We start from the raw sequence: 142,953 nt of genomic DNA, 5'->3' as shown, positions 1-142,953 counted from the left end.
TTGTGCCCCGCTGGCGAGGTCAGCCCCTCGTCCCCACGCGGGTACCGGCCACCGCCCCTCCGGCCCCGCACGTCCCAAAGCCGCCACGTTGCTGCGGTCGGCAGCGCACGTATGCAGTGGGGCTGACGCGCACAGTGGCTGTGTCCGCACTTGTGCGCCATTAGAAACCCTGGATAAACCTCCCCCGGAAAAGGAGAACGTGTCCGAGAAACCGAGACCTGTGATGGCCTTACATAGATCTGTAGAGGCAGATGCAGGAAATTTTGTTCTGACAATGTTTTTTTCTAAAGGCAGATTGCCCCAATGCCCGGTTTCCTCCTTGTTATAAACAAGAACTCACCCTGGGGATACAACAACTTGATGAAATGAGTGTCAGAACGGCTGTCAGGGAGATACCAGCACGCATTAGCAATGCTGTGATGGTTGTGGGGTTAAGAGGACTGTAAAATATTCACACATCATCAAATCAAAGCAACCTTTTCACCCTACGCTAATTGTACCAAGAGAAGGACTGTAGTATCCTAAAGGCTGTAAATTTATAATTTAACAGATTTATAAGAGTGTTAATTGTAGCTATGTTTCCTAAAAACTGCCGAGAAAAGGTCATCTAGGAAAGAGCGCCACATTTCAATAGATTAAGCAGCTGCCTTCAACCCAGAGGACCCAGAGATCCCTCGTCAGGCTGAGATCCGGGCTGACGTCTCGCCCTGAGTTCCTGCCCTTGGGCCGCCTTTCCCCCGGGAGCAGCCTGCGTTTCGGCCGGGGTGTCAGCCCGCATCTTCTCCAGTAACTCCGCGTTTGCAGCTTGACTAGGTTCCCCGCTGCTCCCAAACCCTGCCTTTCCAAATGCCATCTATTCATGCCACAGCTGATCTCGCATCTCTGACCTGGTGATCTAGAATAAGAAATAATGGTTGTGAGCAAGCAGGTTCTTGGCAGATTGTCATGTTTTTAGTATTTTGGTCTTTCAGAGCTGTTTCAATGATTTGTGTCCGTTGCCCTCCAGAGCCCACGTAGTACACAACAGGTGAACCAGGTGGATCTTTTTATTCCCTGCTGTTTGCAATATATAAGCAGTAAGTTTGTGGCTGCGATCCCCTGTGCAGCACACGCACCCATGCGCTGCCGCGGCTGGAAGGGCTGGAGACGCCCGTGAAGAAATAAAGCCCCTGGCCGGGGGCGACCCCGTGGGCAGGTGGAGATCGGGAATTTCAGATTTGGGAACTCCTGGGAAAAACTGCAGACAAAGAGTCCATTCAGCTCCACTCAGACGAGTCCAATAGTTAGTAATGGGGTTTTTGTACTTTCAGAATTAATCTGTGGAAAATGGAGGGGTTTGATGGCAGCAGTAGGCGATGCCGGGGCTGAGGGCGCCCGCCGGGGCAGGTTGGTGCTGCCGCTGCCGGGGCCTGGGGCTGAGCTCCAGCGGCCTCCCCAGAGCGGAGCCCTTCACAGGCATAATGCTACGAAATTAAAAAAAAAAAAAAAAAAAAGAATTTTGCTGTTAACGTCAGCTGTGTAGTCTCAAAGAAGTTTATTTCAGTCTGACCTGGAATTTTTGAGTAACTAATCCGTGTAACTGCCTAATATACCCCCGACCCCACCATTTCCGTAACCTCAGGTGTGTGCCCCTACATGCTGCGTAGATAACCCGCGCTTGCCGCTAGATTTACCTGTGCATTGAGGGTCCGTATGTGCATTGAGCGTTTATGTGTGCGTAGAGCCCGGCGGGACGGCAGGTTTCTCCCGAGCCGGAGCCTCGGTGCGACGCAGCCGGCTGGCCACAGGCAGTCCACGCACCCGGAGAGGGAAGGACAGTGCGGCAGCTTCCAAACATCGGGAGTTAATTTTATGGCGATACGGGTTTTGTGGTGCCTTCAATGCCTAAACTATGAATTAAGTGAAAGCCCTCAGCCGGTGTTCTGGAGAAGCGAGGACTGAAGAGCTGTGGCCATCGGCCATGGGTGGGGGGTGAGGGGACAGTACCCGGGGGAGGATCTGGCGGCGCTCGGGCATCTTGGTGCCCCAAGGACCATCGCTGGCCCGAGGGGTCAGGCTGGACGCCAGCCTGTGTTCCCCAGGGACGGGGCGCGGAGGGGACCCTGGTGGGCAGCACGGCGGCTGGCGGTGCGGGTCCACGCCGGGCGGGCTCCCCCTCACCTCCGCCCCCTTCCACCATCGCTGCGCAGGGCTGGCGCCAGCCCCCGCACCAGCGTCGCTCGGGAAGGGGCGAAGTCTACATTCACCCCGATGAAATATCCCCCATAACTAGGGGATGAGACCAGCAGCTAATGTAAACCAGGCTTCTGAAGGGCAAAACGCATCGTTTTCAGTGCAGAACCAGCCATTATTCTAAAAATGACACGTAGTTACTATAGGTAAATTTAACCTGTTCTGGTGCGAGCAGGAGAACCAAAGCCAGGCTGTCACGTGCTGCTTTTTGGATGGTGTAGGAGTCATCAAACAGTTTTAATTATAAATCTTCTTCTCATTCTCTGTTACACACTGCTTCAAAATCCAACATGAAGAGAAAATGCTATAGGCTTCTATGCACTTACATGTGTGTGTGTGTGTGTGTGTGTGTGTAAAATGAATAGTATCCGGTTTGTTTCCAAAAGATTTTATCACTTAAATGTAACAAATAAATCAGTTGTAATGGAAGGAAACAGCTTTTAGAAACCCGGCTATTGAGCACCAAAGGATCAACAAAGCAGAAGTAGCTCGTGGGGTATCTGTGGGGGATTTGCATTAAAGAAGGATGGGTGAGCCTAATGGTGCTGCAGCAGCCCCCGGCGTTCTGCTCCTACACCGCGCGAGTGTGATGCTGGCGCCAGAAACCCAGCTTTGCCCGACGTGTGGGTCTGCCTATGCCATGGAATTGTGAAGAGAAGCGAACTGAAATGGTTAAAAATGAGCCGTACGGGCTGTTAGCCTCGTTAGCCGCAATCTCGGCAGAGCTGCAGTGATGGGAGGCGAAGGGCGAGGGCTCCGCGCTCCCATGTAGGTCAGGGCTCGGCGCAGGCAGCGCCGGCGATGTCCGCCATCCCCAGCGCGCCCCGACGCGGCACCGCCTCCGGGGCTCGCCCCAGTCCCGCCAAGACGCCGAAAAGCTTCGGGGGGGCCCAGGGCCCCAGGAGCAGTGTTTCAGATTCCTGTGCTATAAATATTTATGAAGTGAAATGCTTTTACGCTCATGAATAGTTCTTTGGCGTAGCATATGCTCACAAGGTCTATCAACATAAATGGATACTGTCGGGTCATTTTGGTGTATTCAGTTGGTGTATTTGACTATTTTAAGGGGGAAAAAAACCCCAGAATTTTCCAAATCAGTACAGTCAGGAACAAAATACACCAGAGAGATATTCCCTGGGATGTCTCGCAAAACAGTGCTCTTAATTCTGAAATGCTGAAATCAAAGTAAAAATTAAGAATTAAGTAACAAATGAAGCCGACAGTAAAAGACTGTTAATTGCTGAGATTCTTGGAGCTGGGAGCTGCTGCTCGTGCCACAGAAACCATTTGAACATGGCTTCGAGTGCAGCCGGTGCTGCCGGCGGTGGCCGCTGCTGGGCCGGGGCAGGCGCGGGGGCAAGCGTGGGGCTGAGCGTGGGGCAGAGTGTGGGGCAGAGCGTGGGGCTCGCTCCTGCACCGCAGCAATGGGGCAGCACCAGATGGAGCTTCCACCTAAAGGGAGAACGTGGAAGGTGCCTGCGAGCGCTGGGCACGCATGGGAGCTGCTGCGCTCGCGGCTGAGCACTGTGGGCAAAAGGTACCATGAAGTTTTTATAGTCAAATTAGCTTTTCCCACAGCACTTTTTTTTTTTTTTTTTTCAGCTTTAGGCAGGATGATGCTCCCGTAGAAGCCTCTGAATTTTTGCAGAGACTTATTTTCTCTCAGTAGAGAATTAAACTAGGGAAATCACATGAGTTGTCTTCAACCAGTCATCTGGCTCACACAGGCAGGTATTAGCAAAAAAAGCCCTAAAAAATAAGGTGCGCTTTTTGCACTTTTTTCCAAGCTCTGGTTGCAGCTGTAATTTGTGTAAGTATTGAAAGATCTGTAACTATTATTAGACTGATTTTTATCTACTGTAAATCACTGTAACTCCATTGTGACTAGCAGAGAGTTTCCTTTTTCTCACCAGAGAAAAAAAAAAAAGAAAAAAACAAAAGGAAAAAAAAAAAAGGAAAATAAAGAAGAGAGGTTGTCCCCTCTTCCTCCTCAGGGACCTGCCCCAACATCTCCCCTGACACAAAACATTCACCATTCTGTGCCACTTATTGAACTAAATGGCCGCTTTTTTTTTCCCTCTTTGAAATGGTTGAATAACCCCCTCAATATTTCATTCTGCTCATGATTTCTTATTTTCCTGTTCTCTATGACCTCCTCCCTCCCATGCAGCAGTCACCAATGGGTTATCTGCATTTATCAGAACAGGGATTGAATATGCCATAAATTTCCTCACATTACTTTGTTCGTAGCGACACCGCATGTGGATCTGGTGGGAGAGGGAGGGGGGATAAAGAGGGAGCCCAGCCTAACCCGTTTGTTCTTAACATGAAAATGAAATCCCACCTTTTTATTCTCAGCATGGATGGGAAGCGGGAAGACAGGAGAGAATTTGCACTCACTCGTAGGAGTGACAAAGCCCGTGGTTTCCCAGGCGCGGGAGGGATCCAGCCCCGGCGCCGGCAGTGGCTATGCGGGAGGGGCTCTGTGGAGCTGTGGGTTCCCGTAGCGTGTGAGAGGGGTCCCAGCACCGGGGTTTATCCGCCCACCTCCATCTCGCAGAGGGCACCGGCGTTCCAGGTGTGTTAAAACTCCACAGATGAAAAAGAGCTTCAGGCTCATACCCACGGGCTCTCCGCGGGGAGAGAGAAGTGATGTGCTCGGGAAACACCTCCAGCACCTCTCGCCCTCCCTGCAGCGCCCAGCGTGCCCGAAGGACGGCCGGCAGTGCCGCTGCACGGCACCGGGCTGGGGCGAGCACCGCTGCGAGCCCGGGCTCGCCAAAGGCGCTCAGCTGGTGGGTGCTGGGGAGAGAAGCCACCCACTCAGGTTCATTCCTCTAATTCCTGGCAATTCGGCCCTATGCGGAGTGCCTCCAGGCTAAAAAGGACTATTTTACTCCCCAAATTTGCTGTGCCTTTGGCCTTTTCAGCGAGGCAGGCACCGAGGTTACTGGCTGTGACAGCGGGCACACTGCGAAGCACAGCGCCCGGTGACATTCACTGCACATCTTCACGGTGCTCAAGCAAATACTGTTTCACATTTTCAGCCAAACCTGTGCCCGTGTTGCAACTGGTTATTAACTCTGCTTAACGTAAGCAGCGTGAGGCATTGCAAAGGATTAACCTAGCCAGCTGAGTTACTGCCTACGGGGGGCTGTTGCCTTTTTGTCATTCCCTGAACATCTCTCCCATTTTCCCAGCAGTTGTAAGAGACACGCGTCCAACGCTGACGCTGTCTGCTGCGCTGGGCCATATGGCGGCTCGTGGTGCTGACGCGGGGCCGGCGCTGGCTGCCAGGGCAGACGGCCCATCTGCTGAGCGGCGCTGGGGCGGCCTCGGCCACCGCCGCCGGCCCCCGCTCCCCACCGGGGCGTGCGGCAGGCAAGGGCCTGCGAAATGGGATTTACAGCTCGGCGTGCTGTGTTTAAACAAACTCCCAGCAAATCCCTTCAGTACTGTTTAAAAATAGAGAGACATACGTGCGCATCTCCTTCCGTCGGAGTCTGGGTAAGAGGCTGTGCGCAGTAATACCGCCAGGCTAACGAAGGCAATCATTCCTCTCCATCTGAATTTTTATCCATATTCTTTGATGAACTGCATTTTGGGATTGCTCTATTGCAGTGAAGCTGCAGTTTTTCATGAGCAGTGAACGCTCAGGTGCACAATTATCAGAGCTTCAGCCATTACCGTTTCTGAAATGCTTCTCCCGTCCCATTTTTACAGCTTTCTAAAAAAAAAAATAATCTCTCTGGTGGAAGACTGCGTGGTGAGAGAATGATAACCGTGTTCCTTTTAAAACGAGCGAACATCAGCCCTGCAGCCAGTGCCCCAGCCAGCCTTTTGGTGACATTTGAGGTGGCAGCGCCGTGATCCCCGTGGGCGCCCGGCACCCCCTTTGCCTTCACGTATGCTCCTGGTGGCACCTCAGCCTGCGCCCCGCTGCCCCCGGCTGCTCTCTGCAGCCACCGACTCGGGCATAAAGCAAAGGGGCATCTCTCAAATTCAGTGTTAATTGCTTATGATTTCTCTAAGTTCCGTCTCTTTTTTGGAATTGCTTATTAAATTTCTCGAGGTTTAACTCGCCACGCGTGAGCGGCGGCGCCCCTGTGTCGAGGCCGCCGGGGAAGGGCTCTGTCAGTGCGGAGGGGGGCAGAGCCCCCAGCCTGTGGGGCGGCAGGGGTTAGACCACCCCCGCACCGGGCAAGAGAGGGGAGAGGGATGCAGTGTCAGGTGAGGTCTGGGGGAGGCGGGATGGGCAATGGGGGTTCCTCTTCCTTTCCAGCCCTCAGCCGAACTGTTCTGGTCTCCGTCTGTTTGCCCTAGAAACTCCCCGTCTCTCTGACGTTGCTCTCGTAGCCACGAGTGAAACAGAAAACGGAGAACAGTCCAAGAATGGAGCAGAGGAAGGGATGGACCAGCTCGAAGGCAGCCGCCCTTTCCCCAAGGGGTGTCATGTCCTTTTGTGCCATCTCTTCTCACTTGAGGAGGTCAAATTTGGCTCCGTGGGTTATAAACTTGTCCTCTCCATGACACAGCTCCCTTCTCTGCCCGTTATACTGATGTAAAACTATCGGTAGGGATCAGCTTAGCTCCCACTGCTGCGCTGTCTCCCGGAGGTGCCCGGTGCGCTGCAGTGGAATTCGGCATCGCTGCCCCGGCAACACGCAGGGATGTGCAACCTCATCTAGGTGTTCCTGTTCCGACAGGGGGATTGGACTAGATGATCTTTGGAGGTCCCTTCCAATCCCTAGCATACTGTGATACTGTGATACTGTGATGTGTGTCTGCAGAGGACGGCCACGGCGTGCCGGGTTGGGAAGTGGAGGGGGGAATGGTTCCTGCTTGGAGGGCACGTTCTGCCACAGATTAGGCAGCTCTTACCAGCTCTCGGTCAGCTCAGGAATGTAGCTAGGTTTGTCTTAGCCTTTTTTTCCTTTAATTCCCGATAGGAGGATAATCTCTACCCCTCCTTGTTAATAACAATTATCAAACAAATCATCTGGTCGCTGTTGACTGGCTGCAAGGCAGAGGTGGCGGTGGCTCAGCCTGTTGCAGGTCGCTGCTCGTGCACTCCCTCTCTTTCAGGGTCCCGCAGCACTGCCATCTCCTGGGAATCCACCGGCACCCGTGGGACGCTCCGAAGGGGAGGCGTGTGGGCACTGGGGGAGGGCGCCCTCAGGAAAGGCGCCCTCAGAAGCTGTGTGAAGCCACACAGGGCAAATTTTAAACTCATCGTTCATCATTACCATCATTATGTTCTGTTACGCATTACCTGAGAACTATTAGGGGAGTATTACTTACGAAAAGTGAATCATATAATGTATGGTACAGCATATAGAAAATAGTACATTTAACACTTAATAAGTTATCTTTTTTTTCTTCAGAGAAAAAACAACAATTGGATAAGTCTCCTCCAACTGTAGACTTCATTGAGAGCTACTTAACACAACCGAGCAAAGCCCACGAAATGGGAATGTCGTAGTGCTCGGGACTAAAGTCGCGTGTTGGGGAGAGAATCCCAGTTGTAGTTAATCCTTCTATTTATTTTGCTCTGTAGGTGCCTGCACCGCTTCCAAAACTTGCGTGGAGTTTATAACACTACGAGAAAATCCCTTGATACTGAAATTCTAAAAACTCTCCGATACTTGGAGATCAATCGCCTGTTTTAAACCGGACGGTGTAAACAGTGAAGGGAGCTAAACTACAAAAATGTAAGAAAATTAATTGTTAAGAAAAGTGTTATATTTGTATTGAAGTAATGTGATGTTTTAAGTCAAAGGTTATGGATTTTGCTATCAGCATATGATTATATTATAAAAGTAATTGAACAAATTCCAATTCTACCAGATCCAAATACCAATATCGGGATTACACTGATGAGCTACATTTTTACTTCTGCATTTCATGCGTAAAATGTTGTTAAATCCCAAGTGTCCATTTTGAGTTTTACTTAAATACTTAAATGTCTTAAAATACTTTGTGTACCTGGAGAACTGCAAGCAATGGGTGAGGGACTGCCTGCAGCCCAAGGCGATGCTGAACTCGCGCTGGAGCGGGCTTTGGCGGCGTCTCCCCGACCACATTGCCCCAAAGGCCACAGCAGCAGCCGCGCCGCCGCCGGAGCTGCCGGGGCTGAGCGTGCCGTACCCGCTGCGCACCGAGTGGCGACGGTGGTGACGAGCGTGTTTGGAAGTGGCTCGGAGCTTTTTCACTACTGTTCACTCAGGCCACGCTTTTGCACGTTGGGTGGATGTCTCTGCAATTTCAGTTCCATTTTCCCATTAATTAGACTTTCTTAGTTATGTTTTTTTAATTCAAAAGCTAACTGTACAGGACAGGTACACATGTAAATAAGGGATTATGCATATGTATATGTTAATATTTATATGTAAAAAGATATGTACATAGGAAAGAAAAAAATGGCTCAAAGAATGTTTTCAAAACTGTTTCTTTCTTACAAATGCACAGACAGGAAATTTGCATAAATGTGCTCCTTAATTTCAACATAAGGGTTTTTGCTCAGTTTTCAGTCACTTTGCGTTTGATGCCGCTGGGGTTTTGTAGGAAGAGTTCGTGTGGCAGGAGCCGTTCCGGAGGCGCTGCCACCCTTCATCCCTGGGATGAGCTGGGTCAGATCTTGTTTGCCGTCTTCTCCCCTCTGGGTCCTGCGCATCTTTTAAAAACACCGTCTCAAAGCCACGGGACTGCGGGGGGAGCATTACCCTCATCTGGGTCTCTGTCATAAGGCTTTTTCCTGCAGCCCCTCTGTCCCTCCGTCCCTCGGCGCAGGGGTACATCAGCAGAGGGGGGGCTTGCTGCCCGGCAGGGACCCCCAGCCATCCTCGGGCTGGCGAGCGCCCGCTCCTCAGGCGATAGCCCCATGGCACTCCCGCGCTCACCTGTGAGCATCTTTTACAAATTCCTCAGCTGTCCTTCAATTAACGGCGTCAGGGGCCCAGATAAACCAAGTGTCTCACTACTGCGTTACTGACACACGACGAGCGCTGCGTTTTGCCGACAAGAATTTGAGCAGCGTGTGCAGCTGCGTTGGCTCACACACACAGTCTCCGAAGGAGCACCGACGTGGCCGGGACGCTCCCTGCCCGGGTGCCGCCGCGGTGCCGGCCGGCTGCCCCAGAGCAACACGTCTAAACTGAAATGCGTTGGAATTGCAGCTCGCTTTGTCAACAACCGTGCGTTGTATACTTCAGGCCTGTACTTGTTCAAGCTGTTGGAGGACCGTGGCTATTATTTACAGTATTTCTGCTCCAGTAATACCGGCAGCCTTCAGCGTATCCTTGAGTGCCTTACACAGCTTGTGAACAACGCTCCTGACCGACCGCGAAGAGAAAATGCGCCCGGGAGTCCCTCGGGGGGACCGACACCAACTCCCTTTGCATCCCGATGGGCAGCGTGCGTTAGCACAGAAAGGGATTTAGTTTAGACTCAGGAAATTGTATTGTGAATATGTGTATTAAACCCTGTATTTATGTAAGGTACATTTTATAAAAAGGAACTATTGTAAAGTTATGCAAAACGTAAACCAGAGAAAACGTTGGGCTTTTTTTCCAACGGCCAGAGCGCCGTGACTTGTGTTCTCTAATATAATCCTAACCACCATATCCTAAATACGTAATGTTTGGTTCTGTGCTGAAACAGTAATTGACAGGCCTGAAACGGGGCTGCATTGATCAATTACAGAATTTTACACATATTTTTGTATCGTGATTCATATGATATATATCAAGAGACTTTCTATTCATTTGTAAAATACATAAATTATCGTAAACTTTTAATAAAAAGATCTGTTTTAAACCTTCAAATTAGATAAATTGTTTTGGTTCTTTTCCCGGGTTGCAAAGGAAGCCTTCGATTAGCCGCAGGAACTTTGCCGATTCTTTTTTCATTTCAGTAATTTTAAAACCGCTTTTAATTCCTACCTGAAAATTTGACCAAATCGTGACCAAAAAGCATTCCCGCGAAGCCCCAGCACTGCGCCTCACCTCCCGCCGAGCTCAGTAGTAACTTTTCCCATTTCCTCATCGCTTAATCGCCGGTGGGACGGAGCCCGTCGGGGCCCCGCGGAGGTGCGCGGGAGCCGCTGCGGGAAGGCAGCGCCGGGCGGGGGGTGACTGCGCCGCGGGAGGGACCACCGCCCCCCGCCGGCCCCGGCCCGGCCCCGCCGCCCCCCCGGGGCTGAGCCACGGCCCCCGCACGGCTGCGGAGCGCTCTCCCGCCCGGGCGGCGCCTCCGCCACCCGCGGGGCCGCGCACGGGTGGATGCTCACGGCCGCGGGAGGGGCGGGCGGGGGGGGGGGGGGGGCGGTTGGTCCCCGCGCTGCTCTTAACGCGCTCTGCGGCGCTCGGCGGGACGGAGCGGCGGCGGGGCCATGGCGGGGCGGCGGGAGGCGGCGGCGCTGCCCGCCTGTTTCGCGGGGCTGGGGGCGGGCAGCCCGCGGCCGCGGCAGAAGCGCGGCGGGATGTTCTGCAGCGTGGAGGACGCCTTCGACAACAAGACGCTGGACTTCGCCTCGCTGGGCGGCCCCGGCCCCGGCCGCGGCACCCCCGCCCCCGCCGGGCCCCGCCGTCAGCCCGGGCCCGGCCCCGGCCCCGGCCCCGGCGCCCCGGGAGAGCCGCCCGACGGCTGCCCGCAGGTAAGGGGCGGCTGCGCCGGGGTCCGCCTCGACCCCCGCCCGGCCCGGGGGCAGCCACGGGGAGGGGACCGCCGGCCCGGCGCCCTCCGCCCCCCCGGGAGTGGCAGCGTCCCGAGGCCGCCCCGGCCGAGACCCCGCCGGGAGGGGGTCCCGTCCCGTCCCAGCCCCGCCGGGAAGGGGGCGGGGGCCGGGAGGAGACCGGCGGAGCGGCTGCCGGCAGGGGACGGTCGGAGGGGCGGCGAGCGGCCGCTTCGCCTTCGGGGAACACAACTTTCCCCGGGCCGCGTCCGCGGCGGGACCGGGCGGGGGCTGCGCGCCCCGTCCCCCCCACCGGGGCTGCGGGACCGGCCCGAGCGGCTCCGCTCCGCTCCGCCGCGCTGCGCCGCTGTCCCCGCCGGGGCGGCTTTGTCCGCGGCGACGGGAGCGCGGCCCCGGGCGGGCGGGGGGCGCGCGCGCAGGCGGGGCCGCGCACGGACGGGCAGAGACACACGGAGCGCGGCGCGGGCGGAGCGCGGCGGGAAGATGTCGCAGCAGGGCAAGAAGAGCATCCCCCGCGGCACGGTGAGGGGCTCCGCGGCGCGGGCGGGGGTGGGCCCGGGGACTGCGGGCGCGGTGCCGGCGCCGGTGCCGGCGGGGCGGTGATGGAGCGCGGCGGTCCGCGGGGCCGCAGAGCCGGGCAGCGGTGCCGGGGCTTTGTCCGCTGGCGGGGGCCGGGAGCCCGGCGGTCCCTCCCGGGCGGTGGGGACGGGGGGGCAGCCCCCCGCCCCGCCGCTGCCTTTGTCGGCCGCGGCGCGGTCTGAGCTCGTGGCTCCGGCGCTTTGTGCGCGCGGGCGGCGGCGCGGGCGGGGTCCCGCCGACAGAGCCCCTCCGCCGCCGGGGGACAAAGGCCGGCGCGACCCCCTGCGCGGCTGCCCCGCCGCCTCCCCAACTTTCCGTTGGGCGCCGGGGCGGAAACCGTGTTTTGGAACCGCTTTTTTTCGCGGAATGGGCCGGGGGTGGGGGGGGAGGGAGAGCATCCGCCTGCCGCGTTCCCGGCCCCCGCCCGGCAGCGGCCGCCCCCCCGGGGCTCCGAGCGGCCCTCTCCCCCCGCCGGGCGCGCGTGGGGGGGGGAGTCCCTCCTGGGGCCGCCGCTCCTCGGCGGGAGTCGGGAAGAAGCCGGAGGCAGCGATGCTTTTGTGTTCTTTGCCCCTCGTTTTGCTGGCTCACGGCTGAGGTTCCGTGGAAACATCCCGGGCGCGGCGGGAGCCGGCGGCGAGCGGCGGTCTCTGCCGCGGGAGCGGGGCTGGAGCCGGCGGGACGGCGGGAGCGGGACGGGCGGGATGGCGCGGGGGTGGGGGCGAGGATGGGGTGAGGACAAGGACTGGGATGGGGTGGGGGTGAGGACGGGGATGGGGTGAGGATGGGCCCCACAAGGGGAGGGCCGTCGGGCTCTCCCATGGGGCAGCCGACACAGGAGCTTCTTTGATTGATTTTATGGGACAAGGGAGAACAATAAAGATGCGTTAACCCTCTCGATACTTTCAAAAAAACAATGCAATTCTTTAATAGTTGTCTTTTATATGCCAGTGTTGGTCTCTAAAGCAAGACCCCCAAATGCTTGCCGGGCTGTTGGGCATCGGCACCGGGAGCTGTGCTGGCGGTCGTCCCCCGGGCGGGTGCCCACGTGCTCTTCCGTCCCTCGGTTGGTTTTGTGCTCAGGCCGCGCTCTTTGTGCTCCCCACTTTAGCCTCGGTAATAATTTTTCTAGCAACACCAGAGAGCGGGAAAGGAATCCTCTTAAATTAGGCTGCAGTTCCACATTTACATAAATGCCAATGCCTTCTCATTTGTCTGGTTAAAGATTCTGCAAATCTGACAACTGTGCCAGTCTCTTGCTTTGAAGTGAGGAAAGTTCTTGAGGCATTATCTGCCTCCGAGGAGACTGTGAAAACTAACGAATGTCAATAAATTACTAGGTTAATAAGATGCACTTCAGAGTCTCGGTAACCAGAGCCGATGGAGGAAGGCGGTCCATGGCCGAGCTGCAGGATGTCATCCTGCAAACCTTTTAAAACTGCCGAGATGGTCGGTCAGTCCCTGAACCTGCTCTGGGGGAGCCCTCGGTGGGCTGTCGGGGTGGTGCTGTGCCCCCGCACGGCAGGTGGGGAGCAGCGGGGGCTGAGCGCGCTCCCGTCGGCCGGCCCCGCCGGAGCTCTGCAATGGGGCACTGTGGTACCCGGAGCGCGGCGGCGCTGCGCGGGTGCCCCTGGCTTGTGCTGCGCTTCGCGGGAGAGCTGCCTTCCTCCCAAGGACGATTTTATGCGGTTTCCTTCGCAACATACAGCTAGGCTTTGGTGTTGAGTAGTTTGGGTGTTCAGCTAAACCTGTATGATTGAAGGGCAAAATATTAACTCCTAGACTTAATGGAAGTGCATAACAAGTGAAGTAGCATCTGAATAAAGTAGCGTTTAAAAAACATTACATTTTTTTTTCCCGTTAGAGTGACCAGCTTCTAATCAAAGGAGGAAAAATTGTCAACGATGATCAGTCATTTTATGCAGACGTTTATGTGGAAGACGGTTTAATAAAGTAAGTTAAAAATTTATATTTGGTAATGTAATTTCCCAGCACGATGCAGTGCTGTGGAATTTGAACCAGTTTCCTTTCTGTCATTTTCCTCTTGGAAATATGTTTCATTTTTGAAAAACAAGGACAGGTTTTTAGAATAGTGTCTGGAAGGAGCAACATTAGTGTGCTTCTGCGGCTGGAGGGCCGTACAAAGAGCGGACGGCGCGCGCTGTGTTGTACGTGGTGCGGGAGGCGAGTGAGGAGCCGCGTCAAGCGCTGCAAAGGCTCACGAGTGGCGTACGGAGCCCGGCACTGAGACCGCAGCAGCTCCTCTCTTCTGCGTGGGGTCCCTCAGGTGACGGCCTGAAGTGTCCCGACGCCGCGAACCAGTGCCGGACCGGGAGGGCTGCGCTGGGCACTGCTGGGCCGCCGTGGTGTGAGGGCGCCGGGGCAGCAGCCGGGGGGCTGAGCGGTGCTTAGAAGTTGTTTTTGCATCTTCATTTAAAAGTCATTGCCAATTAACAGGCAATCTTAATACTGTTTTCAGACAAATTGGAGAAAACCTGATTGTTCCTGGTGGTGTAAAGACAATTGATGCCTACGGCCAGATCGTGATGCCGGGGGGGATAGACGTCCACACCAGGCTGCAGATGCCCGTCATGGGCATGACCTCTGCCGACGGCTTCTACCAAGGCACGAAGGCAGCCCTGGCAGGAGGAACCACGATGATCAGTAAGACGGAGCAGCATTCGGTCGGATTTCTAATGTAGAACATTGTTTAGTGAAATACTTTGGGCCTTTTAACATTGCAGAGATTATTTACCCTCACAGCAAAGAAACGTTAATTTTTGCTGCAGAAATCAAAGCATTACAAAGCTAATTAAAATGCGTTACGTGCCTTTCAGAACCTCCTTCCGTCAATACACACATATATTAAGAATATATAGCTGCTCTGCTTCACCTTGTAAGAGAACAAAATAGAAGAAAACTTTAAACACCTTTTAATATGCTTTTAACAGCTCTGCAACTACGTTTTTATAAGAATTTTTCAGCTCTCGGTGAGCCTGGGTTCGGTTGTTGTGTTGACGTGAAAGGGTGTTGATTTCTGTTTTGCTCTGGTTGCGGTCCCCAGGACAGCACGCGGCCGAAGGCGCAGCCCCAGCGCCTCCCGGCACAGCCCCCTCCGGGCGCCGCCGACGCTGTGGGCAGCGGGAGCGCGGGAAGGGGAGGTGCGGCGGCCGGTGGGCGCTGGGTGGCCGGTGGGCGCTGGGTGGCCGTGTGCCCCCGGGGAATGCCCGGGGGAGCTGCGCGGCGGCGGGAAGGGTGAAGGCGCGTTGGTCAGTGGCCTCTCGCGGGTGCTGTGCTGGGTGGGCAGTGTGAAAAAAAGGAAAAGGCACAATAACAGCCGTAACTTCCAGTTTGTGCCATTTGTGCCACTTTATCTGGGAAACGTATTATCCTTCATCTTTAATCAATGCTATAAAAATGAATCGGTATTAAAAGGTCCCCTCTGCACAGCACTAAAGTCTTGCACCAGAACATGGGTGGCCGCTGCACCCCCCAGGTATTTCTTGCGCCCGCTCCCCGGCGTACCGGCTAACGCTGGGCAGTGTTTCCCCAGTTGACCACGTCTGCCCGGACGCGGGGACCGGCCTCCTGGCGGCCTACGAGCAGTGGCGCGGGAGCGCTGACAGCCAGGCATGCTGCGACTACTCGCTGCACGTCGACGTCCCTCGCTGGCACGAGAGCCTGAAGGAGGAGCTGGAAGCCCTGGTGAAGGACAAGGGTAAGCACAGGGAGAGCCGTGTTCTGGCAGTGACCCCACAAAACCCACCCACACCACAATCACTGCAGCACGGGCACATACGCCAGTGGCCATAGGGTAAGTTGTGGCAGTTATTGAGGCTCTGCCGTACTCCTCTTACCCAGTGATGAAGAACAGCGTGGCCAGTGGGGCGAGGGGGGGTTGTGCCCCTCTGCTGTGCTCTGCTCTGCTCTGGGGAGACCCCCCGCAGTGCTGCCTCCAGCTCGGGGGTCCCCACAGCAGAAGGACACGGAGCTGTTGGAGCGGGGCCAGAGGAGGCCCCGGAGCTGCTGGGAGGGCTGGAGCCCCTCTGCTGGGAGGACAGGCTGGGAGAGGTGGGGGGGTCAGCCTGGAGAAGAGAAGGCTCCGGGGAGACCTCTGAGCCCCTTCCAGTGCCTAAAGGGGCTCCAGGAGAGCTGGGGGGGGACTGTTTACAAGGGCACAGAGTGATGGGACGAGGGGGAATGACTTCACACTGGAAGAGGGGAGATTGAGATGAGATATTAGGAGGAAATGTTTCCCTGTGGGGGCGGTGAGCCCCTGGCGCAGGGTGCCCCGAGGAGCTGTGGCTGCCCCATCCCTGGAGGGGTTCAAGGCCGGGTTGGACGGGGCTGGGAGCACCCTGGGCTGGGGGGGGTGGCCCTGCCCCGGGCAGGGGGTGGCCTTTGAGGTCCCTTCCAACCCAACCCGTCTGTCATTCTATGGGCTGTGTGCAGGGGACCATGTTCATTCGCTGTCGAGTCGTGAACTACCCGTCCTTTGACGGGAGGATGCTGTGGAGAGGGGCGCTGACACCGGATTCATACCATAACATCCCATTCATGTGCTGTCGCCTTTGGGCAATGTACAGCCCAGTCATAACAATCAATTTTGGAAACTAAAGGAATGGTACCGGGCACCCTGGGTCGGGCTGCCTGATGTACGGAAAAGCGTTTAAACAAAGATGTCCAAGACCGGGCTTATAGAATGAAAGCAAGCTGTGGGCTGTCCGTAGAGGTTCCATTGGTGCCTGCAATTCCTGCACACCCCGAAGCATCCGCTGGATGCGGCTTACTGGAATCCAGGCCACGCGGCAGGAATTCATGCGTTTCATTAGTTCTTATTTCCATCTTTGGAACTACATTTTGCTTTCAGATATGCTAATGTTGAGCTAAATGACTTCAATGTAATTTGCAGTCTTGCAAGCAAGGGCTTAATTGGTCAATTAACATAGAAATTTGAAGTGAATTTCCTATTAAAATGCAGAATGGCTGAAGTAATGTAGCTATTCCAGGCTTATACTGCGTATTTTTCATATGCACGTTCCCGTGAAATACAGTTTGTTTGTAATTTGATCGTAGTTTGGGATTAGTTGTTGCCTCTATCCATGTAAAATACAGTAGCAGTTCTCGGGCTTTGGCTCGATGCTTCTTGAATTGTGTTTTATCTTAGAAATGAATGAGGACTGTGCCATGCTGGATGCAAAGCACTGCCCGTCTATTGCTCTGGGTTAATAACAGCGCACTAAATAACACTGCTCTAATATTAAAGAATCTCGTCTTTTGCTGTAAGTTGTAGTCGTGGCAGTAATGCATTAATTCAAACGCAGTTCTCAGAAAGAAGTTGGGGATAAACCATAAATTGAAACCACCTCTGGGGGGAGAGCTCAGCCTGGAGCGATGCATTTGATTCTGTGAATTCGGAGCACGTTACGGAGAGTACCTAAATGGGTACTAAAATGGGTTGTGGGGACAGTCCCCGTTTCAGCCCTTAGACTCGTTGCTTTCCGTCTAACTCTGGTCTGCGCCCCCTCCGGTTTGGACACCCCCAGCTCAGCCCGTACCGGGTCGCTGAGTTCTCACTGGGGACAATAAACGCACCTTTCATTTTCTTTTCTCAAGGCGTCAACTCCTTCCTGGTGTTTATGGCTTACAAGGACAAGCTCCAGTGCAGCGACGCCCAGGTAACACCGCCAGCGCCCGGCGAGCGGCGCGGCCCCCGCTCTGCGCGCTGCTGCGGTGTGGCTGATGCCGGGCCACCCTCTGTCTCTTGGCAGATGTATGAAATATTCTGCATTATCCGAGACCTGGGGGCCGTTGCCCAAGTGCACGCAGAAAACGGAGACATCATCGATGAGGTACAGTATTTGTACTCATTTAAACTAAAGGCTGGCCAGAGTGTTGTGACCTAAGGCGAAGTGCTGCCGTTGGCAGCTGGGCTGTTGTCTCTCGCGGACGGAGGAGCAGTGCCAGCGCGCGTACGGCCTTCAGTTGGTGCTGCCAATTCCCTAAAGTCTCCAAATTCCCTCGGAGTTCTCCAGCTGCGAGCAGGGGGAGCGGGCTGCGGGGCCGCTGGGGGAGGGCAGCGCGGCGCCCGCGGGGCACCACCGCGCTCGCTCGCGCTTCTGCGGCGAAAGCCGAGCCTCGCCGGCGGCCCTGCCGCAGAGCAGCCGCGGTGCCGCAGAGCGCCCGCGTGGGCACCGAGCCGCGCGGCGTCAGCCGGTGGCCCCCGTGCCCTGCCCCCGCGCCGGGGGCACCCGCTCCCCGGGGTAAGCGCATTTCCCCGGCCTTGGGGGGCGAGGGCTGAGAGGAGCCCCCGGGGCGGCAGCGACTGCGGGCAGGGGAACGTGCGGGAGGATGGGGGGCTCCTGCCGAAACGGGCAGCGTCCTCCCAGTTCCTCACACGCTCCCGGGTTCCCTCACAGAAATCTGTGCAGGCTCCGTCCAGTGGTTCCAACAAGCGCATTTTAGGGCTTCTTAAAAGGTGACTGCCTTAAGTGATCCTTTATTACTGTCTGTCTTGTTTAGGAATCTCGAGTACTTGGGAAAATAAAGAGGTTTGTGTCTTTTGGAATAACTTACATTACATTTGGCAATATTTCTTTCCCAAAGGACGCTCGGGAGCTTCCTTGGTGGTGCAGACTTTGCTCGTGGTCATTATTTTTTACTTTTAGAAAAGAAAATCTGAGATACATACTGCAATCGGCCGACACAAGGTAGAATTAGACTTGCCGTTCCTTTTAGTCTATGGTCACACGAGTGTGCGGTCTGGTGTGGGAGGAGAGCTTAAAATGAAAGCAGGTTCCCAATCCTTCAAATGGGCTTACTGGGACAAACAGGATAAAAGCTAATTCCCACCTCCCCGGGACTTTATCTGAGAAACCTTTCCTGCAGCTGGCTGTGGAGCCCAGCGTGGTCCCAAGCGGCTCAATAGCTTCAGAAGTATTTCTTGAAGCTGCCAGCGGGGTGGCACTGCAGCCCTGGGGACGAACTCGGAGGAGATCTGCAGCGGGAATACGGGGCATGGAGAAATGCCCCTCCTCTAGGAGCGGGATCCTTTAAAGCCTGTGAGATCTGGTCCGTAGTGTTGATGAATGTCCGTGTCCCCAGTGCCGGCCGAGTGGGAGCGTGACACGAGACAAAACGTGACAGAAGGGAAACTGGATGAGGTGTGTGCCGGACGTCTGCTTTCGCAGACACCGCGGGCAGCTCGGGGGCCAGAGTCCATCCCAGCGGCCATCTCCCGCTGCTGCGCGGCGCGGCGGGACGGGACGGGCAGTGTGCCTGGCCGCGGCTGCGGCACTCGCCGGGTGGCACTCTGGAGAGCTGCGCGTGCTGTGCCCGCTGCCGGGCTCCCCTGCCTTGCGCCCGTCTCTGCGTCCTCCGGGGGCTTCGGGGGAGTCCCCTCCGCCCTCCGGTGGCCATGGCCAGGCGTGGTGTCCAGCTCAGCGCGAGAGCGAGCGGTGACGGGTTTAGAATCCCATGACCTGCAGAAGCCTGGCGGGGTCTGAAGGGCGCGGAAGGTCCGCGGGTCCTGCTGGGACACAGCAGTGCCCGGTCCAGGAGTGCTTCCTCGGCACGAGATGGGTCTGCTGGGAAGTGGCCGCAGCGGCGTGTGGAGTGTCACAAGTACTAATGGTATCGCCCGCTCGCATTCGTGCATTTCCATCGTCCTTCAGGTCCTTCTGAGAAGGTGTTTTGCCCCCCGCATGGCCGCGGGCAGGCTGTTCCTATCACTGACTGCTCTTTCCTTCATCTTCGTCCACCTAGGAGCAAAAGAGGCTGCTGGAACTCGGGATTACCGGGCCAGAAGGGCACGTCCTCAGCCGCCCCGAGGAGGTAACGTCTCCAGCCCTTGGGCAGAGCTGCGCGGGCTTCGGCACCGCGGCTGTGGCAGAGGCGCCCTGAGACCTTTCCTGCTGTGTTCTGGCGTCCGCAGGTGGAAGCGGAGGCGGTGTACCGTGCGATTACCATCGCGAAACAAGCCAACTGCCCCCTCTACGTCACCAAAATAATGAGCAGAGGGGCAGCAGACGTGTTAGCTCAAGCAAAGAGGAGAGGTAAAGCGCTGGGCTGTGTTTGCACACCAACTGGGTGTGTTTAAACATGTCCAAGAATATCATGCGAGCTGCAAAGTCAGTGAACTCGTTAGCACCCGAGTTCTCTCACACTTTAAGGGTGCTAAAACTCGGTGTTGGCTTTTCTTCGCAGCGTGTGCCAGAGCTAATTGCTCTGAGCTGGGAAGATTTGAGGAGATGTGCTTGAAACTTTGACACCTGAGTCTCGGTAGATGCAGCTGAAAAAAAGGAAATAATTTGCTTGCTATCGTTTGTCGTGAACCAAATGAAAAATGGATCTGGAGCAAAATGCGGTTGCACACTGGGGTAGAGTGGGAAGAGCTGGAAGCAATCCTGCAGGGAGCGGGGCGGAAGGCCGTGCCCGGGGACGGGGGGCCCACAGCCGCCTCTGCCCCCACCGGGGTGGCTCTGCCAGAGACGCTGGTTTGGGTCAGAGGGAGGCGGGACAGTTTGGAGATACAGATGTATGTTTGGTCTAAGGAGAAAACAGAGGGATTCAAAACTTGTTTTGACAGCATTTCTCAGTTGTAGGAGATAATCTGAGGGATTAACGTGAATTTAAAATGCTGAAAGAGTGAGAGCACTGAAGATAAGTGAAAGCCTCCCCTATGGCTGTCTGCAGTACGTGTCCGCGCTGTGTGGCGGGGCCGCAGGACACGCGGCGCGTTTGCCCTCAGTCATTCATTGCTCCGCAGGTACGGTCGTGTATGGCGAGCCCATCACCGCCAGCCTGGGCGCCGACGGCTCGCACTACTGGAGTAAAAACTGGGCCAAAGCTGCCGCCTTCGTCACCTCCCCCCCCATCAGCCCGGACCCCACCACGCCGGATCATCTCACCTCCCTCTTGTCCTGGTGAGTTCCGCGGCGCTGCGGATGCCTGAGCGCATCTCTTGTGTTTGCCTCCCACCTGCATTCGTCCGAGCGCCATTTCCAGTATGGGCATCGCCTGCAGAGTGGGGCTGGCGGGGGGGTCGCGGCCCCCCCCCCAGCTTTCGCCAGTGGGTGACAGCCGCCGCCTTCCCGGGGGCACCCCCAGCCTCCCCCCATCCCCGGGCGCTGCGGGGTGCAGCAGCACGGCAGAGGCTTGCGCACAGTCCCCCTTTCCCCTGGATATTATGATCAGGGTGGGAAGCGTAGTCTTACCAATTGGCGCACTTTTCCATACCAAAAGAATAAATCGTTGGGTTTTTGAGCAAGGAGCCAGGTGACTTTCGAAAGGGGTCTAAATTGTGCCTTGATGTAGCCAGGTAATAGGTACCAGATTTTGCCTGTAAAAACCAGGCTCGCGCTGCCCGGTTCCTCCTTCAGAGCCAGAGGGGGGAAGGCGCAGCGTCCCGCGGGACGGCCGGGACACCCCGGCGCCGGAGGGACAGTGACCGCCGCCGCTTCCCCTCGCTGCGTCCTGGGGAGAGCCCCCGGCCCTGCTCCAGCACCACGGCAGAAAGGAGGGCTTTATCAGAAGCAACGTTGGGCGTTTGCAAAATTTTAAAATGTGTGAAACATAAGCTTGTAGGGCACGTCACGGGGCGCGGGTGTTTCGGTGTCCTGAGGTACACAGCAAAGCCCCGGGGACCGGCGGGAGCATCCCTGGAGCCGTGCAGGGACCAGGCGGGCGCTGGCAGCCCAGCAGGCAAACGGGCAGGAAATAATAAACAAACACAAACGGGCAGGAAATAATAAACACAAACGGGCAGGGAAGTACAAGCACCCGCCTGCCGGGGCTGTACCAGGGACGCAGCCTCCAAGCTGTTAATCAGGGCTGGAGCTTTGCCACCGCTCAGGATTTCATACTTCACAGCAAATGCGGCACCAAATTCGCCACCGCCGCCTTGCCGAAAGCAATCCGTAGAGGTGGGGGTTGCTCCCGGCGGAGGGTTGTCGCTCGGGTCCTGCGGCGCGGCCCTCGCACCTCCTCCGCTCGCAGCCCACCAGCCCGCGCGGCGCGGCACAGCGCGCAGTACAGCTCTCCGCATTAAACACAGCCTGCGGGGGGTGGGGTTAGAAAAGTCAGGTCCAGAAGTAATGGCTGAAGAATGTTTGAAAGGGGATGAAGAGATGTTTGTGCATCCAGGTGATTGTAAAAAAATCGCATTCGATATAAATTTTAAAGAAGAAATAAACATTTCTTCGAATTCCCTGAAATGGGATTTTTTTTCCTAGAAGGATAAGCAGTTGTTAAGAAGAGCGTTTCGTGTTAGTATGTCTTACATACTATGTACAGATATCTGAATGCATTTGATATTTTCTTCAAAGAGGCAATAAAATGCAAGCAATAGTTCAATCTAGCACAGTTTTGACTTAAATCTGGAGGGACGCCCCCCGGCCCCTCAGCTGCCCTTGCTCAGGTCTCTGCCGGCGCTGCCTGCCAGCGTGGACCCAGTGCCTCCCGCGGTGATGCGGTAGTACGTAACGTCGGGGTTTAGCCGGGGTCTTGCTTTAGTTAGCCATACCCTCGCTTTAAAAGAACCTTGCTTGGAGAATCACTTCCTAAAATAACCTGAGATTCAAAGGGAAGGTACAAAGATTAGAATGTTGGTTTAAATAGTAAAAGTAATGGCCAAATTCAGGGGAGAATATAAATAGTGCTTATGAGGCTGCTGTTTACATCTCTTAGATGATTCCAGTGCCTAATTCCTGTATAAGTTAATAGAGTGAGATGTCTCTGTGTTCCTGTAAAAAATTGACTTTCCCTGTGACTTCCCTTGGCATTCACGGAGCGTAGGTCGTCTGCCTGTACAGTCTTTGTTGGTGAAACCGGTCTGTGCCGAACAGACGGGGACGAAGCCCCCAAGCCGTCGGTGTCCCGGGCAGTCTTCTGGGCGCGGGTGGCTTTTGCCCGCCGCGAGGGGCGGCGTCGCGGGGCAGGGGGTGGTGGTAGCGCCGGGAAGGCGGTTTGCGCCGTCGGGCGCCTCCTCTGACCGCCTCTGCTGTGCTTTGCCTAGCGGGGACCTGCAGGTCACGGGCAGTGCTCACTGCACCTTCACCACCGCGCAGAAGGCAGTGGGGAAGGACAACTTCACCCTCATCCCCGAGGGGACCAACGGCATCGAAGAGCGCATGTCGATAATTTGGGAGAAGTGCGTGGTAGGTACTGAGGGAACGCTGGTTCCTGGCGAGGCCGGGGGCGCGGGGGCGCGGGGGCGCGGGGGCGAGAGCGGTGCCGGTGCCAGGTGGTGTCAGCGTCCTCGTTAGTTCAGCCGAGCCCGGAGGTGTGACGGTGCCTAGAGTGCACCCTCGGAGGGGCGCGCTAGTGAGGCAAAACGTGACACTCGAATGCCTTCAGAGTGTCTTCAAAGGCTTCGGTACGGGGATCGCCCACCCCACTCTCACTCGCAGTCACAAGAGAAAGTCTCTCCGACACGTTTTCTTGAGGGTAAGACGCGATGTTCGGCTTCCCCGGTGCTTCCGGGGGGCCTGGGGAGGCGGATGGGGGCAGGACGTCTCTCCCTTGATGGCCGTGGCCGTGGCCGTGCCTGCCTGGTCGCCCCAGGCCCCGCCGCTGGGGATGGGTTCCACTGCACCTCGGTGTCTGCGGGGCAGCGGAGCTCTGCCGCCGAGGGAGAGCCGCGCGCGGCACACGGGCGTCTGGCTGGTGGGACCGCGTCCCGTGTCCCCGCGTCCCGCGTCCCCGCGCACCGGAGCGCCCTGCCCGCCCAGGAGCGTCCCCGGGAGGCTCTAGCCTGCGTCCCACGGAGCAGACACCTCTGTGCGGGCTTCCAGGAGCTTGGGGACCAAGCCACCCTGCCTTAGGCAGGCTTTGTTCAAACGTAAATGGAATTTATCTTAAGATAATAAGTAAAGATGATAAATAGCCCTGTTTAGGTTCACTTCCAGTCTTTCTTCATTGAAATATCCTTAACCACCTTCAGTGAAGGTGAGACCCCTGTACAGGCGGTTGGAGCCTGCCAGTGAAGGTCTTGCTTTCCAGAGACCTTGAATTTCGCGGAGTCCAGGGAAAGGAAAAACCTCTCTTGCATTATTTAGCGCACAGGGACGAGGCACAGCCCCCACATCTCCCTCTTCCCCGTAACTGCAGCCCTGTCGCAGAGTGGATCCTCATGTGGAGTCCGGCCATGGGGACGGGGCTGCTGCCCGCTGCCGGGAGCAGGATGCATCTCCGGTGATGGTCCCTCTGCCCTTCTCTTTCCCAGGTCTCCGGGAAGATGGACGAGAACGATTTTGTAGCGGTGACCAGTACCAACGCTGCCAAGATCTTCAACTGCTACCCCAGGAAGGGGCGCGTCGCCGTGGGCGCTGACGCAGACTTGGTTTTGTGGAACCCCAAGGCTACGAAAATTATCTCGGCAAAAACCCACCATCTGGTAAAATACTTCTTAATTATTTCCGTGAGGTGGTTTTGGAGTCAGAAGAGAGCAGTAAAGCAATAGATTTCTTCAGATCAGAAAGGTCAGATCAAGCGAGGGAGGAGCTGTTGATGTGGATAAAGTGATGAAGGACCTTGCTTTTTCCTCTGTAAAATCCAAGCACATGGAAATACCCGTCGGCTACTGTAAAGCTGGAGAATGGGGAAGGGGTGGGATTGTCGCTGAGTCGCAGGGCGACTGCTCTGGGACAGTCTGCCTCCGGTACACTGATCTTACCATCGATGTACTGGCGGTGGGCTAGAGAAATGTAAGGCTGAACTTGGTTTAAGTATTAAACTATAGTTTCAGTATTTAAGTATTAAGTTTAAGTATTAAACTATAGTTTAAACTGTAGTATTAAACTATAGTTTAAGATATCAGCATCCCTCCCTTAGAGCCAGACCCGTTCCTGCTTGCACTCCCGTCCTCCGCGGGCGCTGCCTGTCCGTAGGGGAGACTCGTTCCGGGGAGATTCGGGCGCACCGTAGTGGCAGTTTAGCCGTGGCTTCCCAGGCCACGGACGTCCCCAAACTAATTTCCGACAGGAGCCTCAGACAGAAAGCTGCAGTTGAGAGAGAGGAGGGGGTGAGGCGGTGTGAGGAACGTTGGCGACAGAGCTGGTTGAAGTTAGTGTAGAAACATTTTGACCCATGTGGGGTCTTCTTTCACCAAAATATGTTTTTATTGAAAAAAATTATCATTATGGTTGAAATATTCAGGTCTTTTCTTTAAAAAAGAGGAACAGGTTATTTTTGGTCCAGAAAATTCACTTTCGCTTCTTTATAGTGCTGCATTTTTTCACAGTAAAGTTTATTTTTTGGATAGTTCGTTAGTGATACCAATGGGAGGATTTGAAGAAAGTGGCACAATTTTGCATTTCCCACGAAACAGACCTGACTTCCCACGCCTGTTCCGGTAGAAGACTTGCAGTGACTTGGAAGAAATGAGAAGAACTTCTCTCCCCAAATAGAGGACTTAAGCAGAGCTCTTCTGGGGCTGAGAGGGAAAGAGTTGTTCGCGTACAGTACAAGTCTAGTTTGCTCCAGGAGCGCTGCGTGTCTTCTGGGCAAGTACCGAGCCTTTGGGGGATTTAGTTTCTCCGTACCGGTGTGCTTTAGTTCATGCAATTAGGAGAACCTTCTTGCTTGCAGTGTGACGGGTGAGTTAAGCACAGCGGCTGGTGCGCGAGGAGTGGCGTACGCAGATGGGGTTGTGTGTGCGGTTGGCTTTGCCGTCGCCCGCTCCTCTCCAGCCGTAGCCATACTGACTGCCTTGGGTTGTTCTTTCCAGAACGTGGAGTACAACATATTTGAAGGCACCGAGTGCCACGGGGTTCCTACCGTGGTCATAAGTCAAGGAAGAGTTGTCCTTGAAGATGGAAACCTGCTTGTCACCCAGGGGTCGGGGCGCTTCATTCCTAGAAAGACGTTCCCCGATTTTGTTTATAAAAGGATAAAGGCAAGAAACAGGGTAAGGAAAATTTTATTTGCAGTAATCCCAGATTTTCGTTGCAATTTCTCTGCGTCATTGTATTGCAGTCGCTGTTACAGTAATCTTCCTGATGGAATAGGCAACGGAAACAAGAATATTGTTATTATTTCTTCTTAGGACTTGGAAATTTGTAACGTTGTCATGTAACTGCTTTGGTGTGTGGTTTGGCACATTAATCAATAACTAATAATACTAATACTATTAGTATTATTTGCTTATTATAAAGTTATAAAGGAAACACATGACTTCTAGCAAATCTGGTTTTGCTTGTTTCGCATTGAGGTAGAAGGGAGGAATTCTTCTCCTGCCTATATTAGAAAAGTTTATGTTATTGTATTCCCGGTGTCTGCTCTGCATCTCTCAAAGCCGAATGGATGTGGTGTTTGGGGTTACTGGAAATACAATAAGATAAATCCCTCAGTGTGCTAGCGCAGCTTTTTAAGGAGATATGAAGATGTGCAAATATATAAAAAGCTTCTTAACAGCTGTGGCCTCCCCTTTGCCACGTGTTATTGTGGACATTTTCATTATGCATTGTAGATGAAGGCAGAGTGGATATCGTTAACCCCAAATTACCCGCAGAGGCACCAGCGGCGCTGGCAGCTGCGGCAGGAACCCCCTGCTCCCAGAGGTCTCCTGGGGGTGTCTCTGGAGTCCGGAGGGATGGGGATGGGGCCCTGCCAGGTCCCCATGGGATGGGGATGGGACCCGCCAGGTCCCTGCGGGATGGGGATGGGGATGGATGGGACCCGCCAGGTCCCTGCAGGATGGGGATGGGGATGGGGATGGGGATGGGGATGGGGATGGGGATGGGGATGGGGATGGGGATGGGACCCACCAGGTCCCTGCGGGATGGGGATGGGGATGGGGATGGGGCCCTGCCAGGTCCCCGTGGGATGGGGATGGACAGGCGCCTGCCAGGTCCCTGCGGGAGGCCGGGCCTCCCCTGCGGTGCTGCCTGGTGGTGGGCAGCCATGTCCACTCCATCTGGCGGTGCCAGCGGTGGCCTCCTCCATTTCCCTGGCCCGTCCCGCATCCCTCTTCACGCCCAGACAAGCGGTGGGCGGGCTGGGTGGGCGGGCTGGCGGGTCCCACCGGCTGGGGCAGAGGGTCCCCGGGCTCCTCGTGCGCAGTCAGGCTGCTCCTCTGCCCTGCGGAAGCAGCCGCCGCATGCCGTAGCTGTTCTCGTAAGGGCTGGGGTTTGCGAACCAGGAACCGTGGCGCAGGGCGGGCTGACGTCCCTGCCCTGGCGGGATGCTCCGCGGGTGTCCGCCCCGGCGGTGCGGGGGGGTTTGTTGGGTTAACGCGTTCAGGCAGGCGCGCTCGGTGCTGTGCAAAGCGCCCGGGGGCTGCCGGTGCCAGCTCGCCAGCCGGGATTTAGCCAGCGCTTCTGACAAAAGCTGCAGCCAAAAAGAGCGCTGGAAACCACTGAGCAGCGTATTTTCTTTACAAGGTAATTCAGCATGATGCAGACAGAGGTCACGTAAGAGAAGCGTTTCTACAGAAAATGCTATATGCGTCTTGATAACCTATCAGTCCGTGCCTTTTTAATTTGAAACCCATCACTTTTCATCTTCGAAACAAGTCCCTTCTGACCCTGTGGTTGTCAAAGGGCTGTCACTGCTCCGCCTGGGAGGAGAAACAGCCTTAAGTGAATCCGTGATGGAACAGCGGTAATGAAGTCAGTAGGGCTTCAGCTGCCCGGGCAGCCCTGAGCGCCCAGGGCTGAGCTCATCCTCCCTGCGGGAGGACGTGACGGTCACACCGGGTGACACCAGATGGGGCACGCGTCCCTGGGATGGTGCCCTCCAGGGAGCGCGGACCCTCGCACGGCGGGGACACCCTGGCTGCCTCTCAGAGCCCCTTTTCCCGGGGAACAGCACCTCCGCCCGTGGGGTCCGGGCAGCATCGTCTGCCTGGCGTTGAGCGTGGGAGGAGCTGCCGGCTGCCCCGTCCTGCCGGGGGCGTCTGGGCTGGTCTCTCAGGGGTGCAGCCACCCCAGAACCCCTCGGTAAGGGGCTGGGCACAGGCAGAAGGACAAGTCGTTACCCGTAGGTTGGGTCTGGTTCTTGTTCGCATTAGATTAAATACGTGCCTTACACCTCTGCTTACTCCCCGCCTCGTAGCTGGCCGAAGTCCATGGCGTCCCCAGAGGGCTGTACGACGGACCGGTCCACGATGTCCTGGCGAACGCCAAAGCCGTGGCACCCACCGCCGCGTCCAGGATCGCACCCTGTGCCGGCAAAGCCCAGGCTCCCCCCGTGCGCAACCTCCATCAGTCAGGGTTCAGCTTGTCTGGTAGGACTGGGGGGCCCTGACGGTCGGGGGGCTGCCGGGGGTGGGGGGCTGGCTCGCGGGGGGATCACAAGTCCGGGGCTAGCATGAGCGGCAGCGCCAAGCTGAGGAATAGAAACTTAATTTTTGCTGTTGCGACAGGACAAGGGGTGATGGCTTTAAACCAAAAGAGGGGAGATTTAGACTAGATCTAAGGAAGAAATGTTTTATGCCGAGGGCGGTGAGCCCCTGGCGCAGGGTGCCCCGAGGAGCTGTGGCTGCCCCATCCCCGGAGGTGTTCAAGGCCGGGTTGGACGGGGCTGGGAGCGACCTGGGCTGGGGGGGTGTCCCTGCCCGGGGCAGGGGGTGGCACTGGGTGAGCTTTAAGGTCCCTTCCAACCCAAAGCATTCTATGGTAGTTTATTAATCAATATATCGCAGAATCATAGAACCTCCCCCAGCCCAGGGTGCTCCCAGCCCCGTCCAACCTGGCCTTAAGGGTCCCACTTTTTATTATGTAGAAACTCTTTATTTACAGAAAAGACATCTATGTTTTCCAGAAAGAAGCAATAAAAAGTAAAGTCATTCAGGCCAATAAAGGCATTCCAAATTGTACTATGATAATTTAGTGTCCAAAGTCAGAGATAATTAAAGCAAAGGGAACATTTGATGATTTGTGCGTTGTTCCACAAAGGGATCATTTGATGATTTGTGCGTTGAAAGCAGCGGGGCTCCCACCCCGCACGGACGGCGCACCCCATGCCGTTCCCCTCCCCCAGGGTCACAGGCAGACGACCACATTGCCAGACGCACGGCTCAGAAGATCATCGCCCCGCCGGGTGGCCGGTCCAACATCACCTCGCTGTCCTGACGGGGCTGCGCTCTCCCCCCGCGCCACCGGCAGGGCTGACCTCACCGCCCCCACTGCCGCCGGGGCACGCTCGGGTCCTGCCGGCGCCGGGCTCAGCCGGGAGGGGGACGGTGGGTCACCCTCCGGCTCAGGATGAACACCGAGCGTCCGTCAGCTGCCCCAGCCCCTTCTTGTAGGTAGAAAATAGAGTAACCCCCCGAGAGGTAGCGCTCCCATCTCGATTTCTCCCAGTCTGTGTTTCCTCGCCGGCTCCTCGGGACGCCCATACCTTGTGCATGCGGGCGCCTGGAGCTGCCCTCGGCGGCGTGCGCGGCGTGCTGCCGGCCGCTGGCCACGGCGAGAGCGAAGGTGCGTTGGGGCTGGAATACGCTCCTTTCCAGTAGCATCCACTGCCCTTTCCAGTCAGAGGACTTTTAACCCTTAAGCACTTCCGACTCTGTTTTTAACCCGGTGAGTTCCGCCCCGTGTTTGCAGCGGCCCCCGGCACATACGTCTCTGCGCCCTCCGCGGCGCCGGCCGGGCCGTGCTGCCGAGGCGCCGTCGCTGCGGCTGTGCGGGATGGCGGGGCGGCCCTCGGTGCCTGCGGAGGTCACGGCAGCCGGGGGCGGGACGGGTGCTGGAGCCGCGGCAGACACGCCGGTGGGCTGCAGTCTTTCTGTTAGCCTTGTTTTTTAAAGATTATTTATACAGTTTTTCAAGAACCGAGTGTAAGTAGGTCTTATAACCGATAACAAGGCTCATTTCAAGGCCGGTTGCATATGACAAACTCTTTTATAAAGGATATTAGAGCCCGGTTATTATATTTAAAGGTATGTACAGTAAAGGTGAACCTCTATGCCACAAAACTATGCATGTACCTCTAAGAGAATGGCTCGCCGTTCGTTCTCTGTTCCTTGCTTTGAATAAACTTTGTTGGAAATCATAAAATGGTAAAGTGGTTGATCCATCCCAGTCGATTTTTGTGTTTTCCTCCTTGGGGTTTTTATGCATGAAGGTTTGCCACATCCAGTCGCGATGTGCAGGTCACTGTACTCCCCTGTGACAATGGAAAGAGGCTCATTGTTAGCTGTGAAGGAACAACGGGGGATCCCACCCTTCTGCTTAGACCCCCACGCGTGCCAAGAGCTGCTGGATCGGGTTGGGTGCCGCAGCCGCCCTGCCCCCCAGAAGCCCTCGGTTTGCAAATAAAGCTGAAATAGCAGGAGCGCGTCTGGTTTTTCCCACTGGGCCAGCAATGCTTCCGACGCCCGTGAGAGGCAGAGGCAGCACGAGATGCTGTAACGTGTCTGTGAGCGGCAGAGTCTCCCCGGGCAATGTCATGCCGTGATTTCCAGCTCTCTCTGAGCGCAGGGAGCAAGAAAGGGAACAAAAGAGGTGTGGGAACAGGAGCGAGCATCTGCTCCAGAGGCTACAGTCGTACTGTTCGGCAGCTCTGGGGACACTAACCCACGAGTTAAATATGAATGAATGTATCAGTACCTGAATTCACAAATTTAAACCAGGAAGGGATGGCGCTTTTTTGGTGGGTCTTTTTGGATGATCTGATCTGACCTACATCTCACAGCTTAATGCAATGACCTGCACTATTTTCTGCATCAATCAGGCATGGAAATGTATTTGTTCATATATTTTATATTTAATTTTAAACAAATTATTTCATTTCATTTGTTGGTTTTCTGGTTTTTTTTCCATGCAATTGCACCGAGGCATCTATTTATTTTCTTTCTAAGTAGCATTTTAAAGTAATGGCAGTGGGAACTGCGTAAGGAATGGGAAAGATAAAAGTTAGTGACCTGTCCCAGCTGCCCAGACACCTATGGAGTGACAGGGGTACCCCCAGCACCCCCAGCTCTCTGCCCTGGGAATACCCCTTTCTCCCAACAGCCAGGCTCGTTAGTGGAAGGTACCTCGGGACAGTGGGGACCACGGCAGGAGCTGGAGACACCATCCCCTGTCCCAGCATCGCCCTGCAGAGGCGGTTGTGGTCCCTCCATCCACCTCGCTGGCGGAGGGCTGGAGTCCTGCTCCGCTTGAAGGGAGGCTTTGCATTTATTTCCTCCGCCAGGCAGCCATTCCCTGCGGGGGGGCCCCGGGAGGTGCGGAGCCGGCACTGCTGCGCGGCCGCCCCGGCGTCGGAACGCCCGGCACGGGGCTGAGCGCATCTCTGCAGCTCTGCCGGCGCCCGGAGGCGCTGAGCACAGCCCTGGCAGGGGCCAACGCAGCCGGAGCGCCGGGAAACAGAACCACCGCGGCACAAACACGCTCTCTCTTTGGCCTTAATTTCTTGGGACAGCTTTCCCGCAGGCTGTGGGTCAGGCGCACACGGGCGACGGCAGCGGGAGAGGCTCCGTGCCCTTGACTGAGGGCCGGTGCTGGGCTCGGCAGCAGCGGCAGTGGGGACCTGCCTTTGGGGGGGGCTGAACCTCTCCGTTCCCAGCAGAAGGGCGGTACTGTATAAAAAACAGTAAAATTCAAAGATGATGATTGCCCGGTCCGAACCGAAACAGAATATGTGATGCAGCACATTGGTCTTAAATGCAAGCACATTTACAGGCAGCAGAAAATCACACGGAGTTATAATTGAGCGTGAGGACAGCCCGCGGCCAAGCAGCCCCGCCGGGGGCTGCCGGGAGGTGCCCGGCCGGGGAAGCCCGAGGGCTGCAGGGACACGGCGTCACTGCATTTCCATGCTCTTTGCCGCTGTTTTCCCAGCTTGTGGCAACCCTCGCCTTGACCGTCTCTGCTGGGGAACGCGGCTCCCCCGGCCCCCTGCGCCGGCAGCAGCGCTGGCACCCGCCCTGCCTTGGGTCGGCCACCCGAAACGGCGGCACCACACATCTCGGCAGGTCAGAAAGGCAGCACTGGGCAACAAACATGGGGAGGGCCGTCCCCTGCTCGTCCCAGCCCAGGGTGAGCCCGGGCAAACGCTGTTTGCGGTGGTTTAGGCACAGCGATGACAGGCACCGGGCAGGCAGCCGGCGACAGTGTTGCTCCAGTGGTTCGTCTCTCAGCTTTTACACCCCCTGTAATTTAAGGACTGTGTGTGGAGAAGGACCTGGGGGCCAACAGGATGCCCATGAGGCAGCAATGTGCCCTGGTGGCCAAGAAGGCCAATGGCATCCTGGGGGGCATCAAGAAGAGAGTGGCCAGCAGGTGGAGGGAGGTCATCCTCCCCCTCTGCTCTGCCCTGGGGAGGCCACATCTGGAGCACTGTGTCCAGTTCTGGGCTCCCCGGGTCAAGAAGGACAGGGAACTGCTGGAGAGGGTCCAGCAAAGGGCTACAAAGATGCTCAGGGCACTGGAGCACCTCTTGTGAGGAGAGGCTGAGAGCCCCGGGGCTGTTCAGCCTGGAGAAGAGAAGGCTGAGAGGGGATCTCACCAATGCTGATCAATATCTGAAGGGCGGGTGGCAGGAGGATGGGGCCAGGCTCTGTTCAGCGGTGCCCAGTGACAGCACAAGGGGCAACGGGCACAAACTGGAACACGGGAAATTCCATCTCAACCTGAGGAGGACCTTCTTTGCTGAGAGGGCGGCAGAGCACTGGCACAGCTGCCCACAGAGGGGGGAGTCTCCCACTGTGGAGCCATTCCAGACCCGCCTGGAGGTGTCCTGTGCCACTGCTGGAGGTGCCCCTGCTCTGGCGGGGGGTGGCACTGGGGGGGCTCCAGAGGGCCCTTCCAACCCCCACCAGTCTGGGGTTCTGGGATTCAGTAACTGTCCTCACCCCGCTACCTTTGCCTTCTCCCCCTGTACAAGGGGTGGGTGACCGGGCTCGTTGGGTGCCCCGCGTGCCCTTGACCCTTTGGGGACATCCAGGGACACCCACAGGGGGTCACGCCAGGCACAGCCCTGTCGAGGCCGGGGCACGGGGCTGCCAACCGCCGGCGAAGGGATCTGCAGGGAGAGCCAAGTTAAGGCTCATCTATTGATTTGTCTCGTTCCTTTTGAAGTCAGGAAAAGCCTTTGTAGATGCTTTCTACACGGAGCTACAGCACGCCAGCCCACTGCGCCAACAACCCTCATAAATAATTCCAAGTACTGATGAGACATGAAAGCCAAAAAGCAGAGACCTGCTGACGTCCCCCAGGGCCGTTTTTATTGAGTTTAAGACACAAAATGCAGGGTTGCGCAGTGAAATACCAAAAACGCAGCTTAGTTGTTGGTGCCTCGATGGCGGGTGCTGGGCACGGGGACCGTGCCGTGTCCCCTGCCTGGGTTCACACACCGCCCCGCTCCCCGCTCCCATCCCAGGCTCCAGCCCGGCACAAGCCCGACAGGGACCGAGTGAGTCGGAGCTGTGCGACGCGGGTCCCTGGGGCAGGGACCACTGCGGGCAGGGGCGACCCAGGCTGGTGGCCATGGGGTGCTCCTCTTCCTCGCCGAGACCCCAAAGCCACCACCGAAAGGGCCCTCAGCCCCACCGCTGTAAAGATAAACTCTCCCTAGGGAATTACACATACCCGCTCACTGACACTGCAAAGTGGGACGCTGTAAAATCTCTGCATTCAGCTGTTCCCCGTTTAACGCCTGTTTTGCAGTTCTTAAGGAGTCTCACGGCCGCGTTCCTGCAGCTCTCGGCCCATCCCCGGCTCTGCGCTAGCCGGGAGCAGCCCACCGCCTCCGCGGGTCCGGCTGGGCTACAAAAACCTTTCAGCATTTTGATGCTTTTGCGGTTCGTGCCTTCACGCAGCCACACAGCCCCGCTCTGCCCGGCACCACGCCACACCACACCGTTTGCGGCAAATTAAAAACATCCTTGGCATACCGACCCGCTGGCTCCGCGGCCGTGAAGCCCCGCGGCTGATGGCCAGGGCGCTGCCGGCAGTAGCCAGCAGTGCCCACAGCGGTGTCTTCTGGCTGGGCCACCCACCGCTGTAATTCGGATGCTAAACAGCTCCAGTCTGTCATGTGCAAACAAGAAATGTAATTATAACACCCATTTTTTGCAAGATTCAGTGGTTTTTTTTCTACAGATCGATAGCCTAGAAATGACAACAAATACTTTTGGCAATGTTAAAAATACACATTTATTACTCCACATATGCAATGGCTTCTCGCAGTTTCTGCAAAAACACAAACTTGTCATAACTTAAATATTCTGTGACATGGTAGAATTTTCATGCAATAAAATTACAGAAATGTATTAACATAAAATACAAAGATATACTTTACATATATTTCCACTGAAATCATTTTTAAAAATACCCTACCAAGGCATCAGGATTTCAGCACTGTCCAGTGTCGATGTTCATATTATTGGCCTTTTTGCTATTATTTTATTACTCCCATTCTCTTTTTGGCAAGGTGTAGAGTAACAAAGAATTGGCAAGAGAAGAAACATCAGGACCTGATCTGGCATTTGTTTGCTACGCAAAATTCCCAGTGAAGTCTGTGGAATTCAATGGAAACACTTAAAAATATGCGACTTTGCAAAACTTCATAATACAACAGAGATAAGAAAACAATCTTATGGCAAGGAATTTAAGGAGAATAATTTATAGGCGATGTAGACTTTTCACAGCTAATAATGACACACACCCTGTATAAATCTGTCATACAAAAAATACATGTATTTAAATATTTATCTACAGAAAATTATTGTATTCTGGTTGGAGTGGAGATGTAAACGAGAGCTGCTATGGGCTCTGCGCGACGGGGTTTGGTACCAGGAGTATTTCACGACTTCCCTGCGAGGTTCGCTCACGCCTGGAGCTGCCTCAGGCTCTAACGCAACAGAGAGAGCAACAGGAGAGGAGCGGTTCAGAGAATTTCGGCGCCACATGTTTCTCACAGGAACCAGCCCTCCCGCAGAGAATAACCCTTCGCCCCGGAGGTGGGGCCAGGCCGCAAAGGGGCCCGGCGAGCAGCGGCACAGCGGGGACGGACGGGTCCGCTCTGTGGAAACCCATCGTGGGGACTTGGACAGCGAAGCAAACGCTGATCTGTTTCTTACCGGTTTTCCGTTTTCCAGTTACTCTTTTTTGGCAATTTCTTCCCCGGGGACCAGGCACAAACAGGCGCCCAAAGAACCTGGTCCCCAGTGGGCACCAGTGAAGTTACGCCCGTGCGTTAGGACGGATAATGGGTACTTCAGCTGCCCGGCACTCACGGTGCCTCTGCTACGCAGCGCAACGGTCCCACAGGTCTGTGCCCTGTCACTTCTCTCAGGGACTGAGGCTCAGAAACAGACTGCGGCAGAAAGCAGAGCTCCCCCGGCACATCCCCGGGAAGGCGCCGCTGGACTGCGGTGGTGTGTCCTGGGCAGCCACAATCTGCGCCACACCATTTCCCCTGGGAAGGAGCAATCACCCGCTGCCTCCCCACAGCCTCTCCCGGTCTCTGCCGAGCGCCGCTGAGGGCATTTCGTACCGCTTAGCCAGGAAGAGCAGTGCTGAAAAGGGGACAGAAACGACCGACCCGGAGAGGGTCTGGGGCGAGAACCATCCGTTCCAGAAGTGAGCCAGCTCCTCCCTACACACGCCAACCTCGACCTCAGGGGCCGTTTGTCACTTGTCCTAAGGAAAGCGATGAAAACGTCTGATGAGACACGTCCTGCCAAACTGCCAACATCTCTCCTGGCCCCAGAGCTTTTGGTTGAATAGGATCTCTCTGCATCCCATATACGGGACGCTTTGGTCCAAAGACGTTATGCTCCTTGTCCTTCTCACAGTCTGAACTTTTGCCATTATTTACAGAAAGATGATCAACAGTGAGATGGAGTTTACTGAAAAAACCCTATCCATACCAGTGGAGTAAATCATCCCTAATTTTTAATTCCTGAATAAATACATGCTTTTGACCCTCCTTCTGCTTCTCCTGCCCCGCCTGAGTCCTGGCAGGCCAAGAGGTGGGTTTCTCACCCCCGGTGGCAGCGGGGCTATCAGAGTGCTCTGATCAGAAGCAAATTAGCTGATCAGGGTAATGAGGTTACCCCGGTACCCAGTACTGAGACTGGAAGCGTGGCGGGGCGGAGGGCAGGTTCCCCCGGCGCAGCCCGGGGCCGGGGCCGGCTGTAGGTGCCCCTGCAGCGGGGAGCAGGCGCAGGGGAAAGCACCTATCTCAGACCTCGCTCCCCTTCAGCCCGTCATTAACGCAGCCCCTAACGAGGCGCGGGCCGTGCCTGTGCCCGGCCAGCGTCCGTCATCTCAAGGACCCCCGGCTGACGGCGGGTCCCGCGGCGCTGCCCTGGTTCCCCCCGGGCACGGCCGAGGGCTGGATGCTCCCCAGCGCGGCGAGAGCTGCCCCGGCAGACAGCAGCTACCCGGCTCTGTCCCGAAAATAACCGTCCAACTGGTACCGGAGCCCCGGCTGCCCTCCCCGGCCCCGTGCAGGTTGTGCCTGCACACCTGAACACTTCTTTTGAAGACTTCTATGGAAATTTGGTTCTGCACATTTTTAGCCAGGTACTAATTTCCACATAAAACTGTGGAAAATAAATGTGCCGTGTCATTTTTCATATAAAATTGTTTTGTACCAGTTACGCCTTTCTATTTTATTCACCAAAACCAAAAACACAGCAAAAACTTGTCCCGAAAGAGTCTGCATCTGTTAAAATCATCTTCTATCCATTTTTTCGTTACGAATATACAGTAAGGATGCAAACCCCGCACTGTCCTAACGTCTGGCAGCAAACAGATGTTGACAGTTTGAAAGCGAACGCGGTTCTGACGGAACCTCTGTGTACCACAATAGCCGTACGCTGCAGCAGAACCCACCGCTCATTTTTAGCGATAGTAACCAAAAGCCACTCTACAGCAGATTAAGCAACTAATATAGTGAAGGCTTCTGAAACAAGAAGAAAGGCAATATCCACAGCTGGGAACAGTTAAAGAGATCTCCCGTCTTATTAAGAAGTTAAAACAGGTATTGGTAAATTATATACAGTACTTGTACTTTACACTGAAAATAAAGTAAATCGAAGGGTGAAATGAGATATTCCCCTTTCACAACCGAGCAGCACTGCAAGGCCACCCACTTGGCCTCCCATAAAATGTGAACCTGTGACAAATCGCGTCCCGCGAACCCCGGACAAAGAGAACCAAACCCTCCGGTCCGCTCGCGCAGCTCCTCGCCGCTCGCAGCAGCTATGTGAAGAAAGCAAATATTTTAAATACATTCTGCATTTCCACGATGTGTTTAATCAGTACCCAGCCCCAGAAGAATCCATGGAGTGCACAAAAGACATTTATTTGCCCCGAGCTGGGAAAGAAATTGTGACAGGTGACGAGAGGACGAGGACGCGCCCGGGATGTCCTCACGCTGCAGCAACGAACCAGCTCGAGGGTCCCAGGAGGCCGCTGCCGCCCGCCACAGCCCGGAGGGGCGCGGGGCTGCTCCCACTCACGCGAGGATCGCTTGTCCCTACGGCAGCCTTCACCATCAGGGAACGCCAAAGCAAAATTCAAACCACCTATTTATTCAGCCTTCCTCCCTCGCCACACCTGCGCGGTGGCTTCCCCCGTACCCAAGGACGTAACTTCTTTTCTTGTCATCTTACGGTATTAAAAAGATGTGCAGGTCAGCAATCTGACATTGAAAAAGAACAAGTAAAGAAGTTGATCTACCTCCTCTGACAAGTTGCATAGCAAGTACCTTTACCCACGACAGGCAACCAGTGTGCCGAACTGGCGATCCGCTAAATCCGGGAATGCAGTTCTGTAAGAACTATGTTTTGCTACAGCTTGGCAAGACTAGTTGTCGGTGCGCTCCGCTGGGATCGGAGGACAGCCTGCGGTGCTCAGCGCAACCTGAGAACGGGTTATCGGCGCGGCGCGGGCCAGCGACCCTCGCCCAGTGGCCGCAGCCTAGCTGCTGCCCGCGGAGGAGCAGACGGAGCTGCACATGTTCAAGTTGGAGGTCTCAGACTCGGCCTCTGTCTCGGCTTCGTCGGTGGTCTCGGGGGGGGACACGGACTCGCTCGTCTGCTCTTGGCTCTTCTTTAGCCTGTGGGGAGCAGAGGAACCAGGCGTCACAGTCAGCCCCAGCTCAAACGCCCCGCGGGAGCGGTGCGAAGGTGGGCTGCAGCCGCCAGCGTGCCCCGGGCTGCCCACGCACCGCTCCTCCCGAGCTGCCTGTAGCAGACCCACGGTAAACGAGAGCAGTCTTTCCAGAGCACACACAGAGCGCATAAAAGGCCACGACAGGGACCGACGTATCAGCAAATACACCAAAACGCTCTGAAATACTCCGCAACGACCTGCACGGCTTCAGCTTTCAGCAGCGCTGCCCGCGCAGACCTCGGCCAGACGCGCCCTGAGCAGCGCCCGGGGCAGCAGGCTCCCCGCCGCCCACCTCCTCCTCCACGGGGCCATCTCCTGTTTCACTTACGAACCAAACATTACCAACTCAGCGTGCCCAAACACGGGGGGAAGCGGCTGCTTTAACCCCAGCGCTTTCACTGCCCGCCCATGACCTGCAGAGATTTTAGCGGGTTCCTTGCCTTCGCTTTCCAAACCACCATCCTCTAAAAGCAGGACGGACAGAAGATGCAATGGGGGAACCGAAGCAGTGTGACATACATATGTTAAATCCCAGAAGTGTCTCTGCAGCGTATGTTATTTGATGGCAGTGATTAATAATCCCCGATCTTGTCTCCCTTTCTGGTGAGAACTGCTTGTCATACAGAGGCAGCACCTGAGCTCCTCGGCTGCCGGCAGTCACCCAGGGCTGAGCCGGCAGCGAGATGCTCCCGGCGTCAGGCACCCGCACTCTGACTCCTGAGGGAAGTCAGGAAGAAGAGTACTTTTTCCTTGAAAAAAAAAGTACCCCGCACACTCACTTCTCTCTGTTAAAGATGACAAAGTCTTGCTGGATAGCTTCAAGACATTCTTGGAGATAGTCATTTTCCTGTTGAAGAAAAACAGTACATGCATAAGCAGTCCCCTTTGCACGGCATCGCTGCCTGCAGCACCGCAGCGCTCCCAGCTGCCCCCCGCCACCGGAAACTTTAGCCAAAAGAGATGATGGAAATAGCACCGCTGATTGCCTTCATGGCCTTCGCCAGTAGCTTCTTTCATCTGCGGTGAGCGGAGTTTTCCAGAAAACACAGATAGCACGCAGTTTTCCAGATGCTTACAACATGTTTAAGTGTGTATTCTGGTTTGGGAGTGGCACCTGCCCACAGGAGGGAAAGCCAGCGCGGGGCAGAGACCAGCCCAAAGCCTGCGCCTGTGCGTCCCTGCAAGAACAAGGCGCAAAGCTGCCGCCGCGTCGCACAGATGGCCGCGCAGGGGCCCGGGGGCCGGCAGGTACGCTGCCTGCACGCGCCCCGGGGAGGGAGGGAAACGCAGGCGTGGGGACAGCCCACCCTTCCCCATTTCTGCCTTCATTTTACCTCCCGCCTCACCTCTGTCTGGGTGCAGAGACCTCCTCTGAAGCCAGACGCTGCTGCCCCACCGCACCTCCAACCGCAGCAGGGACACCCGTCTCCTGCCCAGGCAGCGTCTCGCCCACCGCAGCACCCCCGCCACAGGCCACGGCCGCGGGAGCGCCGGGCGGCTGCCGATGGGCCGCGGGTGCGGGCAGGCACAGTGCCCTTCACTCTCCCGGCAGCAAAACCTCTGGCAGGTATTTGCAAAGTTGCTTATTCTGGTTGTTTCCTCCCTTGCTTCCTGATTTATTCTGCAGCATTTACAGTAAGTCTCATTGATCGCAGCATTAGCTCCCGCTGAAGAGGGAAGGGATCCATTGCAGTTAATTGGCGAGACAACGAGACAGGCAAAACCCTGCCCGGCGCTGCCCGCTGCCCTCGGACAGCGGATGCTCCTGACCTCGCTGGGGGGAGCAACGTGTGCTCCCTCAGTCTGGGATCTGCGCAGCACAGAGGCACCGCGCTGGGGAAGCAGGGACAGTGGTGACACGTCTTTGCTCTTGCTGGGCTCCCGGCACACCGCCGTACCCACAAACACCCCTCGCGAACCCCCGGGCTCTGCAGGACCGAGTGCCCGCTCTGCTGCGTACGGAGCTGCTTTTACTCCTGGGACGTGTCTGCTCTGTAAAAACTGAGATTCTTATATTTCTCTCCCCAGTGATATAAAAGCACTGTGACTCCCACGGTGAAAAGAAGAAACAAACGCATCACATCTCTAGTTTAATTTCCTGGCTAATGATCCCTCTCTGCAGGAAGCACTCGCAGCCATGCTTCTCCCAGGCTCCCGCGCCGGCGTCCCCAGGCAGTGCAGCCGGAGCTCGCCCCGGGGCAGGAGGCGGCAGAGCCGCAGGGTGAGCCCAGCCGCACCGCTCGCGCGGCCGGAGAAAACGTGGGACCGTCACCCAAACCCGGGACTGACTGGCTGGCTGTTTCTGCGCGGCCATCACCAGCGCTCGGACACGCTGCTCCCGGGGAACCCACCGGCAGCTGGTGCAGCACAGGGCAGCGCCCCTCGCAAAGGGGAAGGTCGTATGGACACGTATTTTCTCTTTTAGTTTTTCTCTTGACCGGTGTGCCCGGACCTCTGTCTTTCATTTCATTTTCCACAGTACGGATTACTGTGAAAGAGTTTTATTAAACTTACATAAGAGGAACATTTGGTTGTAGGGAAGATTCCCTTGGGCAAATGTTTTTATCAAAACAAATCTGCATTGTCACAGTACCTACCGCTATACACCCCCAAATTCAGCAGCTCAGCCTTTTTCCTGGCTGGTTGTTACCCCAGAAACCACTTACAGACTGTGAGCTGTCTTTGCTGTTATCCCTCGACTTGTTCTTGGCAAGCCTCTTCTTCTTCTTGTGCAAGGGCCTCGACTCCAGAATCATCTCCTCCAGCTCGAAGGTGGGGTCGCAGTGCAGGCGGCCCTTCTGCCGGGAGACAGGAGCGACACCGCGCGCGTTAGGCACAGCAGAGACTCTCTTGCAGCAAATACACTCAGAAACTACTTCTCCATCAGAAACTCTCTGCTCAACGCAGCGGTTCCTCTAACGAAGGGAAGCGGCCCCTGCTCGGGGCCGGGACACGCGTCGCTCCTACTCACGTTGGGGACGAAGCCCGGTGCCACCTGCTTCTCGCTGATGTCGCTCCAGACCACACCGGACAGGTAGGCCGAGGCCTGAACGTCGGCCAGGCAGGAAAAGCGATGCTCGGGGTTCACCGTCAGCAGCTGGGGGGACAAAAGCATTCCGTCAGAGGAGAAAGAAAAGGAGCGCAGGAGCATCCCGCCTCTAGGCCGGCTCAGATGGTTCGGCCACGCAGCGACCCTTCTGCCGTGGGAAATACGTAACAGACTACAGAAAAAAACCACATTGGAAAAACGTTCTGGAGGTTGTGAAACCGGATGGCCAAAACTCCAGTACCGTGAGCTCTTGGACCCGCCAGAGTGTGCTCCTCCCGTGCCCACCTGCGAAGCAGCACCGTTCACCACAGCAGCCGGGCGCCGCCGCCCCGGCGCGCTCCTCCCGTGGCAGGGACAGACCTCGCTCCCCTGTAAAGACGTTGACTCCCCCAGAGGCTCATCGTTTCGGTTCCAACCTCCACATGTCCTATTTTCACACCACTTCTGTGACACCAGGGAACACTACTCCGTATGTCACACACACGGACTACTAAGCACAGAAAAAAACATTCAAAACGATCGCTTGATCCGCTGAGACATCGGGCTGAGGACAGACCCGATTTTCACAGAATTCAGCACCGCGTGCCACACTGTACGCTTAGCTGCCTGGAGTTATGCTGCCGGGACTGCTGGAGGTATGCCTGAGGTGGAGGTGTGTCTAACGTGGAGGTACGTCTAACACAGAGTCTGGGTAGGGCTTCCCGAAAATTCTCTGCATAGTCTCCCCGTGACCATCCTCACCGAAGCTCAGCTGACGCCCCCTTTGCAGTGCAACCTCAGAGCCCCATGTGTGTCCTCCCTCTCCCAAGCGCGGGATGCTCACGGTGGCCGAGTTGCGCCCACCCTCGTCCCTCTCCAGCAGCCGACCCCCCGCTTGCCTGTGCCGCTGCCACCGGCACCGGTGCTGCACCCCACCTCTGGACCAGTTCTTGCCATTTTTCCAGAGCACCTAGAATTTGAGTCCCCCAGCTTGGTTTTGGGCATTGACAAACTAAGTGCATACAGTGTCCTAACTGATGGACACCTACAGCAGGACATCTACAAAATGCCCATCTAGGGCTGTTTCCTTTAAAGAACTGTGGCATAATTCTAGGCGTGTTAATTATAGGTGGTTACAACCATTTTGCAGAAAATAAAGCAGCCCTGAGTGTTTTTGCAGTGCCAAAGGTAGCTAGGCAAGAAGCAGGCGATGCCACTGTACTGACAGCCCACCGGGCGCCCAAGCGCAGGGATGCTTGTGCAGGGAGGGGGGGAGGGGGGGGGCAAAGCCCGCCTCGACCAGCAGCTGCCGCCTGGGGAACATTTCAGGCACCTTCTCACGACATAAAATTATCTTCATCTTAAAATGAAAAGGGGGGAATTCCCAATTCCCAAGTAAAGCCTCTGCGATGGCACCAGCCCAGCGGGAAGGGGAGCCGGGGCACCGATGCCAGCACAGCCGCAGTGCCGGAGCGGGGAGCGGGAGCTGCCCCTGGCTGGTGGAGACCCTCTGAAGGGGTGGGCAGTGCGGCGCCCGACATCGCCCTGGGCACCCGCGGAGCCCCCCGGGCTGCCCCCGTGGGCAGAGCGCAGGGCTGGGGCGCCCCGAGCACGGAACCCTCAGCGCTTTTGGGGGGCGCGGGGGTCCCTGCCAGGCTGAGGGGGCTGCTGGCTTGCTCCTGGTGAGATGTTTAATTCCCGCCGGGTCTCTAGAAGCCCGACCGCAGCCCAGCAGATGGCAATGTGAACCCACTGAATGCTCCGCTGCAGTTACAACTAACAACGCTGCATCTCCGTACAACAAAATCTCATCACGCACATTGTCCACCCAGCATTAACTTACACCGGAGTCACTTACTTGCTGGCAGACCGCGTACAATCTCTTCTATAGCACACCCATCAGCTACTTTCCAGAGTTCTCAAGCAAGCAGAAGCTAAAACTACAGCCTCCGCAGCAAATCAACAGCTGTCTCCTGTGCGGTACAAGGGAAGCAGCAGATGATCCCATAGGTATCGAACCCCCCCAGACAGTTCTCACAACCGAACACACCCAATTAGACCCTTCGGCCCAGCAGAACTGGCGAGAGGGAGCAGCTAATGCAGCAGAGACTCACAGAATCACAGAATGGTTTGGGTTGGAAGGGACCTTGAAGCCCCCCCAATGCCACCCCCCACCCCGGGCAGGGCCACCCCCCCCAGCCCAGGTCGCTCCCAGCCCCGTCCAACCCGGCCTTGAACACCCCCAGGGATGGGGCAGCCACAGCTCCTCGGGGCACCCTGCGCCAGGGGCTCACCGCCCCCACAGGCAACAATTTCTTTCTCAGATCTCATCTAAATCTCCCCTCTTTCAGCACACGTTCCTCCAGCCCACGTGGCCATCTCAGCCATGACTGCCGCGTTTTTAGGTTACGCCGATCAGAGAGGGGGTGCTGGAGGGGCACAGTTCCAGCCCAGGCAGGAATTTGACTGTCACACCACAACCAGCCTTTTTCCTTCCCTTGCTATCAAACATAACGCATCTCATCACAGAGATAATAAACAAACAAAACACAAGATTAATCTGTGTTTAAGCCTGAACAAAGCAATAAAAATTACCTCTATTTCAATTTTACATTATTTTCTAATACGCTGAAAATTCTCCAGCTAGTCTCACACACGCTGCGGCTAATGTACAATGCAAACCACACCAGCAGGACCACTTACCTTTCTTAACAGAGCAACCATCTCTTTTGACCACGCAGATGAGTACTGAACGCTGACAGTACTGAAGAGCTGAACTAAAGACTCCACGGGGTTGTTGGAGTGGATGTCATATGGTCTCTGGGGAAAAAAAACGGAAAAAAAATGAGAAGAAATTCCCTTTCCTCCCTGCAGCCATTCAGAAAGCATGTTCTTAGACCTGGGAGCGGCCGGGCGCCCTACCCAGCCCCGCAGCAGCTCGTAAGCCATGATTCCCAGCGACCACCAATCCACCTCGAAGGAGTAGCCCGTCCCGCCGTTCAGGAAGGAGTGGAAAATCTCCGGGGCTGAAGAGAAAGGGCGAAACGCAACAGGTTATTCGCTGACTCCAGTTTGGTTCTATTTCAGTATTTCATGTAAGTCGGCGTGTAAACCTTATGGTTATTTTTCTGCCCTGATGCCCGCGGGGAGCAGCTGGGCAGCGGGGCTGTGGGCGCCCTCGGGGAGAGCCCTCCCAAGCGAGCGAGGCACGGCAGGCACCCGGTGCCCGCCGGGACCCACCACCTCCCAGCCCGGGGCCAGCGGGGAGGGCAGGGGGGATGGGGAGGGTGCGCTGGCAGCGACTCGTGCACTTTTTGAATGATTAGGCTCCGCTGAACGACTCGGGCGCATGCAGTAATGTGCTAAATTAATTCCGTGCCTTTGTCACAGACAGGGACTGTCAGGCAGCATGCGGTGAGCGCTCTTGAAATGTAAAATACAGACGTAAGGAACAGCTATTATTTCTTACCCATGTATGGCTTTGTTCCAGCTAATGCAGTTGCTCTTTCACCGTCCCTAATTATTGTTGCGATATTAAAATCTGTTAAATGTGCATGACCTTAAATAAAGACACATTTTAAGAAGGAATTAATGGCAGTGCAGAACATTGACAATGCAGAGTCAGAACAAGTTCCTTTTCATAAGCTTCTGCCCTCGGACAGTGCAGCACGGGTGCGGGCAGGTCCGGGTCAGACCCCACCAAACAGCCACGACAGACCCTGAAGCTTCCCCAGCCCCTCAGGCTGGCCTGGGATTGAACGGTGGCTGCCTTTGGGTCTGGATTTTAAATCCCGCTTGGAGCCATCTAGTAACCTCCACCAGCTCCAGCCCTCGGTCCAATTCCCCCAGCCAGAAACCACAGCCAGTGAAGAAGACAATAGGGAAACACTATACTACGATGTTGCCTTGGTCGCGTTGATCAAACCATTGTTGATGAAAGACGTTGAAGCATGACTCCCCCAAAGCCCCAGAGCTAAAACACTCCACTGCCACTCTGTACAGACCACCGCAAATCCGGACACGCCAGCTGAATGAAATCGTAACAGTACTTCCCAAACCCTAAACCTCTACTAAAAATCATTAAGATGTTTCGAACTGTGCTGGAACACCTTCTCTGTTTCTACTTTCTCTGTCATCAGGTCTGAACGTTAAAATTCAGAAAAGGTCATTATTTTCAAGGCAGCCTGGTACACAGAACCCCCGCATGCCCTTCTGGACGCTACTTTCTGCTCTCTGTCTACAAGGCAGCTACGAAGGTGGTGTGTAAACCACGGCCTGCCTCGTCCGGCGAAGCTTCCCTTACATCTCCGCCTTCCCATTTGCGTTTGGGCTTTACACCCTGTCCTATTTTCTAATGAACTTCCATGCAAGTGCAAGCTTTGGGGTTTATGAGGCTTTATGATAAAACTCAGATGGTTTGGACCCTGAGAGACTGTGTCCTCGTTTTCTAAGATCTACTGCTGGAACAGGGGTCATTATAGGATCTCCTACAGTATTTCTCCTATGCAGGCCACTGAGAGAGTATTACCAGCAGATGCTCTCGTAGACGCTCTCAGCCAGTTCCTGAACTCCCCCCCACCCCCACCTCAGCCCAGATCCACCCCCCAGGAAGACATAAAAACTATCCTAAAAGTATATGTGCAGATCACTCGCTCTAAAACTCAACAAAATCAGTTCTTGTGCTTCGTGCCCTCCACGGTGCCGGGTACCGCATCTCCAGCACGGGCGACCTGTGCACTGGGGCACCAGCGAGGGGGGCGGCAGAGCGAGGGTGGCGAGGGAGCAGCTGCCCTTGGTGGGTCTTCCCCGGCATCACACTGCATGGGTACCTCCAACCAAACACTGCCCAGTTGGGAGCAGTGCCTTTTCCACACTTTTTCCAGATAAAAAGACACTCGGTAAAGAATCTGTCCCTCAGATGAAGGAGGTAGACAAAGTACGGCAGGGAGGTCCTACCTTGCTCATCGAGGAGGATGTTGTCTGGTTTCACATCTCTGGAAAAGAAGCGAGGTTACGGCAGATGGAATCTCCGTCAGATCAAGGATGCAACTCAACAACAACAACCTGCAACTTTCTTATCTATCAAAAACTAGAAAGGTATAAAACAAAAATACCCCAACATGAGACGAGTCCCTTTATGATGCACTGGAAATACGCTTTTCCTGGGCAAAACAGTGGGAGCATCAGACTTGTTCGGGCATCATTTCCAAGTAAAATGAACAAGGCAAGACCGGGCTATTTCTGTAAAGCCCTCCATCGTTTGGAAATCCGTCCTGGAGGGCGCCTTCAGCCCCCGGCGAAGCGTGAGCTCCCTCCGAGTGACGGGGAGCCACAGCAGCAGCCGGCGGGTGCCCCGGCCCAGCGGTGCCGCTGCGGTTTAACAGCAGCAGGTCCCCAGCGCAGGGGCACCCATGGCGTTAGGGGCACCCATGGCGTTAGGGGCTCCCTGCAGCAGAGACAGCGTCGCCCACCCCACCCCAGCCACGGGCAGCTCCCGCCGGCTAACGGCTGCGAGGAAGAGACTGGGTGGTTACCTGTGGATAATATGCTGACTTCGTAGGTAGTCGAGAGCCAGCGCCATCTCACAGATGTAGAGTTTCACCGTTTCTTCGGTAAACTGAACGTTTTGCTGCAGATGGTAGCGCAGGTCACCACCCAGAAGCAAGTCTACCACCATGAACATGTCCTCCTCGTCCTGGAAGGAGTACCTGCGGGACCGGCACTGCGTGAGCGAGCTGAGTCGCACAGCTGTCAGAAAGCCAAGTCAGGCTTTCCCCCGCTCCTAATTACACAGCTCCTGTGAAAACTGCACCCCCCCCACTACGAGCATATGCCCGCTTCACCGCTTGCACCTTTCTAATTAAGCAAGCACAACTGGCGATGCTGTCCCGCTTTTTAACCTATTGCTACCCTCAGCGACACATCCCCCAAAGGGGTAAGCATCCTCATCAACCCGCTCTCGCCCTGCCGCTGTCACCCCGAGCGCTGCCGTGTACCCCCAGCAGCGGGCAGAGCTCGGGGCTGTGACAGCCAGACACTTCTGAGAAACTTCACGTTTTCGGCTGTGAACAATCCAATAATCCTATACTTGAAATATCTCTGCCGATCCTGAAAAAGAATTGGAAAACACAAGTGCTAATTTAACCATAAAAACCAGAAAAAGAGATTTATATTTACTGTAGAGTAAAACGCCTCTCTAAATCTACAGTGGATCCCGCAGGAGACTGATAGCAGTGAGGATACACTACAAAACAACGTTCAATTGTTATATTTGGCAACAGTATTTCTGAGGAAAGAGTATGTGGGATTGTATAATACTTATGAATCACACACTTCTGCTCACATCTTAAATGTAGGCTTATCCTAAAAGTATGAGCTGAAAGGGAAAAAATTGCTAAGAGAGCAAGTTGTCTTAAGAATTTCATTACTCGTTGGAAAAAAATATTCATAGAATCATACAATCATTTGGGCTGGAAAAAGACCCTTAAGATCATCGAGTCCCACTGTTAACCCGGCGCTGCCAAGTCCACCGCCAAACCCTGTGCCTCAGCACCACGTCTGCCCGTCTTCTAAACACCTCCAGGGGTGGCGACTCCACCACTTCACTGGCTAAGCCCCGGCTGCAGCAGCCCGCCTGTACCAAAAGCCATGCCATCTTTCGAAAGAACGCATTTCAAACCACACCGAGGGAGTGCAGGACACTCGGGGAATAAATCCCAGGCAAAATTTTGAGCAACCCAAGTCACATACACAGTAAGAGAAGGGACCAGTCATCTTTCCCCTCCTCAGTCTGTCATCCTGCACCCAATGGGATATCAAAGGTTTTCCATCACCTCTCATAAATGTCACTGTTTGTGCAGTCTGGAAATATAAGCCATGAACTCCTTATTTCTATCACCCTGTAACGGGTCCTGTGTTGGCTCTTGCCCCAGCTCCCCCCAGCAGGGCGCAGAGATGTTCGCCAGCACAGGGTCACTCCGTGGTGTGCTGGTCGACCGTGGGCGAAGGTGATGGATTTCCCGGTCCCTGCCCCGTGTCGGGCGCTCCTTCGCAGGGGGGTGAAGGCAGAGAGAGGACAGACCACCCGGCAGATGACCCCAGAGAGAGTCCCAACATACCGTGGGACAAACATATTTTACAGTTAAATTGTCGGGGGGCCCCTCAGGAGGGACCCGATAGTGGCATTTGCAAGGAGGCTGTGAAAAACACCCAACAAACACACAGGGGGGTTTGATGGAAAAAGAGAAGCTGAGCTGGTTTAAAATGTTGGATGCCATAACATTCGGATATCTTCTGTGCTATATCTCCTGAACACATTTCCCATTATCACGGACTTCCATCGTAGCTGCTCGCTGGGTTTCTCCCCAGAGGACGGGGAGGACGGGGAGGACGGGGCTCTGTGAGGACCCAGAAGGCAGAGGAGAGGAGACACTCACCAGAGATTCACCAGGAACACGTGCTCGATCTCCTGCAGGATTTCCAGCTCTCTGAACACATTGCGAACCTCGTCTCTTTCGATGCACTGCTGTTTGTTCATGTACTTCATGGCATACATCTTCTCGGTGTCCCTCTTCTGCACAATACACACCTAAAGTACCGCAGAAGGGCAAGGAAAAAAAGATTTAGTGAAATGTTCCATATCCTCATGTGCTGCTTTACCGGGCTGAGACCCACACCGCTCAGCACTTCCACCCCGCTACCAAACCTTCCTGAGCCCTGGGCTGCGGCTCGGGACGGCCGACACCAGCAGCCCCGCTGCGGGCGCAGTGTCCCCGGGTGCTGCACCATCCCACCCGCTTGCCTTTCACCGTGCAGCCACAAGAGAGCTTCCCCCGGGACGGGACATGGCGCCCAGCTCCGGGAGGCAGGGAATGGTGCCGGGGGGGCTGTGGGGGAGAGCTCCGTGCCCGCTGCCCCCGCGCGGAGACGGGCCGCGGGCCACCGCGGGGCTGCTCCCCCAGCCTCGACTCCCTTCCGCTCACAGCGGCTGGCTGCCAGCCTCCAGCAGATTGGTTTTAATCTATTGCGTACATAGCTGAGCTCTGAAAGGTCAAAATAATCCAATTTGTTTTAGCAGAAAGCGATTAAAAGGTACATTTGTTAAAAACAACCACAAACACCGTGCCCCCAGGAACACAGCAACACTCCGTCCTTGCGAGACCCCGACCCTCTCTGCTCGGGGCCGTGTGACCCCGCTGCCCCTCCGCGCTCCCAGCCTGCAGGGTACCGCGCCACCGCCAACGGGGACGCCTCCTTCCCCGGGCGCTGCCCGGTCCCTCCCGCCTGCCCCTGCCCGCTCTGCTCCCCCCGCACCGGCCCCGGCAGCCTCTTCTGGTGGCCGGGCAGGCAGGAGGCCACAGCGGGCGCCCACGCAAGACGTCAGCTTCCCACGGGGGCTCGCAGCCATCGCCCCGCCGGCACGCGGAGCCCGGCCGCCCGGCAGCCCCTGGCACCGGCGGGAGACACCGGCCGGCCCCCAGCCCTGGCGCCCGCTCGGCCGACAGGCACGAAGCCCGTGGGGCCGGCATGGCTTTCCCAGCCAGCCTGGCCATGGCTGTGCCTCTTCCCAGCCTGGCGACACCTCAATTACCAGGGTAACGATATTTAAAAGAGCTAATTAGTTATCCAGGTAACTATTTCTAAATGAACTAATGAAATTTCTACATCTGGTATAATTATGTCTGTCCTCCTTTAATTATCAGACATACCCACGATTACAATGCGCTGGGTATATTTTCTTTGAAAAATAAGTAATTTGGCATTTTGGTGATGCAGCCTTCATGCGGCGCAGCGCGGGGAGGCTGACCCGGGGGTGGCTTCCCGCAGCTCGTTAGAGAGCGGGTCACGCTTACGCACCCCGGGAGCAAGCACAGGCAGCTTCTGCCCACGGCAGAGGAGGATGCCCGCAGACAGGAGCCGCCGCACTCTTCCGCACATCTAAAATACTGCCATTAAATAACCATTTGCAAGTGCTAATGGCGCACAATATAGTACCATCAAGGACACATTACAGCAAGAAGGTGACAAAATAATAGGTGGTTATCGTTAGCCTGATAAAAACATCCCAATTAGCGATGCGCACTGAAATTACGGGATTATTTTGCCGTCGTCATTGCAATTATGGTAAGAATGGAAAATTATGTATTGAAATAACTCCCGGCACACCTCAGACCCCACGTTAAAGGCTCACCACTCGGGCAGCCTGACCTGAGCAACCTTTCCTGGGGCGCACTCACGCCGTGCCCAGAGGCCGGCACTGCTGGCAGAGCCCCACGGGGCGGCCGCGGGAGTGGGTCGGCCACGGCAGAGCGCAGCTCGGGATGTGGGTCACCGGACCCCGGCTCAGCCCCCGACCGACCCCCAGCTGCCGGCTGCCCGTCGCTTGCCGGCGGTGGCACCGCCAAGCCCGATGCCCACCAACGGTGCGCGCTCCAAGAGCCGTGCCCTGCGCTGAGCGCCGCCGCGGCAGCCCGTGCCCCGCACACCTCTGAGCTATCGGGAGACAACGGGTCCGCAGCCCCGTCCCATCCCGGCTGGCACCGTTTCCCCCAGCGCCTGTGGCCGTGCAAAGCTCATCGGCTACAGCTGCCAGGGACTGTTCGCGACACAAAAATGTAAGGTAAAACCCGCTTCGTCCAAACTTAATAATAATAATAACGAACTATCTACCACAATGCAAAGCACCAGCAGGATCCAACCCCTGCCTAAAGCGGGCTAAACTGGTCGTGAATTTAATAAACCTGGGAAAAATAACTTCAAATTTTATAAATTCTTTCAGCAGAAAAGACCTAAGAATACCCCTTTAAAACATGGTCATATAACTTTTCTAAAAACAAACCTCTGAATATGAGCCATGCAGGCACTGAACAACACTCCTGATGTCCGTTTATTTCACATTATGGTTAGAAGCTCATTAATGTCTAAATCTTTTTTTTTTTTTTTAGGTTGTGACTTGCAAAATCTTAACAGGCACTGCATTTTATATTTATGTCATTTGCTTCTTGTTTCTCTGCAGGGAAAATGAAAACTCAGTATAATAAATGAGGAAATGATGAAAACGTCTTGTACTCTGTAATCATAAGAAATGGTTTTCTGAAATGGAACAGCATCACCTACATACAAAGCAACGCCAGTTTTGGGCGCTCTGGAAATTTTTGTTCTCTGTTTTCTGCCAAAGAACACCAATGTGGGCGTGATGGAAATGCCCCTCTCGCAGCGCAGCCCCCCCGCGCGCAGGGCGGCCCCGTGGGACGCGCTGTGGGGGCTGACCTGCGCGGGGTGGCCGGGGGCGCGTGCCCACCGGAGGCGCGAGGCTCCTGCGGTTCCCGCTGCGGTGCTGCCCGACGGCACAGCTCCCGGGGCGGCACAGCCAGCAACCGGGGGACGGCTGGGGCCAGAGGGCACTTCTCCGTGCCCCAGGTACGCTCTGTCTGTACCGCTACGGTTACCACAGCCATTAATGGTTAATGATCCCGTTAACACAGCTCCTGCAGGGACCTAACCTGACCCAAACCCCAGGACCGGTGTCGGTGCCGCCCCGGCCGGGCTCAGTGCTTGGCTCCTCCGCCACAGGCAGGAATCCTTCGTAAAATGCCCCTGGTTTCAGAAACCCTCTCTCCCCCCCCTAAACATCAGTGCCCCGATCTTTTCTTTTTTGTGCTTCTCCATTCGTGCATCTGTTCCTGGGGAAGGAATGAACATCCACTTGGTAACAAGTCAGAGCGGTTTTTAAATTAATCTCAATCCATTTTCAAGCAGATCTACAATGCGAAGCAACGCAAGAAAGCAGAAAGAAGAGACTACTTTGTCCTCATTCTGCATAATGCGGTCCCTCGCCGCACAAAGGAAATTTTCAGTGGTTAAATACAGCCATTAGAAAAAATTGCGTGTAATGCTGCCAGATTTGCGAAGCAGAAGGCAGGCATCAGCTGGTAGTATATTGCTCAAGACATGGCACATAAAAGATTTAATAGAGTCCCAGATACCCTGAACATTCAGCTGCTGCCAAATGGTTTGTATACAGCTGCCTTTGCTTTTATTGCATTAAAGGCATAAAGGGTTTGGAGCTTGCATTTGCGATTCAGGACATGAGATGTGCATTTAACATCTCCCAGTTCGATCTCACTTTATGGGGCCCCAGACAATGACAACGCCGGTATTGTCACCATCGCTGGCAGCTTCTTCTCATCTGAATCTGGGACAATCTCGGTCCTCACTCGACAGCCCCAGCTATCTCATTAATTTACAGGGGACTAACGAGGACCATTGACCTAGGTGGTATTCAAAAAGTAACGTGCGGGAAAAACTGACTCTTGGCTTTGAAACGCCTTTCTTTAAGATAAGAGCTGTCATGAAAAAACGCAGTGCGTGAACAGAAGTGTTCAGAGCTGCTTCTCTGCTTTGTGCACAAAGTTTGTTGTTATCAGCAAAAGCAGCCAAGGAGTTAGCCTGACTTCGTCTGACTTCCGTGCAGCACCCAGGAGACTCCCGTCACTGCCTCTGCCGAGGGCAGACGCGCGGTGCTGCTCCCTGCCGCCCCTGCCGCCACGCAGCACCGCCCCGAGAACGTCCCCAGCCCCGTTTGCTGCCCAGCCGTCCCTGTGCCTTCCCATTGCCAGAGCACCGCACCCTCTGTTGAGCTGACAGTAAATCTGTCTGTTTGAACTGCCCCAATAATTGACGGGAGAGAGGGAGGGGTGAGAAGAGCCGACGAGCCAAGAGGCGGGAGGCCAGGAGGAAGCCCCGCGGCAGGAGCCGGGCATCCCGCGGGGTGTTGGGCACGGGGCGGCAGAGCTGCATCCTTCCACCACGGCAGCGCCGGGCGCCTGGAGCACTCCTCCGTGCCGTGCCGTGCCATGCCAAGCTCCGGCAATGCTCCCACGAGGCAAACAGACACGGCATGGAAACACGGCATAGCACCCAAAGCTCACCTGGTCTTCCCATAGCACCTGAAAATCAAAGCAGGGGGACAAAGGGACCAGCTTTAATTTGAGACGAACGAATGACCAGCGGGCTCTGGAGCGGGAAGAGCACTCAGGGCTCTGAACCGCTGTCCTGGAGTCAGCTTCGTGGTCAGCTTCCAACTGATCCAGGGAAAACATTAAGAATTTCAAATTTCAGACCACAATTTGACGTTTAGAAAACAAAACAAACAAACAAAATTAACACTGGGACTAAATAAGTGGAACATAACCGAGGGACGTACACTTTTGATCGCTTCGCCTTCTACTCCCACCCACACCGTGACTGTAATTTGCAGGGGTGAACCTTGCTTTTATGTAGGAAGCATCCGCACCACTTACACTCTCACACAAACCTGACCTTAGGATAAAGCCTGAGGATAAACCTTATTCTGTAGGATCAAAGCACTCCCCATCACACCATGGATTAAACACCAAAAGCAGAAACAAAGTCCACAACCTGCCCGGGATTATTTGGCTTCTTATTCCCCTGCATCACTCATGCAGCTGTTGCTTGCAAGAGTTATTTCTATTTTCCACCCAACCGTGGCGTAGGTTGGCATGGAAATAGCGCGCTGGGATTTGGGTGTTTTCTGGAGTCCAGGGGACTCAGACATCACGTCCTTTTTGGAAGTTTTTTTTGTTCTTGTTAATTCAGGGTACTTTCCCCAATCATCTAAATTGTTGTTGCTCTGTACATTTTTCAGTCCAACTTGCCCTCTCTCAGGCAGGCTTTGCCTCTTCTCCCTTAGAAAGCCAATAACTTTTTTCCTGCTGATTCTGAAGGAATCAAATGGGCTGAAATCCCTGCTCAGATGAAAGGTCATCTAATCATTTAATAGCATGTCCTGATCTATCTCAAACTAATTATGAAGGGGCAGCACAATTTGTCTGGGCTCAAACAAAAGCAAGTAGTTTGCATTCCGGGCAGGATCTGCGGAGCTGATAACTACTTGCAATTGCTTGCTCTTGGCTGCACAGAGATTAATTTTTCCTTCTGCAAATGCAGACGTCATCTTAAATCAAGGCACCCGCGATCCTGTCCTCTGCAGGACATTACCGACACATGGGACGCAAACACCCACAGCTTGGTTCACGAGATCTTCCTTTTGCTTCCGAGCTGTGAGCAGGAGTTTTTCTTCTTGAACCTCTTAGTGGCTTCTGCCTTTGAAAGATGAGACAAACGCGCTGTGATCCTCACGTCCACAGACGTTTTATTGACTCGGGCTGGGAGCCAGCAGGAAGTTGCAGCGTCCAAAGCTGGATCTCGCGTGTTTGGTTTGCAGAGTCAAGGCTTAGCATTAGCAAGCACCACACACCAATATCGAACACCTTAATCCTACACAGTAGTGAACCACAGCTGAACACTGCTCTGGCTTATAAAAATGCTTATTTGGAGTGGTCGCACCTTGCCTACATATATTGACTTCTCCTCCAGCTTCTGCTGACTTCCCTTGGCTATTTCTGTCTGGGCTCCCCATGTGGAAAACCTACAAAACTCCAGTCAGATATTTAAATGGTTAAAAAAGTCTCCATATTTCCTCTTCTCCGGAGAAGAAAAGCACTGCAGTTTTAAGTGGTCATTCTGGAAACGGCTGTGACTCCGGGATGATGCATCGATTCCTCTGGCACAGCTTATTTGATCCCAGCAGCGCTCTCCAACCATTAATCACCCGGAGCAGCAGTTTTCAGCTCACAAGAATAAGCCAACCTCGATGAAGTCATGAGGGATTATCATGAGCAAAAGCACAACCCGAATCTGCCCCTAAGCTTTTACGCAGCAAAGGAAATATCAGTCCACTCCGACGCCGCCCACCTCCCGCACTGGTGGTGCGGGACCTGGCACTGCCTCCCTCTGAGAAGGGCAGTGCAGAAGACATGAAGCATTGGGCGAAACCGGCTCCAGCTCTGCAAGCTCAGCGAGACCCAGCAGCCTCCACGCCTGCCGGGGCCACCAGCACCATGTCCCAGCGCCGGGTCCCACCGAGACGCAGGCTGGAGCGGGGGAGGACCCTGGACGGACCACAGCCGGGGCTCATCCTCCCCTTAGGGCTGCCGGGGCCAAATCCCTCCCTGTTTTGCCCAATATCTATAGACCTGCCATTTTACTTGCAAGGTTGAAACTTGAAATGTGAAGCATCAACGTAAAATTGCCTGTGGCACCCAAAAGCATCAGTAGGCTTTGGGACCGCCTGGGGAAAAGAGTCTCTGCTACAGCACGGCAGCAGCCTCGGGAAGGATGGGAAGGCAATGGGAGGTTCGCAGCCTCTGCAGCATTAAGAGCCGAATGCTTTGTTCTGAAGGACCAGAAGCAGTAAGAAAGCACTTACCGTGAGGTATAAATAGCCCGAGCTTTTTTGGAGAACTGAGTGCAGTTTTGATCACCAAATGTTGCGGTAGAAATGGGGAGAAAATAGAACTGGTCATTTGTGACAGAGCCACGTAAGCACGTGCTTACTACACCCCTGCTATGACCACCCCGACCACTGGACTCGCAGGGAACATCATCTGGGTTAAATACCAGTCACTCCAGTATGGCTGGAAACCGCCCACAGGCACTCAGCGAGGGTCTGAGACTCCAACGACAGACTGCAAAACCAGCGACGGTCAGTTCTTGCAGAGAAGAATGAGAAGATTGTGATTATCGGTTTCTTGCAAACTAGAGAGAGTTTGTTGAACAAACAGACAGCAAAGCAGCGTTTACTGTCAATTATGCATTGCTGTTCTGTTGCTGAAAGAATAATCTCCAATACTGATTTTTAAGAAGTCCATCTCCTCCAGACAGGCTCTCCTCTAACAGCTCACCTGCCAAACCAAGACAAGTTCGCTTCTCTGAGCGCTTTCACGCCTTAGAAAGCGGCTACGTCTGATCAGCCGGAGGGCAATTACTGCCACACCAGAGGAGCCGGAGAGGACTTCATTGGGCAATTAACGCCGCGGTGGGCAGAGCCATGCCTGCGCGGGAGGAGAGCGGGCAGAGTGGCGGTGCCGGCGGTGGGCAGGATGGGGCTGCGGGCGCTGCAGGCTGTGCCCCCCCGGCCCCGTGCTGCTCTGCGCCTGCCGGGACCAGCGCCTGCCGGGGCCCCTCTGCTTCCCTGTGTGAGAGCATTCTGCACCGAGAGCTGCAGACAGAACCTGGCCGATTATACAAAATTTAGAATCAATTCTCAGGTGCTATCTGGACAATAACAACCAGGGATTGTGCCATTCTGAAGAGAAACCGAAGGCGTTTGACACGGCCACGGTGCGGCGGTTGCGCAGGAGGCAGTACGGGTTACCCCGCCATCGACAGCAACCTGCGCATCCACTTTGTATTATGATGGCACTGATGGTAACTGAAATACAATCTTCGCCTGGTAATTAACATCTGTGTAAAACTTGTAATTAAAAAGATAATATTAACTTGTTCTACAGTTGTCATAAACTTCAATGATAAAACCAGCTAATCAATTTAATTATTTTTTTTAGGCATAGCCAAGAGGGCAAAGCTCAAAGCTGCCTCCTAGGCGTATTTGCAGCGATGTAACTAAAATACCAGGGATTGATTCCCTAAGCCCGTGAGCCACTGGTGAGCAGCTGGATGACGCTCTGCTGGAAGCATCTACCTCCTTTCCACGGGCCTGTCCATGGCTTTTGTGTCCGACCGGGACGGAGCCCAGGACCGAGGTCATCCCCCGCGGCACTCCACGCAAGCCCAGCCGTGGGTGGACACGAAGGGGATGGCGACTCAGCCGAGGCCATGGCCCTGAGCCACCAGCACGGCCCGGCGCTCCCTGGCCGGGGCTGCCCCGGCTGCTCGGCCCTCGCTGCCGCGCTGCGGCTGCCAGCCACCGGCGTGGCGGAGGGGCCTCGGCTCCGGCTGCCAACGATGGGCTCCACCTGGAACCAGGAAGGGCCCACTTCCAAGTCCTCCCTGTCTGTCCGGCCAAGGGCACGGTCCCCCGAGGGCCACCAGCAACTGGAAGTGGCCTGTGCCGAACGTGTCTTCTGCCTTCCCTTGGGTCAGAAACTCCTTAATCTCCATAATTACCGTGCTGGCTCCCAGCTACTACCTTGCGACACCCCCAGAAAACAGCACCTCCTACAAAGCCACAAAAGCACATGAGTTATGGGTAGTATCAGGTGCGAACCGCTGGCAACCTCCCCTGAAATTCATCTCAAATTTATCAAATCAGATTTATCTACTCAAAAGCGTTCTCAAAAAAGCAACAGTCATGTTGACTCTGACAAAAGCAGTGACCCTGCAGCTGGGTCCCGGCACCTCACAACACTGCCTGGCTCTGCAGACGCTCTCCTCTCCCAATACCCAGAAATGAGCAAACGAGGAAGGACAGACAGACAGATGTGCTCTCGAGAAGCACGGCTGGACGTGCAGCTGTGGGCAGAACAAAGCTGTTGTGCCTCGGGCAGGATGAATCACGACCAAAACATAAATTGGTAATTACCTGATAGACAGGACAGTAAAATCTGACCTCAGGGGAAAGGGCTGGGACTGAAGACCACAGGTACCCTCACCCAGCAGCAGTTCCCCTACGAGAAGAGGCCCAGGAGAGGCACCCAGCATCTCACGGATGCTGGTCACTCAAAGGTGTTCCTCCTCCGTGGCTGCTGACCCGGAGCTCAATGAGCGCAGGAGGCTGGAAACGCTCGAGGCAGCCGGCACCGCAGGAGCCCGTGCAGCCCCTCACCGTCCCTTCAGGGCTGGTCCTGTCGGAGGGTGTGCTGGGCAAGATGGAAAATTTCAGTCCCTAGAAGAGCTCCTCTGATGGTGCTGGTGGCCCAGAGGGTAAGGACCTTGCAGCAACCTGCTGCGAACCTGCGGCTGCAGTTGGAGCCCCACAGCCCCGGCAGCCGAGATGCGCTGGGGAGGCTGTACCCCCACAGGCAGAGGCAAAGTCTGGGGAGCAGCACTGCAGTCACAGAATCCCAGACTGGTCAGGGTTGGAAGGGACATATGGAGATCATCTCGTCCAACCCCCCCACCAGAGCAGGGGCACCCAGAGCAGGGTGCACAGGACACCTCCAGGTGGGTTTGGAATGGCTCCAGAGTGGGAGACTCCCCCCCTCTCTGGGCAGCTGTGCCAGTGCTCTGCTGCCCGCACAGCAAAGAAGTCCCTCCTCAGGCTGAGATGGAACTGCCCATGGTCACGTTTGTGCCCATTACCTCTTGTCCTATCACTGGGCACCACTGAAAAAAAGACTGTTGTCATTTACCTGGCACTTTCCCTTTAAGTATTGATCAGCATTGATAAGATCCCCTCTCAGCCTTCTCTTCTCCAGGCTGAACGGCCCCGGGACTCTCAGACTTTCTTCACAAGAGAGATGCTCCAGATCATCTTTGTAGCCCATCGCTGGACTCTTTCCAGCAGTTCCCTGTCCCTCTTGACCCGGGGAGCCCAGAACTGGACACACTGCTCCAGGTGTGGCCTCAGCAGGACAGAGCAGAGGGGGAGGATGACCTCCCTCCACCTGATGGCCACACTCTGCTTGATGCCCCCCAGGATGCCATTGGCCTTCTTGGCCACCAGGGCACATTGCTGCCTCATGGGCATCCTGTTGTCCACCAGCACTCCCAGGTCCCTTTCTACAGAGCTGCTCTCCAGCAGGTCAGCCCCAGACCTTACTGGTGCATGGGGTTATTCCTCCCCAGGTGCAGGACCCCACACTTGCCATTGTTGAACTTCATAAGGTTTCTCTCCACCCAACTCTCCAGCCTGTCCAGGTCATGCTGTATGGTGGTACAGCCTTCCGGCGTGTCAGCCGCCCCTCCCAGTTCTGTGTCATCACCTTGCTGACGGTACACGCTGTCCCTTCATCCAGGTCATTGATGAATATATTGAACAGGACTGGGCCCAGTACTGACCCCTGGGGAACACCACTTGTCACAGACCTCCAACTAGACTCTGCGCCACTAACCACAACCCTCTGAGCTCTATCTGCCAGCCAGTTTTCAAAACACCGCACTGTCCATTCAGCTAGCCCACACTTCCTAAGCTTGCCTGTGAGGATGGTGTGGGAGATGGTGTCTAAAGCCTTGCCGAAGTCAAGGTAGACAACATCCACTGCCCTCCCCTCATCCACCCATCCAGTCACACCATCATAGAAGGCTACCAGATTAGTCAGACATGACCTCCCCTTGGTGAATCCATGTTGACTACTTCTGATAACCTTCTTTTCCTCCAGGTGCTTTGAGATAATGCCCAGAACAAGCTGTTCCATCATCTTTCCAGGGATGGAGGTGAGGCTGACCTGCCTGTAGCTTCCCGGGTCATCCTTCTTGCCCTTTTTGAAGACTGGAGGGACACTGGGTCTCCTCCAGTCCTCAGGCACCTCACCTGTTCTCCAGGACCTATCAAAGATGACAGAGAGTGGCTCAGCAATGACTTCCCCCAGCTCCCTCAGCACTCGCAGGTGCATCCCATCAGGCCCCATGGACTTGTGGGTATCCAGTTTAGTTAATTGATCTCTAACGATCCTCTTCAACCAAGGGAAAGCCTTCCTCCAGACTTTCTCTGTTACCCACAAACTCTGGGACTCCCGAGGACTGGCCCAAGCAGTAAAGACTGAAGCAAAGAGGCATTCAGCAACTCCGCCTTCTCTGCATCATCTGTCACCACGGCACCTGTCTCGTTCAACAGCAGGCCCACATTCTCCCTAGTTTTCTTTTTGCCTCCGATGTACTTGAAGAAACCCTTCCTGTTGACCTTGACATCCCTCACCAGATTTAATTCCAAGGCTGCCTTGGCTTTCCTAGTTTCATCCCTGCATACTTTGACAGCATTTTTGTACTCTTCCCAAGTGGTCAGCCCCTTCTTCCACAGACTGTAAACTTCCTTCTTCCACTTGAGCTTTTTCAGAAGCTCCCTGCTCAGCCATGCAGGTCTCCCGATTTCTTGCTGCCTGATTTCTTGCTCTTAGGGATGTACCGATCCTGAGCTTGGAGGAAGTGATGCTTAAATATCAGCCAGCTCCCTTGAGCCCCCTTACCCTCTAGAGCCCTCTCCCATGGGATTTCTCCAAGCAGTTTCTTGAAAAGATCAAAGTTGGCCCTCCTGAAGTCCAAGGTTGCAATCCCACTTGTCATTTTGTGCATACTGCACTTAATCCTGAACTCTATCTCCTCATGACCACTGCAGCCAAGGCTGCCCCCAACCTTCATGTCCTCCACCAGCCCCTCTTTGTCAGTACTAGGTCCAGTGGTACACCCCTCCTTGTTGGCTCCTCCACCACCCGAGTCAAATAGTTATCATCACTGCACTGGAGTGGTACTCCTGGACGGTACCTGCCCAGCTGTGTGGCTTCCCAGCAGACACCAGGGTGCACAGTTGCACACAACTTGCCCATGACGCTTACCCCACGCTCAGCAGGGACACGTTACTATAATACTGTCTGATCCTGAATAAAAACATACTTTGAAACAATCAAAAACCTTCATTGCTTGATTATGCAGCTTATTTAACAGAACTTTGTTCTGGGAACAGTTTTGACAGCAGCGTCTCTGGCAGTGTTTTTCCCCACTATTATCTCCAGCACACAAAGACCCATTTAAAAGAATGGGACATCTGCAGCTCTGGTCCCAGCGTCAATCTGCACCGCAATCTTCTGTATTATGCCATGTTGACGAACCAGGCTCGGTGACACAAACAGGCGGGCAGCTGCTGGCCGTGACAGCAGCGCTCCTCCACCCTTCCACGTCTCCTCCAGCTTTTGGCCATGCCTCTGGACTGGGCCGGGCCAAGGACACTGCTCGGGGCCAGGCCTGCACGGCAGAGCCTCCCTGTGTTTGGGTGCTCACCTGTGCGGCTGTGCTCCTCAGAACACTTCCCAGTGTGACGCTCACATCGCTGCTCCTTCCTGCTTCCACAACCAGTCCAGCTGAGACACCAATGCTCACCCGCAGACTGGGGGCACATGGCGCAAACAGGTATGCAGAACCCCAGACGGGCAGGGGGTCGGAAGGGCCCTCTGGAGCTCCCCCAGTGCCCCCCCCCGCCAGAGCAGGGGCACCTCCAGCAGTGGCACAGGACACCTCCAGGCGGGTTTGGAATGGCTCCAGAGGGGGAGACTCCCCCCTCTCTGGGCAGCTGTGCCAGTGCTCTGCCGCCCTCTCAGCAAAGAAGGTCCTCCTCAGGTTGAGATGGAATTTCCCGTGTTCCAGTTTGTGCCCGTTGCCCCTTGTGCTGTCACTGGGCACCGCTGAACAGAGCCTGGCCCCATCCTCCTGCCACCCGCCCTTTCGGTTATTGATAAGCACCGATGTGATCACCTCTTAATTTTCTCCTCTCCAGGCCCTCTTCTCCAGGTACGTACGGCTGCTCCTCTGCTGCTCTCTGCAAACGCCCCCACATCTCCGGGCTCCTGACGGGCACAGCAGCGCACACCAACACCGCACGGCCCATCTCCAGCCTTCACGCACATCTGCTGGGCTGCGCACATCTGCTGGGCTGCACCCAGGCACGGGCACCCGGCCTCCGCGGACACCTCGTACTGCAGCAGCTTTTCTGCAATGAACGGTGTCAGCCAGTTGGGACCACTTTATAGCTACATCTCTAAGAATAACAGCAAGTATTTTCATAACACAGTCTCCCCTTCAGCCGCAAAGGTCAAAATCAGAACCTCTCTACCCAGGAATAAAGCAAATTAAAAGGTGTAAAGTTGCAGTGAATGGAAAATGACTGTAATCCTCAGGAGCCATGGTGAGGATACCAGCCCAACAAATCTGCCTTCGTGTCTTCAAGAGCTGATTTTGTTTTCTGTTCCAAACACCTCACCACCAGGAATGAAACCTTAAGATATTTTTCATGGAGTCTTACAACTTTTACTTTTTCCCTGCTGAAAAGTTATGCTTTATCACAAGATTGATGAAGGACTGGTTTGTCAGAACACCATAAATCATTGAAACCTCTTTAATTCAGTACTGCTGTTTGCTACAGCCAAGTTGTAACAGCAGCTGATAAAACTTGTATTCACAGCAAGCCTGTTGGTGTTTTCAGGTCGTGTCAACACTTCCATTAAACTCCCTTTCTCGGTTTCCTATGCTAGAGACGAAAACCTCTTCTGACCTAAAATAAAACCTGCCGTTTGAGATTGCACCTCAGCATACCATCCATCAGTAACTTCCACTTTGTAGTCTTAAGAATGTGGTCATGTCCTCATCTCCTGCAAATCTGCCGAGCTCCTTGAAGCTCAACAGACCCGCGCGGCTCCACGGACACAGCCAGCCCTCTGTGTACCGGGGAAGTCAAACACCCCAGAGAGGGACAGCTGGGAGCGCGCTCAAAACACATCCAAAACTAAGCTTGCACATCTCTTTTTTTTTTTTTTTTTTAAGAAGGAACCTTACTTCTGTCTTGCTGTTGACATAAATAGCGCAGGACCAGCACACTGAAACCATGTCAGGAACAGCTCTCCTTACTGGTGCCTGCACACAGCAAGTGAGGAGCCGAGTTCTTCTGGTTGGTGTCTATCATGGAATATTTTCCAATTTTCCTGCAGGAATTCATGAGAGGGGGATGCAGAATGTTATCCGCATGCTCTGAATCCTATGATTTAAAGCAATTTTAGGTGGTTTAGATTAAGCACTTCTTTTTAATGTCATGCTGAGAAAATAACGTCTCGTCAGACATTAAGCAGATGTTTCTATAATCGAGTTTGGGATATGGGTGATTATTTGACACGCAGCTCCAAAAAACATGTAGACTTCTTCACCTCATGAGAGACATTAATCCAAACAAACAAGGAAAAACTAAAGAAGTGACAGCATATAAACCTCAGAAACAATAAACAAAAAGGAGAATTTTTCTTTACTTTTGTTTGTCCTTGTTCTCCACCCTCTCCCCTCTTGCACACCAGCTACATCGTTTCATCGTTTGATGGAAATTAGAGACAGTCAGATATCTCAAAATCTGATGCCTTTACTGATTTTTAAACCAAAAATGCAGGACTTTTGGAGCATCCTTTGGTCACAGTCTTGAGCACGTGTCTTTGATGTGGCAGAGCCCAGATTTGCCGACCTTTGGGACACAGAGTAGCAGACCCCCACTCGGGAGGTTTCAAAGTGGACGGGAACTGTGTTCCCACCGCACAGACGGCTCTGCCGAGAGCGGGGGGGGACAAACAGGGAGATGTGTTCTGGATCTGTCACGCTTCCTACGGAAAGGCTGTTAGGCATCTAGATTTTTGTGTAGCTTTAATCACATGCTCGTATCTCTGCTGGGCTTCTCTGGCTTTAATATTATTTAAAGAAGAATGATGAAAAATCAGACCAACCTGCAGAAATCCCTGAAGACACCACGACCCATCTCCTTCCTGCCTTTTGGATGGATCCAAACCTGGATCCACCATTTACTCCAGCTCAGCAGCGCTCCACGGATTTACACAAAGATCTGGACCTCTGTACACAACTACAGGTAAGAAGTCTTCAGAACAGAGGGTGGAAAGTACATCTTCCTATGGCTGACATACATTTTGAGTTAAGTCTTGTATTTGGAGTCATCTTTCATTACAGCCACGATTACGTTCTGTGACGTTGTATACGCTGTCAAAGAGGCAGATGAAACGATTTTTTTAGTTACGTATTTGATAAAACTTGGGAACGGAGAGAAATCTAATTATTTCCAATGAAGAATGGAGGGCTTTATTTAATCTCTGAATGTAAATGAATGTTGAAGCTTTTCCTGATCCCAAGGCAAGAACACTCGCTGTGCTATTTCGAAAAACCTCATCACTCATCTTTAGTCGGCGCTGCTGGGCGATGGCACTGAGAGCAATGGGGCCTAACGTCTCCGTTTCTGTGCTGCTGCCTCAGTGGGCCTCCCAGGCAGCAAAGTTTCCATTCCACACTGAAGTAAATAAATATAGGTATAACTTTTCACCCAGGAAAGAAGGGGATACTCATGTTTCACAGTGCAAAACCTTCAGGAGGAATTAATGCCACTTGCAGCCAAATGCTTAATTTTTCATTGGCAGAAGCTTGCTCCGTTGGGCTGATGTGTTCAGCACCAAATGCTACAAAGGGATCTGCTCTGGTAGACATCTCCTCTGGTGAAGGTCCTCTGTACTGAAAGACCTTGTTTTGCAGCACCAGGGCCAAGGTATTCCAAAGTAACCGTATGAGCTACCACACCTCAGACGCTCGTACCTAAGGCACCGGCAAACTGTGAAGTGACTCCCAGCACAAAGGGGAGCAAAGCTCACTCCAGTTCATTGAAAAGAGCTAACGTGCCAGAGCTGTGAAAACCTCCCAAACTTCACCATCAGCTGTTGGGTCTGCCAACGGGCAGTCAGAAATCAGAGTATCTGTAAACAATTGCTACTTGACAGCGAATACCTCTGCGCGCATACTGTGCTCTGCTCCATCGACCGCAGCTCCCCTCTCCAGGTTTAAAAGCAGTAACTCGGCTCAATGGAAGTTTGGCCACATTCAAGTCCCATCTGTTCAGATTTGCTTTTCAATATTGCATAAAATTCCCTAGTATCTTTCCCTGGGCAAAAAGGACAGTTCCAACCTAGACCTTGTAGGGTTTGACCAAACATAACTTTATTTTCTTTGTCCCACATGCCCAACTCTCAACACAAAGCATTTGGAGGGCCACCAACAGGGACCATATTAAGGAACTACCACAGTATACAAACAGCAAAAGTATCAATGAGAAAACATCATCTTGGAAGTGAGAGGATTAATGATAATTTGTGGTTAAGACCAACTCGGCATGCCTAGCACAACTCTATTAACTACTGATGAATTTCATTGTGACCATTGTTGACTCTTCCTTTAGAAAAAGCAAAAAAGTTATGGCAGCTCCAGCATCTACCTCTGCATATGTAGTAATTCGATATACAAAATATGCCGAGTCCCTTCTCCACGAGGAATCTCTTGCAATTCTTCTGATGACTGACTTCTGTCACAGCGGGCTGGAGAGAGCCGTGTCTCCTGGAAGAGACAGCTGTAGGGGCCGGGGAGATGGAGGTCCCTTCCCCATGGGGGGCACAGGGCTGTGCGCAGGCACATGAACATGGACATGGACAAACCTCCTGCTCTTCCTGGCTGGTCTCCTTCCTCCGTCCCTGCAGCCACCCCACTGGCTGAGCCAAGCAGATGGGTCATCAGTCATCAGCAGACAAGGGGTTGCCTCCAGCCTGTTCCCAAGTAGCCACAGCACTACTTCACAAGCCTTTCTATCAAACCTACCAAACAGTACTGAAGTATATCATATCACCAAAATGAAGAAATTCTCCAGGCATTCAAGAGCAGAGAAGAGGATCTTCCTACTGCGGCTCACCCATCAGGCATCTACGGAGCTTTTATGCTTCCGCTCATTAATGCTGCCGAGTTACTCACCGTCCCTCCAGCGGCCCATCATCACACATGTCTCCATGAGCATCAGACAGCACTTACCGAGCTGAGTCACAGCTATGACTTCAGTCCGGCCGCCCAGAGGAGCCAGCAGCTACCCAACCCAGCCCTGCGCGCCCAGTGGCAGATCGATTGCGTGGCAAACTGCGCTCGCTGGATTAATGGCACAGGGCACCGGGAAGGGGCAGATCAATACCTGAGCTCATCGCTGCCACCGAGCAGCACTGCTTGACCACGGCTTAAATTCTGCCTCAATCCTGGAGGCATCGCCCAGAGGAGGAGCTGCTGCTGAGAAAGGTCTCATTGGAGTACTCTGCCCAGGAACAACCCTGCGTATCTATTCTCTCTGATAAGCCAAAAGATAACAGCGGGGGGCTAAAATCTAGTTTTCTCATCTTATGCAAGTGTTCTCCTTTAAGTTTGCATTTGAATGTATTTCCCTGCTGCGGAAATAGGGAAGAGCAGAGCAGAGCGGAGAGCCTGGGGATGCAGCGCGAGGCAGGGACCTCTGCAACGAGCACACGCAGGGCACCGTTTCATAACGAGATGAGTGTCGGCCAAACAAAGCTCCTCCATCCTTGCTAAATGGCACTTGTCAAAACGGCAGCTGGGAAGAATGGGTTGGTTGTTATTTAATCTTCAGTAGGGTTTGGTTTAACGGCACCATTTGCTGAGTATGAATAGATATATATTTTATACTGCATTGCCCTTTATTTAGAGGCTTTTTCAGTACTTACTCTTAAAAAGAATTTTTAGGTCAAAAGTAATAATATAGCACAACAATCTTACTGCAACTCTGAGTGAACAACATTAACAGAAGGATTCTTGACGGATTTTTTTACATAAATAGTAACTAAACAGGAGGTGAGAGTGAAAAGCAGAGACACAAAAGACTTCTCTTTAATAAATACTGTTCCTTTCCTTTGTTTTCTTTCTTTAAAAAAATCCCATGTGTTTACAGTCCAAAGCGTTTTCCTGGAGGAGGCAGAATTCCTGATCATACAGAAAAAATATAGTTTATTGCAACTGTGACGTGTCAATAAGAATAAAAAAATGTATAAAACATTAGAAAAGCATATTTGCACTTGTCAAAGCGATACTGCAGTTAAGGTTGTATTTCAGAGAACAAAATCTCTCATTTGTGTGAAAATGGAAAGCACTAAATTTAGAACTCATCAGTGTTTTCATTCCTAATCTTTTAATTTTATAAGACTATTGAAGCAGCTAGCATTTTTCCTACCCACATTATATAAATAAACGTGCCTAGAGCTCTTCAGCAGGTGACCCTTGTCAGGTTGAATCTGACGGCCCCTCACTGCCCCGACAGCACCGGCACCGCCGCAGCGTGCCCCCCTCGCAGCCTGGGGTTGGCCGACAGTGTGATAAACGGGCAGTCAGATGGAGGAAAGCAGCGTTCGGGGACTCAAATCCACCGAAAATCACATCCTCTTACTTATGCTGCTCACAAAACTTGTTCTTTATTTCATGGCCATTTTCTCAGAAGCTCTTTGCTCGTGACAGGCTGAGCAGCTGAGCAGCTTGGCAGCTTGACCTTTCCCTCCGCCCCTTCTTCACTTCCCTCTTTCCCCAGTGCCAAAAGTGGTATTTAGCAGAAAGATACAGCAATAGAGACAAAAAAAAAGAGCAGGTACCTAAATCATAGAATCACAGAATGGTTAGAGTCGGAAGGGATGACAGAACAGAATACAGCTGAGGGAATTAGTCATTTCTGTCCCTTCCCCCCCAAATCCATCAATCTTGGACAGAGAATGAAACGAGAAGCAGAGGAGTCCCAGTGCACCACTTCTGACAGTGTGCTTGGATCTGTTCGGAAGGTTTTCTGTTTCTGAAGAGCAGCACATGTCCTGCTCCGCTCCCAAACAGGGTATGTTCACATAGAACCATGGAATCGTTTTGGTTGGAAGAGACCTTTCAGATGATCAGGTCCAACCATGAACCCAATGCTGCCAAGCCCTGCACTCGTACGTGCTGGGTGCTCCACGTGAGAGACGCAGCCAGCTCATCCACTGCAACGGAGCCAGGTTTTCGGTGTCCGTACAAACATTTGTCCACACTTGGCTAAACTAATGAATTGTCAGAGAGCAGCCAGACACATATCAAGCTTCTGAGAAACTGGAGAGAGCAGCAGCTCTTCACCACTTGTTATTGGCAAAATGTCACCCTTTGTGCAACAAATATGCATTCCTGGTTTCCTTAAATGCTTCCTAATGAAGTAGGTATTCTATATAATGCAGGTCCATTTTTCAGAAAGCTTTTTCCAGCCAGTCAGAGAATGAAAATACTCATGAAAATATCCAGTATGCTGCACCATGACAATATGGCTATTTTCTGACCAGGGCGCGCGGGCCTCAGATGTCGCGGTGTTCACACACCGTCCCGCTGAACCAACCGCAGTGCTGCTGCCGGCTAAAGGACTCGGTAGCACGCTCAGACACGAGGGCTTCACTTAAGCTGAACCACTTCCTAAAGAGGAAAGGTATATCTGAAATGCTCACTTATATTTACAGCAAATGACTCCAGGATCCCCAGATTGTGTAAAGAACATGCTCAGACATAATGATTTTAAGCAATACCACAAATAACCAGGACCGAGGCTAACCTGGCTAGATTCATACAACAAATTGTGTAGCTTTCACAATACAATTAGGTAGTGAGACCATAAGGCTCATTTGGTTTCCAGGGAATAGGAGTTATAAATAAAGTCTGCCTGGAAAACCACAGCCCTTTTGCAAAAGGACATCTTCTGTCAGCAACGTGTCCCGCACTTCTGAAGGACAGATACCCATGCGGGGGGCCCTGGCTCAGTGCACAGTTTCAGAAATAGTATATAGTTCAAATCCATAATGTTGGTGCTTCCTCTCTTGGGGGCCAATGATCCACAAAAGGAAGGCAGCCCCTAATAACTGTCATAAGCTCTGGGTGTGTGTGTAGGTAGGTATACATATACATATACATATACATATACATATACATATACATATACATATACATATGCATATGCATATGCATATGCACATATCTATCTATCCATCTACCTACTTATCATTGCTCTCCCAGTACAACCCAGTTGCACAGGTCAGGGTAACACAAATAAAAATTCTGTGTTACTCTCCAGATTCAGGTGCAGAGCAGTAAAGCAGCATCTCCCCACTGCATCACTACTGAGTTACCACCTGGGACCTGCTCGCCGCGTGGGGACAGGGACCCGCCTGGACAGGCCAAGGGGCACAGGAACACGGGAAAAGGTGCTCAGAGGCTGATGCAGAGTGACACCAAACTCTGAAGCCAGAATAGAAATAGCACATAAATAGAAATGAGATAGAAATGGGACATAAAACCAACACCGAGGTCTCTGCAGACTCAGCCGGTTGGTGTGTAGCTCGGGGCAGCCAGACGCTGGGCAATACGGCGATCGTGGGAGGGAGGAGACTCCGTCCCAGGCAGAAGTAACAAGAAATGCACTCTCATGGTCTCCCAAACATTGTCACATGAAACACCCAACCCTCCACACAACCTTTCTGATCCACCTCTAAAGGCCTATTCCACAACAACTTTTTCCACATCCTCTTTTTGCCTGTCTCCGGCATCCATCACCACGGCTCATCTGGGAAACAAGGCTCATCTGGGAAACCACTACCTAATCCTTAAAAGACTTGAAAAGAGGCAATTTCAAAGGAGAAAGGCAGGAAAATTGGGAGGAATAAAAGCACATCATGTGCTCATCAATGGGGAAGACACTTCCTAGGAAGTCTGGCTCATGAGAAGTTTCCGTCCCGTTGCTGCTGCAGCTACCTCTGGTGCACAGCACAGGCGGCGAGTCTCTCCGACTGTGGCAAATTATGTCAAATCGATCACTACAGAAAGAGTTTCTATGTTAATTGTATACCAGTTGCATCAGTTTCTGTTTATATTTCTCCCATCCCATTTTTTCTTCACTGCCGAGACACAGGAAACCTCAGCTGCCTTTTCCTGGCTTGTGGGCAGCTCCTGTATTCACCACAGAGAAACCAGACCAGAACTGTACCCAGTACAGCTTTACGGATTTCCATCTGTACAATTACCAAGAGATTCAGATTTGGTTTTAGCAGCGCACAGACACTTTGATAGTGAAGTCGTGAACTTCAGACTTCTCTGAATGCTGGTCCAACCCACAAGGAGACATACATCACGTGAAGAAAAGGAGAAAGTCTCCTTCTGCAAACATCATCGAATTGTGGTGCTGCCTAGAGAAACAAAACGGGTACACCCCATAATGCTCTGCTCTGGGTAAACCCAGACAGTATTTACTTTAATAAACTATTATAAAAGCGCTTAGGGAATATTTGCTCTATCATGCTGATATATTCGTAATTTCATAAGACCAGAGCACATTGTTCCTTATCATTTATGACATGAAGTGGTCTGTAATTGGATTGTCCAATCATAAGCATTAACAGAACATCCCAAACTCATAAGCTGCAGCTTCTAAGGGCCTGCAGATGACTTTGATGTCCAATGTAGCTTCAGTTTTATTGTTGCCAAATCCTGCATCTGATGATGAAACACCCCATGCTCTTGGTCCAATTAACCAGCGCGTGGGGGTATGTTGTGTGCTGGCTTGTCGGAACAAAGAAAAGATCCAAATGCTGGTCATATTTAAGCCACTGAGAAATTTATAATTAACGTTAGCAAAGCAGGGCACATTTTTCCACTTTAAAAATAAGCCTTTTTTGTGTGGGCCATGTGAGACGGGCAGCCCGGCGCTGGCTGCACGGCTGGCCGAGGGCAGGTACAGGCACCAGCGCCGCCGGGGACAAGGCACAGCCTCTGGGCAGCGCACGGCTGAGCACAGCCGACCTGGCATTTCTCTTAAGGGTAATGCTAGAAGAACAATAACCAGATTTCCAGTTATGAATCCGATCAAGTGCCAAAATATTCTGCTCTCTGTCCTCACAGACAGATGATAGGGAATTCAGTAACGCATTTACATCGGCTTTCCTCGTAGCCACACCGCCTCGCCCCGCTCTGCCCTCTCCCTCTCCCACTGCTCTTCTTGCGGAGTCCGCGGAACTCCGGCACGATCTGGAGATCTGCCGCGTGCAACATCCCCTCCTGCCTGCCAGGACCCTCAGCTCTCCATCTCCTCACCCCACGATTAGGTTGGCCCGTCTGAACACAAGTGTCAGTGTTTGATTCGGAGACATCTGCCACTCAACAGACAGTGTATGTTAAGCCATAAAAAGGTCTCCTTACCCACCGGCCTAGGAATGGGGTTGCTTTTGTGGCTCGGGGGGGAGGGGGTGGGGGGTGGGGGTGGATTTTGTTGTCAGAATTTAATATTGAAAAAACTCACATGTGAGAGCTAGGAAGAATTTGAGCAGGAAACAGCTATTTAACCTTGATGCACACACAGTAATGTATGTGAGAAAGAATTCCCGCTGACGCAAACCACAGCAAGCTTTCGCTGCAGCGACGGGCGGGAGCAGCCTTGTGTTCACCTCGGGACGCTGCTCCAGCTCCCAGATGAAGAGGAGCCCTGGCCGCGGCGCTGAGAACGCGCACCCCGCAAGGCCAAACACCGCCTGTCTGTCCATCACCTCTGCCACCGGCACCACCGGCTTCTCCATCCCGGCGCTCCGAGCACGCGCAGAGGGTTTGTCAGCCGCGCAGGCTGCCCGTGCAGCACCCCTTGCCATGCCGCCTCCGGCATTTACAGCTGTTGCACAGTGACGCAGCAGTGACAGCAGGGAATAAAGAGGAAAGCTGTGCTACCTTCAGACCCAGGACACAGAGCCCGGGTTTTGTCTGGCAGAAAGAGACCACAAACAAGAGCTAAAGGTCCGACCCAGTCCAGGCAGGGGTAACGCGGTAAAGGAAAACCAGGCAAAGAATATGGCAGAGAGACGTCCTAGAGGGTCCAGATTGTCCTAAATTGTCAGAGAGATGGCTTGGTTTAACAACTACAATAACTAAACACACATCTGCAATAGTCACAAGTAATTGGAAAACCACCCTGTCTTGAAAAGGGCACATGAGAACACGCTGCCCGTTCCCGTCCCCAGGGACTTGGCTGCCACTCTCACTTCAGGCAGCTGGAGACAACTGCGGGACTCTGATCGGGGGGTTTGCGGAGGAGAGAGAAGATGCCCCTCGGAAAGCTTGGCTGCGCGCCTCCAGCTTACAGGGCTGAGCTATACCCTCTTGGGAGTTGTTGCTTTTGCCTACGCTGTAATGGCACTGCATCATTTTACTCTTTATAGCAAACAAGAACTTCATAGTCTTTACACAAACATGTCATGGGGAAGATGGATTATGGATGTGCTGTCTAGGCTTCCTCCCACTAACGACCTTTTTGCAAACTGCAGCAGGAAAGCGGTGTACGTGCCTGTCACTGGGTGACTCCGGGGCTGGGAAAGCTCTGGGAAAGGGTGCAGGGCCCGAGGGAGGCTGCGCTGCCTCACCAGCGGCACCATCTTTGTCTCATTTACTATTTTCAGGAATTACCTGAGCCCCAGGTCCTTGCTTTGCAGAGCAGAGCAGAGCGAAAAGCGGATTCTTCACGTGGCAGTGCAATTACAAGAGCAACACACCTCTGGCCCAAGGCAACTCGAAGTCTGCACAGGCGCCGGTCACAGCACGTCCCCGGGCACACGGTGGCATGGCGCGGCACGGCCACACAGCCGGCAGAGCCGCGGTGGCTCCTGGCTAGCTGCGCCAGTCCGCACCTCTGCTGCCCCGGCCAGAGCGGCGGTGCGGCTGGGGTGTCCCCGCAGGGCGCGGGGCGGCCCCGGCAGCGGGGATCGTACAGCCCCACTGTGCCCAGGCCTTCATCCCGCTGTGCCCGGGCAGGCGGGCGAGCTGCGGGCGCATCCTCCGGCCCTGCCGCATCGCAGAGCCGCCCCGACACCGGGGTGCCACCTGCCCACCCCCTCTGCCTCACAGACTCCATTAACTACATCCCAATTAAAGAGCTGGTCTGCGCCGGGGAACGGCGTTTGTTGCTGCAGGAAGGCTCTCGCAGCATGGAGGCATTGCCCGGGGCTACACACTTCTTTGGAGAGGAACGCTGCAGTCTCGGAGCAGGCAGCAGTGCACGGAGGGGTGCGGGCGGCCAACAGCGCAGGGCCGCGTCCACCGGGGCCACGGAACCAGCCTGCCATCACCGCACTGCGCCGCACCGCACTGCCTGCCTGCCAGCTTGGAGTCCGCAGAGGCTGCGGTTGATGTTGCACTTACAAACACAGGCACCCTTTTGCCTTTGCATTTCATGCTAGCTTTCTAGGTTTTTTTTTTTTTTTAATTATATAAAATTTAAAAACATTTTCTATTTTAGGTTTCTTTTTTTCTTCATTTTGTACAGTTCAGAGGCAGTAGGGGAAGGAAAAAACGCAGGGAGAAAAACCCAAACAGCTTGGACGTGGATAGCAGAGGCAGGCACTAGCGACATCCCCGGGGCCAACGACATTAAAGAATGAGAGTGAGACGAGAGTGAGGAAAGGGGGGACGGGACCATTCAGCACTCTTTGTCCTTCCCTCTTCCATCGCTTACCACCACTACAATTGCTAGTGACAGTTTATCACACCGCCAACATATGACACACAGCGAGTGCTGGCACATCCCGAGGCGTCACCACCGGCGCTGTGACACTTTGCATCAGCACGTCCTATGGAGAAGTCGGGACCGGCGCTCCCCGTGGCGGCAGCCTGCCCCGGCCACCACGGCCGCGCAGCCCCTGCCCCGCTGCAGCGGCGCCAGCCCCAGCGGGGACAGAGGGGGACAAGGACACAGCGTCACACCCGGACCCGCTCCTCCGGGCAGCCCAGGGCCCCGCTTTGCCCAAAGAGGAGCTCTGCCGCATTACAATGCAGGCTCACGCCAGGAGGGATCCAGTCTGCTGGACTTGCTGATGGCGTCATGAATTAAACATTTGTGTCTGATTTCCTAAGAAAACGAGGTTATGGAATTATTTTTTTCACACTCGCCCCAAACGACTTCTAGAACTGTTGGCCAGTTTCAGCCAGATTTTACAGATGGATGGACGTCTCAAAGATGTAAAAATTCCTCTCAGCTTTGTGAAAACCAATCAGACACACAAAAGACAGATCCAGAAGGAGGGAAAGGCTCCATCATTAATTAAACCGTATTATCAGACACCAGGGAATACTCATGAATTCATCACACCAAATCAGGCTTCACTGCTACACGTGAGTTAGTAGAGACAAGCTTTGTTCTGGCAACCAGACACTAGATCCTCTCGCTGTTGGTGCCCTTTGACAGCAAAAGATGACTTCACAAGAGAAAATGACAAAATTTCAGGTGCAGACTGAAGAGGTGCTTTTCCCAACAGCTCCACAAGCACGAGGTGGAGTGTGTCTACAAAGGGTGGGAGACCAAACCAAATGAAAACATCTTCTGGGTTGTTTCGTAGTGGATAAAGGAGAGGGATTGGCTCAGGCACAACTTTTATCCTCGGTTGTGCATAAGACCTGCAGTGCATTTCTCAATGCCCAACGTGCAGCTCGCACAACCAGCGTGGTCCCCCATGGCCCAGGCCGGGCAGCATGCGAGGAAGGAGCTGTCTGAGCAGGGGCGTGCGCTTGTGAGTATGAGGGTGTCCCATACTGCACCAGAAGAGCCATCCTCACCCCGTGAAGAGGCTTCAGCAAAACGCACAGGGGACTCCTCCTGAGACAAGATGCAAAGGGTCAGTGGACAGACTACAGCGAGCTCGGGCTTAGCGCCCGTCTGAGAACACACGTCGCATTCAAATGCCACAATGTGCAACCAGCCCCCCATTCTCCTCCGAGCCTCCTGAGGATGAGGAACCAGCAGGTCTCAGGACTCGGGAGGGACGGAGGCCGCCTGAGCAGCAGGCTGAGACACGGCACAAGCGAGGGCCGATGCTGGTACACAAAGCGAAGCCATCCCGCCCCACAGCGCCCGGGACCTGCCGCTCTGCGTGCCCCTCCGCAGGGGACCGTACCCTCCCTGTGCGCCCGTGCAAAGGCGCAGCTGCGCAGCCCCGGGGGAGGCCATGCCGCCCACCACGGCACTCTGCCCTGGGGCAACTGCCCACCCCTCTGCGGGCAGACTTGCAGCAGTGGCCCAAGGGCCACCAGTGGATTTTCGGGTGGAGGGGGGTGCTTCCAGCCTCTGCTCTCCCACACTGCTTCGCTGTGCAGAGCCTCCCGGCTACTGGCGGGAGCATCAGTCCCACCTCCCGTCCCACCTCCCATCTCCCATCCCACACCAGTGTGATTCATCCATGGGGAATGACGGGGGCTGAAATAAACCCCAGGCAGGTTCTAATGCAAATGTTAATAAGGCACTGGGTATGCAATAATAACAAAAGTGGGCAGCTTTTACTATAAATCAGTCTTATGAAGTCTGATCGTTCAGAAACCCCGAGTAGGTCCCTGGCGGGGGTGCGTGGTATCACGTCCCAGACCTTCCGCCAGCTGGAGTCACTGCTTACTCCATCATCCAAGACCATTCCACAGCATTTTCTGCTCTGTAATTTTACTGCTGCTGCCCCCACAACCCAAGACCTGGACAGTGAGGCAGTGTTGGACCTCATTGTCACTTTGCCTTTTCATTCTTTGCCATTCTCTCCCCCGTGGCTTTTACCAGTGACACACTCGCAGTTCAGCAACATCCAAGAAAGAAAAAAAATAATCACTAAATACTACCTAAGAGGTAGGGGAGCCACTCCTGTGCCGCACGCCATGGTGAAGCCCATCCTTCACACCACTGCTCCTGCCACTGCGCATCTCCCGCCTGGAGGACCTGCTGCGTCCCGCAGGACACCCTGCCTAGCTCCGGGGGCCGAGCAGGAGCCCGGCCTCCCCCTCCGCCAGGGCTGGCGGGGGTCGGACACCCCGGGGCTCAGGGACACCCTCGCCTGGCTGTCCCCTCTCAGATAACCACACTGCCCTGTTAAAAAGCAAACGCATTTGCACCTCTGGACCCTCCTGGCAGCGCGGCAGGCCTCTGACGCCGGGGCCGTCGCCAGCGTGTCAATGTGTGGTGGGGCCGATGTCTGGGGGGGACGCGTGTCTTGAGACCCTGCCTGCGGCTCTGACAAACCCTCGGCCTCAGGCGAGCTCCAGAACCAGCAAAGGGAAAAACAAGGGCAGAAAATATCTGTGGCATTTCAATATCAAAGGATTATGTTTTTAGTCTTTCTTTTTGGGGGAAGAATACAACGTTTGTAAAGGCAGAAAAAAAAGACGAAGGATCAAGCTTGTGTTGATATCAAAGAGGGATTCAGTTGAGAATAGACTCTAAGGGAATTTTATTTACAGTATATCTACTGGGTGGGCATTCATGACCTTTAGAAAACGGATTAAAGCTTTTCTATACCCAGCTTCAGGCTATGTGAATTATTAAAGCCACAAAATCATTAAATTAAGGTACTTTTGCAAAGCAAGCCACCTTGCAAGCGAGCTCTCTTTGGCAGGGCCCATGAGCAGCCACCCCCATGGAGCAGAGCCCCCTCAGCCGTGACGGCCGCCCGCGCCGGCCATGGAGGCGGCCAGCCGGGGAGGCCCACACCTCCGCCTGCAGCCTCTGCGCTCCACGTCGGCCCTGCCATGCCAAGGACAGGCATCCCCTGCCCCGTCCCCCACCGCGGCTCCTGCCCGATCGCCACCCGCCACCGCACGCGCCGCACTCTGCCATGCTATGTCCAGCGGATGGCCCGGAGCTTGTCTGGGGTCCCTGTTCTCCGGGCCCTCCCTGGGCAGCCTGCCTGCCATAAAAACCTCTTTCTACCAGACAGGTTCCCCTGAACCTTCACAGGTCACAATAAAACTTCACACATTACTCAAAATAACAAAAAAAAGCAGCTCTGTGGAGAGGGACCCGGGGGTCCTGGTGGACAATCAGCTCTCCACGGGTGAGCAGTGTGGCGCTGCGGCAGAGAAGGCCAACGGGGCGCTGGGCTGCACCACCACGGGCACCACCAGCAGAGACAAAGGAGGCGTCGCCCCACTCCGCTCAGCGCTGGTCAGGCCACACCTGGAACGCTGCGCTCAGTTTTTGGTCCCCACTGTACAGAAACGATGTGGCCAGGCTGGAGAGGGTCCCGAGAAGGGCCACCGGGATGATCCAAGGATGGGGAAGCTGCCGTATGAGGAAAGGCTGAGAAGGGGCTTTGTTCAGCCTTGAGAAGAGAAGGCTCAGCGGAGACCTCATCACCACGGTCCTGTAGTCAAAGGGCGGCTACAGAGAAGACGGAGACTCCCTTTTTACAAGGAGTCACAGGGAAATGGCAAGGGGTGACGGGTACAAGTTACTCCTGGGGAGATTCCCATTGGGCACAGGAGGAAAGTTTTTCACAACGAGAACACTCAGCCGTGGGAATAATCTCCCCGGGGCAGCGGTGGGTTCCCCGTTGTGGGACACTGTTAAGAGGCAGCTGGGAGGGCGCTGGGCCGTCTCGTCCAGACCGCGCTTGTGCCGAGAGAGGTGGGAGCAGCTGATCCCTGAGGTCCCTCCCAGCCTGGGATCCTGTCATTCTACGATTCTATGACTGAAATAGTGGAGAAATGAAAGCAACGCCCCCCAGACCCCTGTGGGCCGCCTGCACGAGCCCACCCACCCCGAGGCGTCTTTGTTCTCTCTTGAAAATTTCAGTCCACGCTGCTGCTCATTCCAGCCCCCAGCCTGGTTTAATCCCCTACTCCAACAGCAGACGAAGACATGTATCTGTGCTGAAGAACTTCAGATGTTTTTCTTTGCAGCACTGAAGTGGAAATAATGAATTCCCATAACCCTATCCAGTTCTTTATCCCTTGGAAAAGGTGGCGGCAGATGATTTGAGGGAGAATCAAGAGGGAAGCTCGGGTGGGAGGAGGAATACAGGGGTGACCACTCCCTCGGCTGCCTCCAGGTTTGAGCAGATGAAGACTAAAGCCAGGAGAGGTCAATTTTTAAGAAGGGAGACGTCAGGATACCTGCAATGCGACCAACGCCTTCTGAGGTTTCCGTGTCTCATCGTGTTTGTTGTGAAGTCTAATGAAACTCGGCGCATGTGTCCCACTAAAACAGGAGGTCACAAATTGCATCACATTCTGGAAATCCTCTCCTGGCTACTGGTCCTTGGGTCACGGCAACGGACCAGGTAAAACCTGAGCAATTTCTGCTGCCTGAGAAAAAGAGTCTGTGCTACAGGGAAACACAATGCTCCTATTAAAATACTGAAAATCAAATAACATAAACTCTAATATGTTTAGCAAATATTGTATATTTGCTAATTTGAGTAGACATGGAATTGGGCATGACCTCCATTTGATTAATAGTATCTTAAAGACGATTAAACCCATCTCAAGGAACCAGAAATTGGCCAGGTTTTGCAGATACGCCAGAGCCACAGCTCAGGGGCTCTCCAGCCTCTTCAAAAGCGATTCTGAGTTCCTGTTTCTTTCATTTTGTACGGCTCCTGCACCGAGGACCACACAGTCTGCCCTGAGAGGTGCACAAACGAGTGGAAAGCAAATGTCTGGCCCAAAGCTACCCAGCAGGCGGCTGCCTCCTTGGTCCCGCCACGGCGGCGTCACACAGGGGCACAGATTGCAGAGGTCACTCGCCGCACACTGAGGGCCCACCCCCGGGTTGAGCTGGACGGGACACTGGCTCCTCAGGCCTTCCTGGGTGTGAGCAGAGAGCGCTTTAATCAACCAAAGCAACTAAATAGCAGTTTTCAGGTAGGTAAGTCCACATTTTCTGTAATTAAATGTGAGTTGTAAATGACTTTGTAAATGGAAAAAGCTTTTCTCGGTATCAAAGGAAATTTAGCATATTGACATAATTATCCAGAAAGATGACAGATGAATCATTTCAGCATTTTGCTGAAAGTGTATATACAATTCTGATGCCTGATAGACTGCGATGTGCTAGACTTAACCTTTCCTTAACATAAACAGAAGAGGAAGCAGCCCTGAGGAGCAGCTCTCTTCAAAGCCAAAAAGGACCTGCCCTGGGACAAGAATATTTTTTTCTCCTTTTCATGTTCTGAGCAGAATTAATTTTCCAGTACCGAGTGCAGCTGCTCATCAGAATAAAACCTCTTTTCTCTGGAAAGTTTACATTTGGAAGTATGAGTCTTCTCATATGAGCTTGAAAAAAATGTTAGCTGCTATTTTTTAGTAAGATTTTGAGTTAAGTTTTGGTCTTTGACGATGAGCAGAAGTCACAAGACCCCGAGAGTTCCCCTTGTCGCCAGGAGCATCTGGGTAGTCTTTCCTCTGCTGTCTGCTTTACCTTTACAGCACTGCCCTAAGGAAGGGCCTGAGCTTGTATTTAATCATTCTCCATTATCTAATATAACCTCAGAAATCTGACATAGCTCTACTGTCAGCTTTCGCCTCTTCTTGCTCGAGAGACGTGGCTGCAGGTCTGGGTGACTACTTAAACCCACCCTCTCCGTGACTTGCACACTGCTCGGCACTACATTTTCATTAGCCCCGATCCTATGCAGACTTGTAACGAAGCCAGGCAGGAATTTGCTTGGGTAGATTGTGCCCCGAGTACACCAGAAGAGTGCAACAGATACCTCGGTGTCTGTCAGCTAACTCAGGCTGCAACGAAACGCCTTCGTTAGCAAGCAGTGCTAATGACAGCACTATGGCTAATAGCGTCCACTCTCTTGACTCTAAGAAGCACTGGACTCTACCGCACTTAGATTTTTGTACTGTTTCTCAACACTGATGCTACTTAACACCTTTTAAGTATTTAATAAGAGATTTTCAGTAATCGGTAAAAATTTGGGCTCTTCTGGGCAAACAGGTCTCAGATCTCCTGAGGAATTTCTGCTATTGCAAAATTTCCGAGCATCCAAATGAAGTTTCCAAGCGTGGAGTGCAGCAGGTCGGGCTGCTCACATGGCCATCACCCGGTGTGACACTGCCTCGTTGGGGCGGTAACGGGCAGAGCAAAAAAGCAAAGGACAGTACGGTTCATCTCCTGGGCCAGATGCAGACTTTCTTACCCTCACGCTATGAGCTTTTGATCTAAGTAAGATGGGAGAAACCGGCCAAGATGACCAGACCAGAAGAAACGAGAGGGGGTATGGCTTTCCTCTGCCCGTTCAGCGTGTCTGCAGTTTATTTTAGCAGCGTGTGGAGACACGGAGGCGCTTGTGCCATCCTCTGAACTAGTCTGTGCTGTTTCACAAGTTGGATATTGCACATTTTGCACAATTTCAAAGGCCCTTTCCCTGCCCTGCCCTAACGCCCGGTGCTGGCCCAAAGCCCACACCGTGCAGCCATCACTTGAGAAGATTACGACAACCAAACTCAGCTGTTTTCATGACTCATCACCAGGGTCATCGCTCTACAGCTCCTGTCCATCGGGTGCAGAGGTCTCGGCTGAACAGAGGGACACACCTACTGTTGGCACACGGTAAAATGCAGGTGACAAACAACTCCAGAACAGTACCGATGCAAAGAAGTCTCGTGCGCCTGCGAGGACACACAGACGTGCACGCACACATACACACCGAAATTCGTATCTGCAGTGCAAACAAATGGTGTAAAATGCCATGGCAGAAGCAGCAAATAGTTACCTACACAGGGACTGAGTGAGAGTCAGTGAAAAGGGGAACGACAAAGGAACAAAAGTAGGAAACCAACCAGTAACTGATCCCCGGAGCTATCCAGCTTTTTGATCACCACCTCCCACCTTCTCCCACATGCTTGGCAAGAAAAACTTGTTAAAAATAAATAACAAAACCTCTTCAGCATAACTCATTTCTGAGTGGGAGAACAGCCCAGGGCTTCAGAGAACCCTCCTGACCAGCTGGTGCCAGCTCAGTCCCTCACTCAGAACAGCTCCCAACGCCCCCCGACCCGCTGTCCCCCTCGCAACCTAGAAACCCTCTCAGCAAACAGAAAGCGCAATGAAGCCTTGCCGTGACATGCTCACAATTGTGCCGGTAGTTTAAAATACAGCTGTTTCACCAAGATGCCAAGAATTAAAGCAACGCCAAATGGCAACAAGGTATTTTCCTGAACACACTTTTCCTGTGTTTACTTAGCAGCCATCATCCAACGATAAAAATAGCCTATTTGAGCACTGCTACCGTTTCAATAAACCGTAAGTACATAGCAGCAGGCACCTGATAAAACATACAAGCAGACTCAAGACGGAGCGTTCAAGCCTACCTTGCCAAAGCTTCCCTTCCCAATCGCCCGGAGAATCTGGAAGTGGTCAAAGTTCACTACAAGGTAAAGAAAAAAGAATTTAAATTTGTAAGTGCTTTACTGCAAAGATCTTACGTTTAAAAAGAAGACAAGGAGATGACTAAAGAGCATCGGTCAAGCTTTTATTCTCAGTCACCGTCTCCCAGGGAAGATGTGGGACAGCAGCTGTTTTTCTTCCAACGGTGTCTTTTTACCCGCTTGAAGAAGCACAGGTTGAATTAGGTTACTAAACAAGCGGTTTAGCACGAGTTAAAATACAGCTTCGACCCGTGTTGGTCCTGGAGGAGTCTCACAGCGACGCCGTAAGCGCCTGCGCCAAGCCGGAGCGCGGCAGAGCGGAGGACACGGGCACAGCGCACGCCCCGGCTGCTCTCCCCGTGCCTGGATCCGTAACCGCCCGTGCACGTCCAACAGGCGATCGCTCTGGTATTTGTGCTTTCCAAAGGATAACACTTAGAGGATGGGGACTGGCTTCCACTCTCTTCACGTGCAAACCCATCCGTACCGGATCTGTTATTTTTTCCAGAGCCACAGTGAGGACTTACGGCAAGAAAGGACCGTGCGGCTCTAACACTTCAGCTACTGCCTTCATCAGCAGCCGCTGCCGACAAAATCATTTTTACTAAACTATTGCTGTGATCTAATCTAATACCAGTCTTAAATAAACAAGAAAGAGAGGTCTGTTTATACCAATATTGAGAATTATTGGTATAGGATACCTCCTTGCCATACAGCTGGAGCGCCTCACAGACAAACAAATAAATAAATACTGTCACAAAAGCCCACGTCAAGGACGCAGCGTTACTCCCATTGTACAACCTGCCTCTTTACACCTCAGTTCCGTAAGGGCCTCGCGGCTCAGCAAGCTGCCGGCTGCACAGGAGGCCACGGTGCGCGCTCCTCCCGCCACGCTGGCTGCTGCGCGAGCCCGTGCTGCAGCTCTCGGTCGGCCCGCGGGGCTCAGGCTGTCCCACTCCGCGGTCACTGCAGGTCCCTTCCAACGGAACTACTGCATCCTATTCTGAGCCCGCGTTGCTCTCGAAGTGGGCAGACGTGGGTAGAAGGCGCTCGCTGGTGGACTGAGCTGCACCGTGCCCGGCTCCACCGCCAGCCCTTGACATCTCTACCATGAGACCCTGCCCGTGCGTGGGGACCCTCAGCGTCTCCTCCCCAGAAAGCTCTGAAGGCCGGACAAAGAGAAATGCTTGATGCAGGCTTGGGGATTTGCAGTTGGAACGATGCACGAGGTGGTCAACAGAGAGCACTGAACCCATGTTTGACTGACAGCGGAGACCAAAATCACACAGGAAGAGTGGGAGCAAAGAATCCACTACAAATATTCCGAGTCCCACTCCCAGATCTTAAATAAATGCACATCTGTCATCTCTGAGGATGAATCAAAAGCCCACGCATGCCCGTGGAGTTCCTATTACCCTTTTGTGCTGGGCTTATATCCAAAATATTGTTATTGTCACTTTTGTGGGACACTCTCTGCAGGAAAACTCGGAAAACTTTGCCAAATGAAATTGAAAACAGAGTCTGGGCCAGTTCCTACCACGTATCTCCCTCCACTCCATAAGCAATGCTGAAGGGCGGATGCACCACCTCCTCCCCCGGGCTGCTCCAGGAGACTCCATGAAAGACCACGTGGGGGAACCAGTGTTGCCCCGTCCCTCCAACGGCCTCCCACACCTCGGCTACACGGGTGGCGTGTCATCTCCTATTCGCTCCCCTTCTCCCTGGGTGAACAGCTCTCTCTCAGCAGGATTCTATGACTTGACGGGTCTTGGGCTGAGAAGCCATGAGACGCTGGCAAGGACGTGGATAAAGCCCGGACCAGTGGCCGGTTTGTCCCAGATGCTGCAGGAGCTGCAAACTGGTCGCCTGCTCCCTCCTGTCTGACACCACCCAGCCCTGGGAGGGAAAGCCTGCAGCCGCAGGCAGCATTTTGTTGAGGTTTTTCCTACCACCCCTATTAGAGAGACTGTGGCGAGCAATGCGTAACCCCAGCAGCGTCTCGCTCAGAGATATTCTTTCTGAAATCCAAAACGCTAGCACACAAAGTGCTGAGGCATTTAGGGCAACGGATCCAATTTTTGTCGTGTGCAAGCAAATCCATGAATTGAACTTCGCTCACTAAGAAATACTCAAAGAGGAAACCCAGCTGTCGTCAGCACCTTTAAAGCACAGCATTTTCTTGGCAATCAAACCATGTGCGAGTGCTCATGATCTGCGATCACTCCAGGAGGACAGTTTCTGACAATTCTTTATAACAATGTTTGGAATATTGTGAAAAAAATCATTGCTGCTGAGAAAATAAAACCAAAAGTGTCATTTCCATGTATCCATGACTACAACTGATCTAGAAAGCACGCTCTAGTCAGCAGTCAAGAAATGTAGATACAGATATCCACCAGACCCTTGAACCTATCAGCAAAGATGTCTCTTTTAATAAATTAAATACACAGTCCTGCTGATTTGAAGATCAGATGATATTAGATGAACAGGCACTGACTGTTTTTTTCAGTTTCATTATTTTCTTCAGGAATTAGTCAGCAATCCCATTAAAGAAAAAGCAAATCTCAAGATTTGAGGAAGAAAATCATAGTAGCAGCATGTTGCTCTTTGTGCGCAACGCACTGGATTTCTAAAAATGACAACATATCACTACAGAAAATGCGATTATCCCTAAAATAGAAATCCCGAACCTGCCTGGAACAATTACATATGCTCCAGAGACTCCGCTTTCTGTGAGCCGACAAGGGAAAGCTGTCTTTCACCCGCAGCTGATTCTTCGGGGGTGACTGGTACGAGCCTGAGTCACCGGCGGCAGTGGGGACCTCAGGCCACGCGCTGCCCGGCAGCGGGAGGCGGCAGCTGCTGCTCTGCACAGGACCACACGCACACACTGCCGTGACTTCTGCGCGGCGCCGCGCTGACAGTCACCGTCTCTAAGTACAGAAATGGTTTCGGCTTGAGGTTGGGCTGGAGGAACCCGCGAGAGGGGGAGAGGGATCTGGAAACCTGGGATGCTTCGGGAAGCACGTCTTTACCGAGAGCGTGGTCAAACCCTGGCACAGGCGTCCCGGGGAGGCGGTGGGTGCCCCATGCCTGCAGTGCTTCGCAGCCGTTTGGACAATGCCTGTGGTAACATGCCTTAGCTTGGTCAGCCCTGAGCTGGTCAGGCAGTTGGACTGGATGATTGTTGTAGGTCTCTCCCAACTGAAATATTCCATTCCATTCCATTCCATTCCATTCCATTCCATTCCATTCCATAACAAACCCAGGGAGCGCAGCACCACGGTGCAAGGACGCTGACTTGTGGTCGCACCACAATCCAAAGCCATCTGTGGTGCTGAAGTGCCCCGATGGCTATTTCATTAGCTCCTCATGAAAAAACTACACTAATTATTCCCATTGACTCTTCTAACAGCTCGTTATCAATATAGCACCTTCGCAGGTAAGCGGAACTGCTGCACATAAGAGGTTGGTATCTGCCACCAGAGAGACATGGCTCTGCCTGACTCTCCCTGGCATCAAGTGACAAACCATGAATCACAAATAAAGATAAATACCGTGACCTGGATTCGCTTAGTTTGGCGTGGGTTTGTTCTCCATCTCCAGGACCGCATGAAAAGCAGGATGGCAGGGTTTCACGCGCCTCTTGGACTGCACCAAACCTCACGCAGCCCAGTCCAGCCCACTGCACAAGAGAGTGCCAGGTGCTGCGCTGACATCTCTATAATTAAGATTTCATTGTAGTCACAAAATGTACTATGTGGAAAGCAGACTGGATGCACAGCTTCTATTTTCCAGTGAAATAAAGAGAATGAAGAATATGTTTCTCTGCAAAAAATCTTTATGCAGAAGGATGAGGATGCCTCAAGGTAAGATGCAAAAAAATGAGGGTTTTTTCTTTACTATCTTAAAATTACGAATGTCTTCATTATTTTTGCTATTTATTCTGCATTTATTTAAAAGATATCTAAAAGTATGGCAAGATAGAACTACCATAAAACTTCAGACACACAGTGGACACCCCATGAGGGTTTAACGTCAGGACCTGGTATTAATGTCCAATAGTAGGAAAACAATGGATGCAGTTAGTAAACCTGGTATCCAATAGCCTCAAATCTGGGCAAAACGGAAAATTAAAAACCATGTATCAAGGATCAAGTCAACCTTTCACTATTTATCTTCATATTTTCCAGCTTCATCAATAAAACCAGGAAGTTTTAAGACCAAGAATGACTCTCCACAATGCTAAAGACTTAGGAAATACTTTTTTGAGTCTTGTAACAGCAAATTTGTAGGGCTAATATGGCATGATCAGCATTCTCTATCAACGTAATTCTCTATGTTGGTGTAATTAATAGCATTTGCCTACCTAGCATATTACTGCAATCTAGCTCTGGACAAAAGCACCACCGTAATTGATGTAGAAACATTAGTAGGTGGCCACAGCAACCACAAGCTTGCCGCCACAAAACGCCAAGAGCTTCAGCTCACAGAAAAGTAAGATGCAGCTCAGGCTTATAAGCCACCGCCCACGTGGACGCCAGCCCGAAAGGATGGGCCACCTCTGCCCGCCCCGAGGCGGCGGACGGACAGCGGGCAGCCAGCCCTGCCGTGCCGCGAGGGGACAGCGCGCGGGCAACGCGGGGCACTGCGACAGGGGAAAGCGTGGTGACAGCAGAGGACGAGGAAGAGGAACCCACCAGGATGGACAGATGTCAGGACTCGGAGCAGCCTTCAGAGCGAGGGGACGGGGCAGGGAAGCGCTGCGGAGAGCCTGCGAGGGAAGCGCAGGCATCGCCGCAAACAAAAACCTCCGACAACTTCCGAAGAAGCAGTGAGGCTGCTAAAACCGGCGGGAGAGAGAGGGGCAGGACAACAGGGGGACAGGGAGGACTCGCTATGAACAGCTTTCAAACTGGAGGATGAACCTAGCGAATTGGGAAAGATGGTAACGTCGGGGAGATCAAAAGTGAGATTTGTGATTAGAGTTGAGCTGAAGCGACTTGGGGGAAACAGCAGAGGTATTTGACGGAGAGAGGAGGCAAAGGGCAATGAGGAACACTGTCAGCAGTCCTCCCCAAGCCGGGAACCCTCCGAACACAGGCGTCCGTCTTCCTCTAACTGGGAGGCTCCGCACAGCACAAGAAACCACCGCTTTCCTTCTGTCGCTGGAAAAAGCACAAGCAATATGTTCGGTCTCCAACATCTCGGGCTGATCTGTTTTGCCTATTCATATCCACAGAGAAGATTACATGGGTGAGAAAAATGGAAATACAGTATAATATGACTGACAGGAAACTCAAGTGAGCATTAACTACCCAGGAATTCAGGGAATGCTGGTAGATAATGAAAGAAATTAAAGGTATAATACAACCCCAGTGCTAGAAATGAACCCCTTTAGAAAATAAGGATTCAAACATATTATTAGGAAGCAACTCTGAAGTCGTGTAAAAAACAGCAAGTTATTGTATGATTAAAAACGAATCCCTGCGACTCCGTAAGGAATCAAATACAACACGCAAAGCAACTGCAAAGTCATTTTAGGAAGACTGGGTTATTGATATTGGGTACAGAAATGTTTGCATTGGCCAGAAACCATTCCTAATTAGCACAAAAATACTGCTTGCATTGGCCAGGAACCCTTCCAACCGAGTGCAAGCGTATTACATTCATCTGCTTCCCCATCGCCGAGCTCAGGAGGCACTAGAGACTGCGGAGAAAAACACAGCACCTTGTCCCCCGTGTTCTGTGTGCTTTACAAATGCTATTTCTGTTAGAAAAAAAACGTGTCACTTTGCAATAACAACCCAGGGAGGCAAACGGGTAATTCATTAACCACCCAGCTGAGCGCTCTGTTGGCGCAGATTAGTGAGCACTAAATGAGTTCACGGTGGTCTTGGCCAGAAGCGCAGGAGATGAGCGCATGCTTTCCATCCGCGGGCTGCTGATGGGCAGACGAGGGCGTTCGCATACGCCGCAGCGCTTGCACCGCAGCTAGCCTGCCCTGCCGCCGGCGGGAGCTGGAACGCTCGCCACAGCCCCCCGGACACCCGAAACGGGAGACTGAGGCCCCAAGGCCAACACCGAAGACGGTTTTGTTTCTCCGTGCTCCCACACGTCTGGGCAGCATTTCTAGAAGGGTACTGCCTCTCGGCAGAACTCTCTGGTAAATGGTGCGTTTTATGGTGCTATCGCTCGTTAAACAGCTTCCAAGCAAATTGCAGAGTGCTGGTATTGAAAAAGCAAATGTTATCTCGGGGTTCACCCCGCTATCGATGCAAACGCTTCAGGGCCTCCCTGGAGCCGTCCCGCGTGAGCAGCGCGGCGGCCACACCAGCCCGCCCGCTGCGGTGACGGTCTCATCGCCCGGCAGCAAAGCCAAGGCTCCTTCTTCATCAGCCCGTGGCACACAGAGCACCTCACGGCTCCCAGGCCTGGGAACCGCGGCCACCGAACACCGGCCACCCGGCGCGGGGGTCTCTGCCGGAGGTGGCCGTGCGGCTCCGCCGGGACCACTGCGTCCCCCTCCCGCAGCCGCTCGGACGAGGGGAGGAGGCGGGCGCCGTGCTGGCCAGTGGCAGAGGCACCACCACAATCAAACCTGCACCGGGAGGCTCTGCCTGCGGCAACGCTGGAGGAGCCGCGGCCCGGAATATGACCAGCCGTACTCCACCATGGACACAGGTTCATCCGCTCCCATGAACGGCAACCGCAGGTTTTTCGGGGCAGAACCAGCACATCAAGGGAAAACTTTATATGCAGCTGAATAAAATCTTCCTGGCAGATCATCAAACTCTTCCAGCGCACCGAGTCTAAAGTAGAGCAGAGCTGAAGCCGTTTGATCACAGTATCGTCTTATCTGGGCTGAAAGGACTGCTAATTAGAGCCCCACCAGGCACGACAGGAAGACACTGTTTTTATCCCGGTTCCTTGGATGTGTCACTGTCACAAACCCAAGACCTGTTTCCTGGGGCAGACACACGCTTCAGAAGCCAACGCCGAGGTGCAGGTTTTGATGCAGGACCCTGCAAGGAAAGGCTGATGTGGCAGAGAAAATAAGCCTCTGCCCTCGCCACAGCAATGCCAGTGCCTCCCCCGCCTGCCAGGCGAGAAATCCCCCTGGGGGGAAGCGTGGGGACGGACCGGTGCTCTTGGAGCCCTCTGCCCGGGCTACACGCACGCAGACGAGCAGAGCGCTGGCAGCGCTGATAGGTGCTTGAGCATCATTGATCGTCTAGATTAGCTTTGCTGACTATATAGTGAAGGAAAGACGAGATTTTCCCAATTTTCATACCTTCTATTAGTATTTTTGATCACGGATGGAAACAAAAAAATGGGAAAAGATGCAACCCTGGGTGGAGGAAGAGTAAAGCTGATACACAAACTCTTCAGGAACGGCATATAAATTAATTGAGTGCTGAATACGACCTTACACCCATGAGGCCATGACGACACGAGTGCTGCCCCTCCAGAGCCGTGCCGCGGGGTGTCCTCAGCCCCCTCCCCAGCACGCCCCCTCTTTGCAGCCGCCTGGTCTCCTGGGCTAGCCCGACCCCGGCTCCGCCTCGCCGTGCACCCGCAGAGAAGGCTTCATGGGCACAGCAAAACGCCCCGAGCTGATTTTCCATGCCAAATAATTTAAACTGAGCCTAAAGTGCCCGTGACCACACAGCAGTGCTACTGCCCGTCTGTGACACCCCCACCTCGCCCGGTCCCTGGGGGCACGTGGGATGGAGCCCACAGGACCCCGGTCGGAAGCATCCCGTAGGCACTGCCGCACGCCACGGAAATAAACAGAAGTCCCAATGGTGGTGAAAGAGGAAAAACAGGAGAAGGACTGGACTGAATCAGGCGGAGCTGTGGCTCTGTGGCACGTCTTCCTTCAGGCCTCTGCCAGCTCAGGCGTGCGGCGCCCGGCTGCCTTCACCGCATAATCACCACTTCTCGCGCCACAGCACTAGTAATTATTTTTCCTCATCTCTCCCCACTCTTTGTCCCAGAATAGAACAAAGGGACCGGGAAGGTCATTTGAGCCATTTAATTCTGGGACGGTTCCATCGTAATTACAAAGTTTGATTTTTCCAGTCACATGGGGAAAAAGAGGGAACCAAACCTCCCCCCGCTCACCTCCTCGCTTCGCGAGGCCATGTCCCCCCCGCACCGCGCGCCCTCCTCCCGCACCCCGGCCGGGCTCTGCGGGGCTTCCGCGCACTGGGAATCGGGGCCACCACTGCCAGAAATGGAGGGACAGTGCTGCGCCGTCGCGGTCCGCATCAGAGCAGGATCACGCCTTGGGAACAGTGCGCCCCACACCTGCGCTAACTCATGGGCGTTGTATATTCACCAAAAAGTGCTTGCAGAAAAGGCTGCTATAGAAGGGTATATACAGGCACACACCATATACGTACATACGTATCTATGTGCGTGTATGGCTGACGGGGCGGATCAGGCAACGGACAGAGACTCCTCACTGTTCACCTTTCCCCTTTCTTCTCTTTAGCTGAGAACGGAGCGTGATCTCGCTCTGAGGACAGACAGGGCCACCTCTCGGGGCATGACCGACCTGCAAAATAAGCCGGTGCCCTGCAGGAAGGGCAGCTCCCGGCCACCGGGCACCACAGCCACCGGGCACCGCGCTGGGGCCAGCTCCGCCGGCAGACCTCGCCGCAGGCAGCCCCGGCTTCGTCCCTGAGGAGCACCCATGGACCACGCTGCCCATCCCCATATCCATGCCCATCCCCATGCCCACCCCACCGTCCCAGCCCCGGGCCAGGGGCTTCCCCGCAAGGGCTGGCAAGCGTGGGAGAGCTGCCGGTGGCCCCAGGGAGGCCTGGGTGCCAGCAGCGCCGGCAGAAAGCTCGGGCAAGGCGTCCTGCTTTTCATTGTCAGCCCTCTTCTCCAGGAACCCCAAACCCCACAACCGGTTTCTAACGGGCCAAGCAGGTAAACATTCTACCCAGATGGTGAAAATTACCATTAAAATGTACTACAGTGTTCCTTCCTTGAAGGCATGGCATTTTGCATTAGAAAATAAATCCAATAAAATTCCAAATTCAGCTTCCACCTTTTATCAAGCTGACAGATTGGCTGTGTACTCTAGCCTTTAGTCATTTTGTTGCTTTTTCCCCCCACTTCTACAGCTTAGAAAATTTTATTTCAAGTAACTAAAATTGATTTACCAAAAAAAAAATTAAAGTCTTTATAGCACATGTTTATAGTAGCATAACATTAGCAATAAACATCTGCTAAATGTTGCTTACTGTTTTTGCAACATATGTTATAAATGATAAATGGATGACTTTAGGTGCCTTATAAAATATTGAGGCTGTATTGTGTTCAGGGCTTAGGCCGTGCTGCTAAAAGCCCTAAAGTGAGCAGAAAGCACCTTAGTAAAGCGAAAAAGTTTTAGACAAATTTATTCCAACAAAAATCGTAAAGCTGGCTGTACCGAATCATTGAATTCATTCCTCAGTTTAATTTCTTTTTTTTACAGTGTGTAGGGAGGTGGGAAAGTCTCTTCTTCTGGAATGTTTTCAAAACTGACCTTGTCGGTATTTTTCCGTACATAAGACCTCCTTTGCATTTTAATCTTAAAAGGTAAAAAGTAATAAATAATTACACAAAATGAAATGTTTGACCCCAAATGAAGTGTTGCTTTCTCTGCTGAAAAAATGTGGATTTTGAGTAAAATCCCAAATGGCTCTTTTCAGGTAAAAACCCAAAATGGGTATTTCACTGTGAAACGCTGCCGAACCGACAGCCCCCGCTCTCTCCGCTCTGGGCACAGCTCCGCGCCCCCACCGCACAGGAGGAGACCCCCGTCCTGCCCCGCGCGCCCCGGCGGCCCCCCCTGCGTCGGAGCACCCGGCTCCAGCGCCCGCCCCGGCCCGCAGGGTTGGCACAGCCCCCCCCAGCCGCCTCCGCCACGCGGCCCCCGGTCTCCCCTCCACTACCGCTCCGGGAGCGCTGTCTGTCCAAACGGGCACTGACAGAAAACAGTCTCATAAAAAAAATAAAAAACTGTTCAAGTTTTCTCGAAAACTAGGCTGAACACAAAGTTTGAGGCCACTTTGCCATTTCCATTCCAAGCTGAAAGCCGAGGATCTGTTTTGCTCAGCACAACAGAAAAGTTTGGGATTTGTCAGCCCCGGTTCACTTCCATCCATGGGAGGAATGTTCATGTTTTATGTACGTACCATATGTTTCGGCTCTGCAGCGGTCCGGTTTGCTGAGCAGTGCCAGTTTAAATACAATTAAGGAATTCTCATAGGAGGATGCAGAAACCTTCAGTAATCAGAAATAAAATCCAGCCAATGAAGAAACACACTGTTTCCAGGAAGAAAATTGTTGCTACTATAGTTGGCCAGCTCCAGTCCTCCAAGTTTCGTGAGAAGGCAGCTACTGACTCCAGAGGAACCAGAAGTCCACCGGGGACTCTGGTGATGAAGCAGAAAGCATGAGGGAGGAGAAAAGATGGAAACGTTTTAAAGGTCTGTGATAAAATTGAGGATGTAGAAGCTCAAGAACCACCTCCAAAATTAAATTGAAAGGTATGTGAAAGAGATGGATCTTTTAAAAGTCTAAGAAAGTAATTTAATTAGGAATTTGTTTGGTGCAGGATTTTTTTCCCTTTATGGGGTTGCGTGCCCAGCCTCATGGCACCCCAGTTCATCAGTTCACGTCCTTAAACATAACTCCAGATAAATGCTTTTTACACACCCAGCAAGAGTTTTTATGTTACCACAGCCTGTTCAGAGAAACCCTCCCTTTGTTTTCTTCTAAAAGTCACCTCGGTACAGCAGCCACCACAGCCACCCATCCCCAGCTGTATCCCAGCGCCTCAGGACGCTGCCGCCCGCACAGCACCGCTCTGCTCCCACACTGGCCGCCACCAACACGACATCAACGCCGGGGGCTGCGCGGCGCCGCGGGCTCCCCGTGCCCCATGGCGGCCCCAGAGCCTGGCTACAGGCAGAGCACCGCCCGCCCCCGACTCGGCTGAGCTCGTCTCGTGGGTACAGAGCCCTCATTAGCAGAAGGGAAACCAAGAATTAAAAATACACTAATCCACATTTTGTTATCATAGAACCATAGAATCGTTGTGGCTGGAAAAGACCTTTAAGATCAAGTCCAACTGCGATCTAACTCTCCCGGGCCCACTTCTAACCCCTGTCCCCGAGCACTATATCTAGATGGCTTTTAAATACCCCCAGGGATGGCCATTCAACCGCTGCCCTGGGCAGCCTCTTCCAGCCTTTGACAACCCTTTCGGTGAAGAAATTGTTCCTAATATCCACCCTAAACCTCCCCTGGCACAACTTGAGGCCGTTCCCTCCTGTCCCATCGGGGCAGAGCCCGACCCCCCCTCGCTGCCCCCTCCTGTCAGGGCGCTGTAGAGAGCGAGAAGGTCTCCCCTCAGCCTCCTCTTCTCCAGGCTGAACCCCCCCAGGGCCCTCAGCTGCTCCTCATAAGACTTATTCTCAAGACCCTTCACCAACTTAATGAAGAACATCTCTGTATTTTAATATTAGCCATAGCAGCAGGAACACATAACAGGTGGAAATCAAACATGCCGAAGCCCCCGGCTCTTCCTGCCCCCTTCAGGGCCGAGCAGGGCCGTCTCCCCGCAGGAGGCAGCAGCGGTGCTGCAGCGTTGGCCACGCTCTGCAGAACCTGTCACCGACTGGGGACACTGCGACGGCACGGCGGCTTGCTCCTTCATCACAACCTTCTCATCAGACCTGCCACCTCATAAAAAAGGGATGTTGCAGCATCCCTCAGCCTCCACACTTGCGAAGAAACCCCGCGCTGCACCCTCAAGCTGTACCTGAACTGTAAAATATTTAAGCCCATCCAGCAACGCCTGACGAACTGTGAAACCACGGGCATGCCAGCAGGGCTCGCGGCGGAGCTTCTGCAAAACCATATTTAAGGGGAAGGAGGACGTGTCTCAAGACCCGCCGGAGAGCGGGTGCTTGCCGGGATCCCTGTCCCGCGGACGCCACCGATGCCCTTTTCCTGCTGACACGCGAGAGAGGGCTGGTAGGAGCAGAACCAGCTGTTCTCATGGCAACCTCTTGGACAGCAACGCCCTTGCCCATTTTCCCTCTTGGCAGCCCCTCCAGCATGTCCTGGGATGGAAACGGCTCCAAGAGAGAAGGGGGAAGACCGACCCCACACAGCTCGTGGTGCGAGGGCAAAAACCACCACAGGGACCTGCAGGCCAGTGCGGTTTGCCTCACGCCCGGGTGTAGGTAGCAGGAAGCCTTCTGGGGTTCGCTTACACAGACGACTAGGAAAATAATTAAGGCCGAGTTTTGCTGCTCTGCGGGGAAGCATTGCTGTCAACCCAACCTTATGTGAAATTTCTAGAAAGCGCGGCACGCAAAGGCGGCGTGCACGGCCCCGAGTCCGCACGGCACCGGCAGGCGCAGCGCGTGAGCGCAGTTACAGCTGTGCGCTGTACACGCCAATAAAACGTACATTACACGGGTCAAGAGCAGGATGAGCTGTGGCTTTCTGGCACAGTTTTTAAAGCATTAACCATTTTTCAGTCCTGTGTAATATAACAAGGATAGCTTTTTCTTTTTCACCTTTATGCCACAGTAGTAATTTCATTTAGTGTCCCCAATTTGCAGTGTAATAAATACATTTTTTATATGAGAAATAAAGTCTGCTTGTTTTCATGAACTTCGCTCACCCTGTGATTCTGACCGTACAAAGGAAACCATGAAACGAGAAGTTCATTCACTAAATCATTTCAATCCACAATTTAAACAAAAGTTGAACAGCGACAAAGCCACCTTTGAGGGTCTGATACTACGAACTGCTGCAGATCCTCAGGTCTTTACTCCACCTTTGTCCCGAGGCTGAGCGCCAGCCTAAACCTCGTGTCTCCTTTCAACAGGAACCTTCTTTGAGTGAATTGGCAGAATTTAAAGGACGCAAAGGATGCGCGCTGCCCTCCTGCACAGGAACGTATTTTACTCCGAAAGCACGCTACCTCTCATGTTACAGCTTTTTCTCTATGTTAATCACTTGAAAGTTGCTAAATTATTCACCGTTCAGAAATACATTTTCATTGCCTAGAGCTGGCAATCGAAAATGACTTACAGAAATAGGTCATCCTCACCCCATAGAAGAATTAACATACACTTCATGTGCTTCCCTCCCCCCCCAGTTTCCATTTTTAAGCTCTGCTCCATGTGAGGATGGGCCAAATTTAAACCGTCTGCATTTTTCATGCTGCTCCATCACGCTAAACCCACAGCCTTCACAATGGGCCCTGACTTTACATTTTTAATAAACTGCACCCAGCAACAAAATTAATAGATCAACTTTTGCCTGGTATTCCCACAGACCGTAAGCAACGCTTTAACGATAATTGCAAAGGATACGACCCAGGTTTTCCAAAGCCACTACCTCAGCTTGAGAAAACTCCCTCCCGCCTGGAGCCCATCACCACCGCCCTTGGCCTCGGGGCTTTTCAGCTGCCTTGGGGGGGTGGGGAGCAGGCTGTGGTTGTCTCTCCTTTCTTTTTCTTTACCTACATACCTCCAAAATAAACAGATTTTAACATAACATTTAAAAAAAAATAAATACATTTTTTCCTGGCTTGTTTAATTTGCTGTTTTTACACATTTCCAAATTAAATGCAATTTGCTAAGGCCTGTTACCAGCAAGCTGTTAGCCATAATATGCCCAGGCTGCTGTCTACTGGGTCCACATCAATTCTTCCTCGCTGGGAAGCACAGAACAAGGGCCCTGTTCGAGCTTTCTGTTCCTGCTCCGCTTTGCGCAGGCGGAGGTGGCACTTGCCAGCATTCGACTCCATGGAAATCATCCCGGTACCTCCGGCCTCCCCGAAACGGCAGGCGATGCAGAGGCAACAAGCGGCGCATGAAACCAAAGCACAACGCAGGAATCTTCAACATACCCTCACCAGAACTGAGGGTAAAGAGCAAAATCAGGGTGTGAGCGCAGCATGCAGCCAGGGGAGCAAAGGAAGCCTAGCCTGGGGCTGCGAGGAGGGACATCGGGGGACCACAGCACTGAGGACCCGGCCAGCCACCAGCCCGCTGCTCTGTTCCTGGCTCCGACTGGTCCAAAGTGACTCGAAGGGGCTCTCTCCTTGCGCCGCCTGCTGAAAAGCCCGTTCTGCAGCGCACAGCGCGCCCCGCGCTGCGTGTCGCGCTCCAGAGCTAGCGCAGAGGGGTCTCATCCTCCAGAGACACTCTGCAGAGTCGTCGGAGCAGAATCACACACGGAGCGGACAGCTCGCTGCTTGCAGGTCGGCGCCCGCAGCTCCCGGATGGATACAGAGCAGAAACAATGAGGAGAGGTCCACGAACCGTTGTTTGGGAATTCTGAGGTCCAAAGTCACCACTGTTCACGATGGCAGTGGTGGAGCTCAGGGACGATATTTTGGCCCAGCAGAATCTACAGGAGGCTTTCCGAATCACTTCCATGAGACAACGATTCTCCCGGTAAAGCTGTGGAAGGTGCCCATCTCGCTGCCTCAAAACACGCAAGCCGTGCATTAATTGCGTTAAGCACCAGGGGTGTGCCCGAAGCCAGGCTCCCGGTACCCAGGCCGACCTGGCTGCCCTCAGCAGGGCGCACCGGCGCAGGACTGGCAGAGAACCCACGGCAAAACCATTTCCTTCAGGCGCGGGACCACTTTGCGACGGGATCCTATTTGTTTGTGATTCACACCAAGTAAGAGAGATGCTGATCACGGAATAAAACCTGCCCTGCCATATGCAGCGGATTCATTACCGCATCGTTTTGTTCCCGTAGCAGGTCGAAGCGATCGTTACCTACTCAGGAAAACGAGTGCTAATAATAGTATTGCTCACAATCTTATTCCAGCATTCAGTTCAAACCAATTGTTCAGCTCAATAGCGAACAGCTTACACTAATTCCTACTAACTTTTGATTCTTGTGTATTGAGAAATGCAGAGCTCACACTGAAATGGCACAACATCTAATACACAGCAGGATTAACTCTTCATGCATTAAACTTAATTATGTGCAGTCAGGTGGCACTTGATATTCCTTCTTCCTTAGCTAAACCCAACAATACACATTTAATGATTTCGGTGCGCATACGCTGATGGAGCTAATTAGGACTCCTGTCGGGCTGAGCTCGACTTTTTCAGTGTTGTCTAAACTGAAAACAAAATGTTCTAGAAGCCATACTGCGCAGCACGGGCTCTGTGCAGACAACTCGCTCCTCTGAGTCTGCAACAACCCAGCAATGTTTGCTGCGGAAAATGAAAATATCTCAAAAGATAATGAACACTCTGTTTCCTGGGCTCTCAAAGTGTTTTAACCATGGCCTTCAGTTTCAAGAGGATCAAACCAGGAACCAAATCAAAACCTCACTTACATACTTTGAAATGGATTATGCTAAAGGCTAAATAAAATAAAAGCTTAATTTAAAAATACAGGCAATAAACAAAATAAATTCCTCCATCTGTGACTTGGTGTTGAACGCGAGACGGGCACGCTGCTCAAGCAGGTTAGACGCTAGCTGATCGTTAACCTAACCGTACCGTCTCTTGCCATGCTGTTCAAACCCGAGGTGCGTTTTGGCACGTGTTCGCTGGCCGTGCTATGGTATGAGCTTTCTAACAAAAGCCAAGGGAACAGAAGTCAGCCAAGGAAGAAGGTCAGGCCAGCGCCCAAGACAAGGACCCTGCGCAGGCGCGCCCACGCATCTCAGCCAGTTCTCCGAGATCTCCCGGGGCCACCCATCCACGGCATCCACCAGCAGCCCCAGGCACAGGGTGGCTAGCAGCCACGCTGGCTCCTGGCCACAGCTGGGGAACTGCCCGTCAGGAAGGCAGGAGGATTTACTCACCTTCTCCCAGACGGTGCTTTTGGGCTGCTGACCTGGAGCAACCTCCGCGATGGCGGTCCGTGCCCTGACGCGTGGAAAGGGAAACTCCAGCTTGTGCCTCTCCTGGCACAGAGGTGGGATTACAGGGGTGGAACTTTTGTCCCACTCCTGTCTGTGCACTCGAGGAGGGAGTGGGGACATGGGGGAACAGCTGGACCACATCCCGCTCTGGAGGCTGTAGCCCTACATATCCTTTTCTCAGCGGCACCGTAGCTGTCAAGTTGCCACCTGCTCGTTTCCCTCCTCTTCCCTGCAGACAGGTATTTCTAACCCAGGTCAGGTCCCTGAACCAGTTCAGACAGCTTTCCCACAAATGTCACAGGTTGCCCAAGGAGGTGGTGGAGTCTCCATCCTCGGGGATATTCAAAAGCCACCTGGACATGTCCTGGGCAACTGGCTCTATGCAACCTTGCTTGAGCAGCGGGTTGGACCAGATGACCTCTGGAGGTCCTCTGGAGGACCCTTCCAACCTCAACCAGTCCGTGATTCTGTCACTGACACAGGAAGCTAATGGGAAAGTGCAGTGGGAATCACCACAGATGAAGTCATTGTATATGGGTTCAAGGAAACAGAGCCGGCAACGAGCGGCCTGCTGACCAGCTCCTGCTTCCACCACATCCCTACACAATCACTCTACAGTGTCCCAGCACGTTCCTGTACCAACTGCTTAAGACCTCTGTCCAGAAAAGTGCTGCTCATCTTCATACTGACATTAATGCTCCACGCAGCGTTTCCACGGGCGCTCCCAGACCTTCCACGGGCTCTTCTGCCCACTCAGCGCATGCAGGAGCGCCTCCAGCAGCCGTGCCCCGGAGCAGGCAGGGCTGGACGTGCCCCAAGAGCCCTGCGTTTTCTGCACAGGCACGCTGCCGGTGTGCTGATGGCGTGGTCCCACCCAAGCGCACGGGACAGTGGGTGAGCAAAGGGCATGAATGGGCACAGGCATGAGCTGCAGAGCCGACGGTGCTCCTGGAAGGTCCCCAGAGGCTGCTGCAGAAGCTGGTGGGTCTGCCTGACTGAGGAGCTGCGGCTCCTGAGAACATCCACAAGACCAAAGCCACTAAGAAATGCAAGGCAGAATATTTGCATATTCTTAAGAGCCAGTGAAGCTATTTGTTACAACATCAGGCTGTGTGACTGTGGTACTAAAAATGCACATTTGGGAACAACATGAGGAAATCCTGCTTTCTGAGAAAGCGCTGAACTGTTTCAAGACTCTGTGAGAAGAAATACTGCAAACCATTACATTCATATCAAGGTATTACTGATTAATGGTACAAATCCAAACTCCGTGTTTCCTTCTGTCATTTCCAGAAATAGTGACAATATTCGGCAATACACCACAAATGCTTTTGTGTAACTTTTTTTAAATCGCATCAACTTATTAAATAACACCTTTGTTCAGTCTGCTCATTACTGGTAGTGTAGTACTATCCATCGGACTTGTCAGAGCAAAAAAGAAACTGGAAGAGAATTGCTAGTAGCAGAAAAGCCCAAGTTTCAGAGTATTTTTCTTCAAACGGAATAACATTTTTACACCTCCATCACCTGCTCTGCTCTCAGAGAGGTTTGGTAAAGCGCCGCACGGGGGCCACTCCTCCAGTCCTCAATGAGAGTGCCATTGCCCAAGCTTTCATGAACAACCACCTAGCCAAAGCTGGCGCCTGAGGAGTCGTGGGGAGAGGGCCCGCGGCTCCCAGAGCGGCTGTATGACCATGGCCAGCAGTGCTCTGTGCCGGGCCCGCGGCGCCATGGTGCCGGGGGCAGAACCAGGAACGTGCTTCCCAGCGGGAAACCCGCAGCTCTGCTTCTAACGCGCTTTGTCGCACGCAGCACACATGGCTGTGCGTGGCCTGAGCCGCCGCCAGGACAAAGCCCGGCCGTGGCGCAGGGCAGGAGGGTCCGGTGAGGGGCCCGTGGGGTCGGCAGCGCTGCCAAGCAGAGGCCGAGGTGTGCAGGAGGAGCCGAGGAGGGACCCCGCTGCCGTCCTGTGGCCGCGGCAGGTGACCAGGGCTGCGGCAGAGGCCGCGGAGCGCGCAGGGCCTGCGGCAGCGCTGTGCGGTGGACTCAACGTTGGCCATGGCTCCCACTCCCCGCTTCGCGCTGGGGGAGAGGAGAGAGCAGGCTTCTCCGCTCCTCCTCAGCCGGCCATGCCCGCTTCTCCTTCTGGCCACTGACCTGCTTTCCTGCACTGGTCACAACAGGAATTTATTTTTTCCCAAAAAATTTGTTGCCTACAAAATATCTCTTTTGATAGCACTTCAGAGAAAGAAAAAATAAGGTATCTCCTCTAATTCACAGAATCACAGAATCTCTTAGATTGGAAAAGCCCTGTAAGATCATCCAGTCCAATCCTTACCCTAACACTGACAGCCCACCACTAAACCACGTCCCTGAGCACTGTATCTACACGACCCTTAAACAACTCCAGGGATGGAGACTCTGCCACTGCCCTGGGTAACGCGTTCCAGTGCCTGATGAAAGTATCCTGAAGTATAAACCCCAGCAGCCCTCCCAACAGCTCATCTGCACATCTCAGCAGTGTTATGCTATGGGACACCCAGACCTTGGTGAGGTGACACACACCTGCTGAAGGCCAGGGCGCCCCATAGTCCCCAAGGGCGTGTGCGTGCGCGCGCATGCACGGCCTCATGGAGCGGGGCAGCAGCTGCCTCTCTTGAGGTCAGTGAGCAAAGGATTTGTTGCTGAAATTCCAATTTTTAAAATTTTGTCTGGTCTCTTCTTCACCAAAGGTTCAGTAACTGGGGACGGGTACTGTTTTGGAAACGTCACAGAGAGCTGGCAGCTCTGCCCCGCGCAGAGAAACCCCCTCGAGGAGGTCCTGTACGTTCTGAATCGGACTGGCAGGTCCCCTTCTCCTCCCCACTGCAGAGCTCCTTCTGAAGGGGCAGGCGGAGGCGAAGGGCAGACGGCTCTCGCCAGCAGCAGGCAGGGCGCTGCCCACCCGCCAGGCCACCGCGCTGCCCTCGCTCGCCGCCCCCTGCCCACGGTGGGGCAGGAGCGTCCCCCGGCCCCAGCGCCGCGGGAGAGACGGGGACCTGCCGCAGCACTACTGCGCTCACGTTCGATGGAGACCCCCCTCCACTCAGAAAACGCTGCTGCTATTTTCGGATCTCCAGGCTCCCACTTCACGTGTCAGCAAACCCACATCTCAGAAATACACCCACTCGTTCCGTCGCTGGGCAGCCGGGCAGGGAACTGCACGTACTCCCTGCAGCACCCAGCGAGAGGCGGCTAACGGCACGGCTTTAACCTGCACAGAGGCTCCGCCAGCCCTGGTGCCCGGGGTGAGCGCTGGGGACACCCGGCATCTCCCCAGAAGTAGGTCACCACGGACCTTCTTCTGCCCCACCACTGGCACCGAGTCTGCCGGTTCTGCTCCAGCTAAAGACCTCACTGCCTGGACGGCGCGAGCCTTCCTCCCCGCCGCAAACGTGAATCAGCTTTCCCAAAAGATGGTGCCTCCTGCCAGTACAGAGGCATTTCCATCATCTCCCACGCAGGCACAAAAAGAGCTTCAAAACCAAATCCTTTTAAAAAGCAACTGATTTGTAATTATTTCGACATTATTGTTAAAGGACTGACTGCAAATCCTCTAGGTCAGTCTCATTAGGTATTGCCCAGAACGTGACTGCAGACTGCAAAAAATTCATGCCTGTTAAGCAGACACCAGCCTTCTCCTTCTGGGAAACCTAAATTCTGCATTTCTGCCATTTCTCAAAGCAGAGAATTCATGCCAAGTGAAATCATCAGATGGCGTGACCACAGAATCATACACAGAAGGAAAATACAGGCGTAGCCAGATCCCGATGGTAAACTGTGCTCTCTCATCTTCCCCATTCCCCTACCTGTACTTTATTCCCCCTCTCCTGTTTTATTTCACTTACAAATTCACATTTCTTTCCTCCCACTCAAATACCGTAACAAACTGGTACTCAGCGCCTGCTGGAAACACACTGATCAAGATGGATTAATTCATGTAAAATCCTTTCCACTTTTCTACACCAGCAAGAGAAAGTTGATGATTGTTTTAAAGTTTGAGATAAGTAACTATGGTGCTCTTACGGAAACGGCTCTCTATCCCAGCAGGTGACACTTATTTCCAACAATACTGCAAAAAGAGCTAGTCACAGTATTCATTATTAAATTAGCCCCTTTCTTGTCTAATAATTATCAAAGACTCGCTCCTGCTTACCCCAGAGGCATTCACCGCGCTAGCGACGGCTGGTCTGGCCCTGAACGTGCCCAGAGCCGCCGCGAGCACGGCTCGGTGAGCTGCAGGAGACCAGAACCGACCGTGGACAGGGGAAGAACATCATTTTCCTGGAGAACAAAGTCTCAGTGTGGGTACTGCACGACGGAGACCTGCTCCACGTGGCAGGTATTACTCCATCTCACTGCAACCCACCCACCCGTCAGCCGCCCCACACATTTTAAGACCTCCCAGAGCGCTGTGCAGCTCCAGCAGCGCTGAGCAGCCTGGAGTGTCCCTCCGGCCCAGCCTCAGGCGGACCCCAAGGGCATGGCCCGTCTGCCGCCCCGGGCAGCGCCTGCGGCCGGGCAGGAGAGCCGTCACCGCTGGCTGTTACGGGTAAAACCAAGTCAGGGCTATTCGAAAAGTCTGGTATAATGAGAAGTCCCACCAATACCAATCAACTGGAAATATGGATGCTCTTAATGCTCAGAATGTACATTATTACTTAATATAGATATGAATATTAACATGGAACTATCACTGCCTAGTCTGAAACTGTGACTCCAATAAACGTGCAGATACCCACTATATCTTGACTTATACCTCATGTAGCAGAATCATCAAATCCCACTATTCAATACAGCGTTTCAGCCAAATAAATACTGGCGCAACAGTGCTGGACCATTTCTGAGTCCTGACAAAATGTACCGGTATACCAGCGGACATCCATATATTCTTGATTAAAATTGATCCAACAAATCATAGTAAATAGAGTTTTGCAATTTTCTTCCCAGAGGGGAAAAAGAAAGGAATCAATTCTGTTGGTGACCAAAGTGACCTTTTAATAAAGAGCATGAGGTCTACACGCTGCAGCTTTGTGTATGAGTGCAGAAAGGCAACAGCTTCGTAGTCTCGTGTCTAGGGATGGCCGCACGCAGGAGAGACCACGCACTGCAGAGGGTTCCTGGGCCACCCCACGCTGGTCTCCAGGGACGCGGTGAGGAGGGCTCTGCCCAGACAAACCGTACCCTGCAACACACTTCTTTTGGGTGGTCTCTACAGGGTTTCTGACTGCAAGTTTTCAGGAGAGGTCATCTCACTCATTTCACATGAACTCGTAATACCTGGAGAACACCAGAAAGACTCTCCAAAGTGTAATTAATTTTCTACCGCATGGCTAGCATTTGATGGTTTTTCTCTACTTTCACTCTTTAACATGGCAGCACAACTGCTTAGAGGCGGAAGAAGTCATTAACGCAAACCGTCACGAAGTTCCCCCTGTGCCCCGGCACTGGGAAGGGGAGCGGGGACGTGTCTGTCCCCTGCACAGCCGGTATGGGGACCACCGAGTCCTGATCTCCAGGTACCCGCGGTCCTGGTCTCAGGAGCATCTTTACATGGAAGACAGTGACGGAAACATGGGTGGGGTCTCGTCAGATCATTTTCAGCCCTTGGGAAGCGCTGCCCTTCTCAGGACGGTTCAGACAGGACGTCCCGCTCCTGCCCTCGCTGCGCACACTTTACTTCTGCAGCTCCTCGGCAGAAACGCACCCACACGGGGATGCGCCCATCCCCTCCCTGCCCTCTCCTCGCTTCTTCCCCACTCAACTGCGAGATTTTCAGCCAACCCTTTCTGTTCCCCACTCAGAACGTGACTCACACCAGTGTTACCATCCACGACGGGAGGAAAATGAAAAACCCTCAGTGTCCATAAAACCGCTGCCCCGCGTGCCAGGCGGCGATCGGAGCCCCGCGGGCGAGAGACCACCACCAGCCGCGCCAGGCCAACAAAGGGGAGTGCACCTCTCCGTTCAGGACCTGAAAAGGAGCCCATCCACCAAGTGGTGAAACCCGTGGCATCCCCCCCGGGCAGTAGGGCCACTTTGACACATTTGGGTTTCCCAAGCAGGGTGCGGCAGGAGGGGACGAGCGAGGCAGTGAGGGTGGCCACCACTGTCCCAGAGCACCACAGGGCAGTGCAAAGCGTGAAGCTACATCAGCTGCCCCCAGAGCACGGGGCTGTGTGTGGAGCAGGACATGCCCGGGGTCACCGTGGCCCGGCGGGAGCGCTGCCAGCGGCCGCCGCGTCAGGGGGCAGAGAGGAGGCGCGTGCCACCGTGGGGCTGAGCACCAGCGGGACCCCCGCTCCCCCGCCACACCCCGGGGACAGGGGGAAACAGCAAGTGGAAATGAAGATGTATTAGGAAAAAAACCACAATCAGTGGAACGATGACAAACAAGAGAAAACTGTGCCATCTGGAGCTGATGGGCTTCCCGGGTAAATGTCACAGTGATTTATCTTTCAGATAATCTATCTGCTGATGCACCGGATTTAAAGCAATTCCCCCCTAAATTAGGATGTTGTTCCCATGTAGCAGCTACACACTAACAACCCGTACATTTTAATGTAGAAATATTCACAGGGACAAGCAAAGATGGGAAAGGTAAGGGGTACGACTGCGCTGTGCGGCGGTGGCTGGAGCCCCTGTCCTGATGCGGGCTGCCTGACTCCCTTTATAATCAAATCAGACCTGTTAACCACACCAACACCGTAAAGCCCCGGATTTTCACTGCCACCCCTGCAGCCTCTGCAGCCCTGGTGACGGGAGGCAGGAACGCTGTGTGCCTGCCGGGACCACGCATGGCACCGCCACACTGGGACTCACACCCAAAAATATGAAAAAAAACCCCGAACCCAGCATATAATTGATGCCCAAAGCACCCAAGTAAATATACGAAGCAATAATCCCCACGTAGTGCCCTAAACATAACCTTCCAATATGCAGTCAAAGCGCCCATGAAGTCCTTCTTTCACTGAAACTAGCACAAATTCTCCCCAGGAAAAAGGGGTGGGTTTCATCCCTAAAAAAGACAATCTGCACAAGTAGGTGGGGGCAACACTGGGAGCTACTTCTATCATTAAAATCTTCCGCACCGAGGGAAGGCGACGCACTGCGTGGCCCTCTCAGCAGTTCGTACCAGTGCCAGAAACCCCTCCTCCATCTCCTCGTACTCCCTCTTGTTTCCCCGTGGCTGGACCACGTCTTCTGTTGTGCATCCCATGCAGCCACTGCACTATTACTCCTTAATTATCATTTTTTTTAAAAAATCGGATAAACCATAGAATCATAAAATGGTTTAGGTTGGAAAAGACCTTGAAGATCATCAAGTTCCAACTCCCTGCCATAGGCAGGGCCACCTCCCCCCAGCCCAGGTCGCTCCCAGCCCCGTACAACCTGGCCTTGAACACCTCCAGGGATGGGGCAGCCACAGCTCCTCGGGGCACCCTGCGCCAGCGGCTCACCGCCCCCACAGGGGAAAACTTCGTCCTAATGTTGAATCTAAACCTGCTCTCTTCCAGTTTAAAGCCATTCCCCCTCATCCTATCGCTACATGTCCCAGTAAAAAGTCCTTCCCCAGCTCTCCTGTAGCCCCTTTAGGCACTGGAGGGCCGCAATAAGATCTCCCTGGAGCCTTCTCCTCTCCAGGCTGAACAGCCCCAACTCTCTCAGCCTCTCCTCATAGGAGAGGTGCTCCAGCCCTCGGATCATCCTCGTGGCTCTCCTCTGGACACACTCCAGCAGGTCCATGTCCTTCTTATACTGGGGACTCCAGAGCTGGATGCAGTACTCCAGGTGGGGTCTCATGAGAGTGGAGTAGAGGGGCAGAATCCCCTCCTTTGACCTGCTGGCCACACTTCTGCTGATGCAGCCCAGGATATGGTTGGCCGCCTGGGCTGCGATCGCACACTGCTGTCTCATGTTGAGCTTCTCGTCAATCAGCACCCCCAGGGCCTTCTCCACAGGGCTGCTCTCCAGCCATTCCCTGCCCAGCCTGTATTTGTGTTTGGGATTGCACCGACCCAGATGTAGGACCCTGTACTTGGCCTTGTTGAACTGCTGAGGTTGGCTTGGGCCCACCTCTCCAGCCTGTCCAGGTCCCTCTGGATGGCATCCCTCCCCTCCAGCGTGTCTACCTCGCCAAACAGCTTGGTATCATCGGCAAACTTGCTGTGGGTGCACTTGACCCCACCGTCCATGCTGCCGACAAAGATGTTGAACAGTACAGGCCCCAGTACCGACCCCTGAGGAACGCCACTCGTCACTGCTCTCCACTGGGACATCGAGCTGTTGACCGCAACTCTTTGAATGCGACCGTCCAGCCAGTTCTTTATCCACCGAGTGGTCCATTTGTCGAATCCATGTCTCTTCAATTTAGAGACCAGGATATCGTGTGGGACAGTGTCAAACGCTTTGCACAAGTCCAAGTAGATGACATCAGTTGGTCTTCCCTTGTCCACTGCTGCTGTAACCCCTTTGTAGAAGGCCACCAAATTTTTCAAGCATGGACAAGAGGTAAGGGGCACAAACTTGAACACAGGAAGTTCCATCTTAACCTGAGGAGTAACTTCTTTACCTTGAGGGTGGCAGAGCAGGCTGCCCAGAGAGGTTGTGGAGTCTCCCACTCTGGAGCCATCCCAAACCCACCTGGACACCATCCTGTGCAACCTGCTGTAGGTGACCCTGCTCTGGTGGGGGGTAGGACGGGATGATCTCCAGAGGTCCCTTCCAACCCTGACCATTCTGTGATTCCGTGACTTGCCCTTGGTGAAGCCATGCTGGCTGTCACCAATCACCTCCTTGTTTTCTACGTGCCTCAGCAGAGTTTCCAGGAGGATCTGCTCCATGATCTTGCCAGGCACAGAGATGAGACTGACCGGCCTGTAGTTCCCTGGGTCTTCCTTGTTTCCTTTTTTGAAAATAGGGGTTATGTTTCCCCTTTCCCAGTCGGCAGGAACCTCGCCAGACCGCCACGACTTCTCAAATATGATGGCTAGTGGCTCAGCGACCTCATCTGCCAGTTCCCTCAGGACCCACAGATGTATCTCATCAGGTCCCATGGACTTGTGCACCTTCAGGTTCCTCAGGTGGTCTCGCACTTGATCTTCACCTACAGTGGGCGGTTCTCCATTTGCCAGTCCTCGCCTTTGCATTCTGCGTCATGGGCAGTGCCGCTGCAAACGATGCAGTCAATTGCATAAAATCAAAACCTTTCCCTTCTCTCAGCCTCCGTTTTCATACCTGACATCTTGAGCACTTTCCAGTTAGATTTAATGAATGGAAAGTGTTCTCTCCCTATTCCCTAAAGGCAAATACTACTTTCCTCCCTCCTGGGGGAAAAAAATTGCTAAAAATCTGCTTCCTTTCGATTAAGAAATAGAGAAAGACTAAACGTTTCCTAAAGTAGCTTAATAGTATCCAGAAATATTCAAAAAGCCATTATAATGGATATATATCTCTCCATATAATGGAGAATATATATATACATTCACACCATAATTGATCCCCGGGAGGAAAGAATTCACTGCTGGAGGAGGGGCCAGGTCTCCTGCTCGTGCTATGAATGGAGCGCCACTGCCTGACAGAGCCTATATATATATATATATATATATCTCCTCACTGAAAAAGCTGTGGGAACACAACCTGGTTTGTCCCTTCCAGCTTTAAAATCATTGTCTCCCACAGCCTCACTGCAGCACAAAGACACCCGTGGGGCCACAGGGGAAAAAATGTAGAACAAAAATGTTCTGTATATCCAAAAATTCCGTATTTTTTCTTGCTTTTTACCTCCTCTTAGTGTGCTGCTTTTCCATGAGGTATTTTAGGGTGTTAGCTCTCGAGCTAGTACTGCACTTATCCAAGCACAGAATGAAACCTGTCATGCGACTTGCGCTGGTAATCACAACAAACCACAAAAGTCTGAATGAATCGTGCTTTTCCCCTTCTCTTCATCACTCACTATGCTTTGCCATTCACGATCCATCTGCACAATTAAAAATTTCAAAAAAGTGAGACAACATTCTAAAAGAGACAGAAACATTATATTAAATCAGATTTTGGTCTCAGCAGTCCTCCGAACAAAGGACAACGTTATTGCCATGAATGTTTTCTCCCCTTTTACGCTAACGCATCACTCAGCCCACCCATGTCCCGCCTGTTCGGCAACGCTGGAATTGCACACACTTGCACTTGAACGCACATCTGCCCACAAGAGTGTGTCTCACCCTGACTAGAGCAGTACAGATCCCATCCAGCACCCCAGCAAAGCAGCATTTAAGCCTTTTTTTTTTTTAAACAATACAGATGTCTTAGCTACCTCCTTGGAATTTATATAAAGCATCTCTATGGGTAACAGAGCCAAGTACTGACACTGAGTCATCTCCAGACAGGAAACTCTCCCCTAAAAGGCAGTTCACAGCCACTTTCAGTAAACGAAGGCATATACGTAGGCATTTTTTTTTTCTTCTTAAAACTGCCGTGTTAATTGCTGGCTGACTTCACCGAGCTCTGGTACGAGTGGGGGAGCCAAGATGCAGCTGCTCCCACATCCCCGGCGGGATGCAGCCCCCCGCTGACGTCCCCCAGGCGGCCCCTCGGCGTGTCCCCGTCCGCAGACGGCGCAGACCACCTCACTTCACCTTTCTTTCAGAGGAGGGTTAGCACAGGCTCCGTACCCACACATGCACCCAAGCACTCGCCAAGTTCCCAGCGACTCAGGTTTAAAAGCTTTATGCAGCTCTGTGTCTGCCCCCCCCTTTTTTTTAATAAGTATGTAATTTACAATATTGAACAAAATATGGAATAAATACCACTTGTCACTACCCAATGCTACAACTTCCCTTAAGCCTGCAATTACTTACAAAAGCCTTTTACTACTGCACAGATATCCCACAGATTTCTCCCTAAGTGAGACTGTCATCTGAGCAGCCACGAATTTACTACAACTCATTTATCCCTCCAGTTTGATCCATCCCAAGGACGAGGAGAAGAGAGGAAATGAAAGCCCTCAAACAGTTCACGCCAAGGCTGTGCCTGGCTGTGCAGGTCTGGGCTCCGCGCCGCTCACCGGTGCCTCGCCGACACGCGCGGGCCCCTCCGGCCACGCGCTCTGGAGGAGATGCCGGAGGGTAACGAAGGAGGAGGGGATGAAAAGGGTACAGCTCATTTGGGCTCTTCTCCCTGCAGAGCAGCACAAGGGAAAAATGGGGAATGGAACCCACACCAGGCGTGAGCCCCCCGCGCTCCCCGGCCCCCTCCTGCCCGAGCCCCCCGGGACGGCCGCCGAGCCCCGTCCTGCCCAGCCCGTCCTGCGGGTCCTGGAGGGTGCCCGAGTGCCCGCAGCCAAACACGCCTCACGGCGTCAGGGAATCTCCGCTTCGGTGGTCCCGGTTGTCGAAACACGCAATACACATTTTTGAGGACGACTGCCCGAGGGGGTTTGCAGGGCGCAGGCTGCACCAGGGGGACGGCCAGGGCGTTTCTGGCTCTGCAAACCCGTCCTGCAACGCCGACAAACGCAGAGCTGCGGGACGCGAGGCTGCCCGCAGCCGGCGAGCGAGCTCTGCCTGCTTCGTGTAACGGGCTCAAGTCTGTAGCTTTAAACATGAAGGTGTTCTTTCATGTCTTTTGGGCAAGGAGTACTCCAAACGCATTAATGTCTTGCTCTATTAACAAAGAAACTATGGCAACACACACAGAGTTGCCAAGAGAATTACTGAGACGAGGTTTAATAGTTAATAAGCAGCCAGATGATGTCAGACTCATCTATTAAGACCAGTTTATATCTGCCTATTAGAACTTAATGTCCCAGAAAGTTGGGTTGGCCAGGATTAAATAGTCTTCCTTTTAGCCCAATTACCAGTAATAAAACCAATTTTCAAAAGAATAGGGTAGAGTTATCCAAAATGGGGCCAGACTATGCCTATATTTCATAGCACAACTATTACGCTCCTTTTGTTAAGGAGCGATTGTCTGGATGTCAGAGACGTGAATCAAAATTTAATGTAATGCGTGTGTTATAAAAATGGAAGTCACAGAAGTTGCTCACGGAACACCCGGGCTGCCGGGCAGCCAGCACCACGTGCGGAGGAAATCAAAGCCTTTGCTAAATTTATATTGGTGCCGATGCATTTCTGAAGGGTGCTGAAATTGTCTTTTTTTTTAACTGAGGCGATCAAGAATTCTTAAGAAACAATTTTCAGTGGCAGTTAGTTTCTAAAACACAATAATAGTTATTTTAGGGGAAAGCATTAAGTTGGCAGATATACTGTAGAGTGTTTTGTTTTCCTAGCTGGGCACGGTCGCCAGCAGGAGTCCCTGCGACCCTCATGGCTCCCCACGGCAGGTGGGGGGACCATGTCCAGAAACACTATTAATTGCAAATCAGGGGTTGTTAGGGACTGCTGGTAACACGGTCTCCCCAGTCCGAAGGGAAACACGCGGACACGGTGAGTCTGTAACCCAGCACTACGGAGGACCTGAAGATGTGAAGCAACATACATCTCACCATTGACTTCATCCAACGGTTTTGGTCAGCAGCGCCTCAAAAACAGTAAAGAAAAATGATGTTTGTATGGAAAGAATGTGGTATACGTTAACCACTAAATAACTGAAAAAATATGAACATGTTACTAGTCAATGCAAGCACGAAAAGTGCCATAAGTGTGTGTCAGTGAGACACCGACTCTCTATTACCGGGCTAACAAAATCATGATTATTGCAGTTTCAAAATCAGACAAGGTTTCTACTGAGCTAAGAGTTTTGCGAATACAGTAAGGGATGACCCTCGCACTGAAACACCTCGGTTTCCGGTCAGGCCAGAGAGAAAACCATCCCAAGTCAAGATAAAGCAAAACAGAGGTGAAAAGGGGCAAAGCTACGGAGCACGGCCGGACCCAACCTGGGAGCGGCCGTCGCACTGCGGCTTCCTCGGCTCAGCACGGCTCCAGCGGGTCGGCACCGCGCTCTCCACAGGTCACCCTCGTCCCCAGATGAAAAATGAGACTTTACTGAAGCACTGCGAGATTCATTGATGTCACCAAGAAATCCCCTTCCTGAGCTGGTGATCCCAGCAAGCTCTGCAGAAGGCGAAGGCAGGCTTCGAGCAGGTTTCCAGCTGCACGGAGGAGTTTTCCACGCAGGAGATTTCCCAGGACGACAGAGCATCGTCCAGAAGGCAGGGGCTGTCCCAGGCTCCCAGAGCGGCACCGTGCCCCAAGCACCTGAGCAGCGCTGCTCCCTGTGCCCGCAGAGACCGCGGCCGCCCGGGAAGCCTGTCCGCGGCGCCGGCTGTCCACGCTGTTGGGAAGTCCTCCACAACGTCCAACCACTATTTCCTTCCTGTTTATTACATCGGCTATCGCTTGTTCTGCTGCCGACAGAGATGGAGGAAAAGGCGTCCCCTCCCTCCCTCTGGCACTGTCCTCCTGTCCCAGACAAAGGCCGAGTCCCTCACCCAGTCTCCACGGGTGGGAGGTCCTGCAGTGGTGCCCTCCGGCCCCTCCCCACGCTGCTGCAGCGCCCTGGGGAGCGGAGCCGATCGCCCCCCGCCACAGCTTCGCTGCTGGGCAAGCCCCCCCGGTTCCAGGCACAACTTCTTTCCTTGCAGAGCTGCCCTCTAACCAACTTCTTCCAATCACTCATCACTTTCCACTGCCGTCACCACTGGAGACACCGCATCTGCACGAGCATCCCACCAGACTACCTGACACTTCACTTTGTCTCCGGTGCACTCTATTCTTAGCAACTCTCAGCTCACTGATCCTTTAAACCATCTCATCTTTGACCTACTCCATCTTCCACAACTTTCTTTCGTTCCAGTCTCCAGTGCTGTTTCCCCTGAAATCAATCATAAAACTCTTAATACTTTCAGAGGGAAAGACAGCGCGTTATCTCCGGACTATTTCTAGCTCTCTCTCGATTACATCTGACTCCGCTCCCCTTTCGCTCAATGCAAAATTTAAATCCTCTGGCGACAAACTCCTCCTCCACTTCTTAAAGCTTTTTGGATGACCCATCTCTCATCACGTCGCAAGCCAGCAACCCCCGTTCAGCATCCGAACCCCCGCCCAGCCGACGGCCGCCGCGAGGAGGTCCGCGTGCAGCGCGCCCAGACAAGGAGACGCCGAGGGGAACAAGCGCCGCCGGTTTCCCCCACGTGCCGGGGCTCGGCCGTGGCCCTCCCGGGCAGCCGCGGGGAGCAGCGCCAGCACCAGGAGCGCCCGCCTCCCGCAGCACCCCGAGCCCAGCCGCGCTCCCAAGAGGGCTCCGCCTGGCTTTGCCCGATTTCAACACATCTGGCAACTCTGCACTACGACCCCGGTGGGCAGCAAAGAGAGGTGTAAAGAGAGGACCCGCGAGCACGCAGGGGAGGGCAGCGCGAGCCGCCACGACCACAGACCCGACGGCACACGCAGCTGCGCCCGCGACCAGGGCAGACGTCGCGCCACGCGCTGGCAGCCCTGCCGCTTCGGGAGCACGCAGCGCGTGACTTCGTGGAATTTCGCACGCGTGGGCATCTGCCCCCCAAAAGAGAAACATTAAACACCTTTAAAAACTCTGCTCTTCATGTGAACATCACAGGAGAGAGACGGAAACGTTCTCTTCTCGATGAAGTGAACAGCTTAATAACACATAACAGATGGGCCGTATTTGGATCTCTCCATCATAAATATAATATTCACCATTTGGAATAAAACGAGCGGTGCAGCTGTCCATTGTCTCCACTTGGAGGGGTTTTTTGTTCGTTAAATGAGCAGATACCAAGCGGCCGTGGAAGGAGAGCAGAAGATGGCAGCACGTCGTCCCCAGGGATGGGGTGACCCTGAGGGGCCTCGCGCCACCCATGCACGTGGAAACCAAACCACGGTCCTGCAAACCCTCCGCAGCAAAGGCGTTGCCTCCTGCGGGCAGCAGCAGCGGGAGGAGCAGGACGCTTCACCTCCCTCACCGCTCAGAGGAAGGGCTGCAGCGTAGGACGGGCCCCTTTCCCTGCGCGTGCGCTGCTACACAAACCCGCAACAGCTACAAAAATAAGCGATAATTAAACTGCAGCCTAATCCGCTGCCCTTATTTATGATAAATTATGAATTAACGTATTATGGACACTCATTAAATTCAGAAGGCTGCTAAATAAAATAGATGGATATTCCCGACTCCCCGCCCCAATGCCCACATAATTTAACAACGACAGTCCTGCGTGACTCCAGCGAGGCCCGCGCCGGCCGTACTTGGAGCGATCGGGTCCTGTCGGGAGTAGGCGCAGAAAGGAGTATAAATCTAAACTAGGGACGAGATGACTCAGACAAGACCGTTCGAATGAGGCAGACGATAAAAATACCCGAAAGACGTAAGGCAGATTTTAAAAACACTCATTTGGTTCTCGTTTGGTTGGGCCATTTTCTCCCGCGTGTTGCCCAACCGAACCGCAACGAGACGCGGACAACGCTGGTGCGGGCGGTGGTGCGGCCAGCGGGGACACAGCCCCGGGGGCTCCCCGAGCGCGGGGGGCTCTTCGCGGCACCCCCCAGGCCAGGGGCCGCCGCAGTCCCGGGAGGGGAAGGGACAGCACCGCCGCTGCTGCCCTCCCTCGGCGCTGCCTCCGGCCACCGCTCCTCGCCCCGCCGGGGACACAGCTCGCCCACCGCCCGCAGCAAAACCTCGTGGAACGGTCTGTCGGGCCGGGGCAGAGCAGCCGGTGCCTCCCAAGGGCACAGACGGATCCGTCCCAGCCGGGAAGAAGCCGCTGCGGCGCGCTCTGCCCCTGCGACCCCTTCCACAGCCGCGCGTGCAGAAAGCTAACACGAACATTTTACACTTTCCAAATGAAACCCCCCAAGGACAGATGTTAATCTCTTTTAGGCTTCAGCTCTGGAGCAGAATAAGATATTTTCACCTTATTATTTTAAAAAGCAAATTTTTGTTAGGAAACTGGAGATTTGCCTCTGTCAGAAGTCAGGCTTTTCTCGCCATAATTGCCATTAAGTAACGGACACTCATTTAATTAAAGACACTCTGTAATTTGACAAGAATCTCTAAAAATAATTACTCCCTCAAATTACCTCCCTGAGAGGTTTTCTGACAAGATGTAATGGGGAGAGCGACCTTCGCCAGCAGCGGGGGAGTTCACGGAGCGCCAGGGCATACGGGGAATAAGGGGGGTAAGAGGAATAAGGGGGATAAGGGCTGCTCGCCCCGGGGCCGGGGGTGTCTGAAACGTGGTCAGTGGGTTATTCAGCCCCCCTCAGCCACCCTGGCAGTCCCAAAGTATTGCTCAGAAAGAAATGCAAACCCTTGGCGTGATTCGTCCTCATCTCTGTCAATGGCCCCACCGAGGGAGGGGAAACGGAAACTGTCGCCCGAGAGCTTTCGAAAATCCTGTTCTTAATTAGCAGCGTGTCAAACCTGTGCTCCACATCTCAACGGTATTTTGAAAGACGCACACATTGTAAGCGATTCCTTGTTAACTAATTATGAAATGCAAAATCATTGCCAATTTACCACCACAAGACAATGTTACAGCTGCTTTCACATCGACACAATAGGCTCAGACTTTAAAACAGATCCTTCAAAGGCAATAAGTGATTAGCAGGAAAATCAGGCCCCTGTCTCGGTAAGTGACAGCTGAAGATACCCACAGTTTTGAACAGAGAACTCACTCCCAGACTTAAATATTGTACTCCTGCTATGATACCTGAAGCCGCAAACTCAAAGTAAGTGAAGACACAGCCGCGGTTTTCTCTCCTTCTTTTCTGATCTTTCGGTGTCCTGAGCTCCCTTCCCCCACTCCACCCAGTCGCTCTCAGTGACGGCTCTGCGCAGCACCTGCTTCTTCCTCGCACGCAGGCTGCAAAACGCACGCGGGGAGATACCCGCTGGAGGTTCGGCTCCAGCTGACTTCGGTTTCAGCGAGTAGGCTTCGGCGCGACAGTGTGCCTTTAATAACCGTATCTCACATTAGCAGAACATCTTTGTTTACGCCAAACATACCACATAACATTCAGCAGTATACGCGGAAGAAGGATCGTAATTAAATCTGTACTGTAATTGTCAAAACAAACAAGCAACATTTATTTTGCTCATTTGCTGATATAGATTCGCAGTGGAAACAGCGGAACGACCGTGTTGGAAGGTGGTGGAAGTGGATGGAAGAAGAGGTTGGGCGACGAGCGAGGGCCGGGCGCTGCGACACCGGGATGCGGGGACACCGGGATGCGGGGACACCGGGGCGCCGGCGGTGCTGCGGCAGGGGAGCGGGCTGCCCGTGCGCCGAAGGACGCGCCTCCTGCAGTACATGCGTTACGTCGGAGACGGAGGAGCCCCAGCGCGGAGCCGCCTGTGGTTACACCCAGAAAACGCAGGGAGAACAGCAGAGCAAGCCACCCCGCACCCTCGCTCCCGTCCCCAAAAGAGCTTTCCTCTCACTTGCTTTTTAATTAACTGTAATGAGCATCACCCAGGCATCCTCGGCGGAGTGCCTCTTAATGGCTCTTCCCTACCCCGCAAATGCAGTGCGTTTTAATTACGGGCTGATCCCAGCCAGGCCAGCCGGCGGCTCTGCGCGTCCCCGGCCCCAAACCCACCTCCACGGCGCTGACCGGCGGTGGGACACAGCACCCACCGCAGCCACGCGGCCACCGGACACACACACAGGGAAAAGAGGGGGATTTGTGTGTGTCACCCTACTCGGGGCACGCCGATCCCCATAGCACCACCTCAAACCGCACAGGCGGGACTCAACCGGGCTGCGGGTTTGGTGTCCGGTGACAGTCACCGTGCCACACCGGGGAAAGAGGCTCGGGGTCACAGGGACTAACAGAGAGGGGTGAGTTTAAAATAATGCTCGGTGGTAAGTCTAAAAGAAACAGAAGCTCCAGAGAGCAGAAGAATTAGGTACCATTTTCCCTTTCCTTCCCGCGTGTTATTTCTGCAGTGTGCCGCAGACCGGCTGCGCAGCGCCGCTGTGCGCCCACGGTGACGGCCGCCCTGCTGCCACCGCCGAGCGCGGGGTCACGAGTCCCACACGGGGGCAAAGCCCGGCCCGGGAGGTCCAAGCCCAACTCTGGGGGCGCTTCCTACACAGTCTAACGGGGTCACCTCTGGGACCCCCTCTCATCGGGCAAACTGACCGACTGACACCCGGACACCCGCACAGCTATGGAGAGGGAAATTTTGGGCCCCAAAGGGGCACTTCTGACCAAGGACAAACCGATGCGGTCTAAACAAGGGGCTCCTCCTGCAGAGCGTGGCTGCGGGACGGTGCCGGCACCACCCGGGCAAACAGCTCTGTGTGGTCAGAGTCAAATAAAATAACCAGAGCTCCTGTGCGGGTCGGCGCACCCCCGCGTCCGGGTGTACCAGTCACCCTCTGCGGCTCTTGCAGAAGGAGTTTACATATGTGGGACATATATTTGACAATACTCAAAAGGCTCTGCTTGAGCTCAAAGCCCATCCAATGTAGTTATATCAAGACCTACTTTTGCAATAAACTTTATGCAAAACCTGCAACACGTCAGTACACAAAGAACTTGGAAGCACTGGGGCTTCCCCAAATCGCTTAAAAAAGAAACTCAGGGAGCTGAGTTTCCACTTATGCTAAACATGGGAAATCTCACCTTGGACCTACTGCACAATCCCAATCGCAGTCCCAACAGCGGGTCCGTACGAGGAACACCAGGGAAAGGCAAGCTGAAGGGTATCTGAGGGCCAGAAGGAGATGTTGTCCAGATAGGTTACATCCATATCCTAGTGACAAGAATTAAAATTTTTTTCAGATGTGCCTATGTTATTTATGGCCACATAGGCAATGACACTGAAACACGATGCCCCGAGGAGCTGTGGCTGCCCCATCCCTGGAGGGGTTCAAGGCCGGGTTGGACGGAGCTGGGAGCACCCTGGGCTGGCGGGAGGTAGCCCTGCCCGGGGCGGGGGGGGAACTGGGTGGTCTTCAAGGTCCCTTCCAACTCGAACCATTCTATGGCTCTATGAATTTCTTCAGTGTAATGATTATCCTCGACTGCAGTTACAGATCTGATCTTTTCCCTGTGCCGTGAGAAGGTTATCGCTGGCGGCAGAGAAGAGCCGAGAGCACTCTGATGGTGCCGGCCGGGCAGACTCCTCAGGGCGGTACAGCGCCCGTATCCACACGTTGCCATGGCTTGCAGACCCTTTACGTGAGATTGGCAACGGCCTGGACGCTAACAAAACCCGCGGCGTGGCCTCCCCAAAGCCTGGGAGGTGCTTTCAGCTCCTGCCCTGGCTCCTGTCCCCCGTGCGCCCTCCCCTCGGCGTGTGCCGGCACTGCCGTGGGCGCGCGGCTCTGCCCGCGAACGGCGACCACCCCATCACCGTCCCGCAGCCGCCCCAGCCTGCCGCTTCGCTCCCCTTTTTCTGCCTTCAAAAAATTTGACAATGCCTGGATTTTGCTTAAAATCAGGGAGAATTGCACAGCGCACAGAGGAGAAATGTCATGCGGAACAGCAGTGCACGCAGACGACTTTCCGGGCTGGAGCCATTAACCAGAAACACCCAAGGAGCGCCCGGCCAGACGGGTACGGCCGCGACGGGCCCGTTCCCTGGATCACTCCCTGCCATAAACGTCGATTTATTCTTGCTATTTTTCTTTATGCCCTGTGACATTAACAGAGTAAATTTAGAAACAACAGACGACTTCTTTATATAGCAACAGTCAACCTGTGGAAAGCAGTGCCCCGAGACTGCAGCAGAACAGATTCTCCAGTCTTTTTTTCTTTAAGGGTTGTCAGGTCGTATTACCAGTAACAGGCTGACAAGCTGAGAGCCATGGGGACGCTCGCGCTTCTCTGTCAAGACGCAGACTGAAGGGCAGGAGACACTCCTGCCTGGCCGCCCTCCTCAGCTGCGGTACGACCAGGCGCGGAGACGGGGCGTTTGGACGGCTCAGAGCTCCGATTGGGAGTAGGAACCGTATGGGAAGTTACGGAGTGATGCTATCTGGTTAAGAAAAATGAGAAAAAAAAGGTCTTAGTAGCTTTTTACAGGATGGGAAGAGTTCTGATGGAGCTCTGCCAAAGGGAGAGACACAGCCCTGCTGACAGCGCCGAGCGGCACCGTACCCGAGCAGGCGGCAGTACGGGAGGAACCGGCCGCGGGGATCCTGCCTGCTGCTCCCGCGCTTCCCCATCACCGCGCACAGCAGCCGTGGGTCCGTGACCAGACCTCCTGGTTGCTATGGAGATAAAGATAATAACGAGCAGCAAGAGTAATTGTAGAGATGCACCAGTTGCTAACGTGAAATCCAATGCACTTTATCGTGCTGTAACAGTACCCCAACTCCCGACGTGCAGTCACACAAATACATCTGAGAGAGATGGAGCCATTTTGGAGAAGGAAAAAAACCTGTGCCTTGTATTAAAACATCGGGGAAACGCCTTGCAATACCACGCAAAGTAGACAGACCGCTGCTAATCTTGGTACCGTATCACTTGGAAAGGCCCTGACACCGCATTTGGAAGATTTTAAACATTAATTAATTGGAAAATTAGCAATATTAATAATTAACGATGCTTTTCCAAGGAAGAGTGAGCCACATTAAATCCAGTAACCGTAGGTAATTGAAGTCCTCAGACTTGGCATATTTTTTCTGTGTACCTAAAGAGAGCAGCAAAGGCTGCTCAAAGCCGGGAAGAAAAGGAGCTACCGACTTCTGTTCAACTTCATGTTTTATGCAGAAACAAACGCTGAGGCATTGTGAAAAAATTATTAGGCTCACAGCGGCAACTGGCGTGTGATTGACCATACGCGAGCGCGCAAAGTCCCCTGTATTTTTAGGATAAAGAGCGCTGCGGCTGTTGGTACCGCAGGAGTTCTCCCCCGAGCGCCCGCGCCATGGGCACGCAGGGCCGGGCGAGGAGCAGAGCCCCCGCTCCCCGCAGAGCGCCCCGCGCCTCACCCTGCAGCGCGGTGCTGGCACGGGACGTGCCGCCCCACGTGGAGCGGCGGCGGCTGGTGACCCCCGCCTGGGTCCCCGGCTGCCAGCCCAGGAGACGTCCCTGCTCTCCCCCTGCCCGCCCGCACCACCGGCCGGTGTCCCCCTGCTGCCGCACAGCGACACCGGGGCACCGCGGGCCACCAGCCCCAGGGACGCTCCCTCCGGTCCCCCGGTGACGCGCTGCCTATCCACCGCTTCCACCGGAACAGCATCTCCCTCCTCTGCTCCCTCACGTCTATTTGACCGTAATTTCACTGTTGGCCTCCATGGCGCTTCCATAACACCACTACCGCAGTCAAGTTGTACTGGTGGCTTCTCAGTCACCCTCCGGGTCTTCCATCCAACACTCCCTCCATCTGTACACCCTATATTACACTCCTGACGAGGGCACAGAGCGTTTGGGTTTCAAACGAGAACTTAAAAATGGCTGAGAACAAGACAGAATTCAGCATTACCATTGTTTTTGATTACAAAAGAGCCTTTAAGAGGTCCAAGACAGAAAAAAAATGGTCTTTTGGGGAACAACCATCATTATTCTATTCAATATCTCATATTCTATCATTTGTTTTATGTTTTCTGACTATCACTGCTGTTTCCAAATAAATCCAGACCCATCAGTTTCCCGCGGACTCAGTGTAACGGCCCTGAGACAAGAACTCTTTGTAACAACGAGTCTCCAAGAATATTTTCTACGATCAGCTGCTTCTGGTTGTTAATCAAAAGAGGCTTTTACCACTTGCCACCCCAGCAAATTCAACTGTGGGACATGAAAGATGGCCTTGTTCCTCCTGTGATTTCACGGTGGCTGGTAACGACTATCAGAACATTGCGGAAATAAACCAAAAAAAGGTGTTTATACATCAGTCAGCTCAGTCTGTCCACTTTTCCACGGCAGCAGCGAATCCCTAGGGTTACCAGCATTAACCACTTGGCTTTAACGCGAAGGCAAGCAGACACTAACGCAGCGGCAGTTCCGTTAACAGAAACGCTTCTATCATTGCTTATCGTCCGTGGGTGTCTAAGAAGCATTTCACCCGCAGGAGTTGCAATGAAGGAGACACTTAAAAATGAAACGCAGTTTTCTTGCATTTTAGCACATCTATACTGCAGCTCTCGCACTGCTGCATATACCACAATTACAGCGTTTAAGGGCGGTCTCTGCTACAGCATTTCGTTCCACTTGAGTACTGTAAAAAAAATTGAAAAGAAAATAAAAAATCTCATGAAAAGGGGTTGGAGTTGTCAGCTGTACTCATTTCTTGGCAACGGGATGGATTAGCGCCATGGAAATACAGCTGATGTCTGGTTTGGGGTTGTTTGTGTTTTTAAGGTACGCACATTAATGGATGCAGTGGCACTAGCCATGAATTCCTTCCTCCGCGGCCGAGGAGCGGACTGGCGGTGCTGCGCTGCCCGGGAAGGGCACCACGCGCGGCCGCAGCCCCTCGGAGCACGGCGCTGACGCCGTGCCCGCGGTCCAAAGCAGCTCCCCAACGGACAGCTTTAGAGGAGAGCGTGCACCGAACTGCAACAGTAAAAAGGCTTTTCTTCTTCAACGGGCAGCCAATTATATAGATATTTAAAAGTTAAGGACTCCTTTATTTACTTACTTTGCGATGTGAGCAATGTGCGCTATCAGCATGTGCGTACATCATACTTGGAGTTAATTTATACATTCCCGGTTGAGATAGCTTTCCCCGCGACAGCCCTGTCAACACAGCGATGACGACTTGAAAACAAACTCCGGATTTTCTTCCCAAGAGCAGCCACCGGTGGGGCTCGCACCGCGCCCGGCTCCAGGGCGCTATTTTAGGCGCACGGTCCTATCTTTGTCCCGGAGGCTCGCCAGCAGCAGACACGCTCCCGAAATACCTCCCGCTGGGATCTACGGATGCGCTGCTCATCAGAGCCGCCGCAGCACTTTAATGCCTGTGGGAAACGCTGCTGCTACTCAACTGACCTGCGCGGCTTTGAGAAACACAGCTGAAGAGGGGACACCCTCCGTGGGCCAGCACCGCCGCGGCTCACCGAAGGTTTGGAAGGAAACCAAACCATCCCGAGGGGGCCCAGCCTGCCCCAAAGCCCCGATGAGCACGGCGGCAGCGCACGGCACCAGCGGACATCGGCTCCGAGGCCGGCGAACGCCAGGACCGGGGGAGGACAGAGCGCACTCCTGGGGCCGGGGGGGTCAGTCTCCCTGTGACTGCCCGGGTCCCCACGCGCCTTCTGCGTTCTGCCACACATCGAGTCGGGCGATGGATTTCACACAGCTCTGCCGAGGGAAGGGTCTCCCTTCTGCAAAGAAGGAACAATTAGGACCAAACCAGTATAAATGAGCGGCTGTCAGTCACACACACTTGTCATGTAGACAAATCTGGAAAGGAAAAAGGAGCCACAAGAGAGTCACGAATACCTGAAGATATTTTTGCCGGGGTAGGCTGGACCCCAGGCAGGAGCATCGATCTCCTTCGGTTCCCCCTGAAGCCGACAACAAATCCATTCTTTATTTTGGAGGTGCCAGAACAGATTCGCTCAGTGGAGAGACCACAGCGGCGCACCTGCGCGTGCCGAGCCTCGCGGGCACTGAGCCTGCCCACCCCGCGGGTGGATGACCGTAACCGCTCAGGATTCATTGCAACTCAACAAGAGCGCAGACCCAAATTCCCAGACAGCAGGGATGTCAAACACAGTTACTCACCAACTTCGACTTCTCTGGGGAAAGCAGCCATCCTCTTTCTGTGGTAAGAAATTCTCTTGAACGCGGTTACGTACCAACTCACTCTGGAAAGACAACATCTCCGGAAAAGGACTTTAAACACAAGAAAGAGGGGAACCTTGTCTCTACTGCAGTGGCACGCAGAGCGGAAGGCATCGCCCCCCCTCCGGCTGCACAGGTACCGCTGCGGGACGCAGCCCTCGCCCCCTTACGAACTGCAGCGGTGCGCGCGTGGGGAGCGGAGACGGCCCTCGGGAGACCCCCTCCCCTCCTCGCACCGCACGGCAGCTCCGGGCACTGGTACCCAGCACGGACGGCTTGTGGGCCCTGAGCGCATCCCACAGGGCTCCGCATTCGCTCAGCATCCCCATCACCCACTCCCGACACCACCGGGCTCCGGGGCCGCCCATCCGCCAGCGCTGGTCCACCCCTGGGAACAAACCCCCGTGCACCTCGGTGGGACAGCGTGAGCGGAGCCGGCACCAGAAAACTCCCACTTCGCCGTGGGGGGGGGGAGGAGGAGGAGGAGGAGGAGGAGGAGGAGGAGGAGGAGGACAGAGGCCTCCCGCAGAGAGGAGGGGGTGAGGCGGCGGTACCTTTGGAGCTGCCGAACTAAGCACGTAGAAAAATCCAAACCAAGGCCAAAGGAAACACTAACTAAAATGATTTCCAAAGTATTACTGAGGGGCAATCAGCGACCGAATTGTTTGTTGACGCTACTCAACATTTTCATAAACAGAAGCAATTTGTTCTAGTTAAAAGAAACCTGTTATTTTTTAAATACTTTCACACATTGATCTTTACATCAGAAAGCCACGTAGAAAAATATACAACACGCTGAAAATATTCATTAATCAATCCCTAAGGTGGCCTCGTCGCAACTGTGCTTGTTTTGACACCTGCTTGCAATTTTCCTGCCATGGCATTTAACGTGCGATAAAAACCGACTGAACAAACCGCACAGTGACTGCAAGCGCCGGCAGCACCCCGCGCTCGCCCCGCACTGCACGTACCGCTGCTGGCGACAGAGATTTTTTGCTGCTACTGGTTTGTGAGGTGTTACCGAGGGACTATCACAAACCCCCGACACGTCGGTGTCCCAGCAGCGACTGACAACTTACGGCAGCCTCCAGAGCGCCAGAGGGTCTAACGAACCAGCCGCAGGCAGAGGAAGGAGAGCCCTGGCCGGTACCCGTGTTGGAGGAGCGAGCCGAGCACACCGGCACGCCGGGGAGGGAAACCCGGTCAGCGCCGGCTCACCGGCCCCCGTCACTGCCCACCGCGCGCTGCTTCATCCGCGTCTCTTCCCACAACACGGGTCCGCTTCTCAAACGGGCATCTTTGCCATTTGGGGAACTCGAAGCGTTGTGCTGAGCTCATAGCAACAGCTCAATCCCACGCTGACTTTCCTGCTAGTGTTTATTACCAGTTAAAGGTGCGACGGTGTGTGAAAATAAACGAAAAGGTGCCAAGGTCAGCCCCAGCAGTCGCCACACTCTGGACACCGTCGGAGTGACCGGCCAGCCCGCCCGAGCGGGGATGACGGGGAACCTCCCTGCCCTTAGGGAGACACACCACCGGCAGCGGCAGTCCTGCCGAGCTGCTTTCTGTGCCGGAGGAGCCACCGATCCATGGCAGTGCGGAGTTCTGAGCAAATCTAGAATCAGGCTTGAACATGAAATTACGGGGACTGCTTGAACGTGTATGAATTATGCATGTGATTACAGCATGCGGCACCACGCCTTTAAAGTGCAAATTATTTGGGACCAGGCTTTAGCTTTATTTTCTGTAAAGCATAAAGCACGTTTTCCTACAGCGCAAACAATCCAACTCTAAAGTATGTAATTTTCTGCGTCTCCTACTTTCCGGTCTTGCCTGCCAGTTTCCATTAAGACTGGGGGACCAGTAAAATATAAAGCGAACATGCAGTATATGGCTTTCTAGTGGACTGTATGAGATTGGTTTTAAACGGTAATTTAGCGTGCTACATACCGCAGCTTAAAAAAAGGTCTTTCAGAAGAGATGCAACATCCTTCTGACAGCAAAAACGCACCAAGTCAAAGAGGCAATGTTGTGTCCAGCCCACATCAGCGGCAGCGACGGCAAGAGGAGATTTACCCATCGACGTCTGACTCGGGAGGTGGCTGAGCCCCCGCAGCCTGCGGGAGGGAGCACTGCCACAGCCAGACGCACTGCGGCACCGGGCGCGCTCGGGCCGGTTCCGCTTCCCGTGGCAGTGGGCCGAGGGTGTCCGCAGCGGGCGCTGACGGGGAGCATCACGCCGCGGCAGCACACGTGCCATCCGGCGCTTTGCAAGTGGCTTTTCTGTACCTGAAATAGTGCAGAAACGGTGGTGGCAATAAAGAGCCATTTGCGAGGAAAATCAAAACGCATTCCACAAACCATACAGCGGCTCCTGAGCTGTGCACGGGCACCGTGCTACTCGTGCGGTCGGCAGAAAACAGATTTTGAAGGATCTTCACTGACCCAGGCGGTCTCCTGGATGATTAACTGACATCTAATGAAGGGGACTCTCCAACTATATAACTGACTTTGCTGTTTGGTAATTGTCATTAGCATTCATTGCAGCCCCCACCTCCCTAAGTGTTTTACCCGATCCTCCCAGAGAAGGGTTCGCTCTGAGGCGGAACCTGAGCTTCAGCCCAAGCCCGCCCAAGCCCCTTCCTTCTGACTTCTGTCAGTACATCCCAGCACCAAAGTTAAAACCACATTGGTAATTCTTCAAACGACCATAAAGGGGGCCTAAGTCAGCACCTTCACATGCTCTTACACCGACTATCCCGCCTATATGCGATAACCTTAGGCGCTAGGAAGTGTCCTGGGTGTTACGTTCCCACATACTACGATAGTTATTTTCAGTGTAATTTTCTTCCATTACTACTGAGTTTCCCTGTTCACTTCCTTCCCCGTGCTCCCACCTCCTCCCCCGGGTATTTGACATTATATATATATATATATATATATATGATGGCCTTGTGTAACCTCCAAGTAATCCCTCTAAATTCACAGGACATATCATAAGTCAGTGTTTTAAGCAGTGGTGCCAACTTTCGTTTAGCTGTGGGTTTTGTTTGCGTTTGCTAAGGGTTTTTTTTCCCGTGTGGTAGGTTTGTTTTGGTCAGGGATTTAACCTGAAACAAAGAAAGGAAGAAAGAAACATTTTTTTCGGAGCAGAGAGCTGTACGTTCCCTCGTACAGACCATCCAGAAAGGGGGAGACCCAAAGCAACGCACCATATCTATGAAACTACACAGCGTCATACTTCTGCGCCTGTACTCTCATCCTCGCCGCTTTGCTTCAGAGCTCCGCAGTGCACTTTCTCCAGTGCTCCAGTATGCCGCAACCAGCATATTACCCATATCCGTATGGAAGATCGCTTATATCTTCGGACAGCTAGGCCGTACGGACATGAAAACCTGGGTCGATGAGGAACTTCCTGTGCTGGAACAGCCTTCTGCAGGTTAACTCGAGAGCTACTTGGAGCCCCACCAGCCTCGGACGCCCATCCGCTCTCTGCTGGTGCACCAGAACCAATAATAAATGAAAATTATCAGCTTCCCGACCTGTCAGCTGAGCTGTAAGTGTGCTACATTGCTGTTTAAGTTAAACACCCGGCATGGCTAACCGTCAGCCTACGGGAACTCAGTGTGCACCGCCAAACCAGCAAACCGCTCAGCTCTGAACATCATTCAGCGTCCGCAGCTCTTCACGCGGCCCAGGTACTGGAAAAGACCCTGAACAACAGACTAGATGTAAATGAGCACATCAACATTCACACGCTGTCATATCTCATTGCTTAGCGGTATTCAGAGCCGTCTGTTCCCACACACCCTAAGCACTTTTAATTTTCCGTAACTGTCACCTAAAGCAATTTAATTCCTGAAGAACAGTGGGAGAGGGAAAGAGGACACTGACATTTATCTTCTCTTGTTAGGAGAAGCGAAGCCGCTCGCGAGCTCTCCTGCCTCTCTTCACTGAAGGGCACAAATGCCAAAGCAGAGCTCAGCGCTCGCCGTTCTCCCTGAGCACAGGTACCGTGCGCCGCAGGCACAGCGCCTCGCGCTCACACACCGTGCGCCGTCCCTCTGCTGCTGCCACTGCGCCCGCGTCGCTTCTCGACAACCTTCAGCCACGCCACACACAGGAAGTTATCATTCGCGGCTAACGTAGGTACCTCGTTACAGGATCCCTGGGTAAGGTGGTAGAAACTGCACATTAACAAACCCCACAGCTTTAAAGATGTTTCGCAGACTCTGGTGAACGACAAAGCGTTTGAAACTGCGGTGGAGAGCAGGTCCGCGGGAAAGCAATGGGAAAAGTCGTACCCGCTCCTACATCTCTCAGGCTGATTGTGAACGACGGGCTCAGCGACGGCCCCTGCCCGAGCACCTCCAGGCGGGACACACTCACGAAGACAGGACACACTCACGAAGACCCAGTTGTGACCACGGTGAGCGGAGAGCCCAAGTCCTGACCCCGGGGCAGAGGAACACTGCCGCAAGAATCTGAGTTCTGCACAAATGTTACCCTCCACTTTACCATGTTACCCACCGATTTCAGGTATTCCCACGAGAAATAAAGGGGTATTTAAGAGGAAACACACGTTATGCCCCTACCTGTGAGGACTCGTGAGCACGCACCATGTACCCCTCCTCCAGGCGATGCTCCGCACGCGACCCCCCGTCGGGCGAGAGCCGACCCAGCTGTAGCCATGTTCACCCGCTCCCCACTTCCAAACCCCAGTTTCATAGCATAACGTCCCAAACCACAAAAAGACCAACTTTTTTCATTTCCGGGAAGGTTTTACTTGTCAAGTGACACACGCTGACGTTCTGCCGGCCACAGCACGATCTCGTGAGCGCCTTCACAGCCGGGCAGTGCCAGTGCAGGTTCTCCCGGCCGGCAGCTGCCCGTGCTGGTGCCTACGAGTGACCGGCACCATCAGCTCCATTTCCGTGCTCCAGCACCCCCGGAGAGCACAGCGGTGGGCATCGGTGGGAATGCCAGCAGGGAGGGGAGGTCACCACAGCACCGGGGAAGTGGTCGGTATGGTGTTTAGATCCCCAGCAGCATGCTCCTGCATGTTCTTCTGAACTCACAAAAGTCTGTTTGAAGCCAGTTGTGAGGAATGTGGCCTTTACACAATAGACCAAGTATTAATTTGGTCTAACATTTTACCCGAACTGTACTTCCAATAACTTCTTCTTGATTGCCCTTTCCCTCCCTATCAGTGGAGTGACCCATGAATTCAGTTGGGTTTGTTAATTTTTTCTTACTTCAGCTTCATGGGCAGCCTCAGCTGCCCTCAGCGTTTCTGCCACACTGATCTCCTCTCTTCAGACCGCCCATAGGCACGTGAGCCCCTCGAGGCCCCGCAGGACCTCCATCACCTCCAGGAGACGCCTGAGCTGTTCCTACCGGAGGGAGGATGTGAAATCCCATCCCCATCCAGCGCGGCGCCCTGTGGGACGGAGCGTCCCCCCCTGGCCCCCCTCCCGGGCGTGCCGGACTCGAGTGCACGGGGTCTGGGCTGGGGAGCGGGGGGGAGGAGGAGGAGAAGGGTCCCCCCAACCTAGCACTGAGAGCCCAAATATGCCCGAGAGCGAACCAGCGCCCAAAGGGAGCCGGCTCTGGGCTGAGCTGCCGCAGCCCTCGCCTCCCTCCTGCCTCCCGCAGCACCACCGCAGGCGGCCAGGACCGGGGTGTGCCGGTTGGGAGCCGGAACCTCTGCAGGCAGAGAGCCGGTAGGCTCAGCACGGGCACGCCGCACGGACCGGCCCCTCAGCGGCACCACCTGAAGGGTGCGGTGACCCCAGCGGTGCTCACACACCCACCCCCTGGGAGCCCCCGCCTGAGAGCATCGCCATCGCCATCGCCAGCCGGCCGCCGCTCGTCCCAGCCCCGCTCCCCAAAGCGGAACGCCCACGTACATGATGGATTCGCGTTTGGAGAAAGGACACCGACCAGGTCTGCTGCGTGTGCCGGACCTCCACGGAATGTAAAGGTACAACAACCTGCAGCTCGCGCGCCCCACGGCTGCGTCGGGCAGCGGAGCTCACCGCGACGGGCACAGCCAGCAAAGGCGGGAGAGCAGCACCGCGGGGCACAGCCCCGCACAGCCATCCAGCCCGGCCGCTCCTCTGCTCGCGGTGACATCGCAAAACGGGAAACGGCAAAGGCAACGTGAGAACACGACCAAGATTTGCAAGAACAAGACACATAACGAAACGCTGGAAACGTGACATTTCCAGCCTCTATGCAATCTGTAGTCTCTCTATGAAAGGCAGTTTAGTTCTGTAAATAGCTGAGAATTAGAAGACTTAAACAAAAATATATGTTTTTAAGCCAACACAAGTGAAAGATAAAGCATGCTTTTAGGTGAGCAATAGCAACGGGTTTTCATAACTGCAATTTTCAGTGTTCAAAGGGAGACGTTTTGTCCCCTTTCACCAGCGCAATCCTGAACGGTTTTTCTTCAGGTTTCTTCCAGTGCTACTGAGAACAGACCGTGGCCTTCAGGGTGGAGAGTGACAGCAAAGTTATTAATTATTTCTGAAGGAGAAAAAGAGCCAGTAACCCAAACGTTGTGCTTATTACCACGCGCTTTCATGACTTGCAGTTACTGACTTCTCTGGATTTAACCGATTTCTGCGCTACACGGCACACTGAGAAGCTTCACGCATGGGAAGGTTTTCAGTCCTTGCGCTGAACAAGGAGCATGGGCTCCGCTGGGGAGGTTGGGGGCAGCGAACGCGTGGCAGGAGCTTGTCTCTGGGCAAAGCACACACAAAAAGCGGCGGATCTGGGGGAAGCAAGATGTAAAGCAAAAACAAAGCCCTGCTGACAATACTAAACACAGCTTTTCTGACACCTCCTTGTGATTCCCACTCCCTTCTCCCCCCACTTACTTACTTAGCTACCACTTTGATAATACATAAGGGCTTTTTTCTCTTGTTTTTAAATAACAGGGAGAGACATCTGTGCTCTCAACCCACAGCCACGTAAGAGTCAGGCTACCAAAAAAGTTTGCCTTGCAATCTGATCAGTGATTACTTTCGTAAGCCATTTGCAGAGCACAGATGCTTAACGCATCTGTACCTGACACTAAATAAATCGGATTTGGGATTTTATAACCACCTTACTGGGCATTAGCCCATAATTTTCCAATCACAAGGGCAACGTTTCCTTCCCAGGGCTTGAAACCCCTGCCCAGCCGAGACGGTGAAGCCAGGGGAGATCCGGTGCTGGTGCCCGGCACAAGAGGATCCAGCCCCGAGGCTGCTTCGCCCCACCGGCGAGCCCACCGCGGCAGGAGGGGCGCAGGCGGCGGCGGCTGCAGCAGGGACAACGCTGTGGGGCAGCCCCGGCCCCCAGGGATCAGGGGACCCGGCCAGGCCATGCCGGCCGCCCCGCGGGAGACGGGCCGAAAGGACAGCACGTGGTTTACGACGCTTATCACCTTCAGGGAGGGGGGAAAGCTTCTCCTGGTCCAGGCCTGGGTCACGGCCAGGACTGTCCCCTCTCCCGCGGTCCCTCTCCCGGCAGCGCAGTGGGATGCCCCCAGACCTGGGGCAAACCTGGCGGGAGGGGTTTGGGTCACCGCAGAGGTACGGGACGGGACGCAGGAGGAGGTCAGGCTTTGCTCCCCATCATCTCCACGTCTCTGTCGCTCTGACACCTCCGACGGTCCCGCAGCACACCCCTGTTTCCGTGAAGGTCCCAACCCCTGGAACAAACAATTATGGGGGAGAATCCTGATCAGAAAAACCAATGCCTGGTGCTGTGGAGAACGCGGGACACCTTGCTCCCAGCCCGTCGGAAAATGGTAAGTAAAAGGAGGAATGTAAACAGCTTGCCAATCTGCCATGACTGAATTCTTGACTTCTAAGTGATGTGAGGTGACAATGACACATGGATCTGAGAGTCACAGAACCCCAGACTGGTGGGGGTCGGAAGGGCCCTCTGGAGCCCCCCCAGTGCCACCCCCCGCCAGAGCAGGGGCACCTCCAGCAGTGGCACAGGACACGTCCAGGCGGGTCTGGAATGGCTCCAGAGGGGGAGACTCCCCCCCTCTCTGGGCAGCTGTGCCAGTGCTCTGCCACCCCCACAGCAAAGAAGTTCCACCTCATGTGTTGATGGAACCTCCTATGGTCACGTTTGTGCCCGTTCCCTCTTGTCCTGTCACGGGGCACCAGTGCACACAGACTGTTCCCCCCCCGGCACCCGCCCTGTCAGTATTGATAAGCGTTGATGAGACCCCCCCTCAGCCTTCTCCTCTCCAGACTGAACAGCCCCACGGCCCTCAGCCTCTCCTCAGCACAGAGATGCTCCAGTCCCCTCATCATCTCCGTAGCCCTTTGCTGGGCCCTCTCCAGCAGTTCCCTGTCCTTCTTGACCCGGGGAGCCCCAAACTGGACACAGTGCTCCAGATGTGGCCTCCCCAGGGCAGAGCAGAGGGGGAGGATGACCTCCCTGGACCTGCTGGCCACACTCTGCTTGATGCACCCTCCCCAAAGCCGCAACTGGAGGCAGCCACTGCCCAGCAGCTCCCAGCAAAAGAGGGCTGTGGGATGACAGGCTGTAGCAAGAGGCAGGTCCAGCTGAATGGTTCATTCTCTGTACACCAGGCAGCTCGGCAAGTGAAGCGCTCCAGCTTTCGCTCACCAGCCCAGCGGGGTGAGGCAGGAGGGACGCATGCCCTGGGGTGCGTGTAACCCTACCGCCTGCCAGCACACGGTTTGAAATTAAAATGGGGATTATTTTAAGCATGTTCCCCCAGGTTTTGCAGCTTCTCGCCCGTTTCCATGGGGACGGGCGCCGTGGCACAGCTGCCGCGGCTCCCCACCGCCCGCGGTCCCCGAGGAGGCGGCCGGCGGGGGGGCACAGCGGGACCGTCCCTCCGGCCCTGCTCGGGCTCCGACAGCCCCCGGGCCCCGCACGTCCCCGGAGCCGGAGCACTTCGGCAAACTGCACCGCTGGGAGAGCGTCATCCAGACGTGTAAGTTTTCTTCTCTTACCACAGAAACACGTTTTTACACAATAGTGTTTCTCAGCTTGGAAACTCGCAGGGGGCACTCGCAGAGCGGCTCCTTTGGACGTCTGAGACCCACGTCCACCGACGCCCGCAGGCCACGGGGACACCAACCGCCACCGTCACACAGCATCGCTGGCCCGCGCGCAGCACGGTGCCCCACGGCCGACAGAAGCCGACCCGCCGGCAGAGCCCCGGCCCCGAGCCAGGAGGGGGCACGCACCCACCCCGCGGCCCCACAGCCCCCCGGACGGGGCTGCCCTCCGCCCCGGCACCCCTCGTCCTGCGCGTCCTCCTCAACGCTGCCGGCTGCCCTTGCACTTGGGTCTTTTTGCTCTCCCAAACTCCAGCCTGGTGCCCCCTCCCCGTGTTACCCATGGCAAAGCGTTTCAAACAGAGATTGTTCCCTGAGAGGGAAACAGCAGCACCCACGGCCGCCTCACCTGGCCCGAAGACCGACCCCGAGCACGCGCTTCTTGGAGCCGGAGCGGTTTACTGAAGAGCTGCACCCGTGGGCTGTAAAACCGGGAACTTGTTTTAAAAAGTGGATTTTGATGCAAATAGGATAAAGGCAGGAGAGTGCACTTGACCCCCTTACAAAAAGCCGCCTGCACTCTGGCAGAGAGAGTCAAATAAGGGATGGGTAAAGAAGCGATGGAGACAAAATACTAATCATGATGAAAGTCATTGGGGTGCAGCGTTAAAATCTTGTAAATCAGCTGGAAATCTCATCGAGTGTGAGGCAGAGAGCCCTCGGAGCCCGCACCTCGGCATAAGCGCAGGAAGAAACGGCTCAGCAGAGAGCAGCAGATGGCTTTACGTGTTCTCACGGATATTTACAGACACTTTTTTGGTAAGCCACTTTGACTCAGGAGAAACCACAACCAAAACGCACTCTTGAAATTCCTCTTTAGATACAACTGCATATACAGAGACACCGTGCTGCGTCTTCCCCCCTCTCTCACAGAACACAACTCCGGGCAGCGCTAACAGCGCTCACAATAAGTGTGCCGCGTTACTTCCTAGTACTCAGCCCCGCTTCCCAAGTCCGAGCAACTCTGCTAAATGTCTCTTTAAATATTTGGGTTGAAACATTCCTGTTGGCTTCACAATTACTGGTTTTCCCCATTTAGTATAAAAAAGTAAAATAAAATAAATAAATAAACACGGGGGGTGCCAATAAACCTTGCGTGGCCATGTCCCAGAACAACAACAGAACATGCTTTCTGCCCAGGTGAACCCTGAGCCCCGCGACTGCCGCGCTGAGAGCGCCCGGTGCCCGGGCCGGGCCGCGGAGCGCCGACGGGTCACCACGGCACAGCAGCCGCCGGACTGCGCCTCTTCGGTGCCGGTGAACAAATCCACTGACCAAGTACGAAGCTTCTAAAAGGTTCTTAGGGGTACAGATAAAAAACCCTAAAAAGCCCTTGCAGACAAAGCCCTGGTTTTCCTGATGGAAAACAGCACCCGGCGACGATGATAAAGCCCACGACGACTCACGTCAGCTTACCGAGGCCCCCTCACTCAGCACACCCGAACTCCGAGACTGCTCAGCCTCGCAGCCCTTCTACTCTTTTGCCTTACTTTCTCCTTCCTGCTCTTTTTATATTCTTTTTCCCGTACTTTTTTCTTTCTCCCACCCCATTCACTAACTCCTCTGTTCAGAAACAGGGTACAGCGTACGGCGTACCTCGCCAAAAGCTAGCTGCTGACCCGGCATCCCGAGGCAGCATCTCCAGCCGGACGGGCGGGAGCTCGCACCCCGCGGGTGCGTACGCAGCAGCTACTGAAGACGCGGAGTTGTCTGTGTAAATGGCACCAGCTGAAGCCGACGCTCACGAAGCGAGGGGAACCGATCCCGCCCGTACCGGTGCTTTCTGGAAGCGCACACAAAACGCGCAGACACTCTCCTTTGGGAGTCAGCCTTTCTATTAGTTGAATCCCAACTCTGACATGCTCAGAAATATTTCAGAGGTGGTATGCGCAAACGTGGAACAGCACGATGTGCACGCCGCACCGAGCGCAGTACCAAAAGGGCGTCAGGAAGATGCACTGTCCCCCACTGCAGCCCCGACCGAGGCCCAGTCGCTCCCGGCCCGCACCCGCCTTCACAGTCAAGGGAAGTTACCTGAACGGGGGGAAAACCGGGGGCAGGGGGCAAGACAGCACCCATGGGGGGAAGCGAGGAGGGAGCAGGACAGCCGTTCCCAGGGCGCGACTCCCACGGCACAGCTCCACACCGCCGGTCCCTGCACGGACGAGAGCAGCGCTGCACGCCGGCTGCACCAGCGCCGACCTGCCCCGGGCCCGATCCCTGCCCAAGCCACGGGTTCAGCCCCAGCACGAGCAAAAAAGATGCTGAAAAAAGCAGAGAGGGTTGAGAGAAGATCCACAGGACAGGCTCGGGAACGTGAAGTTACCCTCGGAGTCACGGGCTCGGCGAGCGCAGTCTGCGCATCCCACCCGAGGGTGCCGGGCAGCCACGGTCCCAACCCACCGCTACACCGAGACAGGGGCACGACGGCAGAAGCCCCTCCAGCTCACCAAGGGGAGGCCCAACAGCGGGCGGCTGAGGCTGGGCCGGCGCAGGCTGGAGGGAAAGGGCGACTTCTGACTGGGCGGTTAACAGCAGAAACCCCCCAGGGCCGGGCGTTTTACAGCCAGAGCAGACGCGGCTCTGCCCACCCCCAGGAACCCCGCCGCGCTGGGGCTCGGCCGCGCCGGCCGCGCCGGAGGCAGTAACTCAGTCAAGTGGTGAAGGCGGTCCCAAGGAAGGCAGGCGCGAGGGCTGTGAGGGTTTTCTCCCCTCGAAAATCCACACGTTTGCAGTCTGATTTATCTGAGAGTAAACACCGGGCCTTGTGTTACTACTCACTAGAATAAAGGTTTGCCTTCTATTTACATACACCCTATCATAATTAAAAGGGATTAACCATTGGATTTAGACAGTCAGGCTCATTCTTGTATATCCCTCCCTGGGAACCACCTATGGGTAACATTTCATACACTAACCTATCTTTCTCTTTTTTTTTTTTTTCCTAATTTATTTCACTTTAAATTGTCATCACTCATAATTCTTCCACATTATGTCACACACAGAGCCAAAGTATTAACTGGCTTCTTTATGTAAGGAAGTTATTGGAATGTCTTAAAAGATCTCCATAGCAACCATGCTGTGCCAGTAAATATGAGTTCACCAGAACAACACTGAAATTGCTCTGAGCACACACTAACAAGCAATGATGGAAAAGCAGGCAATACTAACAAAGTAATGTCCTAATAAGTCTCCACTATTGCAAACGCATTGCTTGAAAATGCCTTATGAGATGTTATCAGGTGTTTGTCAATGGTCATTCACCTGCGAAGCTCAATGTATAGAGGCTCAGACCAGCACAAAATGCTTTGTGCATTACGTAGCAAAGCCTCCCGTTTAAGCGTTCTCCCATTTAAGCCTTTCCCCTCGGCTCGCTTGCTGTTCCCACTGACCCACCACCTCCAAGATGAGATGGTTTTTCCACTTTGACCACAAGACTCTGGTAAAGCCCCCGGGCACTGCGCGCTCCCGGCAGCCGCATCCACCCGAGCTCACCCTCACCGTTAGTATAAAGGGACGGGGGGGTCGGATGGATTTTGCAGTTTTCCTTCCAAGAGCTATTTTGTTGTGCGTTTCAGTCACCCCACAGCGCAGCCCCGGGCAGCGAGGTGTCACGCAACAGATGTGGTCTCTACACTTGCGTAGTAAGAGATGCAAGGGTCAACAACCCGGTGCTGTACTCTGGATTGCTAATGAGTACTTGTTGGTGGGATCAGCCAGCTCCTTCTCCAGTAGTTCACCTGATGTAACACTCCTCCAGCTGTCAGCAGCAGCACAGTCTCGGCTTTGATCGCCCTCACGGAGGCAATGCCGGCAGACCCAGGGCTCATGTAACCGAGAACATCACCGTGCCCTGAAGGCTCAAATTAACATATATATATTTAACTCCAAGTTTATCTAGTGCAAAATTCCAGAACCTGGGGATTGTTGCCAGCGCTTGGTTGGGGGGCTAACGCAGCGTTGTTGGCGCGTCGGGAGAGCCCCAGCCGCCCAGCACCCCGTCTGCCGGCCCAGCACCCCTCCCGAGTCCCCCCCCCCGCCCACGGTCACAGTTTCCTTCCTCCGAGAAGTCTAATGCAACTCGGGTATTTCATGGTGTATTTCTAGAAAAAAAACAAACTTGTATTTGGGGAGAAAAAAAGCCCAACGCAGCATTTTCCAAGGACAAGGAGTTCTGAGAAGCCCGACGGCCAGCGGCACTTCATCCGTACCTGTCAGAACCAGAGACTGCCTTGCACGGGTTGGAACTTCTCTGCTAAACGGTCCCCCCGCTGCCCGCCGCGGAGTTACGCGGCATTTTAACGGCAGCCGCCCCCGCGCCCCGCGGGGAGCCCGGACCGGACCGGCACACCCGGGGGGACGGTCCCGCTGCCCGCTCCGCCCGGGCTCGCACCGCGCCGCTGGGCGGCCCCGACGGGACGGGACGGGACGGGACGGGCGGAGCGGGACTCAACGGGCGCCGGGCAGGGGCATCCCGGGGCGGGGGGGGACATCCCGGGGCGGGGGGAGCATCCCTTAGCCGGGACACCCCGGGGGAAGGCAGAGCGCCCCGGGGGAGGGCAGGGGCACCCCGGCCCGCACTCACCGTCCTCCCGCTCGTCGAAGACGGGTCTCTTGGAGGAGGAGGCGCTCGCTCCCATCCTCTTCTTCCACTTGCCCCAGTGAAACATCGGGGCGAGGCGGATGGCATGCCCTGCGCGCCGCTCCCCGCCGGCCCGGCGGCTCCCGCGGGCGGGACCAGGCGCTGCGAGCCGCCGCCAGCCCCCGCCAGCCCCCGCCGCCGCCGCCGCCCTCACCCGCCCCGCGCCCCGGCGCCGCCCGCCCGCATGGCAGCGCCCGGCGCCGCCGCCTCCCGACCCCCTGCCCGCGGCGCGGCGGAGCGGAGCGGAGCGGAGCGGAGCGGGGCGGCGGGGAGCGCAGCAGAGCGGAGCGGCGCCGACGGGAGCCGGGCCGGGCGGAGCGGCGGGGGCCGGGCGGAGCGGCGGCGGGAGGCGGGAGCGGCGGCGGGGCGGGACGGGCCGCCCCCAGCGCAGCGCCCCCGGCGGCGGCGGGAGCGCAGCGGCGCCGCCCGCAGGTGCGGCCGGGCCGGGCCGGGGCCGGGGGTCCGCCTCCTCCCGCCGCTCCTCCGCCCGGCGGCGGGGCTCCGGCGCCGCGTCCCCCGGGGGGGCCGGTGCTGCTCGCCGGGAGCGGCTCTCTGGCGGGGGCCGTGCCCGGGGGGCGGCCACGGCGGGGCAGCCCCGAGACGAGCGGTGCCCTGCGGGGGGACCGGCCCCCAGCGAGCGCTGCCGCCCCGCCCGGCTCGGCCCCGGGGCTGGGGGGGACGGGGAGGGACGGGGACACCCCCCGGTGCTGCCCCGGCACCCAGCGCTCCCCTCCCCCGGGGGCAGCGGCGCTGCCAGCAGCCATCTCACACGGGTTGGTTATTTTTAAACTCATACATAAACATCGCAACCGACATGAAAGGCAATCAGATTATATTATGGACAAGTCTTTTACCAGCGTTGGGTTGTTATTTGCGAAAGCGCAAATAGCTCATCTTAAATTAGTCACTAGTACTCGCTACTGATTTTTAACCTTATTAATGTGAAGACAGCCACATTGATTTTTATTCAGCTATTCTGAGGAAATAAGGACTTGATTTAAATTAGTGGGTAGCTTGGAAAATCAATGTTTTTTGTGAATAGAGATTCCACAGTGTTTCACAAGCTCCCCTGCTATGGAGGTCTTTGTGGTGCTGTGTCTGGAGATGTTATATTGGAAGTTTCAGTACAGAGAAGAAAAACACGCCTGAGGTTGGTAGTTAAGGCCCGAAATGATGGTTCTCACTGATCACCGCAATGGCTGCACTGCAAGAAAGCAAACAAAAGTTAGAAAAATAATTAGTGCCAAAACCTCCATCTTTTCCCCAGGCAGAATGTGAGCCCCTACCCAGGTGCACACTGAAATCCTCAGGTTCCTTCAGTGCACGTTAAAGGACAAGCGGCTCTCCACGGGTGAGCAGTGTGGCGCTGCGGCAGAGAAGGCCAACGGGGCGCTGGGCTGCACCACCACGGGCACCACCAGCAGAGACAAAGGAGGCGTCGCCCCACTCCGCTCAGCGCTGGTCAGGCCACACCTGGAACGCTGCGCTCAGTTTTGGTCCCCACTATACAGAAACGATGTGGCCGGGCTGGAGAGGGTCCCGAGAAGGGCCACCGGGATGATCCAAGGATGGGGAAGCTGCCGTATGAGGAAAGGCTGAGAAGGGGCTTTGTTCAGCCTTGAGAAGAGAAGGCTCAGCGGAGACCTCATCACCACGGTCCTGTAGTCAAAGGGCGGCTACAGAGAAGATGGAGACTCCCTTTTTACAAGGAGTCACAGGGAAATGGCAAGGGGTGACGGGTACAAGTTACTCCTGGGGAGATTCCCATTGGGCACAGGAGGAAAGTTTTTCACAACGAGAACACTCAGCCGTGGGAATAATCTCCCCGGGGCAGCGGTGGGTTCCCCGTTGTGGGACACTGTTAAGAGGCAGCTGGGAGGGCGCTGGGCCGTCTCGTCCAGACCGCGCTTGTGCCGAGAGAGGTGGGAGCAGCTGATCCCTGAGGTCCCTCCCAGCCTGGGATCCTGTCATTCTACCGCCCCACCGCTCCCTCCATCCCCGCTGCCGGGGCGGCGCAGCCTGCAGGCAGGTGATGCGCAGGCAGCGCGGCGTGCGCTGCTCTCTGCCCATAACCCCTGCAGGTGGCGGGGAAGCCCGGCCGGGAGGAAAGCTGGTCTCCAGGCTCCATGGCTGCTGGGGAGCGGCACACGGAGGCAGCCCCGAGGGGGAGCAGAGGCCCAGACCCAGATGTTCCACCGCCTCTCCAAAACTGCGCCTCCCTGCCGCGCTGCCCGGTCCCTCGCTCGAGGGGGTGAGGCCTCCGAGGCTCACTTCGTAACTCGAACACAGACAGGAACTCACATGCCTCCTTCGCCCAGAAGTATGCCCAGATCATCTCTACTTTCCTCTGCAAAGTACCGGGCCTGCAACTTTACGTTCAAGTAACCGGGAGAAAAGCGTGGCCCGCAGCCACTGTCGCAGAGCCTGCCAACGCACGACCAGCACCGCATGCAACGGCGCCGTTCCGCTGCATGGACTGCTAGCACGCAGGGAGGGCGAGCTCCGATGAGGAGCCTTATGCTGCGTTTTTGTTCTGTGCAGCACTACGTAACGGCACAGCCGCATTGCCTAAATAATCGGTGTTTGTATCTCGCTCGCTCCAGAGAGTTCCTGCTCTTCTGTCGGTGATAAAACCCGGGACTGCTGCAGAGCTCCTCAGTAAAAAGAATTCCTCTCAAGTCTGACTTTGCAGAATGCTGAGCTGTAACATGCTTGTGATGCCGTTTTTTATGGCTTGTTGAATTGAAATGTCTCACGGAATGTCTAATTAAATGCATTTCTCAGAAATAACTTACAACGTTAGCAGAGCACATCAGAAATGTCACGGCGAGTGACAGCTCTTTAGCCATTAGATCATATGTGTTACACCAACAGTAAGGACTGTCATAATTTCTGAGATGCTGCTTCCTAAGTTTTAATTTAAAATTTCTGCTGTTTTCTTTCATAGCGTGTTTTGAAATGGATATGTTAGTTATTGTACTCTTTACAGAAAATTTGTTAGGAGTTAGTCATTATTTAAAAGAGCCTGAAAGTTGTAAAAGGATTACAATTGAAGGGTGTAATTTAAGAACAGTTTTCCAGAGGCAAAGAATAGTTCTTAAAGAATATTTCTTTGAAAAATCAGAAAGAATCGCTCTCAAATAAAAAGAACACTTTTCAACAAGACAGTAATTTTTGCTTTGTTTAAGGATAGGTTTGTTTTTAAATATACTTCAAATCTTGGAGCTCCTTCCTTTCTCTCGCCTTTACATTCTGTAGGAAAAGTATGAACGATGCCATTAAACGGGTTCGGTCTGTCTGCCATTCAGTTGTCATTTCTCTCTCATTCTCCACTAATATTTGGACAACCAAATCCATAGCATAGAATCAATCTTTTTTGGAGCAGTTGGCAAGATGTATGTAGGAAAAGAGTGGGAAATAAGGATGTGATGGCCCTAATACGAGAGGAGGGTTTCAATCCCCCACGTTTCTTGATTCCTTTACCTGCAAAATGGAAGAAGGTGCGGCATGGGGCTTTGTTTCATTTTTTTGTCATTAGAAATGTTGTAAGTAGTTTTACCTTCACAAAGATAAGTTCAATAAGAGACAAATAAAAGACCTTGTAAGTTGGTTTGGGGTTTTTTTCAGTGCTATTCAGAGCACTACTGACTAAGCGCTGCTTAGGTCCTCTCGTTTACTCCTGCTTTCTAGGAAGTCAGCCATCGGCATACATACGTGTCCTAACAAACACATAACAAATCCCAGGAACATTATCAGCTTGCCATCATCCTCATGATGCAGTCTGCCCCTTCACCAGGCCCACCTATTTGACAGCCGAGGCAATCAGAATGTCAGTCTTGTTTTTTAACGGAAGAACTATCATGTGTTCAAACCAATCCATAATTACAGAGGCTTTTCTCTATTCAGAATGAAGCAGCAGGAGCGGCACCAACTGCAACCAGGAGTTTGGTCCTGTGCTCGTTACTCAACACGACAGCCACCGACTTTTCCTTGGGGTTCTGTGGGAAGAAGGTGCCGTGTTGCAAACCTAAGCCCCGTTTCAATCGAAATTATAATACTGAAGTTGTCAGGGAGAATGTTACCTTGAATAGAAAACTGGGTGAGGTTTACCCTGAATTGAATCGGACAGTTCTTTTCAGGTGTAAATTCATCTCATTTTTGCCCTCTGCTTTGATCTGGGAGAGCACAGTCTTACTCTAAATACCAAACCTGGTATTTGGAGAGTGTTGTTCCATGCTGGCGTCTTTTGAGCTGCCACCAACAAAGATGATAGAACCAAAAGAAAAGAGAAAAAGACTTTAGAAAAGTTCCTCCAGACTTCTGGGGCACGGCAAAGAATCTGGGCCACTAGCAACAGCGTTTGGCTGCAGGTTGGCCTTGGAAATGATGTTTTGTTTATCTAAATTGTTCATGATGTTCCAGTTTGAAAAACAGTATTTTTGCTTGTCATCTTAAGTCGTATCTGACAACATCTGGATCCTGAAAAGGAGAATGTGTTGGAGGGGAAATGACAGACATACGAACATTGACTTTGGAGAATGCGTGGAAGGAAAAGGGGAGAAAAACAACACTGAAAAACCCAATTAAACATGGTGTTTGTTATACAGGGTCTAAATCATGTAGTGGTGGTCTTGCCTTTGGGCAAAACTGCCCCAGCTGCTCACTTATCAGGAAAAGTGAAATTTATATTTAATTTGCAAATATTTAGCACAAATGGTGTTACATAAGCTTTTCCATTTTCAATATTTCAACACCATTGCAAATAAATTCCAATTTATTTAGAATTCTAACTCTCCTTGTGCTTTCAAGTAATTCAGACAGAGCTCGTTTGCTGTCTTCTCCTCTATACCAAAAGAAATTGAGAGAAGGATGAAACGCTCACCATCCCGGATCAGTTTGGGAACCAGAGAACGCTGGGTCACGGTTGCCCAGGGACAGTCATTTACAGCGGTGCAAAATTAGTGCCAAAAATGCAAAACGTAGCCCTCCTGTTTTCTCTCAGACAACGGTGTTTGCTCTCACCCCCGTGCAGTGTGCTGGAGGTTCAAACAGATGCATCTTTGTTGTTTCCGTAGCAGAATCATATTCATTTTCTACTTCTGAAACTCGAAAACAGGCTTCCCTTGCTGTTCAGTGGGCACTCGTGTCTGATACCACTATTCAAGACCAGTGTCGTAACGTGCAGTGAGAGACGTCGATGCCCTCAGTGAACAACTAACTGCACTGCACGCAGATTACCCACCACAGTGACACTGCTACCGTTATCTTATGAAAATGTCCATTCAGTAATTAATACCAATCCTGCAGGAGGAAAAAGTAAGATACATAAACTGCTTTATAGTGGTCCGACATAGGAAAGGGAAATGGAGAGAAATCCTGCCTTCTTACATATCCTGGTCTCCAGGGAAACAGAGATCCACTTTGTTTTTTGAAATGAGGAAGTTTAATTAAGAGCTGACTTTTATGATAATACGTTCTTTAAGACATCTTTGGATGTAACTTCAGCTACATCTCTAAGGGGGAAATGTGTGAGCTGGGTGACCAAAGAGGTTATTAAGAACAGACTATTCTTGAAACCCCTAAGAATTCATTACTCCTTTTTTTAATTGTTTCCTCTTCTGTTTTCCATTCTTCTTTTTCTGGTTTATATATACTAAGAGACAATTAGGCATTTTACTACTGAAAGTCTTGGGGTGCTGGAGCGTGTCCAGAGAAGGGCAGCGGAGCTAGTGAGGGGTCTGGAGCACTTGTCTTATGAGGAGCAGCTGAGGGAACTGGGGTTGTTTCGCCTGGAGAAAAGGAGGATGAGGGGAGACCTTATCGCTCTCTACAACTATCTGAAAGGAGGTTGCAGAGAGGTGGGAGTCGACCTGTTCTGTCAAGTAACAGGTGATAGAACAAGAGGAAATGGCTTCAAGTTAAGCCAAGGGAAGTTTAGATTGGATATTTGGCAGAATTTCTTTACTGAAAGGGTCATGAGGCATTGGAACGCATTACCCAGGGCAGTGGTGGAGTCCCCATCCCCGGAGGTAGATATGGTGTTCAGGGACGTGGTTTAGTGGTGGTCTCGGTAGTGTTAGGGTAAGGATTGCACCAGATGATCTTGCAGGTCTTTTCCAGTCTAGGAGATTCTGTGATCTGTGATACTATATGCATGTCTGCTTGTCCCTGGAAACTGTTAATATACAACAGACCCGATGATTTTCTTAAATTAGAAAAGAAAGAAAAGCTGCAAGGCTTTATTCTTTCTCAGGAAAGCAGGAGAAAAACCTCAGGCAAACCCGAACTGTTGTGGTCAGTAGTGTGTGGAAAGTCCATCCAGCCCACCATCCCGCCTGACGACAGCTGGCTAATGTCAGGCACTGCGGGGAGGGGATGCTACAACACCTGCAAAGTAGACAGACGCACAGTAATCTGCACTCCAAACTGGCCGTCGTCATGCTCTCTTACGGTGGAAATGGATTCAAACCTAAAGCGCATCCACGTATCCTGCACTTCAAGGCATGTGATGGTGGCAAATCAGCTGATCAAAGCATGTGTGACTACTGCCTATAGAGCACAGATAAGATGCTACGTAGCCACAGCCTTAGAAAGATGAGGCTTGCGTGACTGTGTTTCACCTGGGTGTGAGCAGAGACCTGCGAAAGGCAAGGGGAGACTTGCAAAAGGCAGAGCAACCACTCTTATGTTTGGAAGAGTTTGTCTTTTCCCCATCTGTGTTTACTTTTGCATATTCTCTGTTTTCTCACGGATTCCAAGAAATTGGAGTTTTCTTTCATTTCACCAGCCACGAAATCATCTCTGACTTTACGGAATTACATATGCTGAACCAAACTCATCAGGTTTTCGTATAGTCAGTACCACCTATGTTGTGTCTCACCAAAATTTCACTGACATACAACAGGACATGCCAGCGTACATTCATTTAGCTGGGAGACGCGATACCTCTTCTAATCTAGGACAGGCCAAATTAATTCTTTATTAAAATCCAGGATTATTCTTTTAAGCAAAGGATTTGTATCAGGAATTATTTCATCTGATTGTTCTCAGTCACCTCAGTTCTGCAAGTGAATGACTATCCTTTGCGGAATGACTGATCACTCTCATTCCCAAGCATTGTGAGCCGTTTATTTTATATCATGCCAAAATTAGTATGAGGGAAACTGAAGATAATATTTCAGTTTTTGTTTGTTAATCTCACGCTTCAGTTAAGCAGCACAGATCCTGCAGTTTACCTCTTTATGCTATATTCTACTGGTAGCTGTTGCTTACAGTTCTCTTTCTGTCTTTTTACTCGTTGCACGGAATGGTGAACATTTTCTTCTTTCATCAGTGGAAATCAGGATCAAGTTCCCTGGTATCAATGAAGTTATCTTGAATAAAACCAGTGTAAATAAAAATAGAACTGCCTAAAGTAGCATTACGTTCTTTATAGTTATCTGTTCTCACTGAGCTAATGAAAATGGTTTCTAAACAAAATGCTACCAATTATCGTAAAACTGCAAAGGAGACAAATATGGTTAAATATTATAAGACTCTCCTAATTTAGGCATAGAAAGAAGGAGGGCAATATACCATAATATTACATTCCTATTAAAAGCCCTTTACTGAATATAACAGCTATAATTGCAACGTGTTTAAGATGATGAAAGGAATATTACTGCGATTCTTAAAATTCACATGCTTTCATCAAGAAAAAAGCCTACAGAGAAAAGCCGATGTTTATTTTAAAAAGTTCCTCTAAAAGAACACATAATTCTTTCAATAAATATTACATAAGGGGGAAATTTCACACATTTTCGTATCATTAGTTTTCCTCCAAATAGTGCCAATTCTATTTTTAAAGATGCTAATAGTAATCACTCTGATCCAGCTGTTTCAAGGTCTTTTAAGGCAACCAGAGTTAACTAGTAACGTTCTCTTATTAGGATCACCTGCAGTGGCCTGCAGTAAGCATCATCAGGTAGAACAGCTGTCATGCAACCTTAAAACTAAAACCTCGTCCAGAGCGGTAGAAAAAGGGTTACACCTTTCATTGCAGGGCAGGGCTCCTGCTGATTCTGCAGGTGCCAGCTGCAGTGCAGAGGGATTACAAGCCTTTTACCAGCGGGTGCTTAAGCCCATACAGTGATAAAAGTAAGTGCCTTCCTCCCTGCCAAACTTCTTCCTCTTAAGCTGTTGAGATAAGAGTATGCTAGTTCAGTTGCCTGTTTTGGTTTGGCCTTTTACAGTGTAAAATACAAATCTTGATTAATTTTCTGTATGGTATAATGCCTTTTTCTTGCTTAATCCTGTGAAAGAGTGATTGTATTTCTGGTATTATTTGAGCAGTTTAATTTTTTGCTGACTTCTGCCTCCTTTCATTTTCTTGTGTTTCCTTTCATTTGTGTGTCTGTTCACTTTCCTGTTTATGTTATCTATTTATTTAGGTTAACCAAATGTTTCACTAAGAAATTAAGAACATATGTTACTATATTTTAATAAGACTCACTCTTAGAATTCACTCATCTAGTTCTTTCACTTATGGAGTACTAAAAAAAACCATATAAAGCTACAGAGAGTATTTTTATATAAAAAGCAATTATTTTTCTTGCATTATTCAATCTCTCTTACTTTAGAAAGATCAGAAAAAAACTTTGCTTTCTAACTTACCTGCATGAAATGCAAGTCAAACCTGTGTAACACCGGTGCATGCCAATCAGAACAAGTAGCTGGGCAGAAAAGCCGAACACTTCTGTGCAGCCTGGTCGTCACTGGCAACTGTGTAAGGTGATACAGTGCCCTTTAAATCCATACTTGAACAATTCCTTAGCACGAGGATCTCTCTGACACCATTTATCGTCAGCCACATCAATCTATGACACTGTGGAAAGGTGGTGGTGGTGGTGTCGACATACGCAATAGTCAGTAGTGACAAAGCACTGTAAAGACCTGCGGGTTGTTTTGCAGTGCCTCGAGGAAGCTCTGATACTTGTGAAGAGGAGCCCACTCAGGCCATCGCTGAGTCGTAGCAGACAACTGGCTGCTATGCCTCAGCAGCAGGGCAATGTGTGATGATGCACAGGGGCAGTTTCTCTCTGTTCCACGGGTACGGTGCATTTGAAGTGCAGCATCTCTGAAGGAAGGAGGGCTGTGGATCAGTGTCCACCCCGGAGTACTTGATTCTGAGCCCTCTGTATGAAGACTCAACAGCTTAGGTCCTGACAAGAGATCAGTGCCCAAGCTTGGTCTCCTCAGAGATTGGCATCCTTTAAAAGAAGAAAAAAAGTCTTGTGATTTGATAAAACAAAACATGTGACACTTCCTTGTTTGCCCAGCAAAACAGCTGTGTCCAAAAGTAGAGACCAATACACCTTTGGAGATAATCTGGCAATCACTTTGGTCCA

General features: G+C 53.6%; 2 protein-coding genes across 3 annotated transcripts; one reads left to right on the top strand and one right to left on the bottom strand.

Moving 5' to 3' along the window:
- Positions 1-10,621: 10,621 nt before the first annotated feature.
- Positions 10,622-28,572, top strand: DPYSL4 (dihydropyrimidinase like 4; the record flags this gene model as incomplete). 2 transcript variants are annotated; one of them, XM_082486735.1, is made up of 14 exons in its annotated part: positions 10,622-10,885; positions 13,365-13,453; positions 13,980-14,164; positions 15,054-15,218; positions 17,117-17,178; positions 17,272-17,352; positions 19,265-19,333; positions 19,434-19,554; positions 20,268-20,424; positions 22,515-22,656; positions 23,724-23,894; positions 25,227-25,406; positions 27,554-27,725; positions 28,481-28,572. In XM_082486735.1, the coding sequence occupies 14 exons, from the start codon at positions 10,622-10,624 to the stop codon at positions 28,570-28,572; spliced, it is 1,950 nt and encodes a 649-aa protein (XP_082342861.1). The 2 variants fall into 2 exon arrangements, with proteins under 2 accessions (XP_082342861.1, XP_082342862.1); XM_082486736.1 differs by lacking the exon at positions 10,622-10,885 and adding an exon at positions 11,408-11,446.
- An 8,805-nt stretch (positions 28,573-37,377) lies between these two features.
- STK32C (serine/threonine kinase 32C) lies at positions 37,378-133,595 on the bottom strand (the record flags this gene model as incomplete). The annotated part of the gene is made up of 12 exons (XM_082486140.1): positions 37,378-37,516; positions 38,352-38,419; positions 40,239-40,370; positions 40,544-40,669; positions 43,304-43,420; positions 43,523-43,626; positions 44,070-44,159; positions 45,557-45,594; positions 46,135-46,308; positions 48,037-48,188; positions 80,081-80,136; positions 133,511-133,595. The coding sequence occupies 12 exons, from the start codon at positions 133,593-133,595 to the stop codon at positions 37,378-37,380; spliced, it is 1,281 nt and encodes a 426-aa protein (XP_082342266.1).
- Positions 133,596-142,953: the final 9,358 nt, after the last annotated feature.

The sequence above is a fragment of the Vanellus vanellus genome (genome assembly GCF_965231255.1).
Source record: "Vanellus vanellus genome assembly, chromosome: 7".
Lineage (NCBI taxonomy): Eukaryota > Metazoa > Chordata > Aves > Charadriiformes > Charadriidae > Vanellus > Vanellus vanellus.
The sequence above is the reverse complement of the archived record's forward strand: the minus strand, read 5'-3'. Positions and strand labels throughout refer to the sequence as shown.